This window comes from Gavia stellata, chromosome 14, assembly GCF_030936135.1.
Source record: "Gavia stellata isolate bGavSte3 chromosome 14, bGavSte3.hap2, whole genome shotgun sequence".
Lineage (NCBI taxonomy): Eukaryota > Metazoa > Chordata > Aves > Gaviiformes > Gaviidae > Gavia > Gavia stellata.
In genome coordinates this window covers 21546299-21690477 of record NC_082607.1, presented here as the reverse complement: position 1 = coordinate 21690477, position 144179 = coordinate 21546299, and the positions used below count along the sequence as shown (strand labels likewise).

The 144179-nt window shown below is 43.0% G+C and overlaps 1 protein-coding gene across 1 annotated transcript; it reads right to left on the bottom strand.

Moving 5' to 3' along the window:
• Positions 1-93417: 93417 nt before the first annotated feature.
• On the bottom strand, positions 93418-134861 carry ABCB7 (ATP binding cassette subfamily B member 7). Its single transcript, XM_059824333.1, has 16 exons — positions 134697-134861; positions 126396-126473; positions 124680-124766; positions 117968-118087; positions 109986-110118; positions 109276-109544; positions 108133-108221; positions 107962-108049; positions 106793-106967; positions 105162-105319; positions 104453-104616; positions 104151-104280; positions 103488-103659; positions 99036-99139; positions 97254-97361; positions 93418-94487 (listed from the first exon to the last, which is right to left on the bottom strand). Exons 1-16 carry the CDS (start codon positions 134859-134861, stop codon positions 94269-94271), a joined length of 2259 nt encoding a protein of 752 aa, XP_059680316.1. The 3' UTR covers positions 93418-94268.
• Positions 134862-144179: the final 9318 nt, after the last annotated feature.

The window sequence follows — 144179 nt, the reverse complement described above, 5'->3', positions numbered from 1 at the left end:
ACAGAAGATAAGATGCAGAAGCACCTTCAAATTCTTCAAGGTGGTTTTTTAGGGGCCAGCGATGACTTAAGGAAGACTCCGGGCCAGCGGGAACCAGCCAGCCGCAGCCAGGAGCGGTGTAGGGTCACGCCATCTCGGCTGTTTCCACTAGCGCAAAAAGCGCACCCAGTCCAAGCCTAAGTCTACACACATGCAATCCAAGCATCACTTCCCAGAGCTGCATCTGAACACCTGATGCTGTGCCCTCCTAGAAAAAATGTGCTGCTGGAGGAGGAAAACCATCCAGCTTCTGTCCTCACCTCCAAAAACTAATACATTTGTATGCACCCAAGCACTGGGGTCCTTCCAGCTAACCAAAAGATGCTGCAGCAATATTTTAGTTTTTCTTTTTTTCCGCAACAACAACAAGAAAAGAATGTACAGTTTCTTATTTGTACATCAGTATTTGTACCTGTCACTTAAAATGAAGACTTCCTGAGACACACCAAACAAAAAAAGAGACAGAATTGAAAGGGAGGGGCCTTGACCAGGGTTAGTAAGACCATACGAGGTCGGTTTTTTAACCAGCTTTGCCATCTCTGACAACGGCGTAGCCAAGTCCAGAAGTGATCTGAATTGCACGACAGCTATTTAGCAGTCAATGATACGCTACTGGAGGTCTCAACCCACTTCTCAGTGAACAAATGGTTGTATAAAAATAGCCATTACCTAAGACGACCATTTTCATTCCAGGACAAAAGAACATCAGGCTGGAAATTGCAGAATTAATCCCTTGAGATTGCAACCCACCACAACGTCTTACGTTTAATTTGCAGTGGGGTGGGAAGAAAAAAAAATTAAAAAAAAAAAAAAAAATCACACAGTGGCAATGAAGGACACATAATAAGAATTAATTTCAATGTAAGTACCACCAAAACACAGGGCAAACTGCACCCTCTATTAAGAGTTACACCAATGGCTACTGGGCATCACTTGAAAATAGAGGTGCTCGCTCCATTGCTGCTTGAGTTGTTATAACCTGGCTTCTTTGCTATCAGACTCAGCCTGGGATCAAAGGGGGAACAGGCACCAGGGTGCAACAGGGGAAACTGCTCTGGTTGTGTTTTGCCTTCTTTACAAGTGATCTGCAGAACTGCGAGCGTTCCTCCAGCACCAGAGTCTTCTGCTATGGCAATCGGTATGCTGAGTTTGTCACCATATAACCCAACCGGTAAAAAAAAAAAAAGTAGTTAAAAATAGAAACAACAACAACATATCCACAAACAAAGCAAAATAAAGGCTTTTTTTCTTTGACTCCAAATGTCTCTGATACTTGGAGATACTTTTCCCTTTTTTTAAAAAAACGTATGTCTACCATCACCTAATGAAAAGGCACACTAGTTGGAAACAGTGGGCCACCTAAAAAAAGAGCCCATGTGTTCCCTTCCACCTCGTCTGCTGCATCTCCTTCTTCTTCACACTAAAACCTGCCAAATTTATGACAACAAAAACCTGTCCTTTCGAATCCCGGGGTGGGGCTGCGCCGGGACGGGAACGAGAGGCTACAAATCAATCTTCAAAAAAGCATAGCAGGATGGAAGGACCATTTATACAAGTGGAGCATTTACTTGTTGCGACCCTAATATCATTAAAAGAAGTACTGGATTAGCACCGGGTTAGCACCAAATGCAACAGCTCGTTTATAGTGACTAACCAGGGCAAACAGGGACAACTCTTTTAATGAAGCAAGGAAGTCTGCAGCTCCAGCTGAATTCTCAAAAAAGATACCCAACAGAGCGAAGGTGTAGAAGGAAGAGGAAACGATGATCATCATGACAGAGCCAGCTGCTTTCCCACGGCTGCTGTGCTGAACCTCATGAAAGATGCTCCCGAGCGAGGCTGGCATCAAGGCATCGGCCCCCCACGGCCAGCTCCACTGCAGCTCCTGGCAGCTCCCGCGCCAGCCACGTCCACCCTCCTTTCTTGCCCACCTTCCCTTCCTCTGGTGCCACCAAACCCCAAAATCAAGCTATTGCAGATGAAGGATTAGGAGAAAAAAAAAATTAAAATAATACTAATAATCAGTGAACCCATTTTTCAGGGTTCACCGAGAACCTTTTAGGCACGGCCCAAATGTCAGGGTCCCCCGGCAAACGCCGGTCTGCAGGTGGCAGCTGCATTCTGCTGTCGTCGGATTGTATTAAAAACATCTGAGCGCTCTCCTGTGCTCCCTATATATTACTGAGTATTTAGGGAAGCGCTGGCAAAGGTTACCCTCGAAGTTTACCTCTGAATGAATACTGATAGGAACGAAAAGCAAGCAGATGTTGGATGACTAACTTGAATGCGCTTGAACAGGATTTTGGAGCAGTCAAAAAAGAAAATGTCCCTAGGGGATTTATCTAGATTTTATGTTCGGCATAATGCATATTCATTAAAAGCACAGTCACCGGTGTAGGTATGTGCTAACACAATATTGTTTTAACACACAGGGAGACCGGGACTGACGCGCATCTCTAAATGCCTCTCTCAGGTGCCCCACCACCGCCCGGCGTAACGACACCGCCCTGGCTGGGGAGAACTGCCCTCGGAGAAGCTTTTAGGAAGTCTTCAAGACAGCATGTTATTGCAAACATTTTTAAACATGTTTCACTGCTTCTACTCTGTTTTCATAAATACATGCCTGATGTTTCTCTTAAGGAGGTCTCTCAGCTACAAGAGGAAGCAGCGATTCATTTGGTTCTCATTGTCCAACTGGAAAGAGTATCTTGGAATGGAGAACACTTGCAGTTTTCAACGCCTAAAGAGCGACTGCTAAAAGAAATGAGGAAGCGGAAACAAAAAAGAGTGACTGATATGCATTTTGTCGCAAAAGTACTAGTAAGTCTTGTGTTTAGCCAAGTTGCAGTGGAAGTGCCTGCTGCAGCAAGGCGGCAGTCTGAAGCCCTGCAGGCAGAGCCCGTGGTGCCGGGGAGCCCCTGGGGAGAAATGCAGCTGGAGGAGAGCGGATGCCATCGCAGACAGCACGTCACAGCCACGCCAGGTCACACCGCAGGGCAACAACCGGTGTCAGATCCAGACCACGCACACATCTACAGCCAGCCGGTCCACTGGGCTTCTCCTGCCGCAGACACTCACGCAAGCCACCCGAACCGACCAGGCTGCGCGTCATCGCGTGTCCCACCACGAGATCGCGGCTGTGTGTCAGAAATAGCATAGGTCTGGACCTGCAGTACAGCTGTAAAATATCTCAAGAAGCCCGTATTGAACCCAAAGGCCTCTGACTTGAGGACTTGCTGGTCCTGGTTTCAGGCAGAAGAGTGGTCATCTGGCCAGGAGGTTCAGCAAGGTCACTGGTATCATCCATCCTGGATTGCCCATGGTCTTCATCATACCGCTTTACCCCCACAGATGATCAATACCACTTTAGCCCCGTTCCTGGGTACATGCTTTCCTTCTGCACTGCCGATGCTTCCTGACCCCTCAGGAACTACAGCCGAGAAGCCGAACGCCGCCAGCCCCACCGTGGAGCCTCGCAAAAGAGCACATTTAATCGGCTCAGGCTTGATTTATATGTCTGCCTCTTACAAAGCCCAATTTCTGACGCTGGAATTCTGATTCGCTATCACAACCTTTAGACCTACAGCCAAAGAATGTCATTTTTAATGCTGGTCATTTGGCAAGCCACAAAGAAAGCTCACAAATCCAATAAAAGAGGTTTTTAAAAAAAATTTTAAGAATTCCACACAAGAGCTCTGGCCTGCTGCATAGCAATGGGGAAAAGCACATAGTAAATCACCCATTTGACCGCTGGGCAAGGGCCAGCATTCACCGAGAACCTGGCTGGCGACAGCACTTTCTCAGGTTCCCCACAATGGGCTGCTTGAATTTGCTTTTTAACTACCCAGAGGTCTGACATCAGCCTTTGCTGGCAAAATAGTCTCAAAAAACCCCAAATAATACCCAAGTACCTGGTGTGCTGCAGCTGCGTATCTACACAGAAAGGTTCAAATTCAGCAGAGCCTCAGGGATCCTGGTTTTTGATAGGGGACGCCACTACAAATGAGTTATCAAGTAAAAAAAGACCCAGATCTATTCAGAACTGAGAAAGTAAGACTAAAGCAGTAAATCCTTTAATAAGATATGCAACACCCCACCTTTTTTCTGTCTTCCCATCCCATTTCTTTCCACCCATTTCATTCAGCAGTTGCTCCTTTGGAGTGGGGACTGTCAGTCCGTACATGTGCACCCACCATCCGCGTCCCGCGCACGGAAGGGATCTCCATCACTATGTCTTACATACCTACAGCTACTCTTGTAGGGAAACAGATGGCTCAGCACTCGTCTACAAGGCTTCAGGTATTGTGCTGGTACACCAAAAACAGAGCCTTGGGCAAAATTAGCTTGTAAATGTCCACAAAGAGCAAAAAGAGGATGGATAATAGCTAGAAAAGAGGCAGCCACACTGTTTATGCACTCAACATAAATCTGATCTCCACTTCATTGGTGTGTAAATCAATCTAACGGCAAAGGGGCAAGCAAGCCCGGTCTCCGCATGACTTTGTGTGTTTGCAGCACCTACGCATGATTTTCCAAACACTATCTGTAGAGAGTGCGCTCTGGAGAGAAACTGAGGCAGCAGGCTCAGCGATCGAGCTATTTCATTTCCATCTGTGTTTAGCCTGTTTCTCTGCTCCTCTCTGACTCACCAGAAGATAGAAGAAGAGGAAACCGCTCACAGATTAAGCTGAAAAGCAAACACAGAGAACAAAGGGATGACTTCATGCTACGGAGTCCGGGCAGCCTCGTAATGCTGCACACCAGTTGCTCCTAAAATTTACCCTGGTAGCATTTCTTATCCATCTTCAATGAGAAAAAGCGCAGGACACACGGTGGGTTGCATGCTGTGGTTAGAGAGAGGACTGTTAAGGCAATCCCAGTGTTCTATATGGAGCCTGCAAGCACAAAATGTCCTTAGGAGAAGTGGTCTCATAATTGGTTAAAAAAGGCAGAGAGGGTCAGTCTCTGAAACATTAGGCTCGCAGCCACCTATGTACTCAATTTCAGCACTAATTCTCTCCCCTCCACGGCCAAATCCTGCTGTTTACTCCTACCTACATAACAACAGGCAGATGGGAAACACTCAGCGTAATTCTTCTCTCTTATCCCTCCTCGTGTCCCTCCAAAACCTGATTTGATTTCCTGTGCATCAAGACAAAAAATCATATTAAACTGCAGGGGTGGGGTGGGGGGGACCAACCAGCTATGCTACACACAGGATTTGCATCTGATCCCAGATTTCCTTCACACCCAGTGCGTACGTTCTGCAGATTTCTACCGTAGCAGGACTTTCATCCCTCCCTCCGCACAGCCACTACTTGTCTTGCGGTGTGAGATTGAAGTAGACAAGTGTGAAAGAATCATATAGGGCTCAACATCATTAGGCTCATCCTGAAAGCACAAGAGTTGACAGGTCTGAGGAAGCAACTTCCGATTTTCCCCTGGGGCTCAGATTTGGGGGCTTGGAGGTTGGGGAGAGCAAGGAATATCTTTAGAAAATAAAGCCAGGGAGGCTGGGTGTTTATCTTTTTTCTTTGCGATCTTCGGGCAGTCATGAGGCTACCAGGGTGGTAAAAATTATGAAGAATTAAATAACTATGAAAGCCTCAAGTTAAACGTAAACCCAAACTGCGAAAACACAATGAAAGTTCAGCCTGTTAGAAATAATGTGCTGGGCAAAACATTAACACATTTACACTTGAAAGTTGTGAAAGAGTCAGAATCATCCTGCTTAAAATGTATCAGTCAGACGAGATCTGATTTCAGGGCAGAGCATCCTGCAGATACATAAAAGAAAGTACTTGAATAGGCGTCGTAACACAAACATCCATTTATTTTCTGCCAAATAAGATCAATGTCCTCTCTCCACAAAATAACGCTCCCTGCAAAGTGCTCAAGTTCAACTTGCTCACAGAGAAAGAGGTCACAAAATCAAATACCCCAAAATGTTTCACTTATTAAACAGGCTCAGTTGCACACTTCAGGGCATTCCTCCTTAATTCAGATTGCTGTATTTGTGCAAAATAAAAAATAAAATACTCTCACCTTAAAGGCTAGCAGATCAACTTTGTCTGAAAGGTCAACCAGACTTTTCCCAACTGAATCAACTGCAAAGTCCAGACTTCGCCCACTGCAAAAGCCCAGTGGTTTAAAGCTTGTGGCTATTACGTATGCAACGATTACCTTGCAATCATTACAGCTAAATCCTGTCTTCCTCAGTGGCTTGTGGAAGGATAACTGGCATCTCTGAAATGAGAGCAGCAGCTTAAAGTAATAATCATGGGGGTTTAGTTTGGGGTTTTTGGTTGGTTTTTGGTTGGGGTTTTTTTTTTTTATTATTTGTATGTGGAAGTAAGCGCGACCCGCTGAAGTCAAGTCAAACGCATTCCCTGCAGCTATGGCCATCAAACAGGCAGGCAGCTACGTTTCGTACCAGCTGTAACTTCTCACCCGCCTTTTAGCTTAGCCTTGTTCAGAAAACTCTGCAATAACTCAATCTGGACAGCACAGAGGCTTGGATCAGAGAGGAAAGGTCACTGATATATAACCAAATTAAGGTGGTGCATAGACATGCCAACATCCCAGACATGCGATCGATCTATCAGCCTGGGAACCCCAAAGCACCACTCTCCAAACGTGGATTTTTCAGTTCAGAAGATGGGCAGTCTCCTCCGCGGTACATTTGGTTGCTGGCTAGGAAAAGCTTCTGCATTCTCAGATGCAACCATCATTTGAAATTGCCACGTTAAAAAAAATAACTGAAATTCAGTAATACTCTGCTTCCCAATGCCTCCTCTTCCCACCAGCACTGTAGACGTGGTGCGTTTAGCGGCGGATTTGGTAGTGTTAGGTTTACGCTTGGACTTGATCTTAAGGGTCTTTTCCAACGTAAACGATTCTATGATTCTATGCCATCCGACCCGACAGCCCTCAGACTGTCCTGGGAGGCCTTGAAGTCATCTCAGCTTGAGTTTCAGAATCCTCAGGACAGAAAAAGTCCTGTAAATATAAGATCACCTGCATGTTTCTGTAGGGCTGCGTTTTCACAGTGGAACCAAGGCAGAACGCTGCAAAAGTACTGACAATGGCTAAATTCTTATTCAGTTTAGCAGCAATGGTAGCTCCTGTGAATTTTACCGTGAGTTTTGTAGTATTCATCTTAACGCTGCTGTTCATAAATTCCTTGGGCTGTATTAAAAAATACCTTTTTTTTTTTCCTCCTCTAAGCTAGATTTCCAACTGTTGCAGCCGCAAATAAAAGATTGGAAAAGCAACCAATGTGCATGCCAACGGCTCAGAAACTAGGTGAGAAATGAAATGCAAACTCAATTAATTGTGTAAAAAGTATCACCTGATTTTGGGGAGGCTACTTCATTATTTTTTAAATAAATACACCTGGCATACTGGTTACAAAGGGAATATATACTCACTAATTTCCAGCCCAGTGTCAGCTTTCTAGATCATCCCAAAACAATGACTGTAACAGAATACAAACGTTCCCAATCGTCCTTAATGCCTGGGGTATTAAACAGCACTGCTGAATAAAAGGCGGGATGAATATTTCAAGGGGTTGCAGGCAGCAAGAGTAATAGATGGGGATGAGAACTGAGCAACTCCTGACCCGAGCGGTTCCAAGGCACAAAGCGCGCTGGCTTTCAAAAGCCACGACCAGCCAAAATTTCCAAGAGTGAGCCACGATTTGTGGCATTCCCATTTACGACTCCCCCGGGTGAGATACTTCAGCTGCTTGGTTTCCGGAGGATGAGCATTCAGCGCTTCTGAAATCATTCCTCCCCATCACACGTGGGTGCCCAAACACTGATGCTCCTAAAAATTTGTTTTTATCTTTCTGTGTCTCAGTTCCTCAATTGCAACACGGGGAAGTTTCTTCAACTACGATTTTGTAGCTCCCAAGGTTGCTGGGAGGGGCTGATTAATCAGCATTCACAATGTTCCTAGAAAAGAAAACATGTGATGCATATGAAGTCTCCTCTTTGCCATTCACTGATCTCTGATGCACCCCAAAACTGATTTAACAAGTCCTGCTTGTTAAAGTGAAAACCAGACAGGAAGAAACTCTTCTTGCTATTAAGGTGCTTGCCAGAAAACTCAGCTGCTAATATCTCTGTGCAGCACAGAAAGCCTCTCCCGAAACCTTTCATGTGTCTCTCTACACGTCAAGATCCCTTTCTTCTTCCTTTTATCTTCATATTTAGATAATTCTCACTAAAAGCAAGGTGGTCGTTCTTGCAAAATTACCATAACGTCTCTTGATGGACTTTTAAGATCTCTCCTGCTTGTTACACGGTACTTCGGATATGTTTTGCCAAGAGCGAGACATTGTTTATTCTTGTATTAGGAAGACAAAGTGTTTCCCACTTAAGGGCTTCATCTCTCTTAAAACGCACGGTGTAGCAGAAAGCGAGTGGCATAACTGAAGGGAAGAGACTCCTAACGGCAATTGAATTTCAATTTCATTGATTAGCAGTATCGCCAGCGTAAGGAGATTTAATGCCAAGCCCAGTATAAATTGGATTCCAATTGCTGTCCCTGGGTAAAAGGGGGTCTCACATAAAGGATTAAACGCAGGCCAAGGTTGCACAATGAACCCACTGGCTCATTCACAATCAGCTTTGTGTACTCATTAGAAAAGGGAGCTAATCACCCCAGTTTGTGCTGGTTTCAGAGCTGCCAGCACAAAAGGCTGTGACCTCCCACTGAGAGTCAAAGACAAAATATCCCGCTTTCTCCCATGTACGAAAAACTCTCATTTTGTGCCTCCAAAATTCACCCTTCTGATGGACCCACAATAAAAATCAGCTATGGTCAGCAAGATTCAGCTACCCCTAAAATCACAATGATGTTGCTTATCATAGAGGGTGAATTAGGAAAATTAAACATCTGTCCAGTAAGGAGTCTACCAGTGACCTAGTTTTGTCCCAGTGTGTGGCTTGCTTGTAAATGTATTAGGAGCATGTGCAATACAACAAAGCACAGAAATTTCCTAAGCAATCTCACAGGTAATCAAAAAGATCATCTGCATTTTAAGCAGCACGTAGAAAGGTATTCCTGCACTTGTTGGTACAGGACAGAAAACCAGAGGCGTTAAACCAAAAGGCACATGTAGCAGAAAGATAGGAAACTTTGCTGGAGAGTGAAGCTTTTGAAGCAGACAATAAAGCGCGGGCCGGGAGGCGGGTGGCCACATGGTATGTTCCCCCCCCACCCCTTTGGTCCTGCAAACAGCTGCCGGAAAAGACAGACTACTCGGAGGCTGGACCCCAGCCTGCACGCTCAGCCCTGGCACGCCACGGGCCTCCATTTCGAATTTAGAGGCTCGCGGCAGATGCCTGCCAAGGAGTTCACGGCATCCCACAGATGCGGGATGATGTGCGCCTCCGTGCACCGAGCGTCCTTGAACTTTCTTCACGTTTCCCCAGCGAAACGACATCTGCTCAGCCCCTCAAAACTGGGGTGACTACCGCTGCCGAAATCCCCCCCAGGCAGACAGGGCTGTCTTCCCAGGGGTGACGGAGCCCCAGCACGCTGCCTGGTGAGGCCTCACGGTGCAGATGCTCACCATCTCCCACTGGACCCTCGGCACACTTTTGGGCACCGTATTTCTCCAGGCAGATCTGTACTGCTACCCCTCCCATTCATCATCTTGAAATAGCTCAGTGCCACTGCCGTGAAACGCAGCATCAGCAATGTGGCTGCGTATTTTTAGCACAACAAACATTTTGTCCTTTTTGAGAGGAGTTAATCGCCCCGTTTCCTTTTCCTCCTCCGTTCCTCCCCATCTCCCGGCTGTTTCGCCAGGTCGTCCCGCTCCCCGCACAGCCGAGCACGAATCCGCAAAAAGCGGCGAGGGTCTCACCAATCAGCTCATGAAAAATGCCACGGACACTTCTGGGGCCCAAAGCATCTCCCCGGCCAGGAGAGGAGCAGGTCCAGCAGCCCACGCATCCCCTTTCACCGCACACTTGTACGGTGCCTAGTGCTCCACAGCACGACTGCGCTGCAGATATTAATAAAGAACAGCAGAGAGACATCGCTGACTGCTTTCAATGCTGGAGTAAAGCGAGAAGCATTACTCCGACACAGACACCCCCCAGAACTAGCCCTGAGTTCTGCACAGAGAGGTGTCACAAAGACCAGACCCCCATAAGCAATAAACTCCATCCACTTCATGGGGATTTCAGGGAAAAGTAAAACATAAGAACAGTTTGGATCAGGAAAAGTTTAAATCTTTTACATGGTCAGACCTTGCATTACGTTAAATTATCCTTTGGCTAGAATGTAACCCTTGGTTTCCAAGTTCTCTTTTACTACAGAAAGCTCCAGGCCAAAGGACAACCTCCAGCATCTATCCATTTTCATATTAGGAAAACAAAGTTTGAAATCCCAAGCAATCTGAGAAGATGGGAGCGATGAACGCAACATGCTTTTATTGATCGTAACTGCCTTTGCAAAGAACGAAGGAGAAGCAATCCCTTGCTCTCTTGCAAAGGAAACGAACCCGATGCAGATGCGCCGGACAGCGATACCCACAGCACTGCTGCAAGGAACGACCAGTCTCAGGGCACATAACAGATCTGGCACAAAAGCATGATACAGAAAAATGAATGGTTAATCCACTTATCCCTTTTTATACCCCTCCCCAAGCAAGCGTGTAACCACGAGCAGGCACAACCCAGAACGCCCTCGTGTCTGCCCTCCCAACTCCCTTCCCAGCCCCGGGCAGTGGGACACATCACTGGTGTCCCAGGGAGAGGAAAGCAGGTCAAGGCGACTGCAGAAACGCGGAGGAAAAGGTCAGGATGGTAATTTTTATATTAGATATAACTTTTTTTTTTCTTAGGGGATGTTTAATGGGTTGGAGGACATCAGTGGACCTTCAAGAAGGAAGAATTCCAAAGGAGGACAGCCCAAAAATGCGCTGCAGGACCACTCTTGACAATGGGGAAAAATTTCTCTGTCCACAGAGGCCTTTGTCAGGCAAATAAAATCTTCTGTCAGCAGCTGCACAGAAAAACTCCGTTGCTGGAGGATAAAATCTGATTGTGCGTACAACTGAGATGATGTTATCTATTCACTACCTATTGGCGCATAATGCGGTTGGTAAAAACAGTTTAACCTAAAATCTCATTCTCTGTTCTCTTTAAAAAAAGAAAGAAAAGAAAAGATGTAGGCCTGTGGCACCAACTATAGGTCAGATTTCTCTCTCTGCCAATTTGTATATAAATAGTGTTTTATTAAATGATAACCCGTTGGCAATAAGAAGGCAGAGTACCCCAGATGCTTTTCAGTGAGACCAATTTTAAACTTTTATTTTTTTAGGATATATGAGAAAAAGCCAAGTCTGAATGACAGACAGAAGTCACAGAGCATTAAAATTGCCTCCTGAGATTTTAGACTAAATGATCCCCCAACACTTAGTGAAAAAAACTATTTTTTTTTGTTGGAGTTGCAACATACGGAACAGTTTCAAGTCACTGTGTCATTTAATAATACTCACTGATCTATTGTCACGGGAAGTCACTGCTCAGTAGCTTGATATTTCATTAACGTGATGTCCTTATGGCATACTGAAGCACTTCTTAAAAAATTTCACCTAGCATTTATGCACCTCGACCAGCACCCTGCAACAAGCACATGAATCTCTTTGCTTCTCTGTCAATATATTCACAAGATTCTCCCACCAAGATGATAATACTCAATCTGCACTTATTTTCCAGATCATCAACTGGACTTCTGCACGCCTTACAACCTGGTCTTTGGCATTCTCAGCAAGAGCAGCATTAGGTCCAATGATCGTTATCTCCATGACTTCAATTTTCCTCTCAGCCTCTTGCAATCTTAAACCAATGCTTTCCAACTTCTTATCCACTGCAGCATGAATAGCATCTCGCTTTTCTATAATGTCTGCCAACCACTTAGCAAGCCCAGCACCGCTTGATAAGCCAAATCCATGCCTCCCGACGGTACGAAGCTGAAAGCAGTCAAGCCTGACCCACCCAGCTAGAAGGAAGTTTGAAAGTGAAATATCAGGTCCTCAGCGTGTCCAGTCTGACTCATTTTTCCCCCGCAGTTACTATGACCGAAAGCAAACAGTAACTAACATCCCATTCCCAGGATCATACCCACCAGCTCCTAGAAGTTGCCCACCTTTGCAATACATCAACCAACCTTAAAGGTCCACACAGGTTTATTGCAGCTGAGCCAGATAAATAAGTTTTTCACTTCTAAATATTGGATTGCACACCCGAGGTATTATATCCCAATTCCAGAGGTAATACAGCAAGGCAAACCGAGGGAGGCAACTGTATAATTTGCCATTCAGAGCTACGAGAGGTGAGAGAAGCACCTGATGCTGGATTACCCTCGCTCCCAACGACAAGGCTGATCTCTTCTTACTGATTTAAGCCTACCCTGTTTTTTGTCAGGGATCTACGAGGAATCAGTTGTGGGCTAAGGAAAGAAATTCTGTAAAATAAAGGTGCTTTTGTTGGGAGGGGAGGAGGGGGCAGAAGAAGGAGGGAGACTAGAGAAGACATTCTCTCTCTTAAAAACTCAAAATTCAATGGACTAAAAATCTATTTCTTCCATCACCTGAACAATACCAGCAGCACCAAACCGCACACGCTCTAGAAAACTAATACCTGAAAGACTCAGAGTATTTGATGCATCATCCCCTAGTCAGCTCTGAACTGCAGCCTCTTTCACTAGGAAACAAAACAGGGTTGGGTGGGAAATGAAGGGGTGGTGGAGGACTAGGGAAGGTTAGGAAGACAGCTACCTGTAATCTTTCCTTCTTGCTTCCCCGCTCAGCCACCAGCACCTCCTAACACGCTCTTGTTCTCCACGTGCCTTGTACATGCAGAGGCTTGTGTTCCGATTTAGAAGTGAGAACTCAGAGAGCTGGGGAGAAAGGAACAGGGGAGGATGGTGGTGCTCCTCGAGAGCCACTTCTGGAGACGGGAACAAAGCCTCTGCAATGAGTGGAGGACATGAGGATGAAGCAACTTCAGACTGCTTCACACAGCACGCACCCCCAGCGGGCAAGTCCCTGTCACAAGAAAGCAGAATCCAACAGCTTGATTTTTTTTTTCTTTCTTTAAGAGCTACATAATTGTTCTGACTAATAATAATGGACCTGTTACTGCTCCCACTATCCTCAAAGGGAGCAAAATCAGCTTTGGCATTTGTAATTATGAATGCTGAAAGAGAAGTTATCAAGTGTCATGTTAAGAGAATCGAGGGCATGATCCTGGGCAGTGCCGAGCGTGCTGAGCCTCCCTCAGCGTAACGGCAAAGCATCTATTAATTTTTTTTTAATATACCTAAATTCATTCTGCCCGTGTCTAAAGGATGCACTCAAGTCACATGGCTGGACCACAGCAGAGAAGAGGGGTCCGCTGGGGGCAAGGAGAAAGTCTTCCCCCACGCAGAGCTCATCTCAAACTGGCTGAGAACATCAGGCAAGGGGGGGGCTTCGCCGGCCACCACTGGAGGCAGCAGATGACCCGTCATCGGTCTCACCCCGTGCCCTCCTCGGCATTTGCTCCACGTTCAGGTGGGCATGTGACAGAGAAGGAAATCAGGGTCAGACAGAACCGATTAGGCTCCGAGAGTCCAATCCTGAATTGTACCCTTAAGGGCTCCAAAGCATTTGTTGCTAGAGCTAGTGGATGTCTCATCCTATTTACATAATATACGACCTAATTTTGTGTTCACTGAGTATTTAATTACAGCTGATTGAATACAAAAATTACTCAAAATACTCTCAGCACTAATAATTAATGTTTTAATTGTGTTTTTTGATGGCGTTGTTTTTTTTTCCCACATGCAATGTTTAAATATTTTCAGCACATACCAAAAAAAAAAAAAAAAAAGAAAAAAACAAAAATGCATCGCTCCTTCTGGAGCCAGCTCTGAAGGGACAAGTGCTTGCTCAACACAGTGGCCTCCTCTTTCTCCACGGACACAAGAATTCTGTATTTCACACTCCCGCTACCAGAATTAATAATTCCAGCCCATTTTGTGAACTAGAACCTCTGTCAGTTCACTCGCCCACCTCCATCCCTCTGGGACAGGGCCCTGTCAAGCCGTGGAGCATCATCCGCTTGCCTCGGGCAGAGCTGAGACACAACTGTGTTGAAAGGAATTCGAGCACAGCTGCTCGAGGATTGCTCTCCCAGCACAAGACAAAGCGTCTCTGTGAGTAGCATCGAACTATTCATCAGTATTTGTAAGATACTTAACGGGAACCTCCTTAATAAGTGTGTATTTCCATCCCACACGGGGCTACATCGCCAAACTGTTCATGGGTGATCCAATCCTGACTATTTCTTACGGCAGAGTGCGAATAGCTTTGTAATATTGTATTTCAGCTAATCAAAAGACTTGGTAAAGGAAAGACCATTTAATCAAGCCAGTTCAAAATGTTTCCAAAACTGGTTCACACTTCAGAGATAGTGACAGATTAAAAAAAAAAAAAGAATAAAAAATTAGCAAAAGGACTAATAACCGTAGGTTTGTTCACATACTTTAAATCAAAAGGGCTTACGTGTTCCTAACATACCAGGAACAAACCCTTCAAGGTATCACTACCATAGTGCAACAGAAAAGTATCAGTCCTCCTGCAGCATATCTACAAGAAGTACTCTCCGTATTTTCTTCCTTAGGAGTGACTCAGATAACGATAGCAAGTGGCAAATTAAATCATACCAGTGCTATCTGAAAGCTGCAATCTTTTATAATTAGGGGGGTTTGTTTGTTTAGGAAAAAAAAAAATCCCATTTATAAAGAGCTTATCTCAGGGACAAGGGCTATTGTTTTGAGACTGTTTTTTTAATAATGTCAGCTTTAAAAAAAAAAAAAAAACAAACACACAAACTCTAAAAGGTCTTCTAAGCAGAGATTTATCATAAATAAATCAAAGCATTAGCCTGTAAACCACTGTTCCTGCAGAGCCAAAACATATGCGATGTGTTAATCCCACCCAAAGCTATCCACCATTTGTTTTCACCTTAAACCAAACAACTGGAAGAAATTAACTATTATTTCAGGAATTACGGTTTTACTAAAATGATAATCTCCTCCTCCCAATTCTTCTGCTGAAAAGATAATTGCACTATTATATGGACATAAATGAGTAATCAGACACCAAAAAAGCAGGAAGTTGTAGAAAGATCTTTTAGCTTTTGAGATCAATAAAAATTATTATGCTCAGCATTTCTCTCTCAAGATATTTATACCATGCTCATCACCTTGGTATCCAAGTTCAGTACAAGAAAAGCAAAAACTTGTTCACACACAGCATATTTAATCTTCAAATGCTTGACAAGCATCAGCCAATATTCAGAACTCCCTTGTGACTTCTCCGAAGGAGCAACTTAAGCGCCGAGGTGAAGAGGCTGCACCGAGCGGGACTTAGCGCCTAGAACGGGGCTTGGGCAGACCTTAGGCAGAGAGTCAAGAAACCCAATCCAAGCAGCCCCCTAAATCTGCAGGTGCCTAAGCTCATGGCCACTTTCCCTATGCTGCTGAGCCCGAAGCTTCCCTCCGCATCTCTTCAACCCTGTTGCTCACCCCTCTGGATAAAACCAAAAATTGTCCCCGCGGTCCCCTCCGGCCTGGGCATGTTCTCCAGCTCTGGCAGGTGCTCCAGGCTCAGGCTCACAGTCCCAAGCGGTCAGAGACCAACAGGATTTCTTTTTTTAATTATTATTATTATTTTTTATTATTTTAAAAATAATCACCTTGTCCAATGTTAAGCTCTTCCATGCTTTCTGTATTTAACTCCGATTTTGGGGCTCCATTCAGGAATCCAAGCACTTAGAAATGTGATGCTGCAGCAGCCAAGTATTTTATTAAATTTAATCCCCAGTGACCTCTGACATCAGAGCCACGGTGACTAATCAAGGAATTATCAGTGAACATCTCTGGGCAACACTCAGTACAATCATGGGAAAAAAAGATCGGAAACAATCTCAGGATTTCGGTTTTGTGGAAACCTGGCCCAGTGCGCGTTACCCTTGGGAGGGATGGCAGAGTGCTGACTATGTAATCACTTAGTGCCTTTTGTTCGAATACAGGAAAACCAGTGGTTAGAGAAGGCTACGTCAAAAGTAAGGTTGTCATGGACAGAGAGTCCATGTCAGCAATGACATACGGATCTGCTTCTGCCATCATTTGACGAGGTCCTCCTGACCTGGAGGCCTCGGAGACTTCAATGCAGAAGAAAGATCAACACTGCCTATAAATACCCTTTAATGCATTGTTCTTATTGCTCCTAATGCCTCAGATTAGATTTGGTTTCATTTTTAAATGGAAATTAGATCTTCATCAACCTTGAATGCTCATTCTCCGTCTACCAGTTATACATATTATCTATTCATTCTTGCTGGGCTTTAGCGAGGATTGCTTGAATACCTCTTGGAAATGAACAGCACTTTGTAATTACTAGTCTTGATTAATAAACACAGCCTCAACCAATATTAAATTTGACTTCTAACTATAGAGACCCTAACATTTTGTAAAAGTCCAGAACACGGGGCAGGGGGGAAATCTGGAAAAATTACTCTAGGAACTTGCTTTTTTTTTTTATTTACTATCTAGTATCATTCAGTTTCTTAATCAGCCATTTTCTGTGAGGGTTTTATTAATTTTAATAGCAAATACACAACGCAACTCCATATATTCATGTGTCTTAGCCACTAATTAACTACTATTGAACATATAACTTCTGACTGGAGCCTGAACCCATTTTTTTCCTCAATAGAACAGCTATGAAGCATCTTGCATTTACAAGGTTCACAAACATTTCCAGGAAAGGAATACATGCAATATTACCTGAATCATCATACCCACAAGTTAATCTATGAAGGACGATTCAGAAGAGAGTGGTTAGTAAGTAAGGAGGACTTTCTAACCTCCAACAGTGGTTTGACGGCTGCGCAACCCCCTGCTTCCTTCTGTCCAGACCAGGGTTCTCCATGTAGGAGGATAAAGAGAAGGGGAGGGGGAGGGCAGAGAAGAAAAAATAAAGCTTCCTTTGTCTTCAACCAATTTTGTAGTTTCTGTTTAGTATTTTAATGAAATATTTACTGTTCTTGTATTTCATGCTTTAATTATTCATTACTGAAATCAGTTTAAAGAGCTGCTATACTCTGAAATGCGGTTCTAAAAACGATACTTTGGAGCTCCCCATTTATTGTAGTTCAGTGATTTTCATCTCAAGCCTGCTCTGCTTGCAAGTCAGGAAGCCCCCTTCCTCTTTACGAGGACTTGACAAACTCAGCCTAGACACCAACGTGCAAGACGAGCTTTTCATTGTCCTGATGCCAACTTCCACCAAGGCAGTGCTAAGGACTGCGTAAAAATTGCATGCTGAAGCAGCAGCAGATGCAGAAGTTGGCTCATTCTGCCCCAGCATGATGGGGAAAGGCCATCGCTATGGCTGACCGCACGGATAGAGCCCGCCTAGGTAGTACGGAAGGGCTTTGGTGTCAGCTAGGGTCCACCGCACAAGCAAAAGACAAGATGAACATCCAAAAAAACCTTAAAAGGCAAAAGATAGAAAAAAGGGGACAAAGAAAACCAAGCTGGATTTGTGGCCGTTGGCGACAGAGCTAGGAGCAGGACCGGTGGACAGGCTCCTCTGCCTACAGCCAACCTTCTCCTTCAGGGTTACCCTCTCCATGCAGTCGCTGTATGTAAGGTCTGCAGCGTGTGAAGTACCCGAGACGGGGCTGCTGGGTGTTTTGCGGATAATTCCCTTCCACACGCAGAAAAGAACAGCAAAATACAGCTACAGTAAACGGAAATTTAAAGTTCATCTTGCGTGTTTTCACAGCAAGGAGTGGCCGTGGACAACACAAAAACCTGCTGCACCGGCAGGGCCTGACAACAAAATTCTTGCCTAAAACATCTCAGTTTGTCTTTGCAAGGAAAACTAGGGCTCTCATCACCCCACCTTTTCTAACACAGGGCAGCTTTCAAAAGCAAAGTCCCAATGAAGGTTGCAGTTTTTGACAAATTACTGGGGTCAGACAAGCCTGAGGGTCCCTAGCACCTGCCAACACATCTGAAAACACGCTCCTCGGTCTTCCCTAGAAGGGCAGCTCGTGGCGGTGATGACCGCGAGTCCTGGCTACTGGTGCCGGGCAGGCGCAGAACAGGGAGATGATTTCAAACAGCTCGCAGTCCAACTCTGCTTCGCTGCTAAAGACAGAGGGAAACAGAAACAAGCAGACTACACTGGTCAATGTGACAGTCATTTGTCACCAGCTTAACTGTTGTCAGGTTTGAGGCATTTCATTTTTTTTCGCCTCTTCAGCATCACTGCGAAGGAGATGATCAAGAAAGATACTGCAGTATCTGCACAGATATGTAGAGAAGTCTCCCCAGGAGAGAAAGCAAGACGGTTATTTGAGTATTTAGCAGAGGAGCAATGGAAGTTGACAGCACAAGCTCAAGGAGGGCTCTTGTTAGAAGGATGACTGGCAAAATAAGAATTGGCCACAAAAGCGGAGGCGAGCGAGTCGTGCCTCACGTAAGGGAAGAGAGGGGCCAAGACGGTTGGTTGGCGCTGTATGTTCACGCGCTGCACATCAGCCAGGCCAAGTAAGGAGTGCGGTTGTGTCCTCCTGGAGATGTCCACCTGAGGGCTCCCTGGAGATGTCCACCTGAGGGCTCCCTGCAGCGTGCAAACTCTGACCTAGGAGGGGATGGAGCAACCTCTCCAGCAACCTGGCTCCTTTTGTTCTGCTTTGTTAAGTAAACTAGGATTCATTAGCAGTTGGAAAGAGGGGAAGTGGAGCGGATGGAGGCCAAACCCAGCATCCCCTGATAAGGAGATAAAAGCAATAAAAGGCTCTGAAAGGTTACTTATGCAGAGCATTGAGGAGGACTCCAACCGGGATTCCATACAAAGCCCATGTATTTGTTTCTGTGAACTCCTGCCTCCTAGAAGAAAAGGAGGAATGAGACAGTGGGAGAGGAGGGTGTGGTTACAAAAGAAAGAGCAAAAGGTAGGAGGGGAAAAAAAAAAAAAGAATTCCTAGCTAGTCCCCTCAGAGGGCATTGTTTAGCTTAACTAGTATTTTCTCCTGCTGTACATGTATCTATCTAAATACCTGAATAAGCATTTGCTGAAAAATATGCTATTATTTCTTGAACATTAGATACAATGTAAAATTGGACCCTGAGAGTAATTACGAGGTTCAGGATAATGCTACTATTATTTCTGGTGCTCAGTTTCTGTAAATATTATGTAATGCATCTCAGAAGCTCACTATTAATCACAAAAAAAATAATGTCTCTCTACCTAATTCATAAACTGTGAATACTAAATACTTTCAGACTGGTTTTTTTTGGTTGGGTTTTGTTTGTTTGGTTTTTAATAACTCAAATTTTCCAAAACATCTAGAGGGCTCCTAAGAAATAGCATAAAACAAATACTTTGCATTTTCAAAATTAAAATTCTGGAAGAGGCTCTAAACCTAACACCAAACACTTATGCAACTTGAATTTTAACCATCTTAACATCCTTAATCTTCATGATGTTTAGTACATTACATTTCTTTGACAACTAATCAATCGAAGGCATCATACCTTCTGTAAAGCTGCCAATTTAGTGTCATTTTGCCCTCTCTCAAGAATTATTTATTTTCTACAGAAACTTCCTTGTTTATTTTATATATGTATGTTTTTTAATATCTAAAAATATAGCGGAACAGATCAGGAAATAAGAAAAGCAAAGCAGCCAACACAATACTGCATTACTCAGGATTGTCAAGAAGAAATCCATGGCTTCCATGCGTCCACAGCCTCTAGTCAACAAATCATCAAGGACATCCCAACGACTCAGCGTCCAGCAAGGGAAAGCAAAGAATTGGCTCTAAAAGGGCTAAGAAGCTCTGGAAAGAGGCCATCAAAGACCCAACAGCAGTAATAAGCTCTTCTGAATGAACAGAGAGGAGCAGTTAACCGTTCTGGCAGAGGAAAAGCAGGAGACAAATTTGAAATACAGTCTGCTAGTTATGCTCAGTGAGGACAGCACTACCAAAAATAAAACCGTGGAGTACATAACTATTTGTCCATGACCTGACATAAATGTCATAAAAGATAAAGGAAGAGTAGAAAGAGATCAACATTAAAAACTAGCAAAAGCAACAGCATAAAACTACTCAGGGAAATGCCAGTTCCAAAATCACAGCAAATCTCCCCCAAACCGGAAAGTGAACATCAAGGGATGCCCACCAAGAGCAGATGTCTCCAGGGGAATTCTGCCTCCCAGAAAGGTAGATCCTTCTGTCAAGTTCTGCTCTTCTCAAAAGCACAGGGGTTTTCAAAACAAGATTGATTTCCTTAATGGGAACAACAGCACAGACTAATTCCATTATTTTCAATGGAGCTGAATTTGAAAGGTCTATTCACGTGTAATGGTACCTTCTGGGGAAAAGGCAGCGAGGAATCAATTTTACAAACCACGGTGATTGAGGCCATTTAAAAAACAACAAAAACAATCAAACCTTTCACAACAATTCAAAGAACTCTCGTCTAAAGCATCTGATAGCCCCAAGAGCAGACTGTCCTTGCTGCAGCACATCTGGCACCCATCCCTGTATGCCCGCAGATACTCAGAATCATACGGAATCACACCCCTGTATGCCCGCAGATACTCGGAATCATACTCGGAATCACACCCCTGTATGCCCGCAGATACTCGGAATCATACTCGGAATCACACCCCTGTATGCCCGCAGATACTCCGAATCATACTCGGAATCAACAGCTCCTGCCTACAAGGTTGCACGTTACTCCTGGAAGCACGTTTTTCTCCAGACAACTTCAGGGCAAGGAATGCAGTCCCAGGACCCACTCTGGCTAAGTGGCCTGAGTTAATGGTGCTGGGCCACTGTCCCTACAGCCCTTGGGAAGGGGCTGGGAGGGGGGAAGAAAAGGCTGAAATAGGGCCTGGAAGCAAGTTATGCCAACACTGACTGGTAGCTGATGTAAAGATGTATCCGGCCTACAAGCTTCCTGCTCAGCGAAAAAGCAAAACCACCCCACGCCATGGCAGTATTGCTCTCCACGATCTTTAAGAAGAATCAGGTATTTCTAATCTGAGGCTCTGAATGACTTACTAAGAGAGGAGGGGAGGGTGTAGGGAAGGAAAGCTTCCACCTGCAGGTAAAGCTTACAGCTGCTCTTAAAACTCATTAGCAGAAATCTGCACTGAAAAATAATAAAACTCTAAATTCAAATGCATGGTTAGGGAGGGCATCTAGGCACACAGCAACCTCTCAGCTCTTAGAATTTTTTTTTTTTTTTTGAAAGGCTATTCATACATTTTACCAAAACTTTCAGGTTACCTTGGCAGTATCCCCACCAAGCTGTTAAGCAGTGCAGTCAGATTTGGGTGGGTTAGAAAGTGACCTTTTCACTCCACATTAGTGGCCATAATTTGCTGAACTAACATTTCCTGCTGCTGCTTTTGAATATATCAAATGTCTTTTGAGCTACAGCTCAAGTCTTAACAGCTTGTTACAATCCACCCTAGAGTCGGCTTCAACTTAGTATGCTGGGCACAGAAATCCTACAACGCCCTGTGAGCCTTCGAGATAAAAAGTTCTGCCTAAGTTTTACATTTTACCGCACTAGCACCAAGAAAATTAAATTAAGTGATCCAAGGTCCTAGTGGGTCCTAAAAAGACTACAGGTACCTCCCATCTCATTTCTAGAAGTTACACCACATACCTCTTCTTCAGATACTCTTGTAGCTCTATTTCATCTCTCTATGAGACTTCAGTAAAACAATTACACTCTTGCACCGCACAATTTGAGACACAAAACTTTCCATGAAAGTTATAAAGTACGTACTTTCTCTGCAATAAAATGTATCAGAGTCCAGGTTTAAATACTTTCCTCGGTTCCAATCACATTTCAGGGGTTCTTGCAAACATCACAAAGAACCAGCAATTCCCTCACCCCGAAAGTCACCCCAACAAGATACTGTGGCTGGGCAGCTGTGCCTTGCCCTGCCTGTCCAGCATCCAGAAGGTGAGTCAAGCCTAGAAGGAATTGTCATTAGCCGTCTGTGCAAGGATCAACGAGTAACATCCTAGAGCTGGACATCAACGAGGGGAAGGAGAACAAAAGAGAATCTATCAGATATTAATCTTCTAATAAAGAAATACATAAATATCTATAAACTCCTACTTACCCCCCGCACACAATCTCTATTTTACATAGCTCAAGAAGCACTTTACAGAAGCAGATTCGTCACCCATTAAAAGGCATAAGACAACGCCGCTCCGACTTCTGAGGTCCTGGACCACTGCTCTGGCAGGTGACATGGCCCCGCAGTTATTCCTCCCTCCTCTTATTCTAATGAATCTTGTTTACTCCGGTCCTGTGCACCTCCAGACAAAAATGGCCCTTCAGCTACTGCACATCTTATTTGTCCTTGCTTCTGCAATAAGCACTCACATCAATGAGTGTTTAAAACAGTGCAAAATTCAAAAGAAACTCCCCTAGGTGGTCTATGCATACAAATAAGTATATATTTTGCTTTTTTCATAAAAAGACACCCTGCAGGTTTCAAGCTTCTCTCACTGCAAGAGATATTCTCAGGCAACAATGCTGATTTGGTGTAAGCTGATCTGTATCGCTGGATCCTGCCTTTGTTTTTGGCAGACCCTTTCAAGGTGACTAAATTAAAGTGAAAGTACAGTTCCAGGCAGCCCAACAAGGGGGCAAGGCTGTTTTGCAAAATCTAAAAGGCTAAATAAGATGAAGCAGACCTTCAAGCTCAAGAATTAGCTCATTAAAAAAAAAAAACCAAACCACAAACCAACATCAACATCCATGCTGCTCTGAGAACATCCCTTGTAATATCGGAGCTGGGAAGATTACAGCAGCCAGGAGAAACCAACACCAAACCTCCTGAATCAGGTTCATTCAAAACACCTCACATTTAATGGTCAAGGGTATGGGCAGAGTTTAAGAAGCTGCTTCCCAGACTCCGTGACTGTAAGGAAAGCACCTCAGTGAACCTGATTTATACGAACACAACTGGTTCAGATCATGTCAAGCAAAACAACAGGTCAGCCCAAAACACACGGCTTGCCACTGACCCCAGCACTTCCAAAAACAGTATGCACAGCGCATATAAACAGGCAAATGAAAAACATCTCTACATTCATTTTAAGTGTATGAGCCTGAAATTGCTAAGAAAAAATATTTGCTGTCTGCACCTGTGTGAAATTGAGATTGCGGCAGTAAGTGCTCTCAACAGTGTACATGCTATGGCACCAATATATTAATCACTGAAGGATGTTCAACAGTTCTGTTAAAATGCAACAGTAAAGAGCAAATTCCTTTATCTAACACGACTCCAAAGATTATCTGATGCATCCTTCCTTCGCAGCAAAACAAGGGCTCGTCAATATGGGGACCTACGTACACCCTAAGCTAAGATTTCAGTAAATTAGCCCACTCCCCGTGTGAACACTGGCTGCACGTAATATGTGGATGCACGCTATTCTAGAGGCGCTACAGCATATTTTCATTTTTTTCATATGGTAAATCACCTCAGATAGAGGCGTTCGTCACATACATCAAGACTGTCTTTGACACTCTAGCTCACCACACATGAGCCTTTCAGTTTGTCTAAAAACTGCATCCTTAAAATGGCACAGCAAGTGAAAGACTCAAGGTAGCCTTGGCAAGTCATTGCTAGATCTTCACATCACTCTCATCCCAGCAGGAGATCTGGAAAGCAATATCTCCAGGTATGGTATCTCCACCTGCCAAAGCAGACTCCTCGTGTTGGAGATGCCTCAGCAGCTTCTGGCTCGATCCCCTCTTCAGCCCAGCCTTCACACACGCCGGGTGTCCTCCCCAGCCTCAAGATCTCTTCCAGCCTTGAAGAAGCTGGAAGAGTAAAACCACGTGCATGACCGCATCCACAGCCCAGAACGCAGGTAAATCAGGCCATGCGACCAGAACATCAGTTGGAGAGCTGAGCACCGACAAAGGCAGAGGAGGAACTATCTGGGTCACGGTACGCTAACAAAGCATGGCAAAGCTTCAGAGCCAGCGGCAGGACCACAGGGAGAGGCCCGCGGAGGTATGTTGCCTACTCGGCAACGAGTACGCCTTACAGACTGAAGGCCAGACTGCTGCAAACTAAAATAGCTGCTGCATAAAAGGCACAGCCAGCTCTGCATATTCAAGATCAGAGCGGAGATAAATGATGAGATTCTCTGTGCTATGCACAAAAGCCAAAAATCACCAGTGCATTTACAGTTCAATATTCTCCTAATCCCGTCTTTATTTCTAGTGCATAAATAAAGCTCATTACAAATGATTTTCTTCAGAAACCTACTAGCAACCCAAAATAATTCATGAATGTGCTGTTTGCATTTATACATCCTTGACACCCACAGTAAACATCAAAACAAGGAATTCAGTCAGTCACATTGGTTGTAATACATAATTTCTCTTTTCCCTGTGGATTCTGTCACAGCTACACCCAAACTCCTTCAGCAGCATCTTTTATGTTATTAGGTATACGTATATACAGGCACACACGTGCACTTTATGGGGACTCTTCTCTGTCCACCTTGCTTTCCCACATGAGCAAAGGCATTTTGTGACAACACACATACACATATCGAATAATTTATTTGTACCAAAAAAAAAAAATAGAGCAAATGTTTTCTTTCTTAGTCTTGACCAAACACAAAGCTACCTGCTTTCTTTGTTCCAGTGTCGTACGGTGCCTCCTCTCCTCACTCACAGCACACTACACCATTTGCCCACCAGCTGCAGTCAATTGTGCAGCTCTGACGTGCGTGCACGCGCTGGGGATGGCGGCGGCGGAGTCAAACGGCATCGCAGCCTCTCCCACACGGCGAGACCTGGAGCGTCTGCCAGCCCAAGCAGGGCTGGTACAGGATGCTACCGTCCCATCCACCTGCTGAGCAACTCCCTCCCTGCACCCAGGGGGCAAAGTTGATATCACACAACTTCCTTTGCTTTCAGCATTTCCTTCCTTGAGCGCTTAAACTGGATAGAAACTTCAACAAACAAATTTAGAGACAGAATTCCCCCTTTTTTTAAATTATCATTATTATTAGAAAACCACGTGCACGCACACACCACCACAGCACAGAACGAGAAGCATAGCCAGACGCGCGCAGCGGCTGCACACCTTGCACAGAAATACGACTGAAACGTAGCCAGCTGCGGTCTCTGCTTGGTGCACGGGCCGTTGCGGGGAAGTACGTTAACCAGCCTCGGCATCTCTACTACCGTCTGATGACAACTAGGCATAGCAAATGTGTATAATCTCCGAAGCACTTTTAGTCACAGTATATCTTTAGCACAGAACACAATGCAAGTATTAAGCAGCAACGCCGTGGCAGATGACAGCTGATCAGACACGGGAGATGCTGGGGAGGAGGAAAGGATGCGCAGCAGCACCGGAGAAGCCCTGTGCACCTCCCTCCCCTTGGGGCTGCACCCAAGGAGAGACTGTGGTCGTGTCTACCCACAGCGGGGCCGATGGGGCACTGCTTCCAGCGCTACTGTGTTTGGCCCCTTCATGAAGATTACCAGCGTAACAGCAAAAAAGACCCACGCAGCTGCCAACAGCTCTCACAGGCGCCCAAATATGTAGAAACGAGATCTCCTGCTTTCCCGACATCCAACAATATCCAAGTTAGCTGCGCTGCAGGATCTGATCTGGCCACCTTAGAGAAAGCAACCATCGCAGCCTGAGCCGCACCAGAATTCCCTTTCTGAGGGCTTTGTGTATTGCCAAGAATCAGACACAAAGAGGAACTCTTACTACCTGCTCTGCGCTGAATTAGACGTACACACTCCCCATGATTGCCCACACAAGGTGAAATTAAGCACCATAAATTTCCTTCAAAAGAAAATGTGCGTGTCAGCCTTACTCCATCAACCAGTATGACTTTCCTGCTTAGTTCTTGAATGCCGCTTATTTCATGCAAAATTCAATGTTTAGGCCGAGTAGTATGGCAATTCATGGGAGGGGGGAAAAAAAAAAAAAAGAGAGAGAATATTACATTTAACACATTTGGAAATACAATTAGTCAAATACAACTTCACAAATAAGCAGTCCCTGTGCCCCCAAAATAAAAAAAGCAAAACTAGAGTGCAAATTTAGGAAACCAAGAATGAAGCTTGGAAATCTGCCACTAATGGAAAAGAACGGATACGGCTTATGAAATAACCCCACCGTTTCTGTGTATAATCATTATTTCCAGTTTGGCCTCCCTAAATTAAATCGGTTTTAATCTTCCCTGCTAAACTGGCACAAATGTTGACTTCAGCTTTTTGGTGTCCATTTGTTCTACCACATGACATCACGAGATGCCTGCCAATAACAGAGAGATGCCTAAAAGCCTTGAAATTCTTGGCTTTGGGACTCCAGGTTTTCTGAGAACTGTTAATTTACTTTGGCTTAAATCCTAGATTTTGGCTCCACTTGAGAAAAGTATTTCTCACACAGTAATTAAACTTGTAGTGGACAACACCGAAGCAATAGGAGACCAGCTCTAAAAAGAGTATGTTGTCTAGTCACGTCCTTCTGAGGTTTCTCTTCTTGCAGCCACACGAAGAAAGCAGTGAAAGACCCGTGCACCAGTAGTGCAGTTTAAGTTCTAATTAGACAATTAAGGAAGAAGAAATGGCATTTGTTAGACAAAACTTTATATATTATTACAAAATTGGAGAAAGCCTAGCTGTCAATTAAAAAACAATTTAAACTCAGTCCACGTAAAACTCAGAACAAGCCATTGAACTTCACAGCAGCAGAGAAATTACCTTTCCCAAAGCAACGCTTCACGGGTCTTAGCAGCATCCTTTTGGTGGTGCAAAGCAGGAGAAGCCTCACCTCTCCCACCCGCGCAGGGACTCTCCTTCAAAATATGATCAAACCAGGGGATAGTGTCTTGACCCTCAACACCATCGGGGATACAGGCCCTTGGCCTGCTCCTTCCCCAGAGCTTAACGGGAATTTGGCAGTATTCCCCTGCACTGCTCGGGGAGCAGGAGAACAGAAATGGCACAAGACCGCAAGTTCAAATACATTACAAAATAGTCTGCAAAAATAGCTGGGCCTTGTAAGAAATATACTTCTCCATGGAAACCACCAGACGCTCTGAATTCTGGCAGACTAGAGAAAACGGGTTTGTATTATTAAAGGAAGTGTCTATGTATTTGGGCTTTTATAATTCTAACCTTCAGAAAGAGAGTAGCAATTGCTGGTCTCCAGAACAGGTCAGCTGAATTTCCTACATCCTCCCCTCTTCTGCCTCTCCTCATCCAGCGACACCGCGACTCCCAGGGGACAGAAGGATGGGCGGGGGGGTGTACTTTGTAGGTCTCTGCAATGCTTTTAATTACAGACACAGAATGGAAAGAAGCAAGAAAAAAAAAGACACCCTGGGGTTTTAAAACACCTGTCCATACAAATAAGACACCTCCACATATTTAGATGTGGAATGAGGCAAAGCAACGCTCCTGTAATACACTAACGAACGTGACGTATGTATTTCAACATCTGTGTATTCCAAACCTCTCACACTCAAGCAAGTGCAAGATAAGCCATTACTATTCTCCTCCTCACCCAAAACAGTTTCCACTTTGGATGCCAGGTGGGGAACTAAAGATTAATTAACTCCCAACTGGCACTGATGGGATAATTATACTCGCCTGTCTCTGGATTTCACTGTTTCCAGCTGAACTGCCACACCAGAAAGCAAATCCTAACCATGAACCTCCACTTCTCCGCTGTATCCCAACAAGGCGCTGACCTCTCACCTGCGGAGGCTGGGATACACAATTCAGAAGTTGTTAATAGAATATTTTTAAAGGAATAAAAGTGCTGCGGCCTCAAAACATGAAAAGGATGGGCTACAAAGGAGCACTCATATAGAGAGCAATTATATTTTTGATATCTAATGGTTCTGCCTCAGGAAGCAAGAGCTGGCTAGCATCAAACTGTATAAAAGAAAGGATTACGGGCTCACGAAAAAAGAATGCCATTTTGATTTAAAACCCAGCAAAGCATAGTGCAGATTTGTTATTTTAACTCACAGCGCTTAATTCCTATAACGAGCCGGAATGCCATTAAGGACAAAAAAATACATGAAATACTTATGGTAGAAGAAATTAAAAGTAACCTCACTTTTCATCAATGGCTGTTCGCTGAATAGGCCATTCTTTCCTGCTCAAAACCGTCTTGCGCTTGCACAATACATCTCTGCCACACGAGATTTCAGCAGGAAAAAACAAAAAAAAGTTTAAACTCATTTCTGAGAACCTGCTACTCCACAGCATTTCCCAGGGCCAGTTTACGATACGTGCCAGCCAAAGGAGTCCAAACCCTCCTCGGGACTTCCCAACCAGCATCAAAAGCAGCTCCCGCCTGCGCTTCTGTGATTTCATACGGTGCCGTGTACGCTGGTGCCACAGGTATCGTAGTCAAGTTTTTAAAATAAATTCTCAGCATTTAATCCCCAGTCCAAGCAATCATCATCATGGGTGAATTACAGAGTTTGTACAAAAAGAAAAAAGATTTAGTTCTTCCTCAAGTCAAGAAACTAAAGGATAATCCCCAATTATTCAGAATACTTTTGTAGTCTAGTATCTCAATTTGCCATTTTACTTTTATAGTAGGGTTTTGGTGGGTTTGTTGTGGGTTGGTTTTTGGTTTTTTTTGAAGTGACTTGTATCCAAGAGGATTTAGAAATTATGCAAAACTGACCGCTGCTCCCTGTTTTAAAGGAGGGGTATGTTCTGCATGCCTAGTTCAAAAGAAGCAACATGCAATATGATCAGCTAAAAATATATAAATACGTTCCTTCTGCATTAGTCCATTAAAAAGTTAAAAAAACCCCAAAACAGCCATGGAAGTGCTCTCCGCACCTGCGCCACCCTCACAGCAACACGTGACATCGGTCAAAAGAAACACGGAAAACAGGACGTCACAATCACTTTTGGGGGTTTTTTTTCCCCCCTCCTTCCTCACGGTCACAGGTGAATGTCCTCCAGGAACAGAAGGAAAAACTGGCGCTGGGAACGCGGCAGCGTGGAGACATTCACCTCCTTAAGAGACTGTAGCAGTTAAGGGTTGCAGTGGTTAAAAATAATATTATATTTTTTTAATTGGTGGCGGTTTTTATTTTTAATCTAAATGAGTCACTGTCTACATGATTCCCTAAGGCCCCCAATCCCTGATAATATTCCTGTGAGGTGAAAGAGGTTTTGATGTCTGAGTGGGTTTATGCTTGTTTAGATAAGCTAAGTCTAAAGGATAACACAGCTTCCTTCCCCTGTCCTCGCCTCCCGGTCACATAAATGCTTTTTTCTTCTTTCTCAGCTGCAGTTCCTGAGCCACAAGACATAGATTGCGATGCGTGCCCTCCCACTCAGAGACAGGCCAAAGATTGGCCTTTTCAAGTTTTTTAACACAAACAATTCCAACTTCAAATCATCAGACTTCAGGTACTTGTACTTGGCCAAAGTTACCAAAGCGGAGACTTTCTCCAAGACATCTCTTCAACCACCTCACGCGACCGCAAACCAGCGTGGGGTTTGACTCCCAGAGACGACCACCCCAGCTCCTCCGCTGCCGGGCGGAGAGCACTCTGCCTCTTCCCAAGAGCAAAGGCCTGATCAGGTGTACGTTTTGGAGGGACTATTTAGCATACTTGAAGTCATTCGCAGTCAACGGAGACCTGAGCAGACACACAAAGCCTGCTCGCAAAGGGTATGCTTGTCCTGTACAACAGCAAGGCCATGGAAGGATACTTGCCTCGGGTTCAAGGCTAAACAGGGATGGTTGGATAGCCAACCCAGCTTGGCCATCTCCATCCTGGGCTGCACATACCACAGATATAATAAATGGAGTCCACGAAGACCTGAGCAGAACTGGCACCCCAGCCACCACCCAGTTGGAGGCTCAATTTAAGCAGCTTTGGTTATTTAAACACTGGCTAGCGGTAAAACCCAGCAGACCAGCCATGCCCGCTCACGTCTGCAGTCCAGGGACCAAGGAAAGGGCATGAGCTGCAAACAAAGCTCCAGGCCAGCAAAGCCCACCATGGCCCCAGGTGGCACCCATGAGCTTGGCTGTTGTTAGCAGGCCCTTAAACACATGGCTGAAAGTAAGGTGGCCTCTGAGCTTAACAAAATTGATGATCCCTGCCTTGCAGCACACAGGCACGAGGGAGCGTGATAAATGCCAACGGCCAAAGACTTAGCCATTCAACAAGTCGGTGACATTATCTCGATGCGTTGTCCCACTTCTTCACCTAAAGGAGCAAGCTCCACACTGCAAAATTTTGCTCAGCTTTTCAACACCAGACCAGGAAAAAAAAAAAAAAACAAACCAAAACACAAAAGCAATATGTTTCTTCCTATGCAGAAGGACCTCTTGACTCGGCCGTAGCGGTGCAAGCAGAAGCGGTGCAGCTCATGGGCTCTCCTCCAGCAGGACCCCCAGCACGAGCTGACGCCCTCGCGGTCAGCACCCCCCGGTCCTATGGCACCGATCCAGCCTGGGATCCCTGCATTACAGACAGATCTACAGAGATTGCACAAGGATGCTAATTTCTGCTGGTTTATTATAATAGTGTGTATGATAAGCAGAGCTTACCGCACATCGTAAAACTAATGCTTCTTCTACTTTACGGAAGAATGGTGTGCTAGAGCTGACTTGCAAATGGGGCTAAGATGAAACACAGGAACATCATTTTTTTCTTGCTCAAACTATCACTCGCAATTGTGTTTGAAACCTCACATTTTTGTTAGGTAAGCTCTAGATAAATAGACTGGTAGATAAATAAATACACTGGTAATGGTTAACAAGCCACCTTTCGACAAGATTGATAATCCATTTATATAAGTTCCTCTGTGTGTCAAAAAACCCAATCCCATAACGTGCACATGTTATTCTTCAGGACAAAGAAAGATCACCTCCTGTCACACCCCATCTATCCCAACCCACTCCATTCCCCCCAAAATGCCATCTTCATCTGTCCACTCACAGGCTTTCCACAAAAATCCCATCTCCTCCACGCTTAATAAAAGTGATATAGAAAAACCTCATGAAAAAGATTTCTGTGAAAAACTCAGGAATGGTGTCAATGACAGAAAAAAAAAAACATTCTGGCGAGAGATGCAATACAAAACGCTGCTTACTTTCTGTTATGAAATGATAGCTATATTTCCGTAGGTGACATCTCTTTCTGACAATCTCTGTGGCCATCACTTTCTCTCTTTCTTATAAACCCTCCTGAAAACCCAATCTCTGAAGCATTACATTAAATTATCCAAAGGGATGAAGCAAGGGAACGTCAAATTATTATGCTAAAAAAAAAAAAAAAATTTAACCTAGCTGAAAACCAAGTCATCCAACAGCCATTCAAATAACTCCACTCCCTTTTTCCTTCTTCTCTCCCTCTCCTTATCCCATGTCTCAGCTCCCGAGCCCAGAGCCCGCTGGAGCAGGAACCTGCCCACGGCATGACGACACTGCCGGGTCCCGAGGTGCTTCTGGGCACCATCACGGCTCACGCAACGCACCACCACAGATTTTGATACCTTCCTGTATTTTGGGGGTGCAGGCCACACTGTTTTGACTAATTCAGGCCAGATCGACAGAACAGAGCGAGCATCTCAGTAAGATTTGGGTGTCTCAATCTGGCTCCTTTAAGAATGCTCCTATAAAAACAAAACCCAAAACTACCTCCCAAGATTACCTTTTAAGTAAAAATCCTGTTTTCATTTTTCCTGAATCCATTAAAAAATTGTATAAGGGTTTTTATGACTCAATTTTTATAAGAGCCCTTCAGAAGGAAAAAACCTACTTCCCAGAGGGAAGAAACTTCACCGCAGTTAACACGGAGTGAAACTCCAGCATAGCAAGCAGCTTCTCCATTGACTTGTGTTTTACCAACATAAAGCTCAGGTTTTTCTTGTTTGTGTTTCTAAAAGGTTCCAGGAGGGCAGAAGATGATAACTGAAACACAGCCTACCACATGGCTCACCCAGGCATTGGACCAGCCAAATTAAGATTTTTAGCATGTGAACACTTCACACAAACTTACACCACCCTTTCAAGAACCTCTGCAGTTTCAAACAGCGGAATAACAGCGAGGAAGTACAAAGTTCCACACAGAGACGTGTGCCACAGGCAGCAGGCACCTCTGCCCGCTGGGGTTAGCCTGCCCGTGCTCCGGGACGGCCCCAACCTGGCTCAGCCACGTGCCCTCCGAGCAGACGCTCGGCCAGGATGAGCTCCGCGAAAGCTTGTCCAGGACCCCTTCCCCTCCCGCAGGAGATGCACTTAAGCTGGGACGACACACGCTCGATGGACTCATCTGCAGACAAGCCACATTTTCGGCTTTTACACCTTAGGAAGCTTTACAACTCATTTAAAGGCAACATCTTGGATTTTTTTATACTGTTTAAAGCTCTGGTTTTATAGGCTCACAGCATACCCAGTATCACATACAGTATCAGCATACGAAAGGCTTGTCAGAGTAGGTACACCGCTTCATCACCTGCCCATCCACACAAAACAAACACCAACCAGGTTGCTTCACGCTGAGGGGAAGAGGGGAAACTCTTCAGAAAACACCTTTCAGTAGTCACCATTATTCAGTCACATGAGGATTTAGCCATACAGGCAACAACTAGCCTTTCACTGACCTGTATTTGCAAACCTGCGCCGGAAACACTTTTTTCCTCATTTTAATTTAATTTAATTGAGAAGCAGGTGCCTGCTGCCATCCCGCAGGGCACATTTAGATACTCATGCTGACGTTACAGAGGTTCCCTACCATTACTGCTGCACGAGCCAAATCCAGCAGGGCCGGAGCGGGGCAGGGCTTGCCAGCCATGCAGGGGCAGCCACCATCTCGCCCCAGCCTCTGCGGCAGAGCAAAAAATGGGTGCAGCCTCATGTCCTGCTGAAGGACCCAAAGCTGAGCACCTGGGTCCCACCCCACCGGAGGGACGGACGGACGGACAGGTGGCAGCTCCCAGCAGAGAAGGCTTCCCCAGGGTAATTCAGGCTGCTGCGGCTGCCCGGAGCAGGGCTGTGCTGCAGGGTGGTGGCCGCGGGCTGCTGGGGTTCGGTTCAGCTGCAGTAACTGGTTGTCTTCACTACCGGTCCCCTTGCAGGAATAATTCAAAGCATTAGCTGATCATACATGATTTGCATATTTGCAATGTACGGAATTAAAACCACAGTGGCCAAAATAAAACCTCACTGGGGATGACACACAATTCATACCAAGGGGAACAAAAGAGGGCAGGGAGGAGCAGGGTGAGAAAGGACCAGAAACGGAAAGCTGGAGCGGCTCAGTTACCTGGGAGATACACCCCTCTCCGGGCGATACGATCTACTATTTTCTCAGGCTAAAATGATGTCAAATCCCAAAAGCATGTGAAGGTTGCTCAGTTAAAGGGTCTGCTTCCAGAGATCAAGAGATCTCAGCATCTACTGAACTCGGCATGAGCCATATTCACATGCACAGTTCATTGATAAAAATAATGCCCGGCCTCTCAGCCGGTGCTTTTCATCTGTCGGTCCGGACGCACGGCGGCACGGGGGAGGATGGCATCATTAGCTCCATTTTACAAACTGCAAAGCTAAGACAGTGAGTGAACATGACTCGTCCAAAATTCATCCTTGCAGCGGCAAGGAGAGACAACCCAACAGGCCAGAGCTCTCTTTCACCATTTTATGCTCTGGGCTACACCCCTCGATGCCCAGAACAAGGCACAGTTCACTAAATGGACACACTGCCAGGAGCTCAGACCATTTTGTAGCCAATTTTTAATGGATTTAAAACCCTCTGAAGTCAAAGCAAGTATTTCCCTGAAACCACAGAACTGCATGCTTTTTTCTTGTCTTTTTTTTTTTTTAAAGTATTAAAGTCAAGAATATTCATCATCATTCTGTCCACTCCTTGGGAGGGTGGGTAGGTGTTCGGCACCAAAGGTATAATCAAGCGCTCAGATAGGCTTAGGAGTTTTAAAGCGAGACATCTGTAATAAAAGCAATCACAGTCAGCAAACTACTAAGAAGAGCAGTAATGGGATTATCTGTCAACACAAACAAAAGGATAAATACAAGCAAAACCATCAGTCCCTGAAAACTAATTCTTATTTATTTAATCTGAGACTATGGCAGGGAGATTAAAGAACCTGAGGATCAAATAAAAAGTTATTGATTGTAAAAGTCTTGCTTTAAACAAAGTATTTGTTTATGGTTTAAGCTAACCAGTGTACAAAGTGTATGGCAGCAGCTAATTTAACCACAGACGCCAAAGAAACGGCACCATCCCCATTGAGCAGCCGACCAGAGGGACACGAGTCAGGCGCTAGCCCAGAAGCTCCTGTTTGCCCTCGCCCTCTTCCAGAGGGAAACTTCTCTCCTTTTGCCACCTTCAAGCAGCAAGAAAAAAACCCAACCCACCACTAAATCACCACGTAGCTGAAGCCAAACACACAGTTGTATTCAAATCCCCCTTTCATTTCGCCAGCTTTACTTGTGTGAACAAGGCCAAAGCTGAAACACTCTCCTTTAGAGCCTCAGGACTAGGAAGCCAGCAGAGCCCTGAAACCGCGACCTGCAACAACCTCCGTTGCATTAGAGGAGCGCTAAAGCAAAGAGCGACTGATCCTTGAACCATCTCTTCTGTCTGACACTCTCCTGAAGCCTGCATTTTAAAGCACGGCATCACTCGGCTTCGCCTCTTAAACATGGTAACCGCTGGAGGTGGTGTTTGGCAGAAAAAGCCCCCCTGGGCGTTCGCACGTGCTGGCAGGTGAGCAGAGACAGGCGCACACGCGTGCACACACACCACCCTCGCAGGCGGCCGCAGAGCACGGGGAGGGAAGGCAGGCATGGTTTTATTCCTCCCACTCTTTCACACCAAACCTTGCCAGCTGCCCTCTTACCTTTCATATGTTCAGCACAGCTGCCAAGGCTCAATCCAGATGAAAGGTTTGAAGCATGACACAGTAGCATCTACCTCGCTTCCCTTTCAATCTAATTACCGGATTCACCTGAGCGCACGTAGGAGGGAAGAGAGGGGGCCCGGGAGCGTGAAGAGGCTCTGGCAGCTCCCAGTTAATTTGATGGGACCCAACTTCTGATCCAATTAAAACCCAGCATTCGGGGACCGGCAGAGCCATTTTCCCCGCTGCCGACCCTACCTACGCAGATGACTGATCCCGAGAGCTGGCAGCACTGTGCTCATTTCTTAGGGCCGGTGCCCTCGTATGCTGCAATCAATGAAGAGATCCTCATTTACTTAATAGGGTGGGATCAGGCCCCCGTTGCACAAAAAGCCTCAGCGATGCCTACAAAACCGGCAGCACAGCCACTAGGAAGGCTGCCTCAGATAGGGATACCTGTCTGTATCTCGTATGATCCCTACCCCTGCTCTGCCCCAGAGTAACAGACATCCCAACGCTATGTCCCCAAGCCAGCATTTTGGATCCCTCCCATCTTTTTAGGACACTGTTCCCTCCCTCCTTTTTACACAAATGCCTGAAGTCCACTCTAATCTTGCCCCGTGCGACACACGCAGCTACAAGCTCCCAAAGAAAAGTATGTAATAGACCGAAGGCTCCATATTAATTTTTCATCCTGTTACGCAACCGTGCCCCTCCGCACATGACCGAGGAGATTTTCTGCAAACAGTTCGGCTATCCACCTAATGCTTACTTAATGGAAGTGTTTTCAGAAAAACACTACAAGAATTTCCAAATAGAAACAATTAGCATTCACAGTAATTTGCATCTACTTTTCCCCATTTCTAAAGCAGCATGCTCTGCTTTAATATTAACCCCTGCTTGTTCATCAAAGCCCAGTGCAGGGGAGATAGCCACACAACTCCCATTAGAGACCACAGGAGCAATTAAATTCAACGGTGAAAAGATTACATGGTGATGCTTGAAACTTGGGGGGACTACCCTTTGTTTTTAAGCATCCTGCACGTCAGCAAAATGAGCGGCTTCCATCATGCTGCAGCTATTTTCACCGGTGCTCTTTCATTTCCTAATCCGTTCTCCTGTACGTCCACAAACCTCGGCAAGGGACTAGCGATGGGATTTACAAGTGCAGTATTCACTGAATCGCTCCCCCCTCATCTAAGGTGCCCTGAATGCACGACGGGCTGAGAGCAGAACAGCCAAGCTCCTCCAGAGGCTGGAAGGAGCCCGGTCCCTGGGGTGGGGAGGGGGAGGGAATGGTTTCATTAGCCTGAAATTTTGGTGCAGGCTCATTTTGAAAGCCAGGTATCTCATGAACATTTACATCTCAGAAATCACGGTAAACACCTTTACGCTGGGAAGCCTGGGCTTTCCAAAACATGAAACAGCACATCCTACCTTTGAGATTTTGCAAAATAACAGAACATGAATATCTCGCTTGCTATATGGATCATATCTCTGAAGACACATCATGCCTTGTACTCACAAGGCAGTTTGTGGCCCAAGTGGGTCGGCCCCTGGGGCAGGCACCATTTCTCATGCCTATATCCTGTAGAAGGTGGTGAGCAGATGGGGACGAGAGGAAGCATAGAGTAATTCCCGCGAAACAAGACTGTATTTGCAAAGGTGCCCAAGAGAGTTAACGGCTCAATCAACACAAGATGAGCACACTCTATGAGGCAAAGAAGAAAGGGAGCAGCTTCTTATTAAAACACAGCATCTTTTTTGCTGTCTAGCACAGAGCTCCACAAGATAGTGGGAGGTTTTTTTCCCCCCTTTTCTAAAACCCTGAAGAATTCCATGAAAAAAAGTCCAAGTTTAAAGACTCCACATCTGACAGCATCTAAGCAGAGACCACTTGTGCAATGCAGTGCTGTCCCCTGTGTACACGCGCTGCTATTCAGTCTTTAAGAGATCACATACTTCTTTTCCTGCAGGACCCCTGCCTCCTTCAGCTCGCTGGTTTGATGGGAAGCAGCAAGTGATGCAAGGCAAACGGGAGAAGTCTTGTCAATCTCTGCCTGATTCGGTACCGCGTTCTGTCGGCAGTGTCGGCGGGGCAGATTTGGATTTATACTCATGTTACTGAAATACCTGAGTTTTGTAAACAAGATGGCTGGCGTGCAGTGAGTAGACAGAAATACAAGGAGGATCTGGATTGTTCAGGTGATGGTCTGGATTATTTGTGATGAGCTCAGTTAGGTATAAATACCTAACCACTTACTGAATGCTACCTAAAAAAAAAGACACACATAATCAACAGAATACTGGGTTGTTTAAACTATTACAATATAAACTGTACAACCGAAGGATTTCTGTGAGATTCTCTTTGCAAAATGTATTATTTTAATGTAGGTGTTGAAGGGCTTTTTGGGTAAGAAGGCTTTTGCTTGTTTTTTAAGGATAAAGAAGTCCAGATAGCATTATATTACTAAATTACTGAAATGTGTCTGACATCAGTAAGATGCTTAACAGACTGAACAACAAAGGTCCCATGTCAACATCTCCTGAACAAGGTAAATAAATGAATTCCAGGGCAAGGGCTGTTGACAGCACACCGAAAGACCTCCCTTGCCTTCTGCTCCCTAAGATCATTTCAAAGCCTGCAGGCAAGTAGTAACTCCAGCAATCTCAAATGATGCAACTGTGCATAAGGGAAAGGATATATTTTATCATCATCCAAGCAGCTAACCACAGGAACTTAGTAACATATCCATATACGCGCTCCTGCTGCAGAGGAGCCTGCAGAGCACGAACACTTCTTGCATATTTTGACTTGACTGTTCCCTCCACACAAAAACAAATACAGTTAAAGATAAACCTCAGGAAGAGGTAAAACTAAATATCACACCTGGCTTTGCAAACACCTTTCTTTGCCTACTGCTTGGTATAAGTCGTATCCTGTACAGTCACTACAACACCAGAAAGACAAGGGTGCTAGCTGTGTTTCTATTTTCCACAGACACAAAGCTCAGAATGAAGTTACCTCCTGAAAGCAGTACCATGCTCTCCTTTTCTTCCTGTGAGCTCAATTAAAGATCTGCTCAACGTGCCTACATACAAAATTCACCAGCCTGTAGGACTTTGAAATGCCTTATAACCTGGTGCGGAACAGCCACTGAATCATTAATACTCTACTTCAATGTAAATGTTTAAAAACTATGCAAGAATTGAAAACTAGATCCGCCTCCGCCAGTTTGGTTTGTACACTGTACAAAGTTGCATCTTAAATGCTTCAAACTGCCACTGGCAACTACATACAGCGCGGTGCAGTGCCACCTTGCTAAGAGCATCGGGGAGGTGGGTGCACCAGCAATGAAACAGCAGAAAGCCTTTGCTGAACCCAAAAGACTGCCAGGCCCAGGGCGGGCTCTAGAATGAAATTCAGAGGGGAAGGATTTTTGTAAGAACAGAAAATTATTACTTCCCACAAAAGCTTCCTTTGGAAACTAGCTGCCACCCTTTAAATTCAGCTGCTTCTACTCGCTTTTTTCTGCCCGGCGCGACGCTGATGGCACCTCTCACACTAAGAGCTGACACATTCTCAACCGCAGAAAACACAAAGGAAGCAGAGATCTTGTCCATCACCTGGAGATAAAACATAAGTCACCCCGAGCTTGCCTCCTTAGACTCTGGCTCACTGCAGCATGTAAGCACATGCTTAAAGCGCTTGCTAAATAAATCACAAAATATATACATCCAGACTGATTTTCCTGACTCCAGGGTTTTGGGAACAGGAAGATCCCATGCAGCTAAAGCTCTTCCAAGAACATCTTTCAAATAACAATTTATCATCATGATTCTCCTCTAACTTATGCCTGAATTATTTACCTCTTTTTTGCAGATGCGAAGCTATGAGGAAAGGCTAAGGAATACTTTTCCGGGAACCCAATCACCTGCAGCAAGGTGTTGAGACTGTTCAAGCACCTCCAAAACTCTAGGGTGGAAAAGAAAAGAGAGAATCAGAGCTGGATTAAATTTCAGGAGTTCCTATACACATATCTGTGGGAGTGCCTAAAGACCAAACAGTAGCAGGACCCCACAGTGCAAAGTTAGAGGCAAAGAGTAGTTTGCAGTCCTTGTCAAAATAGCTTGGAGTCTAAACAGACATTAGGAGAGAAAAAGGTGTTTGGCAGACCGAAACAGCACCTCCAGTGAGCTGGCCAGAAACGACTGTCTATTCGTATGATTTTATTGATGGGCATAGCTGGGAAGGTAAAGAATTAGGAAAGAAAAATGAAGAACATGAGGTACAAGGCAGAGGAAAAGAAGAAAAGATCTGCAGTGAGGATGAGAAGAGCAAGAGGGATAGCCGGTGATCCCAGCTTCCTGCTCCCCATCACCGCTCCTGCCTGCCCCAGAACAAAGCAACACCCACTTTTTGCCTGCGTCCGAGAACATCCCTTTTTTTCCTTCTAAATCCACGTGGCCCGTGAATTCCCAAAGCACCCAGAGTGCCCTCCGTACTTCACTAACAGTTGAGGCAAGGACGCTGTCAGAGCCCGCATGTCCGTGGCTCCCGGTCTCCCGTTTGGGAAGCTGTCCGCCCCCGGAGCAACAGTCTTCCACGGATCCGTGGGCTGGATGCTTGTGATGGATTAACTGTGTAAATGATGAATTCAAAACTAATTTCTTTCTTCCTCTCTTTCTACAAGAGGTCTCAGCAAGGTAACTGCAGGCCTAAGAATATCTGGGGTTTATTTGGGACATCCCTATTTATTTCTGGAGGCGGGGAGACGGTGGGTTTACCCTCCTGCCTCAGCCTTGGTTTTAAGATCTGAACTAGGGGAGCCAAGGCGGATAATATCTGTGCTAATGTCGTAAAGGACTGATTGGAAGGAAACAACTGTGCATTTTTTTAAAGGTCAAAGCCTGTGCAGTCATACATTTTGCATGGGTGAAAGTCACTTCTGTGACAGAGTGAACAAAAGAGTGACAAGAAGGTAGAACAGCGGTGGCAAAATTTCAGTATCCCAGGTAAAAAGGAAAACCGCTACTGTCTGATTTGCATGTTTTTGGGAAGGTGGTTTCAAAAGCAGCTTTTATGTTTTCACAGATTAATACCTAATTTTCTTTTTTAATACACTTTGTTTAGAAAAATCTCCTGAAAGCATGTTCTAGATGTCAAATATTGTATCAGCAACAATGGAAAATAAAGGCTTAGGCAAAAAAATATACTGAAAACATCACCTTTTTCGATTGGTTGAAGTCATTTACTCTAGTAACACTGTCATGCTGAGCAAATGATCTTTTGTCTATAACTGCTACATAGCTATTAAGCATTTTAGCATGTAAGTATGATATTTTTCTTCTTTAGTGTGTAGCTTTGCTTAGGCAGAAATAACATGTGGGAGAAAAAATAAAATCAGCATTTAAGCTTGGCTAGGAAGTTCAAAAAACAAACATACAGTCAACAGTGAGACGGTGTTTACACGGCAGAGAGAGAGAGAGAGAGAGAATTAAAAAAGCATTTAAGTAGAAGCAGAAATGGCTGCCCCATTACAAAATCAATGATAATGCCACATTTACGGCACGTACCTCGGGTCACTCACGAAAAAAAAAGTGCTACTTAGTAAACACAAAACAAGAATTTGCCCCAGCAATCCCATACCTGGGGATGCTGATGAAGTAAAAGGTATCAACGCATGGATTTCTTAATTTGCAAATTGTCATTATCAAGCAGAACAACTCTGTGCTTGTTTTTTCTTTAAAAAATGGTTTTTAAAAAACCTTGAAGAATCTGCACAAAAAGAAAGTTCAAGTGGACACCCACAGCCATGCTCAGCAGCCAGGGCAGGGGAGGGAGAAGGGAAGGGAGGAGGAGCAAGAGAGACATCCTTCCTTTACTATTCTAAGGTGTAAAGACTTCTCCATCATGACAGATTTTTTTAAGAAGCTATCACACATTCATAACACTAATTGATTTTCATAGAGAAGAGAGCAGATGAGGTCTCTTTGGGAACTGCCTGCTACATTTCTGCTTGAAAGGAGATCATTGCTGGTGTGCCTCAGCTCCTTCATAAAAAATTTAATTAACAATATCTCCAAGAACGAACCCACAGTTAGGTCTCCAGCTATCATGTGACTACCAGCACTCTGATGCACCACGGCAAATTAAACCTAAGCAAACGATACCTGTCGCACATCGAGCAGCCGGCACGTTATCGTCTGGGCAGATTCTCGAGGAGGAGCAGGGATGTGATGGGAAGCAGGAGAGCACACAAAGGGACTGCAAGATGCCGGCATCCAGCCTGGCAGTGACAACTTGTTTTCCTAGCTGCCACTTTTGATGGCTACGCATTTCTATCTGTGACCCGGTGGCGATGCCAGAACGCAAAATGCTTAACAAACCACGATTCCAGCTGATGATCTTCACAAAGCTACATTTCAGGAACAGCGGAAACTGCGCCCATTAGCCCTTTGCTCTCGGATACAGAGGGACGACCATGTAAACGGAGGCTCGTGTGTCCCGCGGGAGAGGTGCTGCACCGTCATCCCTGAACGGCGCCAGGAATAGAAAGCCACCATGTGCCGGTCTGGAAGTCCCATCTGGCACAGCAATGAAGGAGAGGAGACAAGACTGGATTTCTCTTCTCTTCATCACCACTGCCACCCTCGCTGCCTTACCCTGTAGGAGCTCTCATCCTCGGAGGATTTGTTCCCTCGACAAACTGAAAGCAGGGGGGAAGAGATCTGAAAATAGCAAGAGGTCCGATGCTATAAACAGATTACCGAAGTCACTTCTTGTTTCTGCATATGGACTCCAGGCTTGCACGCAGTGAAAGGAAGCGCACATTCTAAAATTTTCCCAACTGCACAGTAATTAGCGCTGATTTACAAGACGACGGGCAGCGGATACTGCCCATGCTGTATTTTTAGCCCTTGTTTTGTTATCCTTTAAAGACTTTTACCATTGCAGACGCGATACCAATACGCTTGATTTATTATCTATAATGTCAAGATTGAAAAGGTTAATCACCATTATTAGTCAGTGAAAATGAGGCAAGATTATCACTTGAATGCCAACCCTGGGAGCAGCGTAGGGGAGGAAGGGCAGGCACGCTCGGGCACCGTCGGCATTCGACCTGCCTGAACCGCGGGCGCTCCGGCCACAGCGCAGTCTGCAGCGCAGCCATCACCTGCAGGAAGGTTAGAGAGTGCCAAGTGCCTCCACCGAACGAAGATTGTACCAAAAACACAAAACAGGCTTTTTAAAAGTACTACTTCATGCAGCCCCAGAAGTACTAGCAAGGTGCTCTGGAGTTATTTGTTATGGCAGTTTTTAGTATTTAGTTATCTTTAGTTTCGCACGCCTGACAAAATTCAGTTGGTGATGCTGTGCCAAGGGCCACAAACCTGGCAGAGGTGGGTCTGCCAAGGGGAGGCTTTTGGAAGCGGAGTTACACAAGGATGGCAGAGCAGACGCCCCTGACACACGCTGCCACACTTGCGTGACCTGGCCAAGGGCCGTCCCACACATGCATCGCCCCATCCACGTCTGCAGCACTACCCATAATTTCAACCGGAGGTTACGCTCTTCAGCCTCGGTACTGAACTGAGCTGTAACAACCGCTTTGATTCACCTCAGAGGGAACTGCATTTCAGTCTCGGGTAAATTTATCCTTAAGAATGAGCTGCAGACTCCAGCGCCGCTAAAGCTCTTTTGAAAGGAAGGCCGGGGGAGGGAAAAGAACATTACAAATATACTAACTATCTACCTAGCTCGTCTCCACGACAGTTGGCAGCATTATCTTTTTCTTCAGTAGTTCAAAAAAAAACAACCACCAAACCACCACCACTAATGGGATGCAAGAAGAACTATTTTTATATATGTTGCATTAACATCAACACCATGGCTTTATTCAAAAAGCCCTGTCAAACCAGCAATCTGGAAAAGAAGAGCCCCTGAGCACCCTGCTGCACTACTGCCTGTTCTGTAACCAGCAGAAAAGGGGCAAACACCACCATGGGCGAAGGCCGGCACCGTCCCGTTTCCAGCGAAAAGGAGCGGACCTATGCGTACCAGCAGTATGTTCAGCTTGATGCACCTGCCACAGGTGTAGATGTGGTTCCCACAGTTCTGCAATATGAAAATATTGTCTTGGAATAATAAACACATTTGTAGAAATAAACAAAACTGAGAAAACACGACAAGAAGTTATCGAACATTTGTAAGTTAGACCAAGACGGTTTTGGCAGGAAGGTTCAAAAATAAAAATAAACCATAGCATTTAATTGCTGTGCTAGATGTACCATCAACAAGGTACGCAACAACACTCATTGCTGTATTTCCATAGGATTACAAACTTGCTTATCTTTCTTTTGGAGGCCTGTTCTAAACTGAAACACGGCACTGAAAAACCAAAGCCCTGGATCTACTTTGGGATCTACTTTATGCTACTTTCCAAAACAAAGAAAAGTGTTAATAATACACGGGTTTTAATGCTTGTCTAAAAACAAAAATGAGATTATGCCTTGCAGTTGTCGATCACTGATCCCATACGTGTTCGTAGGGTGGGAGACACTTTAAGAAGGGACTTAAAAAAAACCAAAAAACAAGTATTCATAAACATGTCTATTGACTATTTTCAAGGTACAGGAACATTTCAAAAAACCTGTTTATTGTGTAGATTATATGCCATTTTATGCTCTTAAGAACAGGCTTTAATTTCACCATTTTTATGTAATCAACACTGTCTTGGTGATTTTTTTTTAAACAGATTTAAACTTGAAAAGACCTATATTTACATTAGTCATTAAAATTTGAATTCTGTGTAACAAGCAACTGTAGCAAGTATTCTTCTGTCTTTTTATTTATTAAGTATAGCAGTCCAGTGGTAAGGAAGACATGCAAATATAACATGAAATATTTATGCTCAGTGCAATATCTCCAAGAATAAAAAAACAGAAATGTAACTTTGTTTTGAGAGGTACAGGGAAGGTAGAGGTGAGCAAGTAAAATACTGCTCAAAATCAGACAGGTAGCACTAGTGATGGGGTAAGAAAATCCTCCAACGCATGCAGAAAGGTCAGAGTCTGGCCTGCACTTCATTCACCATTTGAGAGGCTTGTCATTCAAAATGTGGGCAAAAGCTTAGCAAAGATAAAATAATGTCATTCCCAAAAGGCCACACGACCAATAATTAGAGGTGGTATCAAGTATTTTCCTTCTGTCTTGCTGGGGGCGGGGAACAAACCACAACAAAAAATCCAAACAAAAACCCAACCACACACACAAAACAAAACAGAAAAAAACCTGCAACATAAAAAACCAACCACAACACCGGGTGGGGGGTGAGCCATATGTTTTCACGCAATGCTCCAGGATGGAAATCCAGCGATTAAAGAGTTAAGAGACGCTCTAAAAGTATCTCACCCTGATATGCTGAGAATTTGCTGGGATCTCACGGAGAAATGGGTGATTCTTACATACCATATGTTCTGCAAACGCTTGCAACAACACAGAGGGGAGCCGGGGATGGAAATCCACCTTGGCTGCCGAATTTCCCCGCCTCCTCTACAGCAATGGAGTCCAACGGACAAAACTGGTGGAAATCCAGCAAACACCACCCCATCGCCGCGGCCTCAGGGCACCCGCCCCAGCTTTCCCCGAGCCCCCTCAGGAGCGAAGGCGGGGAGGAGAGCTGGGACGGGTGGGGAGACCAAGGGTTCTTCTCCAGGCTCTGCCACCCACCCCAGCACCCCGCTGCCAGAGCTGCATCGCCCTTGGTGTCTCCTCCCCTGGTCTCGGTTTCTCCATCTCACAGTGGGGCAGGGCAATGGAGCTGTATGAACTTTGGGGAACGACTGGAATTGAGCAGTCACAACACTTCAGTCCGTGTGAAAGACTGCATCACTCTCAGAGGATGCAAGACTGGACCTAAAGATAGCACTGGAGATGGTCTGTTCTGGTTTGTTCCCCCCTCCTCAAGTGGTACCCAGTATGTTGTAACCAAGCCCAGATTAGATGCCAACGAAGGCAAGGCAGACGCACTTTTATTACATTTGTAAGTCAAGGTAAATCTCAAAATCTCTGTTGTTGCAAACCTCCACTTGCTACAGATACAATGCCTGGCCATCCCTTGGATTTCCTAATTAGCTAACCCTGGCAAGCACGTAACTCTACCCAGGCGTTACTACAGCATGGAGAAGGGACACAGTCCCCGCACCGCTCCATGGAACATGACTGTCACCATACAGCTATTTATTTTACATCTACAAAGTAAGTTTCTAGGTAAGCGGTAGGCTTAACATGACTTCTTGTCCACTCTATTTTTCTGCAAGGGAAAACTCTCTATTGTACTGATTTCACTATTGTACTAATAAATGCAGACAAAAATATCCTGGAGCAAAAAGAGAGAAGAAAAGCACAAACTAGAATTAGTAAATAACACACCATGGCATCGCAGTGTGCATCTAAGCTATTGTGAAGTTATCTCTTCAAGAGTTTCCACATCAAGAATTCATTATCGATGAAAAACACATAGAGAATATAATAATTTCATTTTAGCGTTTATATTGCATGATAGTATCTGGACAAGATTATAAAATAAAAGGCCAATCACCATTTTAAATCTATTACGATTTACAGGACTTAGAAGTTAATTTACATACCTTGTCTGTCCCAGTTTCCCCCTAAGAATTTACAAATAATACTTTTTTCCAATATGAAACCTTTGTTCTCTACTGCAGCTATGTGAAAAATCTATACAAAATAAGAAAAACTCTTTGAATGTACTTGTACCGGTATCTTCACAAAAATAGCCTGGAAAAATACAAGAACTCTGATGATCTTTTCTCAGTATTGCTTATTTTAAATGCTACTCGCAACACTGGGAGGTAAAAAAGCGTTCTTACGAACAACAAATTTTGAAGGTGATGACATCCCTTTGCAAACAGTAGCTGCTGCCAGCAACTAGCCACACATTTTTTTCTTCCTCTTTACCATACCTACATTTTTAAGGAATGCTCCTTTTAATTAGAGCAAGAACACATGAAATGGGAGGCCACAGGACTGCATCCTAAAAGCCACAAGCACAGTAGATAAATGGTGCATTTTTGCTGATCAGAAAGCTGACTCTTTCATTGTCCAAAAAAACCAACAACCCCACCCCAAAAAAACCCCAAAACCAACCAAACAAAACCACCCCCAAATCCTCCTACCAGTTCTGCCCCAACATTCAGAAAGTAACGGAGAGGGGGAGAGGGAAGGAGGAAAGGAACAGAATAAACTCCAGCTCCAAATTCAACTTCTACCTGCACTTCTCAGCCAGAGTAACCCATGCTGAAATCATTAGCTGAGAATTAATTACCAGCATTTAAAACATTTTTTGATAACTTCAGATACAAAAATTCAGTAATGCATTTCTCACCGAAGTATACAGAAATATGGAAAATGTGAAAGCAAACATCCACTTGAATGTCAAAACGTTCATTCCAGGGTGCTCAAAGTGCTTTTCATGCTAAATTATCACATCCAAATATCGGCAATATGACATTCTTTGAGGTGAAAGAACTGGGGGGGCGGGGTGGAAGAGGTTGGTTACTTACAATTGGGCTTTTCTTCGCAAATTCGATGCATTTGATTTTTAGAGTTAACATATCCTCTGAGATGAGTCTCTAAAGCTAACGTCTCAATATGCTGCATATTCAGTACAAAATGACTTAAGAGATTACATGTTGAAGGTCATATAAATATCTACAAGGACAGGAAACATTTTTATAGTGGGAAAGAAAAAGCTTAAAACTAAAAGAAAATAAAATGTGCCACTGGAATATTGCTGCTGAAGACAATCAATGCCCTACAAGAGCCACGTTAATTTTAGATACCGTGCCCAGCCAGATACCCATCGCAGCCTAAACATCATCATCCCCAGCTGCAAATCGATGCGACAAAAGGGTTCCTTTGAACTATTACCTATGAACTACTCATGTGTGCTCACACACATGGCAACATAAAGTGCAAAACACGGAAAGTTTGGAAGTTAGAGCGTTCCTGAGCAAACCAGCTGGTTTTGGCTACCGTTTGGAAAATTGCCCTCGGAGAGGAAGGAAAGCAGCCTGAGAATATCCCCCCCGCACCGAACCGCAGTCCTGAGCGGCTGCAGCGTTTCGTGGAGACAAAGATAGTGGACGCTAAATGCCAGAACGCAGAACGTAACAGAGGGATAATACATGCACACAGCATGCACTCCACACTCGAACTGTTTATCAGATTGTAACAGCACTGCGGCATCCAGGAGCGTGGATGTGCTGTTTTGTTCACATTTTAATGTGCCATCTTGCAGTAGATGCTTGCACAGCGGAGTAAATACAATCTCTATATATACCCTGCGTGGGCGTCAGGGGTTATTTCTGACTGTCTTCATTACACTTCATTGCCAATTTAAATGTAAAAAAACAAAACCCTCAACAATTCTCAAAGTGATTTCAGTCTGATTTTTATAATTATTTCCAGAACCTTTTCATTAAGCAATTTCAAATACTTATTGAAAGCTCTCTCTCTTACGAAGTTAGCCTTGATGTAAGTCAAGCAGACCAGACGAGCTAAACCTTCTCCCTCTTCCTTCTTTATTAATAAATACAGACATGAATAACATTCACAATGTTTAGCCCCGAGAACAGTTTAATAATAATGCTGCATCTTGCTTTATAGGGAAGGAGCTAAAAAAGAAACTCAAAGGCTAATAGGTACAAATATTGTGCTTCAACTGCAATAAATAAATAGTGCTGAACTGTGGAAAAGTAACTGATAGCAGCAATCTGAAAGATGTGGGTTCTGGTAACCCTCAAGCTAAAGCCGATTAGGTTTTGTTACATAGGTCCTTTGTGTATTTTTGTGCTGCTGTACCAGTTAAATTGACCTCTACAGGCATGTGCGTTGCTTTTATCGTTTAATGGCTTCACATTTTAAACCTAACTTAGGCTAGCAAAAACAAATAAATAAAAAATTCCCCCTCCATCCTGGCGTATGTGTTAAACCCACCTGTGAAAAAGGAGATCTCTGCACGTGAATACCATGCACTAAAACCCAGGGAATGCCAAGCAATTAGCACGATGGCAGGAGGACGCGCGAGCTGTCAGGCGGGATGCTGGGGCTCAAAAATGGAATTAATAGTTCCACACGCCGGGCAGAAACGCCAGGCCATGGGCAGTTCAGCCGCCCCGCCGAACCACGCTGGATAAGCCAGGCAAGGGCTTTTTGCCTTCCCCACCCTGCAGTGGTCAGTAATGAATGTTTCGGAGGGGACACAGAACTTGCAAAACACAACAATGCCACCACACAAAGCTCAACACAAGGAAAAATGTCTTCCCAGAATTTCCTTATTTTTGACAATTGCCTGCCTGTAATCAGCTCTACTACAAATAAAAGCCAACAACCATAAATGAAGTCCTGTATAAATCCAGCCACTTAATTTTGATTCACCCATTCCAGCACAGCGACCGAGCCCAGAGTTGGTCCATATTTCCTCTCTGCAGTGGTGCTGCAACCAGCCAGCCTACTCTTTTGCTCTGTGTGATGATTTAAAAAAAAAAAAAAAAAAAGCAGAGACCTGTGCAGTTTATTTATGACAGGTCTTTTGCATTCGAGGATGCAAAGGAGCCCAACCGGCATGGCCATACAAAACAAGTGCCCGCGGCTGGAACAGGGTGCAGCTGCCACCAAAGACAGGCCTAAAAAAAGGTGAGAGACAGATGGGAAAACTTGGTTCAAAATTTTCTTATGTTGGAACACCTTTATTTGCCCACTTAGAACAGCCAGACCTTAGGGAAACGTCATTCAGTAGCTAAAGGGAAGTTTTAGCCAAGTTCTAAATATGTATATTTTTCTGGAGCTTCGAGGAAGCAGAATTAGTCAATTTGGCTACAGGCCATAAAACATACTTACTTATGTGAAGTATGTTTAAATATGTAACTACAGTTGCTAATAGGAGTGCCCTGCCCCATAAATATGCAGCGATTCAATGGGCTAGCAGCTTGGGCACAGGCAAAACGCCGGCAATGATTCCCAAAGGAATAAACACCTCTTCAGAAAGAGAATTCAGAGATTTAAATCTAATTAATAGGTATACAACGCTGAAACGCAATTGGGCACCAATAGGAAGGAGGGCAAACCGCTGCATTTTTAGAACATGTGGCACATCAAAAAAAGGTCGTTTGGGTACTGTGAGAAGAAAAGCAGGAGGAATCTGTTCACAGAATAACAGCCCATCATATCCTGCCTTCAGGAGATTCAGGGGTCAGTGGAAAACAAACTTCCACTGCAGAAAGCCACTAGCCGAAACCACTGGAAAACTTCACAGACGCTGCTGAGCAGTAAAAACCTTCAAGATACTAAAATAAAAGAATGGTGTATTAAGCGATGTGGTAAATGCAATTTGTCATTTAGCACTGTGAATCTATGGATTTTAATGACAGGGTCTCATTTACATTTAACAATCAGTGTACTAGAACATTTCTTGGAAACTGGGGATATTTTCTTGTCTCAGTAGGAATATAGAGAAATTTCTTCTTGATTAACAACGGAGTAAAGGAGTTCTGCCCTGAAATCTCAGTCCCTTGGTTTCTCTCTAGAGCTGGATGATTATCAACATACCAAACTGCAATCCTGACAAGAAAGCTCTCCAAAATTCAGCTGTTTGTAATAATTATGTATTTAACAATTCTTCCACAAGAATAACATTATAAAGCACCTTACATTTTATTGTTCGTTTATACCACACATCTGCTTTAAAAAACATTAGCAGCATATCTTGTTCTTAATGATACATTTTGGATTTGACTTTCAAAAGCACTTACAGCAACTTAGGAGCATAAATCCCACTGATACTCAATGGTATTTGTGCCCTTAATGCCTGTAGCCATTACTGAAAATCTCATTCTTTTCCAGAGCTTTGGAGTTATTCCAGAGGTCGTACACGTAGAAAGAAATGGCAAGTGTCACAAGGTATTTTATATTTTACAGAAATGCTATGTAGCTTTAGGACAGACATCAAGAATACTGAATACATGTATTTAAAACCATAATGGGGAGTTTAGGAAGAAGGGAAGGGCTTGAGTCAAATTTAGCCAGTAAATTTGGGGATAAGGTCGATCTCCGTTACATCCAAGCTGGCAAAAGTGGGATTCTCATTCTTTTTCATTCCACTGGCGAGCTGCAATGTAACTACGCATTTCCCAAAAATACCAGTGACCACTACATACCAGAAATGTCTTCTCCCACTTTGACAAGAATAATCAAAACTTTAGGCCTTAGTTACAGCTAAATTAAACTGTTAAACGGTTTTAACTAGGCCATTTAAAACGCGTATTTTTTGGCAAGTCCTAATTAGCTTTCATCAAGTATAGGAAACCCCAACCTTGATTAGCGACCACCTCATTTACCCTCCCGCAATCCTCAGCTCAAGCACCAGCCGAGCTTCCTTGATGCCTTCCATGGACACAGCAGCATACAGCAGGTTGGCCATTTCATCTACTCCCATCGAGCGCAATCGCAGATGGGAGAGCTGCAGAGCTGCCGGGAGCCCCCGGTGAACATTAGTTGCTCAGAAGTTGGCATGCAACTGCAGAAAATTTTAAGGAAGTTGCAAGTGTACATGCAATTTTAAATGGACCAGACAAACCAGTTTGCAGCAGCTCTTGTAGCTGCCACTCTTTCAGGTTTTCCCAGATAGTGGAAAGTACAATAAACAAAATCACTTCAACAGTAATTCACGGATGAATGTCCACCAGGTCCTATTCCAAGGAACAGGTTAATCTCCGAGCAGCTGTATAGGGAACCTGGTTGAATTGCATGATTCGATATGAGCACACGAGCTTTTTTTGCTAGATTAACTAACCTCTGCAGCCTGATTCTCATCACTCTCACTGACGTCCTTGGGAGCTGAGCGCCTACAGCACCTTTACACAACTGGGCCATTAACTTCCTTCTCTCAGTTTTACCTTCTGTGGAAAAAGGATTAAAAGATTTGTTAAAGAACATCACTAGTACGTAACAGGGCCACAGCCGTTGCTTTTGCAGAGAAACTGGCTAAAACTGACGGATACCAAGGGTGTTTAGCACTTGTACACAATTACACAGACGTGATGTTTCTGTGTTAAATTTCTATATATTGCAAAAAGAATTTTTATGAAGCAAAGTGCACGGGAGTTTGTTCATAACAGACTTGGAAGTTGCATTGTTATTTTGTCATTTAACTGAGAAGCAAGAGTAAACCAGAAACTTTCCAGAGAACACAAAGAAAAACTTATGCTCCAAACATCTGCTTATAAATTGCTTACAATCAAGCTTTTTACAAAGCCTTATCTTTTTATTCCCTCCTTCCCCCTTCCGTATCATCCCTTTTGGCTTGCTAATTTAGTTTCTTGAACATTTGTGTGCATTTACTGGTTTGACTGTGTTATTTGCTTAACCAACGACAAACTCCCGGTAGCTGTATAACGAAAGAGCCAGATCATAATGAATTTTATGGTATGCCAACATTACTGTATTCTGTAAAAGGCTATTGCAAGCAGTAAAACAGTCCTGCAAGAGCTCTGTGTGAACGACTTCGCTCTGCTCCTCAGCCCCAGTGGCTGCCGGCGCGTGGTCACTTCCAGCACCTCGCCAGCTCGTGCATCCCTGCTCCCTATTACCATCTGCAGCTTGAGACACAGCCTCCGTGCCAGAAACGTGAAGGATACAAGGCAGGGGAAGCCAGGGAGACAAATCAAACAGACAGGCAGTGCCCAAGCTTCCCTGCCAGGACCATTACCGGCCAGCGTGATCATCCAAGCCCGAACAGATACCCACACTCCTCTGGTAATGGGACAAACGTTTGAGCTGGACCTGTGTTTACCAAGCTGTGCAACCAGCCTTTGATAATCACAACCACTAGCTTCGCTTCTCCTTCAAAGTAGCACTGCTGCCTGTGCAACACTTAACTCGCCAGATGCCTAAACCTAGACCGTGATACTCGAGAGACGTCATTTCCAAAGAGCATCCTGGACTAGAGCTGTATTTCCGGGAGATGGCAGTGTGATGTTCCCTGCATCTCCAGCTTTTCCTTCAGGCACAGCATATCAACCAAAATTTGTTGCTGGACTGCCTTTCTGCCCAGGAGGGATGGAAAGAAGAACGGAATAGCAGTACAGCTGCAGAAGATGAGCAGTCATTCCTCCTGCCCCGACACAAACGCTAGCTGTAACCTCACGGCAGGCCCTCGAGTCCGAGGGCTGCACTCTCACCCAGAAACCCCGCACGGGCTCCCAAACCCCGACCGGCTGGGTCAAACGCATACATCTGGCAAGCAGCTTCTAACTCTTGATTAGAATTGCTGATCCGGTATTAAATGAGCTGTGTATCATTTCCATATGCCCTTGATTCCTTTTCTTACGGTCATGTTCCTGGACATACTTCAGATACGTTTCGAAACTCTTGAGAGAGAGTGCATCTGAGTTGTCGAATCAAGACCTTGAATAGACTGGCTGCAAATACACTGTTCGACCCCCTTAATCCTTCATTAGGGTTTCGGTTTTTAATGTAAGGCTTCAATCATCAGCTCGGGAGAAACTGTAAAAGCAGATGCCAGGCCACCAAAGACTTCTTCCACACGCATCTCTACTGGTGTGGCTACATCATCACTACACTGCTTTTGCAGTCGCATTGCCCTACCTACCACTCGGCGCGGATGCGGTTGCACCAGTTTGACAGCAGTTATACAAATACAGCCTATTCTTGTGTGACAGATAACAGTGTACCCCTCTAACTGAATTGCACTGTTCACTGCAAGTGGGATAGAGTGGAGGAGGAGCCACCCTCCATCAAAATACTTAACTACCATGAAACTTGTATACAAAGCCAACCACAGAAAAGATAACTGACATCTGCTTTGAGCTAGAAAAAGAATCACAATGACTCCTTAATAACTCATATTGTTGCCCTGCAAATGTGGTATTTTTACACAGAAGAGACCGAAGAGCAACCTACTTGGAGCACTGTTGGAGATAAGAGGGGACTGCAGAAGGGAAGTGGCTCAAGCAGGGCTCTCCCAGCTTTGCAGTCACACCTACAAATGAGGTCTTTGTAGTTTTCGTAATATATACTGTTTACACACACAGTTTCAGAAGACTCACCAGTAAGAGCTCATGTCCATAATTATTAATTGAGGTAGGTGGAAACCAGAGTAAGGATTAGAGACAGGTTTCATCAGCCTAACTCATTCAGTCAAAGGTGCCCTCAGTAAGCCATTACACCTTCCACGTGCCGCTGCTGTCCTTGTCCGCAAAGCTGTTGCCATGGGGAAGAGAAAGCACTTTGCCTTTTGGCACTTCCAGTTCATTCTCTGTCTGCACATGGACAAAACATCCACTTGTGGGAGTTACCAAAGGTTTGAGTTTTAACTCAAAATCTGAGCTTTAAATAGTAATTCTAAAAACTCTCCCACAACATTTTGACTTAGTAAAAGCCAAACGTAAAACTTCTTAGATAAGAAACATGTACAACCACTAGGAACAACAGCTTAAATTAAAAAAAATAAATCATGATTTAGGATTAATCCTCTAGATGAACTAATTAGACTATTTAATACCTTGCACGTGCATTCCCTACTCCGACGGGAGCCTGCCAGCAGTCCAAAAGCAACTTCAACCAAAGCCGGTCAGTGAATTGCTGACCTCTTCCCCCGCCTTCAGCCACCAGCACGCAGGGCGAGCCTGCCCACGGGGCGTCCTGCCACCGACTGCCCAGCTAAGGAGGCTGGGTGATTTCAAAGGAGCCGAGCTATGGATTTTGTGAAATAACAGAAGTCATGAGAGAAGAGATCTTTTCGAAGAAAGGTTTTAGTGTGCAGTGAAGCTTTCCCTGCCAACTGCTGAAGTCATCCCTGTAAGTGTACACTAATCACACAAATAATGTGTGTTTCCAAGGTGCACTCATCCTCAATTTCTGCATTTCCTTTAACACTGTACCTTTGCTTTGTATTTATAAAGCAGGTTTGAAATGGAAAGAAAAATCAAAATATTACATTATAAAGCACTAACTTTACTAATTTACAATGGACTAACAATGAAGATGTAAACATTCATTTTTATTCCTTTCAAATTACAGAGCATAAGTGAGTTCAACTTAATATTAAATGATGGAATTGGCTTGTCCTCTGCCTGCCTTTTTTCCCCCAGAACTACACGATGTTCAACCACGTACTACGTGGAAGCAATCCATGCAGCTTTAAAAACAATAAAGATCACTTCCAAATGTGCTGTTCTGGTTTCATCACGCTCGTACTTCACCAGCAGTCACTTCTCCAACAGCTCCAGACCTGCTGAGACCTTCCATTAAATTCTGTAGGAACCAGACTCATGAAGATGGGCAGACGCTCATATTCACTGTTCCTGAAGCATCTGTCTGAAAAGTGCCGATTTTAATGGTATTATTTACTACTAACAATGCTATAATCCGTAAAAGCATGAGTTTATGGGTTTCTTTTCCGCAGTAAAGTTTATCTGACAATAATTTTGTGGGCCACAGGTTTACAGAGCAGGGAAACGTAGTCACCAGTTTATACTGACCTCCCATCAAGTGGCAGGCAGTGGTACCACTGCTGACCCATCCTCACTCCCTCAACTCATCCACTTGAAAATTCCAAGTCTCCTCCCCTTCATCTACCTTTATGTCTTATTTTATTTATGTTACTTAAACTATGCTCATCTTATATGTATTTATCTGAAATCCCTTTCCATTGAGCGTCCACAAAATTGTCTCTATAACCCTACTGTTGTCTTAATTATGACTTGTTTCAGCTTATACCAGTTACTCTCAGCCTGCGAAGGAAAATTGTAAAACTTAAACTGAACAACCTCAGTTTCCGTTCAATTCCAATAGGAAGCCTGTTTTCTGTTCTTGCAAAACACAAACTAATATTGGATATCTAAGGCCACCATGTTCTCTAGGTAAATTAAAAAATAATTAAATCTGGATTTTTGAAAGGATAGCAAGAACTGCATAGGAGATTTTGTTAACCTTGAATGAAAAATTGGAAACACACACAAATAGTGAAATAACAAGAAATCGTAAGAAATCATGCACCTAGCAAACTTCAAATAGTTTCTCTTTCCTGCACACATTTCAGGAAAAACAAAGTTACCTTTGTTAAGATGAACCTATCGCATCGCTGTTGCACCCAGCCGTAGCAGGACATACAAACACGAGGATAGCTTGAGCTTTTTTATTCTTCATAACTAAAGCCCTGTCCAGAAACAACCAGCTCGGAAGGAATCTGCACAAACTACCAAAACCAAAATCTTTTTGTTCCACACAACTTATCCTGGGCTCAGCAAATAAAAATTTATACAAAAAAAATATTTACCAATATAGAAAATAATCTTTTTTTCCCCCCTAATGAGTGTAAATTCAAGACCGCCTGTTAAACAGCATTACCCAAGCCAGTCGAATGCTTTCCTTGGACCATGAATAAGACAAAGTCTTGCTCCTGTTGCTTCACCAAAATGCATTGTTCAGTGCACCTAAAGATTAAATGAAGGCTGCTCTCACATAATCAAAGCTGATGGACATTTTTGTATTCACTCACAGATTACAGTTGCCTCTCACGCTATTACTTTAGTACCTACTATAGTGTGTTTAAATGATATATAGGTCCACAGGCATCTGGATTTGCTTTTTGATATATTTATTAGTATGTTGGCAGTTTTGATGCATGCTTTCCAGAGGCATGTTTTTAAAAATACAGGAATTTCACCTTGCTCTCCCTTAAAAGTTTCTAAAATACTTGGCTAGGCAAATATCCAATTCCAGACTTTAAACTGCCTGATAAACCTTGACAACAGGGTTGCCTTTTATGCATCACCTTGTAATGCAATAAATTTCGTTTGAAACATCTTCACCTGTGCACCAAGATGTGTATGTTGTGATACAGAAAATCTGGCATGAAAATAAAAAATAAATTTTAAAAAAAGTAAATTTAATTAGTTGCTCAGAGAACAACTATCTTATGACCTGGAAAATGCACTTCCTATGAGAGACTCAAGGAGATAATCTTATTTTAGTTTATTGAAAGGTAGTTTAAGTGAGGAATAATTACAAAGTACAACTATACAGGCAGCACGTAGATTTAAGACCAGAGACAAAGGTATGAGAGCTGATAGCCATAGTCCTCCAATTTCAAACTGGAAATGCAGTTAATAAAAAGCTGAGATTCTAACCTGAAGTTAATATTCTACCTCGAACGATGGCACAGGAGGTTTTGAAGGTGTAACCTGAGCACTCAATAATCAGAAAACAAACAGAAGAACCTAACATTTCTTACTAAAAAATGCAACATGGTTTTTAATGCCTGTGTTTCTGCAGGCTTGCTTTTTTGAATTCACATGGAGATTTGCTCCTTATAGAAAACTCCCCCTTCCTTTTTTAAGCTAATGTTATTTGTCAACCTTCCTTTTCATTGTTTAGCATCATAATTCCCCCCCTTTCATTTACATGCTCTCTGCCGATGGTATTTATGAAAATCCTCTGAATTCTTATCCTTCTCCCTTTCCACCCCTCCCCACACAGACTTTTTTTCTTAACATACGAACCAACCCAATGATTTGGCCACTTCCCATCAGGGAACACCACCAGCATCCAGAATAGATTTAAGAATACATTTTTAATTCGAAACTACCCCTCCGTCGGCAGTGCTTTCCTCGCTCGGTCTCCTTGGCAGATGGACAGGTGCCCACACCTAGGAGCACGATCTGACATACATAAAGCTGCCAATATCAATTCTGCATACTGTCCGCAGATGCTTACAGCCTACGAGCACATGCTCTATTCTTGGGAAAGAAAACCAATGTTTTGAATAAAACACAGTCTCTCCTCCGCAGGATACAGCTCTCTGCATATATCTGCTAACAACATCTCAGTATTTCTCCACCCCCTCCCCATGTCTCTCCTTTTTGTCAAGCTCTCTAGCATTTGTTCTGGGATCTAATTAAGGTCCCTTATCACCATGGCAAGAGGGAGGCAAGGTCTAACAAAACAGCATTAATGAACTGATTGTTTTCATTGGGCACATACAGAGTTATAATCCCCAAGACTGGTACATATCTACACTTGGAAAAAAAAAAAAATCTAAAGAAGTCCGCATTGTTTACATTTTTACAAGAGTTTAACTAGAAGCTCATGTAAACCTGGCATAATCCAAGCACCCTAGAATTTATTTTTAATGGGAGATGTATTCCGATTAGGACAGGCAGCTTCATTTTGTTTTCTCTTCTGAGCATATGCAGAAGTCTTGCACCTACCACCTGACTCTTCTTCAAAGATACGAGCTTCCCGTAAACTTCATTAGTTAGATGCCATTTTATAGGTAATTCAGAACCTCTTCCCACCTTTCTGGGTTATTAAATCTATTAACATCCCAGGATATTGTTATGTAAGTACTGCTCATCTCCATTATGCAGCAGAATTAGAAGAAAGCTATTAGAACCAAGTTTGCCTTGTTTCATCTCATTCTCTGTGTGAACTCAGGTACCAGAAGCAAGATATCCTTCAGGGGATGCAGCTTTTGATACTGAAGAGAAAGACAAGAAGTAAAGGAGAACGGAAGAAGTCCACGAGGGGAAAATAACACGGGCATTTTAGGTGAGTGTTGTAAGGGAGAAGGTATGGTGTTTTCTTGCCCTGCAAGAGTAAATTCTTCACTCCCCTCAATGTTCATCTCCTTGTTTTCTCCCTTCACCTTCAGTCCAACTTCCAGTCACATCTGAGGATTTCAATACCACCTACAGTCAACATAGATCAACACTCGGAAGGATCACCTCCAAGAAATGTCTAGTTTAAACGCTACAGAAAGTGTTCTTAACTCTACCCCTCTTGGTTTGGGTTCAACTGGCTCCCCAGATGCTTTTTTAGAAACTGCTAAAAGAGGTCATTTTTTGACAAGAAATCAGTCCTGGCCAACAGTAATCTGCAGAAAGATCTCTCCACCTTTTACTGGAATGGCAATCTTCAAAAAAATATCATGAGCCTTTTAACTAAACATGATAGCTCCTCTATGTCATATAAAAGGGAAGAAAGTTTTACAGGCCAAACTTTGAAAGGTTACCTTATTTTTTCAGCACTTAAGAGCATGCAATTTAAAATGTGCGGGATCTGTTTCACTCGAGAGAGTCTAACAGTTGGCTGGTCCAAAAGGCTTCGGCTACAGTTGCATTTGGGCTATTTGTCCTTAAAGAACACGCCTGCGGTCACCATCTTGTCTCAGTACTGGAGATAAGGGCACTATTTCTCTCTCAAGATCTCATCTCCAGGTCCATCTCCCTATACTCCTGTTAGCCTGTCTGCTTCTCAGCTTTCTCCAAAGACGCAGCTAACATTGTAAGAGCTATAAGGATCCCTCCCGGTCTAAACGCCTTCTTTAAATAGATGCGATGGAGTATCATTGCAAGTATATGTCAATGCATACATGACCCACAGACATTGCTCAGCCGGGAAAGCAGCAACCATGAAGTTTCACCAGCATAAGGCTTTTTGCCTCCTATTCACATTTTGTGTAATAACGTACATGCTGAAAATAGGAATCTCAAATACAGGATAAAATATAATGTTTTACAGAGAAGTATGTGTCCTGAAAGAACCTAGGGATACCACACACAAGCGACACAAAAAAATGTGAGGAGTAAATTCCAGGAGAAGAGGAAATATTGCTAAAAAAAATAGAAAAGTGTTTTTAAAGCAGTAGTTGTAATAACGATCAGCACTGAGAGACTTCTTCAACACACTTTTCAAACCTTAACTAATTTTCACAACACTCCTGGGAAGCAAACACATCCATATTAATAATCCCATTAAACAAGTGGGGCGAGCAGGACAGAAAAATGATGGCACTGTCGTACGGCCAAGAGGGAAGTCAACACTGGTGCTAGGGCTCTGGACTCAGTTTGTTGGCTCGTGAGCTCAGACCACTAAGTGATACCTGCTTTGCATTTTAAAGATAAACCTACCTCCCTTGTCAACTGTTCTACTGTCATAACGCATTTTGGAAAATAAAATCTAATGCCAGAGAGGGAGACAGTAACTTAAGCCCACTGCTTCAGAGCATAGGTTCAGATCCCATCTACTTGTTAAATACTTGCCTGCCCAGCTCAGCCTGCTTGGTCATCTTCCCTTCTAGACAATAGCGTATCTTCTACTGTAAATGAGTCCTTCTGCTCAGAAGAGCATTAAACAATGCAAATAGCGCTCATCATATGTTGTTTGTTCTCTCATCCTCTCTGCAGGAGAGAAGCATGTGAAATGGTTGTGATGTTTTTTAATAAATATGTGTTTGCAGTCAGTGTGGCACAACAAGACTGTAACGTATGACTGGTAAGAATACAAACACTAGCATACATGTTGCTACATGTTTATGCTAGACGGCAAAGGCAAAGAAACATCCCGCACATCCAAACCAGCATTTGTTTTGTAGCTGTCCCTTGTTCCGGTGTTCATGTCCTGAGGAAGCACTTGTTCCAAGACACAGTTTTTTCAACAAAGTGGATTAAGACTAGAAAGTTTCGCTGTGCCAGGGAAGCAATGCTGCCAGCTACAGTCTTGACCTTGAAGTCTTGTTAGACCTTTTAGCTATCATATGCACAAGGCACTCACTTTCCTGAAGATAAAGGCATTGAACTCCATTCAAAATTAGGCAAGAGAGTGACGAAAAAAAGAAAAACTTGGCCGGGTTGCAGCGGGCTACAGCGCAGCGGGGTGCACCCCATCCTTCTCGCCCCAGTCCTGCTTAAACGCTGAAGACTTTGTGAGCCGGTGTACCGCACTGCTGTTACACGGCCAAGGGGAACTGCAAAACTCAGATGAGGTCATCGTTCACCATCATGAGATGGACTCCTAACCTCCCAGCGATAGCAGAAAGCATCACTCAGATGTACCGCTACGCTGGAGCTCAGCATCACCGCCTGAACCAGGAGTGCTCCTCAGCTACAGACCAAATGGCCCAGAAGGGTGCAGGCCTTCCGCCAGAGACCTCTCCACCGCTGAAACGCCTTCAACGTTTTCCTTACCCCACCCACAAAGCCTACATGCAACTTGGTTTGGGTTTAAATTTTGGAGGCTGACTCTAATAATGTTTCTTGTACGAGAGTGCTCAACCGAGTTTTTTTTCAGGCACAACTGTAATACAACTACTACTTATTACAACAGATAATTAGAAGCTAACTTTCCAAAACAAAAATGGCTGCAAAATTCAGAATAAGGCTATTCACCTGCAAATCAGTGATTTTTTTGGGTCAAGCTCTCCCCGAATGTAAAACCACTTACATTGACAAGTGCCACACAATTACAACTCTGGCCTCTTGGCTTTATTTAGCTGATGCGATTCAAACTCCAGAAGTCCAATGCTTACAGAGACACTCTACTCTGCACATACACTCAGAAAATAAATATATAGATGTAGTAAACAGATTTGTAATGAGTGTCGTTTGTCCCTGTCAACTGTGCTGATGAATAACGCTGTTAAAATGGATCAGATCGCCCACCAACTATGATCACAGTCTTCCCATGTCCAAAAGCCACGTGCTTCTGCAATTAGTTGCTCAAAACTAATTGCCAGACGCAATTTTCAGTCAGCAGTTTCTTCTTCCTTCCTCCTCCTTAATATATTCCTTTTGCACACATTCCCCACAGCACCTGACTTGCTCAGCAATCTTTCCTCCCTTCCTTACACACTCATGCATTATGTCTTAGACCTAATCTCTCCTTACAGCTTTTGAGCAGAGCTCTTCCAGGCAGCTGACATTTAAATAAGCTCTGTATTGACTTTCCTCTGCCGTATCTAAAGTCCTCCTTGTTTTCCTTATGTTCATATTCCGATTCAGCTTCTGTGCAGCTCCTTCCGAGGGTAACGGAAGCAGAGCTCGACTGATAATCAATAAATACCTTTACCCTGCAATCTCTCAGATGTAAAGCCCAGAAGGAGATTTCCCCCCTCTTTGCACGCATAGTCACTATTTTGGATAAACTTAAAAAGGCAGGAAAAGGTTTTTCCCAAATCTGCGGCATGTTTCAGACAACACTAAGCCTGTGAACTTTCCTTTAACTCGCATTAAACCGATACAACTTTTAATTAAAAAAGTAATTTTGAAAAATTGCTTGTGCGGTGCGTAAGGTGATGTTCAGACAGCATCACTGATCCCTGGAGTTCTGCAGCCTTGAGTTTAATAAACTGAATTTTCAAAAGTAAACACAGCTTGCATCAGCACGAACCTTCTATTTTAGACTAATATTTTCCATCCATTTCTTTTTTATCCAGAAAAGGAGGTTTTCAGAGCGCCACACACTAAACACCTCATGGGTGTCACTGGACACTGGAAAGGGAGAATATTTCCAGACCCTGGAGGTGCTTTGTCCACCTGCCAGCCAAGGAAGCCTTGCCTCTGACAGAGCGAGGCAGGCAGGCGAGAAGCCCTCTCCCATCCAGGAGATGATGGTAACCGACACCCAGCGCCGACGCGGCTGGAAGGACAAAAGGCCTCAAAAGCCCGGCTGCGGAAGCCAAGGAACGAAGTCACAGCCCCCCTGCTTCTGGCTGAAGAAAATGCCATGCTCAAGGGCTGCCATAAAATTTACGCCTGAGCGTAATCCTACCCTCACACAGCAACTCCAGCATCTACAACTACAATTTAGGGTTTATTTTGCCTAATTCATTATTCCCTGTAGTAGGGAATCCAGCAGGGGGGAAGGGCAAAGGGGAGAACAAAAGCAAATTAAAAATCAAACCAAAATATTTTGCCCTAGGCAGAAACAAGTAAAAAACACTCTCAGGTTTCCTTCTGTTTGATTTTATAAATGGTCACCTGTTCTTTTTGCAACTTCTTTTAAAGGAATCATTTGAATTATCTGTAATCCAAGAGTTCAAAAAGATGCCTAATGACAGTGGGTGTCATTTCCCCCTTTTCCCTCCTCTGTCCCGCTTATCAATTTATCACAAACAATTATTCTATTACCCCGCACACACGTACAAACGAGGGCTGGGAAGTCAAGATTCTTGGGTTCGTTTCACGACTGCATTTCTAGCAGGTCATTAATTTCTCCGTGAGCTGGTTAGCTCCTCTATACAGCAGGGAGAGGTGGGCTGTGCAGCTTTATCCAGTGTTCATAAAACAAATACTTTGCGAACCAAGGCACCCTGTGCTGATCTGAAACACCAAGCATTTTGCTATTATACATAAATAAATATAGCATTTTATATTATATTACAGAATAGTCTAGTCTAGTCTACAAGGATAGCATTTACCATTTTCATCTCCACTTATTTGCATTTCCAGTATTTTAAAACTTCTAATGTTGTTAGAAATGCCAAAAGCGGATGACTTTATGTCCTCATGCCTATTCCGCCAGGAAACAGCAGGCCTACATGTCATTTTTCCCTTCTGCTGAAACCCAGTCTATTTCTAACTGTATTCCCTCAGTCAAACCTTCATAAGAAAGCAACTTTAAAGGGTTTGTTTTCAGCTGCAGTAATATAAACACATAAACATTCAGTACTACCCATGCTGAGTGATGCATTTCATCTTCATGTCCCTTAACTCTAAGCACCATTGCTGATTATCCTGCGAAACTCAACTTTGGACAACACCTTATTTTATTAAATATATGTTCAGATTTGGTCTCAGTTCCACAAAAATATTTAAGCATGTGCCTAAACATTAAGCGTGCAAGTACTCCACTGAGTTCTGATTTTAGGGTATCTGGTAACACATACAACAAACTCCAGAAGATACAACAGTCATTCTTTATCTGAAGAGCTCCACTCCACAGATCAGCCTTTCAGAGATGTGCCAGCTTCAGCTCTAACAAGCTCTTCACACTTTTTTAAGACTAATAGGCTCCACATATTCATCTCCAACGAACATAAATTCCCTTCCTCCCTTTCCCTTTTAAACATGTCAGGCAACATTACAAAAAATAACATCTGTGCCACAGTTATGCAATAAGCAGCGTGATAACCATTAAACTGCACTTTTTATAAAGAGCGGGCTGAATTTAAAAAAAAAAGGGCAGGAAAAAAGTTCACCTTTAAACCTTGAGATCAGTGAGGTTTTCAGTACTACCTCTCTTCCTTGCTTATTCTAAACTCCCTGTTCTGCTGCCCCTCTTCGTTGATATTTCATGGCTATTAATGGGAAGTCTGAATATACATGCTATGAACAGCACACACGGATAGAATCTGGCTGGAAAGGGCTTAAACATTCAGTAAGAAGACGAAGAATCCCAAAAGTGGTTTTAGTACATGTATACATTTCATCAGAGTATACAAACAGCGTTATATATTTTCTCGCAACAGTTAGCAAGCCTTCTCTTTTCATAAATATAGGTCAACAGAGCTAAACTCTGTTTTTGCCTCAACTCCCACTTTAAATGCATAAAGAATTAGATTTTTAGGGAGCAGAATGAAAGAAATGGTTTATTTCATGCTATTATACACCCAGCCAAGGATCCCAACGGGTTTGTTTGGGCTTTAAAAACAAAACAAAAACCCTTGGCATTTGTCAGACTAAAACCATTTTTCTTTGGTCTTTGCACAACCATCCTTTCCAGATTTGAATAAATAACATCAAACAAGTTCTTTTGACTTCCATTACCATGCAATGCACAGAAGTTGTTCAAGGAGAGACAGAGCACTGTGTGAAAGCATTTGATAGCAAAGGACTACAAGGAGCACCCTGCATAACCACCATCAGATCTGGAAACACTCATTCCAACTGCTCTGCTACCCTTTTCTTATTTAAGCAGCCTACAAGGCCCAAGAAAGAGATCAAGTTTGGGAGCTACCACCCCGGGGTATTGCTTTACTCACAAACACATGAGGGGCTACCGAAAGTATTAACAAAATTACAAAAATACTGACCAAACAGTGAGCTACACACCAAGTTTTCACCCTGACTCTTCATTTACTGACACTTGCAAATTTAGGTGTGATTTAACACAGCCCCTTCAGCAAATGCCCAGGCCTAACCGAATAGCAGAATATAATGCTGTGTATCCTTAAACGCCTTTTTGTTTCAACGTCAGCCCACAGAACGCAGGGCAAGAACTCATAGATTGTATTGTCAGCTGCAGACTTCACATATTTTATGTTTATTACAGGTTGTAATGGGGAAAAAACAACCCCTAGGCTTTCACATGAAGTTTAAGGCACCACACAATCATTAAGCATTTCTGATACCACGTTTGGACTCCACCGTGCACAAACTTATTGACTGCAATACAGATGAAGACTTTTCCATACCATGGCGGGCAAACGGCTTCAAAGCACAGTTTAAGCAGCATTTTCTTCTTCTCCCCATCACTGACACGGAAATGTCACACTTACTATGTCACTCCAGCATCACCACCTATCCCTTCCCAGGGGCCATCTTCCTCCATTCCTACTCTTGGCTCTTCTGTTGGCATTGGAGAGGGTCGGGGTTGAACGCCCCAAGGCGAAGCCTGCACGTGGGTTTCTGCTCACAGCCTCAAGCCGCTCGTGTTGCAGAACTTCCCCTCCAGACCACTGACCGACTACCTGCAGTAGTCGAAAAGTTAATCCAAGATGCTTCTGAATTCATCCTGAACTAACCTTTAGGAAGTCTTAAACACGTCCTAGTATTTACAGTGAGGGAATCCAGCACACGTGCTGGCAGATTGTGCATATAGAGGTAAATGTCATAAACAAGGGAGGAAAGGAAGATGTAGTTAACAGGAAAAAAAAATGAGAGCGACTGGGATACCAGGGTTTGCTTAACACACGAATCAGAATCACTAATTCCATACACTATGTAACAGCCAATGCATCAGTCACAAACTAAGTCTACGTTCAGCTCTGCATCACGACCAACGCCCATCTTCCCTCCAAAACCAGAAATGCTTCAGAAGGGTAAGATCAGCACTATACCCTTTTGATCATTAAGCACCAGTTCTTAAACGACCCTCTACAGGAGAAGGGGGAACTCTAAGTAGCACATGGCTCTTAGCTTGACACTGTATACGGACATAAACCATAACCTGAAGGTAAACCCCGAAACATAACTTTGCCTTGCCTAATACAGCAGTAAATTCTGAGATGGAGCGATCAAGCCAATCAGAAAACTCAACCTGTCAAACCAGAGACCTCTTGGACACGCAGTGGATTGCTTAGCCTTCCATTCATGTTCAGAAAGGCTGGCATTTGCCACAGCTGAGACGAGGACAGGCCCGGTTCAAACCCAAAAAGAAGCAGGCAAGGAATTAGCGCAAATTAAAGAAAGAAACAGGCACAATAAACAAAACTGTTTCTACTGCAGTACAAACTCTCCATCAAATGATAAGCTAACCAGACAATTAAGTAAGCGAAGGTTACTGGGTTAGGACAAATTATTTTTTCTGCAGGAGGTTTCAGCTGACGGGTTTCTCTGCATTTGCCATGCCTGGCTGAGTTAATACCAACCACGTGGCTCCTCTGCTTCAGATAAACTCGTAGGCACCGTGGGCTAGTAATGGTCCTAAATTCCAGTATTATACATTAGCCATGCTGCTTGTATCATAATCTGCTGTATTTCTGCACAAGTTGGCAACGTCTGCTCGATGTACTTCAAAATTAATATATCACACACACAAATAATCTAAGACAAGCCACTACATGGACAGGTGATTTTGATATAGTGGATTTCCTTAGATACAGACATAAACAAACCATGGGAAATTATTGCGTGTTGCTCCCTACAGAGCCAGCGGTGTCAAGAAGATAGGGGTTTGCTTGTTTGCTTTAATATGAGCTGAAAAATTGTGGTCAGCAGCAGACTTCTTCTGATATTCCTGAAAATTCTACCCATCCTTCCACATTAAAGGCACAGCTATCGATCAGGTAAATCTGTTCATGTAATGTAAGCAAAACATTTACAAAAAAACCCACATCACAACTTTTTGTAGCTAAAATAACCCCACTCCCCAAAAGTTTTCTTCACGCAAATGAGAACAGCAACCACCCTGAAAAAAGGCAATTTTCATTTTTACCCTCGAGGTTCAGAGAGGGCCAAGAGTACTAATTGCTCCATTCCCTGAAGCAATATGAAATAAGACCAAGCATCCATCCGTATTGCCACCGAAATACCGGCATAAACCTTAAATTCACATTCAGAGTATTAAAACATGACCTCGCAGGGAAAAAGTGCTGCTAGCTGGCCAAGCAGACACCAGATTCACTTTGTACTTGTTAAACTCCCACCCACAACCCTTGTTTCCGTGAAGCAGTTAAGTATTTCTCTGAAGTTATTCAACAACTGTGAAGGTCAAGCATTGTCCTAACTGGCCGGTTGCAAACAAACGCACCTTTCATGTCGGCATGTGCTTCAGCCTGCTACCAGCCACAGAGTAAAACCCTAATCAGAGGAGAAAAATGACAGTAAATTGGTAGCAAAGGGTGCACACCTGGTCTATAGAGTACAGTCGATGCTTGCAGAAGATATAGCTGACCCAGCTAGAGACCTGAAAATTGGGGCCAACGCAATGGATGGGAAAGAACTATTTTTTTTTTGATGTATAAAACTTATAGTTTCATCTAAAATACTAAAAATTAAAAAAGAGCTTCAGTGGCACTTCTGAAGAATAAAAAAAAGGCTTTGGAAGCTTTAGATTTGAAGCTTCACAAGCTTCTTATGAAAAATGCAAGCTTTGAAAAACTTCTGAAGATTTAATATTCTTACTTTGGGCTCTTCTGCCAACGGACTACGGATGCTGTAACTAATAAAAAATAATTAATGCCAACAAACAGGCCCTTCATGAGGCTTCAGCTTGTCTTCTCCATCAAAGACTCAAGTCATTCATTGGGACATTGTACAGGAAACAAAATCCATCCACAGACCCTGTCTTTTCTACGTTTGGTTCTTCTGCACCATAACTCACAATCGAAAACCTTCCAAGTGTGAGGAAAGGAATTTGACTTTTTCTAAGTACGCAACCCCAAAGGCAACTCCCAGGCATGGCAGAGACCTTAGCTAGAACAGGGCTGAGAAAGAGCTGGGAGTTTATGCGCTAGCCCTCCAAAGAGCCCAGGTCCCACACAGGCAGTGAAACTACCAGGCGGTTTCTCAGGAGTGCTCCGTGCCGAGCAGTACCCTACCGTCCGCCACGCCACATCCCGGCACTCCTGAAAGTCTAGCCACGTCCTGCAAGATTCACAAGGGCTGATCTTTCCAATAACCTCCATCTGGAAGTTTGAAACGCCCTCAAAAATGCAACAGTCTCATAGCATCAGCCACCTTCTCACCAGTTTTGGCACGCCAGGAAAAGCACTGTGACAACGCTTGAGTTTTAGTACTTGAGAAGCTCCTTACCTGGGGGGAGAGGGGAAGTAGAAATTGCCTTAACTATTTTGTTATATTTTAGAAATCCTAACACTCCTCTCTCAAACTGACTCAGTGGAGAAGTGGGTAACAGCTTCAGGCAATGGCAGTGAACACCACAAAGCAGTAAGGATGACCTTCACAACATGAACCAGCAACCCGTGCATGAGGAGCCATTCTGCATAACAGAGGCTCTACGTAAGCAAGGTGAGAAAGCTGAGAGATTGGCAAAAAACCTAACCGGTGTCTAGGCCAAGCGTACAACCTCTGCCGTTCCTGCCAGTTTCAACGATACACTGAAGACTGGCACTGCAATGCCGTGCAAGGTGACATCCAGAAGTCTGACCTCGAGCTCTCCCGGACTCTTAGGACAGAGATGCTCTTGGTCTCATGCCTAGGGCTAACAACAGCTATTTGCAGAGACAAGGATCACAGTAATGATAATGACAATTCAAAAAGGTGTTAAAACTGATTTGGTAAATGAATCAACCGGGCTCCAAGCAGAAGCAATGCCAGCCCTTTTGGTCCAACACACTACGGTCCGACCCTCCCAAGGGGCAACGGCAGGAAATCTGGACAAGAAGATCGATCAGAAACTTCTAGTGACACATCCACCCATATTCTGAAGATACAGCACAAACAAAACAAAACAAAAAGAAATACAGGATCAGTGAAAGGAAACAATCAGCCAACAGAATTTTCTATTATGGGAGACTATTGAGACAAGAGCTTGGATAAATTAAGCAAATCAGGCATCTTACAGTAAAAAGCGTTTCCAGAGCTTTGTTAAAAGCAAACAAGACTGCAAATACAAGCTCAGATCGCTGGGCATAAATCACCTTCTGAATACTTAAGGGTCAGCAGAAAACTTTGCCCAGGGACAACACCCCCCATTGCTGCCCGCTCCCAGATCCCCCTGCGGTGTCCTCCGAGGCAGCCAGCACGGACCTCTCCTGCGACCGGAGGGCACTGGGTTACACCCCTGTGTTATTCGCAGACCTGACGTAGCAATGCAGACGCAGATCCAGCTCGTACGTATCGCTGTTTGGAGACTGCATCATCATCCGGCTGAGCCCAAGCGAAAGCAATATGAGAACACCTTCTGTACACAAGAAATTCTCGAGATTTAAAGTTTTAACACAAGCTAACAAACGCCAGAGATGAAAGAAATCCTGGGATGAAAGATCTCCATGACACCTGCTTTGAATAAAAAGACATTGCTACAAAAATATCAGAGACCTGCTGGTCTAGAGCCTTTGCTACATGTCATTCCCCAGACATCAATTTGCAATAGAGGCACACAAAAGCAGTATTACACAGATTACACGCTACTCCCCTGAACTGCAAACAAAATCTACCCAGCACCACCACCTCGCCGTCCAAAGCACTGCTGAACTAAAGCTACCTTCTCTTGCTGTTCATAAGACAACTTTGCTAAGGATAAGGCATGCAGCCGGGTTCAACACTGATTTGCAGAACTGACAGCTCCTCCCGCAAACTTCGCTCTGGCTCAGCTTTACCAAATACTCCCAATTTTTCCCCGCATCCACAGGCAGGCAACCGATGGTACCAACACTTGACAGCGGGACGGCTTATCCTCAATTCGTGCACCCTTCAGGCAAAACCCACAGCCAATGCCTGGATGCTTCAAGCAGTTAATCATCTCCAGCTTTTGTAACTTCACCACTTTCTACACAACAACGTAACAGACAGTAATTATTTAACGTTTCATTGTAACGACACCCAGGAGCCCTAAAATCAAAGGGCTGAGATCCCACCAAGCTTCTTGCACCACATAGAGGTAACAAATCAGGCAGGTCCCTACGCTAGAACAGCCCGGACCCCTGCAGAGGTGACGCCACGGGTGCGTATGACCAACTGGAAGGAAGGAGGGAAGAGCAAGGTACCAACAAAACAAGGTTCGCTCAGTTTTATGCCACATGGCTCATTTACTCACTGCTGGCAGCTTCCACAAAATCAGGCTCGTCAAGCACCTGACCGTATACATAGGTAATGATTATAAAGCCAACTCATGCGAGGCTAAAAGTACACAAAGATCTAGCATAAAAATAAAAAAGTGCAGTCCTCTCCCAGGTGAAAATACAGGACTTTGAACATTACAGGTGGATTACATAAAAATTATTTTGCTCCCAATTCTCAAAATATATATTTTTTAAATTCTCTCACAGCCCAAAAACTGTCATTACTAAGAAGCAATAGCAATTTTACTGCCTTTAACATTCAGACTACCCACCTCTCTCAGGGCCAAACACAAACCCAACTACGGCAGCATCTGCACAGCCCCCACGCAAGGACTAGGGCAAGGTCTGGAGTATCCACGGCTCGCCTCCCTGGATTCTGCCCAAGGAAAAGGTTATTTCCTAATGTTGCTTTTTGTTTGCGACAGGGCATAAACTTTAAGGGGACGGTTCGCTGTTGTGCTTGGGGAAATCAGCACGGTTGGTTTGTTATTACTCCGTCTACAATGGAAAAGCCTTATTATCTGAGAAGCGCTGCTGCAGCTTGTATCGGTGGTTGCGGCCTACACCCAGGATGCCAACCTCAGTTGGACCCCTTTGTTTGGGAACACTTTCTCCCCAAGCCTCACCTGTATCCCTCTTGGTCCTGCAAGCACGTTTAAGTCTTTTCATAAGTTTCTTACCAAAGACGGGAAAAAGATACGCATGTGATCGATCACAAAAACATCCATGAGGCATCACCATCTCAAAAGAGGAGGGACACCATCAAAGCACTGCCCCACGCAGACCTACTCCCTGTCCCTGTACCAGCCATGGAAGTTAAAACCCACTAGCCACAATCTTTTCCTTTCTTTTTTTTAATCTGAAAGAGACCCCTCATCATTCAGAACTCAACGTTTCAGTGGGCTGCTGGAGCCTCGCCTCCAAAAGGCGACAGCAAACACAAAAAAAGAAAAAAAAACACAAAAATCCCCCCCTTCCCGCCCCCCCAGAGCAAAGCTCCGGGTGAGGTGCAGAGAAGGAAAGGGGGACGAGGCACACGGGGAAGCCGGCCGGTTGCTCCCCTTTTCTGCCTCCCTTTTATTTCTGCTGAGTGTAGTAACACTTGAACTGGCTCTCTTTATTTGCAGCCGGATACGCGCTTTCAAAGATACTGTACTACTGTGTAGGCCAAGCAGGGACTCTCTTTCTTCCCTTAGTTAGGGCTTTTGGGAAAATAATTATTCACCAGAACTGCCATCGTGAACAGAGAAAGCTAAATCAATGTAGCTTTGTATGGGCCATTGCCACTGCAAAGCAAATACTCCATCAAGACATGGATCAGTGAGAATTTTATCCCTAGGAATCCTTATGCACATCTTTGTGTATTTTTAATATCCATCTTATTACTTGGCGTGCCCCCTCCCTCCCCATGCTCCTGCACCTCACCCTCCCCGCGGATTTGTCTTGTGTCACTGGCAGCTACAGGGCTTGGCCATAAGATTCACGTGCTCAGTAGAAAAAAAATCTTAAATACACAGCCAGGTTTATTCCCTCAAAAAAAAAATAATAATAAAGCATTGGTGCATAGCAGATTTATTCACTGAACAGGCTGATTTATTTAACAGACTTGACATACATCAAAACCTACTATAGGCTTACATAATTGTTATCCATTTAGCAGGTCTGGTTCTTTTGTCAAGTATTTGTTTTTAAAAAGTGATTCACTAAAGCGATTCCCTGCGCTGCCTTATGCACAGTTCACACACCTTAACAAATGTAGTCTTGCACGGGGTATTAGCTGAAGTGACTTTAAATTGCATCCTACCTGCTTGAGCACTGCCGTTATTTTTTTAGTTTCCGTATTTCTTCCCTTAACCTAAACTGAAAAAAAACCCAAAACCACAAAACCAACAAGCTGGAGCGTGTGTGCAGGCGCGCGCACACACACGATTCACTTTCCAGCAGACTCTTTGCTGTGGGCACAGCGGTTACCGCATTACCACGCTGCTCCAGCGCTAACAGCAGGTACCTCCAAGACCGAGAAGGCACATCTGAATACCAGGATGTTGATGGTTGCACAGAGGTTTCGGGCGAAGCCGGCCGGAGGGGCTGGTGTGGGGCAGAAGGCACGAGCAAACCGCCGAGCGGAAGCAGTGGGAAAACCTCAGGGAAGATTTAAGAACCACAGAGCCGTTTTGTTTTCAGGCAAGAGGCTCATTCAGGCCCTGGCTCGCACAGGCGCACCGCTCCCCTCCAGCCGCATGCATCCACCCACGACACCCATCCACCAGTTCCCCAAATACGCACCCATCCTGCGCCTGTTCCGAGCGGGAGGCGAAACGCCGGATAGCATCACCGGGAGAAAACGTGTAACCTTCGCTTTCACCGCCGGTCCCATTACCGCTTGTTTGGGTTAATACATCATAAACCGTATCGCTCACGAGCGGCACGGTTCATTTCGGAGACGAGGATTTCATTATTTCCCCCCCACCCCGTTTCAGCATCATCCCCGCACACACACAGGTCACATCTTACACTTAGTAAGCAAAACACATTACCGCTGCCACCGCCGCACGGACGCGCAAGCGGTTCAGAAATTAAAGAGACCGGAATAAAAACCGCACGAACCCAATTCTCCACCGCTCGCTAGACAGATGGTTAATTATATTCACAGCCGCATTTTTCGCTGGGATAGAGTTTCAGACAATGAGCCAGTTTTATTTGATTAGCCAGTTTTCTAGTTTAATACGCGGAATGACAGTTACTTCCAGGGTCGGGGCTTATTTGGTTTTTTTATGAATAAAAAAAAATCCCATCCCCCCCCTTTATTATTTTTTTTGTTCCGGCCGAGGCTGAAGTAAGTGCAGCCCCCCCCCCCCCCCCGGCCGCCGCCGCTGTAAATAAACCCCGCCGGGGCGGGAGGGGAGGCGGAGGAAGCACCGACGGGCGGCAGCGGTACCGGCCCGGGGGGACACGCTCCCCCCGGGGCTCTGTGGGGCGGCGCCCCCGCCCAGCGCGGCACCTGCCCGGGGGACGCGGCGCCAACTTGCCCGGCGCAGGCCGCCCCCCTCACACCACACCCCCCCACACACACACCGGCCGCCCCGCTGCTTCCGCCGCCGCCGCGCAACTTCCCCGCAGGCCTCCGCGCTCCGCACCGCCGCGCAGGCCGTTGCCATCAGCATCCCCCCCCCGCCCCGGCCTCCTCCTCCTCCTCCTCCTCCTCCTCCTCCCCCGCTCGCCTCACGCCGCCTCCCCTGCGGCTCCCGCGGTGTGTGTGGAGGCGGGGGGGGGGGGGGGGGGGAAGCGCCGCCGCGGCGGGACTCACCTCAGCGCCGGGCCCGCGAGGGAGGCGGCCGCGCGGGGCCGGCGGGTCCCCCCGCCCGCCAGGCGGTGTCGGCGGCGGCGGCGGCTGCGGCGCTCAGCGCTGCTCCATGCGCCCGGGGCCCCGGCGCGCGCAGGTGGACGCGCCCGCCCCCCCCGCCCGCCCCGCGCGCGCCGGCCCCCGCCCCTCCCCCCGCGCGCCGGCCCCCGCCCCTCCCCCGCCGCCGCCGCCGCCGCCGCCGCCGCCGCCGCAGGGCCCTCGGCGGAGCCAGCGCTCCCGGCCCTCAGCGCCCCGCCGCCCGGCGGCTCACGGCCGGGCCCCCCGCGGCGCGCAGCCAGCCCGCGCTCCCCGCTGAGGGAGGGGGGGGCGGCTCCCGCCTCGCCCCTCCGCCGCCGCCTCCTCCTCCTCCGCCGCGGCCGCTCCCTCCTCGCCGCCGCCGCCGCCCCCACCCCGGCCGGCTGTGCCCATTCAGGAGGTGCCGGGGAGCGCCGCCGCCGCCGCTGCCATTGTTCCCTCAGCCGCGGGACCGGCGCCCGTTCCCCCCCCCCCCCGCCGCCGCCCCGCCGCTCGGCGGGAGCGCGCGCCGCGCCGCCACCGGGCATAAAGGGCGCGTCGCCGCGGCCCCGCACACGCGGGCCCGGACCCCGGCGGGGCGGAGCGGGGCGGGGCGGCCTCACCTGCCGCCTGGGCCCGGGGGCAGGTGCCGGCGCGGTGCGCGGCTGGGCGCCGCCCGCCCGCGGGGTGGTAGCGCGGCCGGGGGACGCGGGCCGCCGCCGGGGCAGCGAGCCCGCCCCGGCCCAGAGGGGCCGCATCCCCCGGGGCGCGGGGGGTGGGCGGCAGCGCACGGGCGGTGCGGTTATCACGGCGCTTCTGGGCAGGGAAGATGGGCGCCGGGAGGAAGGGAAGGCGGGCGGGGTACGGTCGGAGCTTCGCCCGCACCCCGCGCGGCCGCCGGGAAGGGAAGGCCAGGCCAGGCCGTGCCGGCTGGGAGGAGGCGGCGAAGCGGGGCCGGGGCCGGGCTGGTGCGGTGCCAACACCCCCGCCTGCCTGCGCCCCCGGGCACGGCTCCCCCCGAGCACCGAAGTGAAACTCGCTCCCGAGTGAAGTCTGTCAGTCCCCTTTCATTCTCCCAAAGCGCAATAGATGCCAGAAGCGCGTAGGGGAGCGGGGTGGGAAATGGGGTCAGGGGCTGCAACAGCTCTTCTGATTTATTTTCGTTACCACGTTATTAACACGTAACAGCTTCCAAAACGATGCTCTACCTTCAGGTGTTCATTAAAAGGAAGAGCTGCCTCATCTGAAGATTGCTTAGGACGTGCTGACGTCCAGGCACCTGAAGGGGAAGGCCAGGACTCACCAGACACCGCCGTTTGCGGAACAGGAGGGTGAGAGAAACTGAGGCAAGGCAGAAGCCTCCATCTATAGAGCCTGCGAGCTCATAAAACACATCCACTCTCCCAGGACCGCCACAATAGCTTTTAGTATTGCAGCCCTATTTCTCCGTGACATCTGCAGCGCTGCTAGCCTCGCACGTGCACCATGGCCAGAGTTATTGCGCTGGGGACTGGAGGAAAGTTTTGTTATTAGATCTTCTGAAGCAACAGAATTGTTTAGCAAATGGAAAGCAAACCAGACACAAGTATTTTAACTGCAATTGAAGAAAAGCAAGATGAATATTAGCCTTTTGGTTTAATTAAATTCACTGTGATATTTAACAGAGGTTCCTATTCTTAAGTTACCGCTTGAGCTTACACGAAATTCTGCTGCCTTTTCATCCTAGACAACACAGCGCATACAGTTTAGAAAGTTGATGAGGTAATACTGTGACTAAAATTTTAAAATATCGAGCACTTTAGTCCTTGTTCTCGCAGCATCGGGGAGCCCTGTGTGTATATGCCGTAATGAAACAGGAACAGCGTACAGCAACATACGTAATGCTCTCTGAATTCAGAACGCTTTACACATTGACTTTCAGTACTACAAAATAAGCAACCAGTCATCTCATTTGTTCTTCATTAACAGTGGTACCCGGGATACGCTATACATCCCATGCAAATAAACAATTCATTCCCACTGCAGCAGGGCACATCCTTGAAGCGTTACACCCTGCTGTAGAAACAGAAGCGAGCAGTAAGTGATGTGACTAAGGCCACAGAGCGAGTCCTTGGCGTAGCGGCAGCGCCTCCCAGTCCTGTCCTCAGTTACGGTTTTCTTCTCCAGCATCACCGCGTTGCTGTGGAAATCGCACAGTTCCATCCCTATAGCTTTGCACACTTCTATTCTCTAATTCACACACACCCTCTCCATTATTTTTGTGACAGAAAGAGTCAAGGTATATAAATGAGTAATTAGTCAGGGTCAGGTGAGGTGGCAACAGTGCACCGGCAGTGCTCGGTAAAATAAACACATTTGGATGGTGTTCACTAACTGCTTTCAAAACTTGATGAACTTGGAGGAGGTTTTGCCCTCAGTCACTCTGCCACCAGCATGCTCACGTTCAGGCTGCGACCTTCAAAAGTGCCCACAAGCAAATCTGGCAGCTCCTCTGCTAAGGCACCCCGCAGCGAGCGGGAAGCGGGTGACTAGAAGCACCAGGGCACCCCCCCAAGTTTGTCGGACCTACCCAACTCCTCCTGGTGTCTTTGGGAAGGAGACAGCAGCGGTGCTGTGTGCAGGGAGGCTGGCAACTACAGCAATTGGCGGAATGTAATCACATAGATAAGATTAGACGTAAGCGTGGAGGGAGCCGTCCTGGAGATGAAAAGATGCATTGAATTAAATAAGCGTTGCACCTGGATCCAGTTTAGAAGACGACAACCCAAGTATTTATTTAAATGCTGTCTTTTAGAGAACACAAACACAAGGCTCAAAGATTATCCTTGTAGCTGCGATACAATATAATGCCTTTACTTTCACTTATCCACACGCTACTCATTTAAGGTTCTTCAGCTACAGAACTACCACAATACTAATCGATCAGCAGCATAAAATTCTGCACAGCATCTTGGGCAATCTTAAAAATTAACAGTCTGTGCACTGTCATCTTTTTATGTACTGCCACAAACAGATGTAAAAAGTGCACCGACATGATGGAAGTGCACTACCCACCTTGGCCGGGTATTAATTTTTTCAGACCGACAAATCAAGAGACTCGCAGGTGTGAGAACAAGGTGCTAAGAAAACTCCTTTTGGCAGGAAGAGATCAATAAAACCCCGGGCGAGGAGCGATTGCAATGCCAGCCAGCGCCTGGCTCTGCCCTGCCGCACAGCCTCGCTGCTCTCCTGACCTCCCCAATACAGCGCAGCTGCGACGTGCATCATAATCATTCACTACAACCTGTAAGATGGAGCAGATCAGACATTTACATCTGTCCCATCCTCCCAGCTGTCTTCACAGAAAATCCGTGTGCCCGGACACATATATACGTGCCGGGAGCCTACGCTTGCTTGTCTGTCTAGGAAGCAGGAGTCAGAGCCTAAACCAGCAGAACCTGGATTATGGCAATAGGCCAATGCCATGGTGGTTTCCCGTTCTCCAAGCGCCTATTTCCTGATCAGCCCTTTTTTTCCTGATGCCTACTTCTCCTGACTCATGGGAGCCTCGCTGAGGCATACCCGATACGGGTTAAATCCTTCATTTGGCATGGCCCGATTCACTTCTGCCATGCGTAGCCCCTCTGCTAAACGGTACCAGAGAGAAAGGCGGAGGTTCACAGGAGGATTCTGGTTTGCCTGTAGCACAAGTACAACAGGAATGTGGTTTCCAAAGATCTCAAATCCTACGTTCTCGGGTAAGCCTGGAAAACCATGATTCAAGCAGAAAGCTGCCCAGATGTTATGAACCTTAAAAAACCAGAGCAAAAGGCAGCAGGGTAACAGGAGACATCACCCTCCTACCTCACCCTACCACAAAGAGCTGGAGAGGATTTCTTCCCCCACTCTGTCAGATTTTCAGAACGAACTTCTGAACAAGAAGGGTGTAAGGTAGACCACTGGCAGAACAGGAGGCACTCCATGCAGGGGAGGCTTTGATTCAGGTGGGTGAGGGACTCACCCTATCTCCTCCTTCCTTCCTTCCTAGGTCCTGATGTACGATTCAAAACTGACTGTATGCTGTGGGAAGTAATGCCGAGCCTGCAAACAGTGATTCATTCTTACTGAGGCTGAAGCAATTCCTGAAGAAAAAACGAAGCTGGAATCATGAACTGCTGCATACTGAATTTCTCCTTTCCTGCCTGTCACACCTGGCAAGCCTTAGAGCTTTGTCAAAAAACCATCGAAACCCTACCCAAAACAGTTGTTCATTATGACCCCCACCAGTTGCAGAAAGACTCCCTCAACACTCCTGACTTTCTGCATCCCACTCCCAGTGCTCTAAGAGGAGCTGGAGGAACAGCGCTGCTGTTCAGCCCACACCTTCTCTCTGCCCTGATGGGTGGTCTTTCAGAAACACTCAGTAGAAACTCAAGACTGTTGGTGACCTCCCTGGGAAAGACAAATTTCCAACGTTCCTGACAGAGCTGTAGAAGGGAGGAAGGTGAGGAGGGTCCCAGATTAGTGTTCCGGGCTTTGCCATTCCTTGATATGCTCCTCGCTCCACCGGTCAACCCCCTACACCCAAAAAACCCCAATGCTCCTTTGCAACTCCTTCACAAGGCTAAAAAACTTCCTTATTCAAGTCAGAAAGTTCCAGTATGTCAATAGCCTCTGAGGCTCCCATGGCCCAATACAACATGAAAATTGTGCTGCTAATAGGCTCTGATCCCCCAAATTAGTCCAGATCTATTTCTCTGTGTCCCCCCACCTTCCTCCCAACATTTCAACTTCAAAGTGTAAATCATCGTTTAAATTGTGCAGTCGTCTTACCATGTTTCCACGGCCAAACACCTCATCATTGGTGGCTTCTGAACAGGAGGAAAGAAAAGCTTACATTTGTGCCTTGGCCAAGACAAATGCTCTGCGGACAGAAGGCTCTGTGTTTCTCTCATTTCCTTGGCAGGACTAACAACCTTGGCCACTTTAGGGGAGGCTACTGTATTAGCAGGGGGGGAAAAAAAAAAGAAAAAAAGAAAACAAGAAAACCGGCCAGCAACAACAAAAAGGGCTCAAGACTGGTCCGGTGTATTTGCAGAGAGCCAGAGCACAGGCAGGACAGAACCAGGACAAGGCAAAAGGATCGGCTGTGTCAAAGTAGAAAGCTGAGACGAAGGAAAGCGGGACTGACACGCTGAACGACAGCTTCTGAGACAGCACGACCAACAGCAGCGGCAGAAGACCTGTTGAGCCGTTTGGCTCCTGACAGCCCCCAAGGTGAAACTCCCAATGCCACGTCACTGCCAGGGTCCCAGAGCCTCTTCTGCACTCCCACCTCCTTTAGCCCCTCGAGGGGACGCAGTCAGAGGGGTGAACGTGAAATACAACGGACGGACGGTGTTGACTCCCTTGCTTGAAGGCTCCTGCATTTCTGCCCGGAATTGCAGCATGTGCGCAGCGAGCCCCACGCAGCCTGCGCGCACCTGATTCACTGCTCAGGCACTGCCCCTTGGTCCTGCGCATGCCTGGAAAAAAGCAGACCTGCTGTGGGTTCCTTGTAGATCAGATCTGCTCAGGGGCGGTAAATCTAGGGACCCAGATGAGGCTGGACACCTCTGCTCTGTGCGCCAGACTGACAAACTGCAGAGAAGCAATAGAGGTTTCTGGATATGCCCTAGTCCAAACCTAGCTGCTGCTTTGGCCAAGCTGGCTGGCACCTAAAACCCCTGGATGAAGGCGGCAGAGTCAGAAGAGCTGGCGAGGACTCTCTGTTAACGGGGAAACTCAAATTGCGTTTAGCATTGCCATCTTTCACGTTATGCTGTTGTCGCTGTTTGGGGCGGGCTGCAGGAAAAACAGAAGGAAGTTAAGTCCTGTTTATTGCTGATGGAGTTGTTACTTGTAGCGTTCTAATAAATTATCTCCTTTCTTTAGGAAACATTAAGCTCCTTGTGCCTGGAGGCACCTTATGCTTTACGCCCTTGCTTCGGGTGTAGAGGATGCTCCAGGAGCGAACAGAGGTTACAGAGAGCAGAGCTGACGCAAGGGTTGTTTTAATGCAGCCGTGTAAGATGGCCACAGCACTCGTGCCGTCCTAATTGCTTCTTGGCCAATCTTCAGAAATAAATCCCACCTTAGAGAGACACGTGAAGGTGAATTCATCTTCCCAGCAAAAGCGGTCTCTAAAATGACTGTTCATGCAAGGGCTCGCTTCCCGTGAACCTAAACATCCTTGAACTCTTCTGCTGAAGCACTGAAAGCTTGGGAAGTTCTGTGAGTTAGCTTGCAATTCACCCCTGCGTCAGCCTACGGAATCACTGAAGTTTAGCTCTCACCTCTTTTAAGCCCCGTCTAATTACGCGACTTAACTACAGCGAGAACACCAGTGTTGCTGAATATGCACCAGCCTCGTCATCGTATTTTGATGTGGGGAGACAGAAGGAAAAGGTTGTTTTGCTTAAAGTTCAAGCATTTCTACGGGGCTTGACTGATGTGGGAAAGCCAGAGCCCTCTCCGGTGCAGCTGACGTCCAGGACCTTTTTCTCACGTGTCTTGGATGCGCCCACATCCACCTGAACAGAAAGGTATAAATCTTGGAGGTTTTCCTCCCCATTTTTCTTCAGGACTGTAGTTCATTAACTACAAGAAAGGCAGTTTCATTAATGTGCATTAACCAATGACTTTCCCGTTACCACTGCTGTCTCCAATCAAAGAATCATTTATGGAAAACAAGGGCAGAGGGAACAACATGCTTTGGCAGCTTTAAGATTATACGCCCAAAGCTTTATACCCTCTGTCTTACATTTTTACGTTAAAGTATCATGAGATATTACCATATTTTTCATTATTATTTGTGGCACTAAATACTGCAGCACGCAGTGCCAGATGGCTAATATTCAGAATAAAAATAATGCAAGGCCAATCTTAGAAAGACTCAATGAGAATGTAACAGCATGTATTCATCCTACTTTCCTAATGCACATAGTTAAAATATTAGCAGACTTAAAATCTGGTTTTCCAATTTAGAAGAATAGCATATTATAGCATTATCTGCATGCATATATACATATATTTAAATATGTATCTATAAAAAAATTTAAATTCTTTCTATTTTATTTGAATGTTTCAAGGGTCTTAACATAATACCTGGACACGTCTTCTTTCACTCTTTAGAATGTTATTTTGACCAGTAAAGAAACCCAAATAGTTTCAAAATGCATTAGGAACATAAGCAAAAACCTTTTTCCAGAAACTGTTATTGGTACAAAATACTTTTTTTTTTTTTTTTTTAAATATATAAACAGCTTGAGTCCTAAACTTAACCAGATGGAAACGTGCCTACAAAGAGTTGGATCTAATTCAGAAGAGACTGACAGCCAACAGATGAGCCAATTTAGACCATCCTATGCCAAAAATGGTCAATCATGTTATCTTATGTGTGACTCTACTCTGGCAGATGCCAACTCTATCCAAACAACTTCAGGCATCTTTTTGGGAGACAGGATTATTTTACACACACTTTCAAAAAATCATAATAACGCTTGATTTTTCTGGAAACATTCCACTTAGTTTCAGCATTTTCACAAGAGATTTTTATTAATTTATTTTAAGGATAAATTTTTTTTTTTTCCCCCAGCCTTCCAACAGAATAAATGCTTTCCAATCCAACAAAGACTGATTAAAAAAATACTAAATTGCAGTTCAGTGACAGTCCCCCATTTACTGAAATATTAATAAAAGGAAAGCTTTACACCTGTACAAACCACTTTAGTTTCTTTCTTAAGGCAAAATGTTTACTTTCAAAACCACAAAGAAACACGACTGTAAGGCCAGATTAAATGTATTTCTTGCATCCCTCATCATCTTCGTCAAGATTAAAGGACATTTTTATGGTGAGGGATTACAACCAAGGCGCTTTTTTGAATTTGTAATTCATAATAGCTTAGTGAATTTCATTTATTTTATCTTCCAGAAGACATATTGACAGATACGCTGTTAATTTGCCCAAGACTGCAACAGGAAAGGACATCCTCCTCTGTCTCCGCTGGTATGCTTACTTTTTTCCTTCTTGCCCCTAATTTGAATAAGAATAGTCAAAAAGGGGAAAAACACTTATTCAGTTATTCGTCCATCCTAACAGCATAGGACCGTTCAATTCATTCTCCAGTGCATCACATCATAACCTGTATTTAAGCCCTGTATCTGCTGTCAGCTGGGTCTCTGTTTAAACTCAGTCTGATTTTTAGCTTCATGCTAAAGCCCTAGGAGGTCTCAGGTGATGAGATTTTTCTATGTTAGACTGAAAGCTGCAGAAACCAGTGTAAACACTTAGTAGATCATCATCTTTCAACAGGACACCTTGAAAGGCCACATTTAAAAAGATTAATGTTTTCAAATCTGTTGTTTCCGGAGAGAATAATGCAAGCTTTTCTTCCGAAGAAGAGGGCAGCGGTTCTTCTAGATAGCCTGTAGTTTGGGTGTCTTCTTGACAATCGCACACAAAGTTGCAATTTCATTTTCCATTTTATAGTCGGTAATTGCGCTGCCGGTGTGAAGTAACCTTACCTCATACAGCATAAGAGAGCCAGGCAATTATCTATAGGACTTATGGCAAGGTCTCAATTTCCAACCTTTTTATAGTGTCTTTTGTGATGACAGTCCCAAGATTTTGAGATCCACAGACATTAATCTAGACTGAAGTCTAGACGTTTGGAAGGTTTTAGAGATCTTCTTGATAGGACAAATCTATATTGTCAGTTGTGGGATCATTTTCTTAACCTGTTCCCGCTTCCCTTGAAAAAGACGGTGTCAAGATGTATATGCCCAGAGAGCCTGACTGCAGGTGTTGACTTTGCACTTGAGGCAACTCTCACAGAAAGGTTCAGTCACATTGAAAAGATTCACATACACACTTCCCGGTCATACAACACGCGGTTTTTGGCTGATGAAAACACCAGGCTTTAGGTAACCACACCCCACTAACATCAAACTTTTCCCTAGCTAGTCCTAACTAGTTTATAGATTATATTGTTCTTGTACCTTGGCAGCACGTTGGGGTCTGCTCTAGAACCATTCTAAGATGTTTCAGCTAATCCTCACAGAGACGTAGTATTTTTGACACTTTCAGAAACAGACCACCACATCAAACGGTGCAATACGCTACAGACCGATCCCCAAAGATCTCTTTCCAGTCTGTGCTGGGGAGCAGCTTCAAGATGACTCTTCGGTAGGATCAGAGATGCTCTGTCCCACCCTGACCCAAGGCTGGTGAGAAGGTATGGAACCCCTGGGAAGAACCACAAACTGCTGGAGATACTCTTGGAAAGAATGGAAAGTTAAAATTTATCATCTAGGTGGGGTTGGGGTTTTTAAATAGTTAGTTCATTTTCTCTGTTTATGGATAGCTAGTCAATGGGTAAAGAAACCTATTAGTCAGCCACAACCAGGCCGAGCACAGCTTTTCTTCAGTTCTGGATAAACATCTGGCTGAATAGCGAGAGGTGGCTTAGACAGTGCCAAGGGCTTCCCTTCGCATATTTGTTACCATACTCATAGCCGGCACCCACCTCTGTTGTGCGATCTGTGATTCAAAAACTGTGCTGGCAACAGTTGGGTGATTCGGCAAGTTTGTTTTTTTTCTATGGCCATGCCGTTTTTTTGCACCTATTTTAAAGAGCAGCACTGGCTGAATTTAGTTGGCAACGTTGCTACTACCTGGTAAACCGATGTTTTCTTCAGCTTCTGTGCAGCCATTCTAACAGGTCTGAAAGCGGGTTCAGTCATGAGGACTTTAGGACCAGCGTGTATTAAAACATGTAGGTGTTGCCTACACAATACATCATAGAGGAAACTTTGTTCCACTGTGAGGAACCATATACTTCAGTCACAGGGCACGGCAAACTAATCCAGCAAGGAACCTTTTCTTGTAGAAAGATGCAGCTCTTCTACTTGATGGGTCACACTTGCACATCTTGCACGTTCAAGGCCGCCTAGACTTCAATGACATACACTTGTGAGTTTACATCTCTTCTAACACTGCCCATTTAATTTTATTTTAAATTTTAAATTAAGTTGCTTTGAACCATAAAGCCATTAAGCTGTGTTCACTTCCCACGTAGGCAGCACTGGTCGTGTCAAAGCACTCAACAGCAAGGACTTCATGAGGTTCCTCTCATCTACTCTTCTGTTCCCTGCAAAGTTCATAGGCTAACTATTTTCACTTCATTATCTCCTGCAGTCAGAGAGAAATAATCTGTTGAGTAACTTCTTTTTAATCTGGCTCAAGCGTTAAGAATGTGTCATGGTCGTTCACGCAGAAATTCACCTGAATGACAACGTGGGTCCTTGAGGAAGACTTTTGGCTCCCACTTTGGAACACAACCGCTCCAATTCCGTGAAATACCGCTCGCATCTCACTACAGTCACTAGGAATAAAACCAAGTGTGTTTAACAGATGTCACAAACAGTTTCCAGATTGTCACAGCTTTCCAACATTTTCTAGCTGATTGTTATCACAAGATTCCTGTAAGTCACCAGCAAGCAACGCAGCCCCTTACTCTGCTCCTCGTGTTCCGACTGATGACGTGAGCTGTCAGACTGTAAACTCAAAGTTGTCAAATAGCTGTAATTTGCAGATTTAGTAAGAGGGCTTAACATTCTTTTGAGCAAAGTACTTAAGAGATGTATTCAATAGCATTTAAGGTCTGTGAAAGCCTGTACAGTTTTCTGTTAGAACAGGATCTCCATAGGACAGCTCAGATGTCAGTAAAGCAGCTTTGGTCTAAATGAGAGACTGACGTTAGACACAAGCTTATATTCCCACTGAATGAGTTTCCACAGACACTTTAACATCCAAGTCCAAAAACATAGCCATTTGTAGGATTTGCTTTTCTAGACACCAAGTAGAATCACTTGCACATTTTTTTGCTAGAACTTGACTACTTTCTAGTAGACTAAATAGCAGCTAGAAAGTTTTGGGCCTTAAATTAGAACAAAACCCACAAAATAATCAACAGAAAACACTTTTTGTCAGCTTCTGGAAATGAGCATACATTGAAAAGTAGTTTTCTGTATTTCCCTTTTGTTTTCACAAGTGTTATTTGCATTTGAGTTGCTGTCAATTACTCCTATGCTATTTATATTAGGTAATCTTCTCAATATTGCAGTCCACCTTCCATTGTTTCCTCCTCCTCCTCCTATTAACTGTGGTCGGTGTTTCTATTTAGTACATATATATGCACTCAGAGCACAATGGCTTTATCTGCATGAATTAGGAGTTGAGAGCGTTACTCACTTATGAATTACGTCTGCATCTCTTACGAGAAGATATAAGGCGTTTTAAACACACGACGCTGGTGCATATTGTACACAAGGCATGCATTACAGCTCTTGTGCGGATAAATGCTTCCCAGATTGTTGCATCATGGAAGTATCCAGCTAAGTCTGACAGAATTACGGTAGCTAATGTACAAACCTCGGACATAAAATGCACAAAGGAAGTCTTAGAAATCTTTAAGCAACTTACAGCCGCTTTTTGGTACGAAATATTTTATCACTTGAGAACGTAATACCCGATGGAAGTTCCAACGACCAATTTTGCTGGGAGCATAGCTCAGGCAACAGCAACCACTTTTAAAAAAACCCCCATCCTAATGTTCTGCCTGCTGCTGGCACATACAGGAAACCTCTTGTTTAGTGGCAGCTAAAGCTTGTCCACGCTGAGATCCAGGAGGTAAAATTTTAGCCGTGGTGCTCCGCGTTTGCTGAAGGAGAGCTCCGCGTTTGGTGAAGGAAGGTTTCGGAGGTCAGCTGGAGATTTCTAACACCAAAAATTCCAGGACACTGATAAGAAAGCAGAAGGCTAATGGGGACAGAATTCAATTGCCTCCATGTATTACAGCGATACAGCACCCAAACACACATTTCAACAGAGAGGTATGCTCTTTGCAGCAGCACTAAGCAGAAATACAGGGTTCTGGCAAACACTGATTTTCAGTGGACACGACATTCAAAAACATTCTTTCCATGCTGTGAGAATTGTGTGCATGTACCACTCTCTGCAAAACTCTCTCTGGCCATTTTGCAAGCGCTGCTACGTAACGTGATCACGCACAGAGATGCTACTGAAAATTAGATGCCTGTAGAACTTGAATAATACATAAGCCACGGTGGACAAAAGGCAGCACGGAGCAGGCTGTTGTTATCGGCTTCCTCAGATTTCAGGCTACCTGCCTGCCCAAACTGGAAGCAGCAGATGCTGTGGCAGAGTTCCCCAGGCAGCATTTCATAAAGCAAAGCTCTCCCCGCACACAGCCGCTATGCGAGAGGTCCAAAGGTAGCACGAGGGCCTTCCTTGTGCAGCGTCCCGTCCCACTGAGGTGACCTGATAAGGTCCTTTGAGAAGCAGCGCTCCTCCATAGCAGGCGAGGGAAAAAAGCCCAGCCCTAAGGCAGAAGCTGCTAATGTTTCCTCGAGTTTATAGACAGGAAATATTGCAGGGGGAATTACAGGAGCATTACAGCCCAGATATGGGGAGAGGGGAGGAAGAAGAGGCAACAGAGCAAAGTAAGGTAATGCTCAAGGAGAAGCGAGCAGCTCGCATGCAAAGCTGCGAGGAAAACTCCTGCAAGCAGCCGCTGTTATGCAAGGCCAAGATTAGCATTCAAAGGTTGCAGTTAAGCGATTGAATTTAGAAAATCCTCCTTCCCCCACTAACCCACGTTCACCTCTCTGAATTTCTCTTCCTCTGACATTTATATTTAAATACTGTAAAATATTGTAAAAAAAAAAGTCACTGCATTGTTCAACTTAAGGTCGCTAATTTATTTTTACCCTAGAAACTTTGGAAATGCTGTCTGCTCAGGCAAATGACATTTTCAGTAACATCCATTATAGTCACTCTATGGTCTACAGACATCGCATACTACTAAACATTAATTGATTCCCTCCACACCTTCAAAGATAAACTTCAGGTGTTCCATGATACAATTTTTCAGGTTACTAATATTTTCAAATTCCTCCCAGTCTTCACTTTAAACACCTCTCAGGTACACACATGCACTTTATACACGCACAGAAGTCTGGATTCAACCATTGAAAAGTCTAAAGTCTGCCAAAAATCTTTCTCTTGTTAATGCTATAGATATCTGTGATGCCTACCACGCAACCTGGGGGAGAGCTGGCCAAAGACACCAGACATTCATCTACTTCATACGTTGGCTTCCCTGTGTTAGTGGTGGTATAGTGCTCCTTAGCATTCCAGTCGTCTTGCTTAACGTGCTGATGTTTAATAAGCTCTTCCTTAGAGCTTCCTTCCAGCAGAGGCTACAGGACCATCATAAGGCCTGACCCGGGGCGTGTTTTTTTGGTGAGGTCTTACAATCCCAGGTCCGAACGCGCAAAACCCATTCCCGACAAAATCGTTACACAGGCTTTGATATAAACCAACGTGAAGTTTGCGCAAGGCAGAAGTAACAACTCCAGCCTGAAATACTTCCGCCTTGTGCTCTTCCCCCTGCCTTGTACCCTGCCAAATACCCTAGGTTGCTTGAATCACCTAACAAGTAACAGCATCAACAAGCGATGTCACTCGTTACCTTTTACAAATTCTGCAAACACCGTTTTTCCCCAGAAAACAGTCCCTGGATTTAACTGTAAATAAGCTCAATCTTTTATCTGTGTTCTTCAAAAGCCAGGAAGTTTTTCAAAGCACTGAAGAAATAAAGATTTGTACAGCCCTGTGTGATAACACACCAACATGTAGTTCCATTTTTTAAAAGCTGCATAGCCCATTGCATAATTCATGCATCAACTGTACTTGAAATGTTCATTCCAAATTACAGACCAACCTTCACATTCCATTTCCTCTAACTAGCGTAAAATGGAAACTTTTCATCTTTGCAACCTCCGCTTTTCTAAATCTTTGCTGGTGTACACACAAGGCCAGCAAAATCTTCAGATGACACTTGCAGAGCACTTTACGGCGCATTCAAAGGACACAACACAAGCTGATACAGCGTGTTTCAGCCTGTTTCTTCCTCTCCGGAATGGAGGGGAAAAACTCCTTTTCCCTCTCCAGGTTGATAGCTTTACAAGACACATTTGAAGTTGGTGTGACATAAATGCTTTACTTGACAATTTTATAAAAGGGCTACAAAAGCATTGAAAACTGGGAATGAAATGTGGGGGAGCCGAGATGTCAACATTAATCTTTCAGCTTTGGAGATGCTCTTTTAAATTTTGCCCTAAGACACGAGTAAAAATGCATTTTTCCTTTTTTTTTCAAATTAATAATTCCACTGTACAACTTCGTACAATTGACACCTCTCCTCTGAGAGAGATCCTGCACTGAGACGCTAAGGTGACTATGGTCACGACTACGTCGCAGCTGTAGGAAACGAGCACAGCAGCTCTGTGAATTCGCACATTTAATTATGCACACAAACCGTATTCCATCAGCCCTACTTTCACAAGGGCCCAGTCACTCCAAAGAAAGTTAATCATAATTTACTCTCCCGGGACGTGCCTTAAAGTCTATTTAGGAAGCTACCTTTAGCCTAGCACGCGGCTTGCCAGCCTAACCAGCAATACTTCACGACAAGACGATCACAACGGGGCTGACCCAACGTCCATCTAGACGAGCCCTTTGCACTGGATACTGCACCCGGGTGTTTTAGGCTCTTTTCTTCAGCATCCACAGGTCAATACACAGCAATACTTCCCCACATGTATATAGCAACATACAGCAAGGCTTCTGGGCATTTGGCCAGTGCTTTATGGGGCCAGCCGAGGTCTGGCTTGCTATAGAAGAGTGCTTCTTACTTTAGGTGCCACTGGCGGGCTCTGGCAGCGTCCTGGTGATAGACAGATAGATAGAACAAGAGGAAATGCCCTCAAGTTGCACCAGGGGAGGTTCAGGCTGGATATCAGGAAAAATTTCTTTCCTGAGAGAGTGGTGAAGCACTGGCAGAGGCTGCCCAGGGAGGTGGTGGAGTCACCATCCCTGGAGGTGTTCAAGGAACGTGTGGACGTGGCACTGCAGGACATGGTTTAGTGGGCATGGTGGGGTTGGGGTGATGGTTGGACTTGACGATCTTACAGGTCTTTTCCAACCTTAATGATTCTGTGATTCTGGTGGGAGACCAGAGGGAGGTGGGCACTGGAGCAACCTCCGCCTGCAGGTCTTCCTCTGCAGGATTGTCTCGCAAGGTTTCTGTTGGTTTTCCAGGCTGTGTAAAGCTCCTGTCTTTTCCCCGAGTTTAGTCACAACATCTGCAGAACGCAATTGAAAGTCACATAACAGGAATTTAAAAGAGATTTTTCAGGGACTAACCATTTAAGGATTTTCTTAAATCAGATTTATACACTGAAGTTGAGAAGTCCCTGAATTCTAGAATATCCGTTCTACAGGATGCTCAGGTATCTGCAGCTTACCCCCCTCACCATTTCATCAATGACATCACCATTTCATTAATAAGATGATGATACCTCACAGTACTGCCACATCACAACTCTTTTTAAAAAATAAAATTATTATTTTAGAAAAATGCCCTGGCTCCTTCCAAGAAACGTGACAAACTCTTCCACGTGCAGTTAAAAAAGGATCCAGTCGCCATCCAACCTCCCATTCCGCACACAGGCCGAAACTACAGATTTCCAGCAGACATCAGGACTAAAGGCAGGGGAGACTGTTTAGATGCTCAGCTAACCAAAATAAACGTAATTGGAAATCTGGGAAGCAGCAGATAATCGATAGAATACTAAATTGTTACTTCTGCAACCATTGTTTGAACACAGATGGGATGTTAAATGAGCATGGTAACCTCAAAATCATTCCTAATTTATGTGATGATTAGAAAATGCTGGATTTGTAATTACTATTTTCCTTGATGCGCACACACAACTCAAACTAGCACCAATAGAAGTTATATGTTTACATGGAGAAAAAACCCCATACTCCCATTATCGCTCTTTCCCCTCAAAAACATTTATGGAGAACTCTGGCACAGTATCATTAAAAGATTTAAAGCCATAGCAAATGAACCTTTAGAAACGACAGTGGGCAGTTCATCCAGTCATGCTTGAAAACAAGCCAGCCTGCTCCAGGACCTCCCACTCCTTCATTCCGGACGTCCAGTGCACTTTGCAAGACCACGCATTGCTCAGTGACAATTGCCTTAAGAGCGAGTGACAGCAGGACGAGTGGCTATTGTAGCTCAGATCAATATGATGCAAGTGCATGAGAAAAACTATCAAAATTATGTGGAAATCGTTAAAAAAAAATTTCCTGCTTTCTCATTTGATAATAAAAAACTGGAGTTACAAAAAAGAAATCCCGTCAGTAATGACACACAATGTCACGTCAAGGATTCAAGCAAATTCTTAGAACAGATATAATTGTCTTGTTCACAAGAGCTTACATTTATACAACCACAGTATTTTAGAGTAAGAAACAGACAAGCTTTTAAAAGAATTTTCATTCTCATCAGCATGATGCACCTAACATGAATGCTCTACACGTGGTTTTGCAGCTCCACACACTGAAAATTAAGGGGACATAAAAGCTGAGTGGGAACAGAATTCCGGTGCACTGTAGGAACTTACCTTTCTCATCCGTCACCTGGAATTTGGTCGCCTTACGCTAACCCCCACCCCCCAGTTTGTTAGCACCTTCACCGTCATTACCAAGCGCTGCCAACAATTGCTTTTACGAAAAATGCCAATTCAAAGCTCCCTCTCTGAGCGGAAGAGCCGTACTCCCAGAGCACCATTAAAATCACGGCTATCCGCGTCCCATGCCAGGGACCAACTGTTTCCTCTGGAAATCGCTGCACAGCTGGAAAAGCCACTTTGACGGGACACCCATTTCTATTCACAAAGATAAAGCCTTTATTTAGTAATAATTATCTATACACAGATGAACAACAGGAGTCAGGGTAAAAAGTCTTCCAGCAGAACGTTTACACAACATGAACTTAGGCTAACTTTTCTTCTCAAAAGAATCTATCATCTTACTGTACAACGCGTATTTTACATTTCCATTCTGAAAAGAAACCTGAACGTAATTTACAATCTCAGTGTCAAGAGATGTAGGTAACTACCAACCCACATAACAGAACTGCTGAGGGTAAACTGAGGGATCATCTGCAAGTAGCAAATTACGAATTTCCATTGGTAAAAAGCAAAACAACCTCCCCACCAACCACTAGTTACGTTTTCACTGATTAAGTTTCCTATCTTGGAGGTTAGAACAGCCAAAATTTTGTGTGTTGTGTCTTCATATCCTGTGCCTGATGAGTTTTTAAAAATGGGAATTAAAACTAAATTCTGTAAGTTCATAGTTAACAGACATTGCAAGCAGCAACCCCTTTTTAATGTCCATTTTTCACAAACACACTTCCTTTATAAACAGAGAATGAAAGGGGAACAAAAAATTAAATGGCAGATTAAAAAGAATTTAATTGCAAACATTTTGCAATGGTAGTAGATGACTTGACTTCTGAGAAACAACCAGCTAAAAGTCCAGAATATGAAAAGCTGCTGTTTAGAAATGTGATGCTCCCCATTACCGACAAGCAGAATTACCAAGATCCACAGAGGCTGTGAAAGAGCTCCAAAATAAATCTGTTTTCTGGAGGAAACTGTGAGGCTTTTTAAAGAGATGCCATCGATCCCGTCTTATGAGTCAGTGCACCACAGTGAGTGGCTCTCCAAAGCCGCGACTCTCCCATTTGCCATTTTAAATGTCTGCTTCAAACGGTGACACTTTGGAGTCATAGTATACGACTACAAATTAAAAATGAAATTAAAAAAAGAAGAAAGAGCACAAGTTTTACTTTCTAGCAGACGAGAGAATCGCCAAGTGTTGCTGCCGCTTCCCTGAGATGCCCGCTCACAAGCAAAACGTAACACTCAGCCTTTTGTTCCTGCATCTGTGACAGACTTGTGCGAGGCGGTGGCAGCAGAGGATCCTGCTCATTTACAACTCTTCGGCTACACAGCGACTTTTTCTGCTATTATAGGAAGTTTTTCCCATTTAACTTGGGAAAGTAACGGGGGGAGAAAAACCTTTTTGCTCTCATTAGTACAGATGCTTTTTTTTTTTTTCTTCTTTTCTCCATTCCTTATGCATAGCTGCTAAACTGATAATGGTACAGACTATTTTTGTAACCTGCGCCTAAGCAGCAGAGAGACAAGCACAGAGAGCATTCATTCAAATAAAGCCACAAACAGGTCAGGAATGTTTATCTAGCAGCTGCATGACACCGGAGGTTTTCAGTCACCCCCAGAAACTCACTGCAATTCTTTAAAGCAAATATTCAACTGTGCGACCGGCCTCCTTTCTTAGGAAACGCCTTTGAGAGTTACCACCCGTCATTCAGTTTGCTTAAAGTTGGACAGAGCTGCAGCACGTTGACTGGCGTCAGAAATGATGGCAGAGATAGGTAACGGCCTCCCAGCTGTATCAAACCCTTTGCCGATTTAAACAAGCATTGATCATTTCTGGCGTTTGCCACCTGAAAACGGTCCTCACTCCAAACCTGTCATGCCCAGGACTCTTAGAGTGCTTGCAAAGTCCATCCCCAGGGATGAAACGCATCGGCTTTGTATAATCGCTCGTTCGCCTGAAAACACCCCTTCACACACAGAGTCAAATTTGGCATTAAAATGGCTTTTGGTTTCAGACATTTAAAAGAACGCTGGCTTCTGTGCTCTCTGTCGACAGTCACTAGGATGTCTAAGCCCTGCAATACAGAAAACTGTTCACGGAGAAAAAAACTCTTTTCCTCCACCTTTCAGACCAGTGACATTTCCAATACTTGCGCCAAAGGAAAAAAAAAATCTGCAGGATTTAAATATTACTACTTACAGCCTTTGCACATTATCTGCTGCATGCAATAGTAGACAAATTATTGAATTCTAAAAACTAGCTCTTGTGGGGTGGGACGACACATTGTTTGGGTTTTTTATTAGCCACCATACAGGAAAGGGAGGTGCCGCATAAAAAGACTTAATAAACCTTTGCTAACTGTTTCTGGCGGTTCAGAGATAACTGCACCTTTATAGTCAACCTCGCTGCTGTCAGCAACTAAAAAAGGGGACAATTAGTGAAAATAAAAGGAAGATTGTAAGTGAGAAGAATTCTGAACTGCCACTACATTAACAAGGCTTCGCTTTGCTTTTGCACTCCAAGGACAAAAATAAAAGTCCTTGCATACTTTTAGAATAATTTTCAACTGGAGATTGATGCCAGGTTTTTTTTCACCCATCATTAAGAAAGAAAATGAGCGACTAGCACAAAAGACAGCAAAGGTTTCACTCCCTTTAAGTTACTGTTCCTATATTTAGTTTCAGGGGAGGGTGTAACACAAAAAAATAAACACTATTTGCGACTAAATTTCCAGAAGCACCAAATTCAGTGCTTCGCTAGTGTCCACACTGAGAAATCTTGCATCTGATTTACAAACGTAATTATATCAGTGTAATTATACTGGTATAATTCCCCCGAAAAAAAGGTGTTATTTTTCAACATCCAAGAGGAAGATTTTTACTTTTAAATTCAACATGAAGAATTATACCAGAATAATTAGCGATAAATAGATACGGTAAATCTCCCTGAAGAAATAAGGCCTAAAAATACAATCCCGTTGGGGTGGGTTGACCCTGGCTGGACACCAGGTGCCCACCCAGCCGCTCCATCACTCCCCTCCTCAGCTGGGCAGGGGAGAGAAAATACAATGACAGGCTCGTGGGTCGAGATAAGGACAGGGAGATCACTCAGCAGTTACTGTCACGGGCAAAACAGATTCAACTTGGGGAAATTAATTTATTACCAATTAGAAGTCAGAGTAGGGTAATGAGAAAATAAACCCAGATCTTAAAGCACCTTCCCCCCACCCCTCCCTTCTTCCCGGGCTCAAGTTCACTCCCAAACTCTCTGCCTCCTCCCCCCGAGTGGCACAGGGGGACAGGGAATGGGGGTTGTGGTCAGTTCATCACATGTTGTCTCTGCTGCTCCTTCCCGGAGGACTCCTCACACTCTGCCCCTGCTCCAGTGTGTGCTTCCCACGGGGTCACAGCCTCCTTCGGGCATCCCCCTGCTCCGGCGTGGGGTCCTCCCCGGGCTGCAGGTGGATATCTGTTCCACCGTGGACCCCCATGGCTGCAGGGCACAGCCTGCCTCACCATGGTCTTCATCAGGGGCTGCAGGGGAATCTCTGCTCCGGCGCCTGGAGCACCTCCTCCCCTCCTTCTTCACTGACCTTGGCGTCCGCAGAGTTGTTCCTCTCACATATTCTCACTCCTCTCTCTGGCTGCTGTTCTGCCTCTGCTTTTTCTCCCCTTCTTGACTATGTTACCCCAGAGGGGCTACCGCCGTCGCTGATGGGCTCGGCCTTGGCCAGCAGTGGGTCCACCTTGGAGCCGGCTGGCATTGGCTCTGTTGGACTTGGGGGAAGCTTCTGGCAGCTTCTCACAGAAGCCACCCCTGTAGCCCCCCCACTACCAAAACCTTGCCACGCAAACCCAATACACCTGCAGTGTCCTGCAAATCGCAAAGACTGAGGTTTCTTGACACTGAAGAAGCTTTGACTATTGAAACGAGAAGATTATTACAGCAACGCTTTCAGCATTATCCAGGTCATTTTCTCATACATTAATGACATAATAGAAATTTATGGAAGTCTTTATTGAATCTTAATTGCTCCCTAAGACCACGACTGAACTAGAAGTGACTGCATTCTGCTTTGACTACTACAGCAGATGTTGAGGATACAGAATCCTGAACTCTGATTTCTTCACTTAAGGGAAACTTCCAATTCTTTATAGTTACATACAACACTTTGTATGTTTCCTGTAAGGTCACACAATATTTTGTCAATTCCAGACTTTTGCCAGCTCTTAAAAATACTGTTAGTTTTCTTTTAGACTAATACCAATACATATCCTGATAGTCCAGCATGAAAGGTGTTTTTGAAGGGCGAGATGGATAATTCCGATATTTAGTTTGCTACTAGAAGCCTCTACTAGTTTGTTGAGGCTTTTCTTATTCTTTACAAGGAGGAACATTTTAAACCAGAACACCACTGAACAATTTAAATTGCATCTTCCTCACTAGCAAATGAGTTCAAATTAGCCCAATTACAATTAAAACATGACCATTAATGATGAGAAATCATGTAAATCAAGGACAACTCTGTTTACGATTTGATAATCCACCTCAAGCGACTACCAGGAGAATTTACCAATGCCTAAAAATTGCCGTAAGTTACACTCTTAGTTGAGAAGTTTAAAGTTTTTGAAAAAGCTCAGCTCTTGCAGATGCCATTGAATATTAGCGATTTCTCAAGATGTAAAAATAGAGCTCCTTTGGTTGAAATGATGTCCCTCTGAGAAACTGTAAAACCCAAAAACTGAAAAACCCAAGAAGTCTTCGAATGCTGACTTAGAAACAAGAGCTGCACTTCGTTGTAATCTTGTGCATTTTTAACCTGTTACAGAAGATTCATCCAGGATCATACTCAGCATGAACAGTTTCCACATCCTTTCACGCTATTGAGAATTTCTTCTTCTAATTTCTTCCTTTCCTCCTCTTTGGACATCTGATTATTTCTCTCTTCCCAGTTTGGATTGTTATGACTATTTAGTACTTTGCTGCTCTGTGTATGCCACATTTCATAATAGAGATTGTTCGGACTTGCCAGGAGGTCCACGTGTCTACCACGTTCCACAACTTTACCCTGTAAAAGAAGGGGAGGAAGTCAGCAATCAATATGACCAGATCTTTAGGAATATAAATGCTGCCAACATATGGGCCACAGTTTTACAGTATAGATTACAGCAACCGTTAATGAGGAAGAGCTTGGGACAGCAATGAAGGACTGAATATGTGGTTGCACTGAACTGCGTGTTACACTGCAAGCTGAAAACAAGGAGCTGTGTCCTCAGTCTTACATAAATGGGAACATAGATGCCTTTTGCCCATCTGGACAAAATATAAAGCCCACCAACATGGAAAGTTTTACTATCTATACTGGACGAGCTACTTAAAGTAAATGTAGACCCTTATATGAGGCGCAAGGTATTAAACTACTAGTGCAAAAGTCACGTGAATGTACCAAACAAACACGTATTTGTCTTTGTTTGGCAATAAACGCTTACACTAAGAAGCTAAAAGAAAAGAGCATACAGAGAGGGATTTGTACTAGATAAGCAAAACACATTTAAAAATCAAATCCTAAAAACAATTAGTGTAAATTGTGCTTTTAGATGGCTGCTCAGTAACTTGTGTCATTGCAATTGCCGTCATGAAAATCGAGTGCGCAGTTCAGTTCAGCTGTGCTGTTCTCAAGAGCAAAGATGATTTATTGACTACCATTGTGGAAATGGGAAGGAAGAGTTGGAGAGGAGAACTCAAATCCTACAGACAGTGAAACAACACTACTCTTCAAAAAAAACCAGACTCCTCTTTTTACTTTGAGATACACATTTACATTCACTGACTTCAAATTAAAATAATGTATTCATTCTCCAGTTATTCCTTCTTTTGGGAAAAGACAGCATTATACAGACAACAACATGGATTTTATATTAGTTCTAAATTCTGATCTACAATTAAATCTACCTCCTTGTGACAACTGCTGATGAACACGCTGGGGAAAAAATTGGGTCTTTTGTCACTTCTGTTACTAGTCGTGCTGGTGGAATCTGAACAAATATACACTTGACCAACGTAACTGCAGAATTTATTTAAAAACTAAGTGGTTAATTTAGAGAGTTCATTGTAGTAGAGACTAGGCTTTTGAATTATGGCCTTTTTTTTAATAACTCTTGAACAATCATCAAAAATGTTACTCCTTTGTTCAGCTTCACAGCATTAAGCTCAATATCAGTAATACAATGTTTCTTTACTCAACTCAAGCATTATTCTGATTTTACCTAGGCAAAGGTACTGAAATTGTGATGCTGTATTTGCATTGCTAAGCAAAAAGAGTCACAATCATCTTGTCTCATCTCCACTGCTGAGCCTTATTTATCTGGTTGCTAACACAGCGCTCATCAATCAAGCTGGGACGACAAGAGGCAACTTTCTGCTGAGCAAACGCCAATGACACCTCATGAAGCAGTCGGGCACTAGAAGCGATGCACCACGCTGCCTTACTCATTCACAATCTTTATTACACTAACATCATTCATGAAAAGTGAGCACCCTAGCTGTTTTACAGTTTTAGGTTGTGCTTTTATTTTTAATTTAACAGTTACACTATAACACAAAACACACTCTTAGTAAGCTGTGAAAACTTGCATCGAAAACAAAAAGTCGCAGATTGCCTTGTAACATGTTAAAAAACATGTGCAAGATGTTTTAACATGCAGTTACATAAAGGATACACCTTAGGAAATGATTTTCCAGCAAAAGCGAAAAAAACAAGCAGATCAAAAACAAAGAAAAACTCCACAGAGCAGTATGAGTGATTTATTCCACTACTTCATTTTGAGATTCATATGAAGCTGAGATTTGTATAGCAAAGATAGTCACGAATGTCACCATTTCATAAGATTTTGTTCTAATTCCCCAGGAAATCATTTAACATACTGTAGGAATAATTTATTTTCTTTTAGATATGCATGTTGTAGTCACTAAATACACCTATTATCACACGCATATAAATAGCGACTGAAAAAAAAAGAATGCAGAGATGAATTTAACATCTATTATCAGCAGATTAGAGCACTGTATTTTCAACATTATCAGTTAAAAGAGTAACTATGAAGTTATAATAAGGACATTTGTTTGTCTTAAGTCTCTAGCCGGATATGGGTAATAGAGAAAATGGACTTAGGACAGACTGACTATGAGGTAACAGCTGAATAGTGATGTTAGTAAATCAAATGTTGAAACTTTTTTTTTCTTGTAAAAGAAGCATATAGAAAGGGAATAATCACACTTTTCTACAGGTACAATAGAGAACGGTGTTCAGATTTATAACATAATTAGATTGAACAATCCTACAACAGTTTTATCTGCATGGAAACAGAACATGCTGTCCTCTCGCTTTCCACTGAAGGAAAAAAACAATGGATGTATGTGAAAAATAGACACTCACTGAGTAATGAGAATGAAGCATAAATTGTGGGAACACATTAGGAAACCTAATCTGTCAGAAGCATGTAATAAATCAGATTAAAAACATGCAGCCAAAACATTAAGCCAGTCCCAGAGCATCAGGTGAAATTTGTCATAATCCATATAAAGAACATGTAATTAAATGAACTATGCAAATAAAGTAAAAATACAACATACAAGAGAGTCACACGTGCCAATGTCTGCAACTAACAGTTCATCAGTTGCAAAGAAGAGAAATACATAAAAAGCAAAGCTTGGGCTAGAATTTTCTAACAGGGTTCATTTCCAAATAAAGAACTTTCAGTAGCTTAGTGGGAGTAAAATATTTCAAAACAGACACAAAGACTCTCCAAAACACATCACAGGGTGATCACCTCACCTGATCCAGCACAATGATTTCATCCGCATCAACTACGGTTGACAACCTGTGAGCAATGAAAACCGATGTTCGGTGTTTCACTATGTCCCTCATAGCATTGAGAATATTCTGCAAGATTAAAACAGAGACAAACTCTTACACACTCCTTGGTGGTATGAAGAGAAATAAAATGCTGTCTGGAAATACGCAAATTACTGTAAATAAGTTTTGAGAAACATCTCCAGAACTGCTATAGTTTCACAATAAGAAACAGCTACAAGTATCTAGAGAAGCAGAAGAATGCCAAGCATGAAATGTCTGTGGCTCCGATAAAGTCCTCGAATCGCAAAAAACCCCTTTATTCATAGAGTAATGCAGATATCCCAAGGAAGAGGAAAGAATATCCAAAAGATATGCAAAGGAAGAGAAGTGTTACTTGATTTCAGGAAAAACTTCCCCGTGCAGCCATGCTACAAAAGCAACATAAACAGCAGTAAAGGCACATGAAAAGAAATAACGATAAATAACAAATAATTCTAATTCTTTCCAATCAATGAAAGTTCAAGAAAAAAAACCTCTCTCAGTCTCATGCTGATGTGGAACATGAAGTTAAAACAATCCTGGGCATTACCTATCTATCCACTGCTTCCTTCGTGAGCAGCCTTCCACCTTCCCAAACTGCACTCAGATGCAGGCAGCACTGATTGGGAATTTGTGCCCTCACTACAGTAGGTGAAGCGTCCACTTTATTTTCCTGAAAAACGCTTGCCTTTGTCAGAAAACATCTGGATTACCAGACATACTCTTGTGGAAAGGACACATTTTCGTTTACTGTCTTTAAAGTGCAGTTCTGCTGTGAAACTTTCAGCTTTGCTTATGATTCTTGCAATAAATACAACAAAACAAAAGAGAGAAAGAATCCAAGTAGCGTTCTGCAGAATTGTGTGTGTTATGAACATTTCTGGTCCAATGAGGAAGCTGTACTATATTCGAATGCTGTACTATATAGATGTACAGTTTGTACTCTGATTTCTTTGTATCTGGAAAATGAAAGTAATTTAGTGATTACAGGTCAATAAATTCCATCAATAATCTGCGTAAGTGAACACAAACATAGCTCTAGTTTTTGATGACATTAGTTTGTGAAATTACTGCTGAGAGTTTTGCCTTTAAGCAGAGGTGTAGTTATGAAGCCTGATGCAGTTACTGTGGTAGTGTCATGACATCTATGTCACAACGCTCTGATGTTTCACAGCCCTCCCTGTGAAATGAATACAAATTACTACCAGCACTGCAGGTTACACCTACCTGATTTGCATCTCAGAAAGATGCTGCACAACAAACAAGAGGTTTTCTGTTCTGCATTACGTCACAGTTATTTATAAGACATTTTAAATGAATGCTAGGTGTCATCTAAACACCTTTTAAAGTGGATTGGAAAGCTTCACACCTCACGGCCACACGAGGTATTTGCAACAGCCTCAAGAGATGAACATTTAATGGTGAACGGGACCTCAAGAATGTAAAACAGAAAATATACCCAGAGACAGAGTTGATATTCTTCACTCTGTCTCAAGGTATACAGAGGCTCAGTATCTCTGCTCTGGCCTTTAGGAAAAGGGCTTAGCTATAGGATCTCTTAATAATAATAATTATTATTATTATTATCATTCCAGGAAAACACATGATAGTAATCTGTCAAAAAGCACAGAATTCTTTCTGAAAGGAAAAGAACAAGGAAAAAGCATCAGAATCAGACATCATTACACCACTTAAGTGTTGTATTTTTTTATCCCAATTTACCTCTTCTGTAATTGAATCTAAAGATGATGTGGCTTCATCATAGAGAAAAATAAGTGGCTCCTTTAACATTGCTCTAGCAATTGCAACTCTCTGCTTTTCTCCTCCTGAATGGGGGGAAGAGGAAAAAAAAAAGATGACATTACAATTGTGATATTCTAAATTCAACATCAGACATGACTGTTCTGGGGGTTGGTTCTTTTTTTTTCCCCTTTTTAATATACATCATAGTTGCTATTGATAAAGCTCTGTACATGTTACATAAGATATCACACTAGCTCCTGCTCCTTGGTAAATCCAAAGTGAGTCAAGATTGCTTATCCTTTTAGAAAAGGATGGAGAACTGTTTTGCGTATGCTACAAGGCAAGAGCAGGTAACTAACGATGATGTGCAGTAACTCACTCTACACACCAGGGAGTATGAGCTCATTTACCTGGTCTAAGCCATGCCCCGTACAGTAACTTTGCAATCATACATCTTGTTTTCTCTCACAAATAAATAACGCTCTGTCCACGCCTGCTGTATTTGATTTCATGTGTCTTGCAAACACATTTTTTCTTTCAGGTCTCTCCTTGAAATTCCTCTAACTTTCCACTCCATAATGGCCCAGGTTTAAAGCGTCCATACCTAACAGCTTTAACCAGCAAATTTCATTACAGAACACAATTAATACGGTACGGAAAACCACCTTCATTATGCAATCTACTGCCTGTCGGTTTCTGATGTAACCAAGTTTCAGACTAGTTTCCTTCCTTCACAATTCTTACAGCCAACATCTACCCAAGAATAACTTAGGACAACCTTTACAGACAGGAATACAGGTGCATTTGAGAACTTAAAATCTGCTAAACATTTGGTAGACAATGCAAACATTTCACATTTGTGCACTTGTCCTCCTTTGTTTTATTCAAGACTTCAAAACATTCCATTTAATACCATTATATTCTTGTTAATGTTCCATTCCTATCAGGAGAGAACATGCTTTAATAAACCATTTAAAAGGCTGATAATAATGCTGCAGTTCAAATTTTAAACTGTCTTTGGCAGAACTCAGTAGCAATTAGAATTGTACAATTTACTCCGTCTATTTTAATATACTCTCTCTCCCTCCCCCCCTTTAAATCATGTTCAAAACTCACAGCTTGACAGTATCTGTGTTTGAAAGACATACTACAATAACAAAATCCAAGGTCTTGCCTTACATTTGCAGCATATTGACTTGTTTCATGTTCTTCCCCATTCATATTCAGGACAGCAGCATGTTAACCGTTTTGTTCACAAAGTCAGGGGTTTGGGCTGTTATAGCTCCTTCTATTACACATTGATTAGAAAACACTGAAATGGATTCTACTTGAAAAAAACAAAACAGCTTGTTTTTCATTATTTACTCTTGATGAATCAATCACTGAGACCAGCAAGAACTGCACTAAATGCTTACTTCACCATTTAAATGGTAAAGTTCTCATTGCAATCCTTATGCCTGTTTTTGTACCACACAAGCAAGGAAAACCACACTATGGGAGAGAAATGCAGATACTGAGGCTTGTTATCCATGCTACTGTACTGCCATTAGGGAGTTCTGTTTCTATTAAGGTTCTTGCCAATTATAAAAAAAAAAATCCACCAGTTTAAAGGATTAAAGGCATAACCCATTTTCAGAAAGGTCAGAAGGAAACTCCAACACGCCTGCACACACTTCTCCAGATTTAGAACGGGACACAGAATCATTTAGGTTGGAAAAGACCTTTAAGATCATCAAGTCCAACCGTTAACCTAGCACTGCCAAGCCCACGGCTAAGTGGTGTGCCAAGTGTGCCAAGTGCCACATCTACATGTCTTTTAAATACCTCCAGGGATGGTGACTCAATCACTTCCCTGGGCAGCCTGTTCCCATGCTTGACAACCCTTCCAGTGAAGAAATTCTTCCTAATATCCAATCTAAACCTCAACACAAGGCTAAGGCTTTGAGCAACCTGATCTAGTGAAAGATGCCCCTGCTCATGGTGGGGGAGTTGGTCTAGATAATCTTTAGAAGGTCCCTTTCAACCCAAACCATTCTATGCTTCTATAAACACCAAGACATTTCAAACCTTTTGTTAGTCAAACCCTCTTTCTAGAAATTACTAGCTGGGGAGACAGGCAGCACAAAAGAAATCTTCCATCATTATCACGGTTCTCCACAGTTCTGCCAGTACCTATTTTATATCTTCTACTCACTCACCCATGTATATTTTATATCTTCTACTCACTCACCCAAATATTTTATTTCCCTTCAAACCTTCTCTGTATTCCCCTTTTGCAAATGTGCATGCTTTCTCCTGCACATACGGTCTGGATACAGAATGTAACCTCTGATCCTCTGTTTCAAGAGACCAGGACTCCCGACTTGAGCAGCTGCACGGTAAGAAATACCGCACGCAGCTTGCTGTCTTTGCAACAGGCAGCACCTCTGCCCGAACACGCTGCATTCCTGCGCTCCTGCCTCTGGACCCCCACCAGCCCCACATCCCCCAAGATCCATACATCTCGGTACCGTTCTCAAGCAACCTCAGTACCCTGAAGCTTCTGACCTCATTAATTTCCTCTCTTCTGTAGGGCCAAACCTCATTCCCAACGGAGTAGAGCCGTCTGCCCTCTACCACTCCATGCTACATGCAAATGAAAGCAGCTGACCTGTTCTTTGGTCTACCAATAAACGGTGTCTTGTAGACGGAGTGGGAGCGGAAGAAAATTAAGCTCTGCCATGTGTGTTTAGAGTTTGCTCAACAGGCCTTGTATTCAGGAGAAGTTATTTAGAAAGATGCATCCTACATGTTACCACAGTGATACGGCCTCTCCTCAGGCAGAGCAGTAGTTAAGTTGTGGATGTACTGCAGTTTCCCCACTACTACTCTCCGCACGCAATTCAGCATTATGCTACCTACCTTGCCAAAATCCTCCAAATATTTTCAGTTACCTCACCCTTATTTAAACACCTTTAAGATTTTACTAGAAAAAGATACCAAACCAACATGAAAAACCGTGCCTCACCGCTGCTCGTATTGGCTAGCAATTTTAAGCAAAACTATAGTGTGTTTTGTTTTTTCAAAACAAGACAACAGGAGATAGTTTTAATGAACTTTGCATATGCACCTTCTACTTCTTGTAATATCCACCAAGGAGGGGAACGAAACCCATCAGTGAATTAAATGGGGAAGCCTCATGAAATGAGCATCCCATTTTATCTTGCATCAAATATCTATTAAAAAAACTGTAAGAGCTTTAAGATAAAGACTTCTTTAAAATATAATGAAATAACCTAATAATAATGTATCCTTCAACCAAAACGTAATTTCATTTTTTTGTTTTATTCAATGCACATTTATTAAGCGTTACATTGATGTGATGGACATCATTATTAGCGTTGTCTCAATGCAACTTCAACCTAAGAGATTTGAGATTGAAAGCATTCTAGTGCAATCTAGCTACTACCTAAAAAGTTATACTTAAACTCCATATTTTTAAAGTCCTATGTCACCCAATAAAAAAAAGAAAAAGGACATGGGAAATGAGTTAGACATTTCCCAGTTTCCATGCGATCCCTCGTCGTACACTGTAACTCTGCCACAGGAAGAATGTTTGCTTTCGAGCATCATCTTCCCTACAAACTAGCGTATGTAATTTTAGTATTACAGACAGCTGTAGAGAAGGAGGAGTAAAGTGAATTTTTAGTAAGAGTGGCCCCAAAAGGCCAGCATGCCTAGCAAAGCCTGGCTAATGCCATGATACGATCTTTCTAGTCTAGAACAGTTATGCTGTTTTATAGAGTGCATACCCAAATACGGAGGGACTTTGAGAACCTAAACTCTAGTTTTTTTGGTTCAGTACCAAGGTTGTGCAATATAAATCCATAGCTTGCAGGTACGAAGACACCATTTTCTTGTTTTTTCTTACACAATTGATGGGTAAGAAACATGTAAGACATGAAGGCCCTTTCATTATGAACAGGGTCCAAAATGACCTCGCTGAAACAACATATCCCATTGCCTTACTTCCTATCAACAGCAAAAACAAAACACCACCTAACTTCCAGCTGTTAACAAGTTTAGATTTAAGAACTCCAATTTGGAAGGTCTATGCATATATATTTCAGCCTATCACACCCTACATGCAAAGCACACATAAAGTTCCCAGTTCTATTCACACGCATTCCACCACCCAAATAGGTTACGAGAAAGATCACTTTTACTTAGATGCATCTACATGCTTACGTATCAACTCATTCAATACTATCCCCTGAAAATACACTCCTTTAAATAACTTGAAGACTACAATTGCCTTAAGCTACAGATCTTCATATTAATATTTAGCCTTACAATTATGTTATGATGTAAATAAGCTAAAAGTCTGACTGAGGAATAAACTATACATTGAACTTTGAGGTAGTGCTTGAACTCAGGCGCTTAAGAACCTACCTGACAGCTTGAGTCCTCGTTCACCAACCTGAGTGTTGTAACCATTTGGCATTCGAAGAATAGCGTCATGGATTCCTGCCAACTTTGCTACTGCATACACCTCTTCTGGTGTTGCACCAATATTGCCGTAGAGCAGATTGTAATAGATAGTATTATGGAAGAGAACAGCATCCTATATTTATGGAAAGAATATTTTAAACAAGAAACCATGAACAATAGTTTAAAAACTGTCCCCAATCCATGAAAGAAATCAATACAGAATAGCTTATATTTTTCTACGAAGCCTGAAGGCAAAAGTATGTGGGGAAATTTCTTTTCCCCAAAATGGGACTAATATATATTTAGGACACAAAATGTATGTCATGCATACTTTTATCACTTTGCTAACTCATTATGGATGGTAATCAACTATAAAGCTAAATCATTTAAAGCTGCAGGCAGTTTCTCGTCAAGAGGCTTAAACACATTTCAGAAATTGGATCTATGTGATGATGCACATAAAAACATAGTATTTCCTGGGAAAAAGAAAAAAGCAGCATGGTGACTTTCAAAGGAACTAGACAGTAACACTGCATTAGGATCGGCCTTCATCGAACCACAGTGTCAGAATACTGAGAATTACTATTACGATGGACTATCTGGGGAGAACGAAACATGATATACCTGAGGTACAACTCCTATTGCCTTTCTCAGACTTTCCAAACTGACATCTTGTATGTTCTGTCCAGCAACATAAATATTTCCTTTCTGAGGTTCATAGAAACGAAATAATAATCTCACAATTGTGCTTTTCCTGAAATTGAAAAGAATTGAAGCTAATGTTACATTCCTGGTTTGCCATTTATAGTCTCCAAACAGAATTGATGTCACAAACAAAAATAATAAAAAGCAAAAACACAAGAACCAACACATTTAAGAAACAAAATTCTGCCTCATTGATTGGCGTATTTAGTCCATTTACCCACCCTGACCCACTACCTCCTACAATGGCCACTTTCTTTCCTGCAGGGACTTCAAAAGACACTCCAGCAAGGACTTTCTGCCCCTCAAGGTATTCAAAATGCACATTATCAAAGACGATGGCAGCAGTCTGTGGTGTGATCTGCAGGGGTGGAGCCAGCTCTTTGTCCTATTAAAAGAAGAGTGCCACTTTATATGCTGCCCGGAAAGTATCTCAAGCAGTTCAACAAGCTGAATAGTCCATTTCCTAGCTCAGAAAAAGGCAAATAGACACTCCAGCTTGGATATGTTAAAAATAATTATAATCCGCCACACAAGCGAAATTGGTTTGTTCCTCCTTTTTCCCAAAGAAGGAAAAATTTTCTGCTGTAAACACTCTGCTTCACAAGTCCTTTTGCGGTAATAAATTCTGCATCATTAATTACAAATAAAAATTCAAGCACAAGGCATGAATACTTAAATAAAAAAAATCTCAATACAAACACAACTTCCGTGAAGCAACTTTTGCTGTCACCAAAAGGTTCTGCAAGAAAAAAGCAGCTGCTATTGCACTAACTGCACTTGAAGAGGAGGCAGAACAGCATCCTCACACAACATCTCTTTCTTGAATAGAAATTAAACCTGGAAGGTAACAAACAGGGTGAAATGATGGCATTGCCAGAAAACAGCCCTATTAAATACCCAGATACTTTAGGAAAATAAGCTACTACTTACTTTAATTTTGGTATCTACACTGAGAAGTGTAAACAAGGTATTCATATCTATAAGTGCTTGTCTTGTCTCTCTGTATACTGTTCCCAGGAAGTTTAGGGGAAGAGAAAGCTGGAACAGCAATCCATTCACCATTACTAGATCTCCAACAGAAAGGCTGCCTTAAGACAAAATGGATGTGAGAGAATAAGGAGACTTGAAGGGTTGTCTTGTTAGGAAGCACCAAAAGATTTTAAAAAAATTAATCAAGTCAATCAAGTCTAGTTTCCTTTATCCCATTTCTAAAACCAGATGTTTAAATACTAAACAAAACACATTCCCAGAAGATCAGATTTTACATAGGAAGGTGCCTGAAACAAAGGGCAATGTTTGTGTGGATTTCACCAAAAAGGAAAAAAAAAGCAGGATATAATAGCACCTGGAAAATAAGACAAGCAGCATATCAGGGAATTCATGGAAAACCTCAGATTGTAAAGTTGTAAATTCCACAGAGAGAAACATAAAGGGGCCTAAACAAGTTAGAAGGGGAGGAACTAACACATGAAAGCAAGAATCAGGAATGACAATCTTAAGTACAATTACAGACAAATCCAAATGATAGCATTTGTCATGATCAAGAGAGAGGACTTTCATACTGTATACAACACAGATGCTAAAACATATAGTGAGAACCTCTGGGCAGCTTAATTCAAATATGCTGTTCAAGGAAAAGCTCAGGATGACACATTAGTTAAAAGTAAGTGCTGGGTCAGTTCAGCTGAAACAGGTCCAGAAGGATGATTTAAAGCCATATTTCTACCATCCTGCCTAAAGGCTCTTCTAAATTTTCTTAAGGATAGCCATAAACTTCACCTATTGATTTATCCATTCACACTGTAACTCTTCCCTGTCCTGGCATCTCTTAAAAAGAGCAAAAGCAGATGCAAGAAAGACACCACGATATAAAGGTCTACCCTTCAAACACACCTGGACACTAACAGTGTTTAAAGCATCATTGTTTTTACTCTAAAACCACCTCACTTTAGCTGAGCTCCCTCCCGATACTGCATTCATCTACTGTATTTGAAGCTTATACTGTGTCTTCCTAAACAAGCAGGCTTTACTTTATGTAGTAAATTAGACAAATATAGATAAAAAACATATGGAAACAATTCTTTTAATAATGTGCCCTTATTAAGCTAAGGAAAGTGAAGGACACCGGTAATAAAACTACTGGAGACAGAGCACATGGTTATATACACATTGGCGAAAAGTTCTGAATCTTGCCAACATGGGAAAGGAGAAGGGTAAGAAGAAAGGACCTTTGTAGAAGGTCCACAAAAGTATTTGTAGTTATATAAGTGTCTTTCACAATCCTTCAACAGAAACGTCCCAAAGTTACATTTTCTTAGGATCTGTCTCTAACTGCTAAACTTTTAAAATGTTTCTAATAAAATCATACCAGTTATTGATATATATATACACACACAATGGAATCTGTAATACTCCAAGAAGCAGAAATACCCAAAACTCTCAAGCAAGAACTCTGAAAATGAGCTATCACATCAACCATAAGTTAATTAAAATTAACACCTCTATTGTGGATGAATTAAAGTAAAGGAGAGTCATTTTTAGCTTATAGACGGATGAGTTACCTGCAACAATGCCCTGGCTAGCAAGCACCATGATGGCCGTTAAGCCAATGCTAAAAATAGCACTCTGTCCAAAGTTCAGGAGAGCTAGAGTAGAGGTAGTCTTCAAGGAGGCATTTTCATATGTCTTCAAGAATTCATCATACCGTTGGGCTTCGTATTTTTCATTATTGAAATACTATGAGACACAAAAAAATAATAAATGTCACATTCTCAACCATACTAGACTGTATATTTAACTAGCTAGAAAGTTCAGTGAGAACATACTACATGCACAGACACGCACACAACCCCTCTTCAACAACTAAAGAGAAAAGAAGATAAAAAATTAGTGTGTGAAGACAAAAACCATGAACAAACCCCAGCACGTTCTGCACTGGGAAAGGAGACATTATGGAGACCCCTACCATACTCATACCCTAGTAACACTGGGTGCCTGTCTTGCAGAACTTGTACCCGACTAATGTCAAAACCAAACACCAGCCACCACTAAATACTAAAAAGAAGAAAAAGTTATGTCCTCTATGTACTAGAACATCCTTGTCACTGATGACAGCAAATTCTCTAGAACAGTACTTCTCACACAACTTCTACTTCTGGGTCCTTCTTCACAGATAACTCCGCTGCTTATCTTTCCAGTTCTAGCTCTCCAGTTAAAAGAAGCATAAAATAAGCATGAGCCTGGACAATTTCAAAGCTGTCCACAGGATTTTTTTTTTTAATAGTAGCAGTAGAAGAACCAATAGAGACCTGTTCTTTCATGTGACCATTGCAATGGAATGCTACAAACCGCAATAGGTAACGAAAACAGAACACATGGTCATTTGAGAAGACAATACGTTGCAGGCTGACATTCAGAAGACCATTTTGCAAACAAGTGAAGAGAAGCTTCTTCAAGACTCTAAGTTTACATTTTAGAGAAACTGATGGTCAAAGCGATTCAGTCATGAAAGAAACTTCTCTCTCTATTAGCAAATAGATTTTTTTCAAGCCCCACTAACAACTTTTCATGCTACTCTGTCAATATCAGGTAGTACTCTTCAAATGAATAATGTTTTAAAAATACGCTATTGCTCCAGATATGTAGCCCTATAAAAGATGAATCTTATGACTCACTTCCCTTAGGCTGACAGAAGTAAGAAAAAGAGCCTGGTAGTAAAGATTGGTCTTACCTTCACAGTCTCATAATTTAGTAGCGAGTCAATTGCAGCATTACCCGCATCATTATCTGCTTTGTTCATTTCTATTCGAAACTTAGTCCTGTAAAATGAAGGCTTAATACAGTCAAGAGTTCAGGCTGAGGCAACACTAAGTACCCTGATGAATCTGAGGGCATGCCTTACCTCCACTGTGTAATTCCTATCGTGAACGCTGCGTAGGCTCCTAGTGTCCCCAGAGTTACTAAAGCAAACTCTGCACCGCATTTGTAATACTAGAACATTTAAAATAAAATAAAAAAAAAGTCAGAACAATTTTCAAAACTTCACTGTTGTCTCAAAATTGTCATAGCTTCGCTCGAGACAAGAACTCTGAAGGTCCCGCCCAACACACTCCTTGCTCTGAACAGCTTAAGACTAAATACAGACGCTTTTTGGGTGGATTTTGGAAGAAAGCTGAAGACTGCAGAAGAAGAAATAAATGGCCTTGCAAAACAATTTATGACACATTTTCTCTACTTCAGGGTACATCAGGAAAGAAAAGCCGTAAGAAATAAAAATTAAGGCATCATGGCAGATTGGCTCACAGCCAGCTTGATTTGCAACTTCCAATGGTTATAAAATTTAACCCAATATCAACAGGGGTTTTAATTCATATTGTTACATTCAGATTTGATTAAGTCCTTCTAAAAAGAAGGGGAATAAACAAAACAAGATTCTTGTTTTTAATTTAGTCTAAGCTACATAATCGAGATTTAGATTTTAGCATATAAATATCCAAAGATCCTGATTTCAAAGACAGTAAGTATGATTTATAAACAAAAAGTTTTAAAATGAGCTTATTAGGCTTAACCTGCAAGAAGGAGAAACCTATTTTCCAAAAGATAATTTTCACTTCTGGATAAGAAAAGACCTGTATTCAGAAGAGAGCCAATAATCACTCCCTCCTCTATCTTCAACACACTAAGACACAACATTCCTGGACATCTGTGTTGCTGCTTCCTCAGTATTTACCCAGATATATTTGACACTTGTGTGTACAGTTCACTTTTCTGATTTCATTTTTTCAACAATTTTGAAGAAAAACATTAAAAACTAGCCATATAAATATCATTGGCTGAAGACAGGTGTTGAATGTGAAAATTTCAAATAAGCCAGTTTAAAGTAACTAATATTTGAAAATTAGGGATTGCTCTCCTTCATAATAGTCACTTTCACAACCACCTTGTAAATTCAACTATTATTAATACTCAGTAGAATTTGGTAAAAGAAAATCAATGTATTATTCCTAAATGAGACAATTCCAACTCATGAATAAACAACACTTACCAGAATTCCACTGACTAGTGCCACTTCAAACATGGTAGGTCCCAGATTAAATACTAAAGCGCTAAGAACAAAACTGATGCCTCTTGTTCCTCTATCGATGGTTTTTGACAGAGCTCCGGTTTGCCTACTTAGATGGAACGCCAAATCCAGGTTATGAAGATGCAGGAAAACATTCTTCGCTATCCTTCTGATTGAATTTTGAGCTACTTTCCCAAATACTGCATTTCTAGCTTCATTAAATAACGCTGCCCCAGCTCTTGAGATACCATCTAGAAAAAGATGAAAAAGTTTACAAAATGAAAATAATTATATTTCCAACTTCCCTTCATGCATGAAATTACATTAGACTCATTCTTTATAGATTTTCAACATTTTTAGTTCAAAGGTAATTTATACTTAATGGGTCCAAAACTTTTTGCTATTTTTCATTTATAAACCATTGCGCACACATTTTACATCAGCTTCTTTTGCAGCTGGTTATAAGAAAGGGTAGGATTTCAATCAAGAATCGTTTCTGTAAGCATTATTTCTTTTTTTTAATTGGAATACCAGAAGCAAGGTCACAGAACATTGGGAACGGACATCAGCACAGAAGTAACTGTGAAATGACCATCCTAGGTGTTTAGCAGTGCGAAGCTCAGGAGCGCTGCTGTCCCACTCCCTTACTGCGGAACGTTAACACTTGCTAACAAATTTGGAATACCACTTACAGCCAACGAGAACAGCAGTTGCCACAGTTGCCACTGTATTTGGTGCATCGCTGAGGTTGAGTATGTTTCCAGATACCTGGTTGAGGTTGTCTACTGCATATTTAAACATGAAGGGAACCAATATATTCATGGCCTAAAAGCATAAGAACACCAATTAGTCCATATGCATTAAAATATATATCTACGTAGCATGACTATTTTTTCTGAAATTGATGTAGTGTTATATTTAATTCTTAACCACTTAGTGCGGGTGAGGTGGCTCTCTTGATTTCAAGCACAATATTCTCCATACTATTACGTCTTTAATCCTGGGACTGCAGGGTTGGTTTGTCTCTCTCACTGGCTCCTTTTAAACATCAATTTCTATCCTAAACAAACTGTACACTGCAAAGGCACTTAAACTGAGGCTGAGCAGTAGTACAGCAATGGCAAGACTAGGAAATGAATCAAGGAGCAGACACTGCATGACGCATACTCACAACGCTACTAAATTATGTCGTCATTACAGGTCGTTTGCTCTTTGTGATACTGGCAATATGCAGTATGAAGAACTACTACTACAGAAGAAACAACTCACCCACTTATTGCTAACACCAGGTCAATCGAGGTGTATTAAACCAAAGCTCTAGTGAAGTCAAAGAAAAGAAGTTAACTTATCCTTTGTCTCTTCTGTTAATACTGCCTTAATATTTAAATAACACTCTCCATTTGCAACATCACTATAAACATTAACTTAATACCCACATTAACCCTAGCGTTTGGCACAGCAGCACAAAAGCCTTTCCATACAGTCTACAAGACACTACAAATTACTTTAACAATCTGCGCTTTCAAACAAAATACCAAAGTCCTATCCACAACCTAACATATAGCACGTCACTGGATATTTTTGTAACAGCACCACAACCCAAATGCATCTCCTCTAACAGTGGTGTCTCCTCTACATGTGAAAAGCAAGACAGCTAGATATGTAAATAGACCAACTTTAGGGGTTTTTATTTGCACAACTGTAGCATGAGAAAATACTGAAACTCTTCAAGAAAACAGAAAATTCTGAAGCCTTGTTAATGTTCTGTTGTTACATCACTCATTTGTACCAACAAGAAAAAAATTTACTGTCAAACTTCATATAATTAATAGAATTCATTAATTCAAACTGCTTCTAGCTGTGAAGATTTGAAAATAAGGTATACAAGTTTTTTAGCAATTGAACAAGTATGTTAAGACCTACAGTCTTATAATCATGGCAGATGCTAAAATGCTTTACAGTAAGCTGACTTTGCTAAAAGTTGGGGGTGGGTTGGGGTGGTTTTTTTTTTCCAATACTTGAAAAAAAATTGTGTGTAGATGACAAACTATTTCACATGAGAAGAAACAAAAAACCAAAACAAATTGACAAAGATATTTCAGCTCTCTCCACCAAATGTTTCGTATACCCACTCAGATCTCTATTGTATTTAGGGATGTCTGTCAGAGCAGAAAGCCCAGCGAAAAAAACTGTAAAATAACTGGATAAAACTAGGTTTCAAGCGAAAAGAGTGGTGAAGACTTTCACAACTTCAGTCCAAATTCAAGCTGGAAGACAGGCTTTTAGTAATTATAACAACTACCCCAGTATCAAATATTCCCAGTGATACAAATTACTGTAAATAGTGGAAGACAGATATTCACCAAGAGGGGAAACTGGAGTTTTGAAAATACTTCTTTTAACTACAGAATTAAAGAAAAAATTTTAAGTTATTTTTTTGAATCTGTTCTGTTTGGGTTTTTTTAAACACTGTTTTAGGCAAAAGTTTTAAATGCAAATGAGGAAGGAATCCATTTTCTCCTCTCCCTTGTGAAATACACTATGCAAGACAAAAAAGAAAAAAGAAAAAGAGACTACCGAATTCTTAACACAGCATAATCTAGACAACTCCTGAGAGGAGACAGATGAGATCTGAGAGCATCTAGGTGAGATTATTACTGGTTAGTTTGTGACTGAAAAGAGCAAAAGGCTGAAAGATCAGGTCCTACTTCAAATACATTCTTCTAAAATTTATCCAGTGCAAGCCTGACAGTCATTCAGCAACAGCTCCACTTTTAATAGATCGGAATTGTGGAAAGCTCCATTAAAAAAAAAAAAAGACCGGAGGTTAGCATTATCTGCAGAAAGCCAACAAATACCATCAAAGCAGCAGTATACAATAATGGCTGATAACTTCAATTATACACAGCAGACGAACAGGTTACTGCCATTACATGCTTAAACCTTAAGCATAAAGCCCCACAAAAGAACTGAGGATGCATTAACAGAGATTTTGAATCTTTACGATACCGAAATTCAAATCCCCCCTCCCCTCCCCAGTATGATAACAAAACCCTACTTTCCCTTCAGAGTTATTGAAACTCAATTTTGGGGTGGCATTTTGTTCTTAATAAAGACAAATATAGTACCATGTGCGTTACAGTGATGACCAACATGACAAAGTGCAGGTTTTCCTGGGAGAGACTACTCAGTAGAAAATAGGAGTAATGTAATGCAGATTGTCTTGATTTGCTGCAGATTCTCACAAATCCCTCTGCAGGGATTTTACTCTTCAGTAGACTATGCTGCTCTACAGGTAGTTTAGAAATAGAACTACAGATATATTTTAATGTCCATTTAAAGAAGAGAGATGTATTCTTTAAACTGCGGTTCTCCACTTGCAATTAATTTAGCCAGCAACAGCCTACAATTTTGCAGAAATGTCTTCTTTTATATCAATATAATTCTACCCAATAGAGTTTTAAATGAAATGCAAAGCCTGGTCTCAGGTTATAGTTGTTCTGACTCCTGGAGGGTAAAGCTTGAATAAGAACAAGGCAGCATGGTATTGCATTTCATTAGCAATCAAGACAGTCTGCTTTCCAGTAATTTTAAAAAAAAGTTAATCTTACAAAGTTTATAGCAAGAGAGATGAGAGGCCATTATCAGAAATGGGCCTTTCCTACTCAATTTGTTAAATCAATGAAATCATGTTCACATTAATGGAAACAAAATTTCAGCCTTCTACATAAACTCACAGCTATCTCTTTAGTAGCCTAGATTTGCTAGCACAGAACAAAAAGCTTTAAGCAGACCTAGGTACACTAGGAAAAGCTACCATGCAAAACAATTGTCTTACGCAATATATCTGTATAGGTTTCCCTCCTCCTCCTAATGCCTGAAAGCTTGATCACAACTCCCATTAAAAAGACCCTTTTAAAATAAATTTGTACATTTTCTATTTATAATTTTGAATTAATAGCTTATCCCTGCCTGAATGTATTGGAAAGCAAATACAGCACCCATGAAGTCATCCCAACTCAATCACCCACATTTAACAGCACATTATACTGTAATGCATCATGCTTAAATGAGTTTAAGGTTTTTTTTTTTTCCAAATGACAACACTGTTTTAAGCTGACACTGCATCATCATCATCTCTATTCCCTTGTGGGACTACAATACTTTTAAGACAAACAGTCTTATCTTTCATTTTCCTCTTCCCAGTATTTTTTGTTTAATAAAGATGATGAATTAGTGACAGGCTGAGCCCCAAAACGATAAAACTGGTCTACAGTGAACTCTTCTTTTGCCAATAATTCAATGAGAAACATTGACATGAAGATGACTGAATTTATCTCGGGATCAATATAAATGTACTCATCCAACAACTCCTTTTATGGAAATATAACCAGAAAACTCCATCCCTTACGGAGGTAAGACTGCTGAAGAAGCTACAAAATGTGGTCCAAAAGAGGGAAGCAGCATCTGGTTTCGTGCCTTCTTCCAATTTAATGATGACCTGAAATGTACTTTTTCCAGTAAGAGAAAAAAAAAAAATTGGAAAAAACTTTTTACCTGAAACTTCTCAAAAAGCTAATAGTTTCTAAAAGTTTATTGTAATTCTCTAATTCCACCTGAGCCCACAAAAAGGGCTCAAACACCAAGATCATACGTACATACTGAACTGATCAGACAGGTATCACCTTTGCACACAGACAAAATGTACAACACAACACTTGTCTCTTGCTTCCTTAGCCAAACAATTTCTTCTCCTGAAACATAGAGAATTAGCAGTCAGTAGAAATGCAGATAGTCTGAAAGATTTCTCTGGCTCATGAATAACACATGCTTGGTCTGTGACCAAGAGGCCAAAACCCATTACAGGCTGACAGAGGTGACAAGCGATTTTGTCATATTCATGTGTTTAATCCACCTTCTCAGAAGCCCAAGCACCGTTTCTTCTTGTGCCACAGAAGAAAAAGGGAAGAAACAGAAGAGGAGAGAAGCATTTACTATACATACCCCAGTAGAGATGACAAAAAATGGGAGAGGGAGGGAATGTGGAAAAAGAAAAATGAGATTGTAGAACCTGAGTAGGCTAATCTATGTGTCTGAAAACATAGATAATGCCTTGTGTACTCCTCTCACCTATCTTCCTGTTGCATCTTTCAGATCACACATGTCTAGATAGGCTATAAATATTTAAGATAAAAATTTAAAGCATGTCATAATACAACAAATCTTCCAAGGAAAAAAAGACCTTACTAGCCCTAGAGCAGACTCCATCCTGTCAGCTCCCAGTCATAAAAAGCCATACAAACAGCTCACTTTGAAGGCTAACAATACTACTAGCAGTTATGTGTAGACAAAAAGGAACCAAAAATCACAATAATTTGTTCAATGACAGGCAACTGGGCCCCACAAAAGGAGTCAAGACAGACGGTAGCCGCAGGCTCTTCAGTAGCTGCAGACAGAACTGGCTTTTGTTTTGAAATTGAATTTTACTGAACCGGAAGATTCAAAGAGACAAATTATTTCTCAAGCAGCAGGACAAGGAGGTATGATCTCCAGCTTTTTTGTGTTTTGTGGGTAAGTAAGCCAAACCAAACTGGGTGTGAACTCCTGATTTTTTACCTGTGGCTGAGGACTTCATAACCTACCACTCCTCTGTGATTCCTCTGGAGTTTTCTTAGAATAAAACTGAGCCACCATTTGGATCTTTTCTTCTAACTGGAAACCTAACTTTATAAATACAGAGGTATAAAACCTCACCAAACTCTTTGTCAAACTCAGAAGAAATTGGCCAAAAGGCTTACAAAAGTATTTCTTATTGGGGAAGGTGACTAGTAGCAGGCATCATCATCATACAGTTCTCTATGCAAAACCCCTAAGAACGAGCAGCCTTTCAGACAAAATCCATAATAAGGATGTAAATCCTTCAGATGCAGACAAGTTCACAGAGAACAAAGAAATCGGGCCAGGACTGCAGTGAGGAGAAAGATACGCTGGTGTTCTTGTGCTGACACAACTAGATAGCAGAGAAACTTTAACGAACTGCTTGTGTGGTCTATCAAGTACCTTGTAATTAACCTCACAAGCAATCAGAACAAAGGGGTCCCAAATGGGCTAATGAGGAAACTGCACAGGATTATACATGGTCCAGGCAAGCTACAGGTAAACTGATTTGTGTTTAATTTTCTCTAGGACAAAGTGACCTTTAGTTTGCTCTGGAAGAAAAGCAGATGTTCAGGGCTTAAAGCTATGACAGACTTACTGTAGCTCTGTAACAAACTCTTGCATGTCAGTTATGCCACAATAACTACATGCATACTTACCACATGTAAAGTATGAAGCAACTTAAGAAAATTTACCCCACAAAGGAAGAGAGGACACAGCTCAGGTGATGAGAGGTAACTTGTTAAATTGCAGTTACTCGAAAATGTTTGAGTTCTAACACAGCTTTGTTATGACAGAAACAGAACAAAACAAAGAACATTAGCAAAGGATAGCTAGAAGACATCGGTGAAATTCTTCACCCCAGCCCGCTACAACATGTATTCTGTAGCAAGCTCGCTGTGTGTTTTCCCAATGACGTCCTTATTTGCCAAAACAAACATTCTCACAAAACACTTCTGCTTTAACAGGCATCTCCTAAAACCTGGGCAAAGCTCAACATGTTTTCTGCTCTGCTTCTGGGAATCTGCTCTGGACATCAGGGCTTCCAGGCTGTCTGGTACAGAATCTGAAGTAGGAAATTTAAAAGACCACTTAAGAGAGATCAAAACATCCAGTTACTTCCCCAAAGAGCAATTAAGTGTCTGATCTTCTGACGGGGGGAAACATCTCTCTCTCCCAGTAGAAATATAATATTTTTGCAAGAGTCAGGCATCCTGGCCATCAATTTTGTTTACATGACACCCCAGAAAGCTGCTTGAAACATTAATAGATTTCCTAAAAGCAAGGTACAATGCTGCCACATGCAGGATTAGATTCTGGATTCACATTCTCCATCATATTCATATAACCCTACAAATTAGGAAGTGGGGGGAAGAGCAGAAGAGAAAAAGAACAAAATATTTCAAACTTATTTCAAAATCGCCTTCAGATTATTATTATTACTGATAAGGGGCTTTAAAAAGAAAGTGAGTTAGAAGAATTTTCGTATCCATCTGGTAAATGGGATGTTCTTAAATATACATCACAAAACCTCAACAAACCAAGCATATAATCAGTTAAATAATATTGTGAGGGCAACTGCACAGTATACAAGGCAAAATGCTCCTAGCATCTGCATTTTGAGCAGACAGCTTCCCAGATAGTTTTTGAGTGTAATCGAAAGCATTGCTGTATATTTTGCACAGGCAAACACAAAAAGGGTGGAAGTTTACTTGTACAGACATGCCATATTCTGCATATCATCACCTGCATTATCAGCAACGTCCTCAACAGCAGCACAAACCAAAATATCTACTGTAGACAGTACCAGCTAGCACCTGATAGATTGCTCATGAGAAAGAGCTGTAGACCAAAAGATTGGCCTTTCCTCTTCAGCTCAAATAAATGAGCACACTTCTCTTCCAAGTACTCTTCTTTTAACACCTACATAGCTGAAACTTGTTTCTTCTCTCTTTTCATAACACGGCAATGTTGCTGAATGCCACTAAGTTGCTAGTGCAACTAGCTTAAGTGCTAAAACTCATTGCTAAGCAGTGCCTACTTTAGCTTATCCCAGTAACATACTAATATTAGCTTTATGCTTGGTAAAAATTGCCATACTTAGGAGCAACCCAGCTGAGCCATATGTCTCAATGAAATTTACAAAAATTAGTCCCAATATTTTGCTTTTTCTTCAAAAGCAAAATATTTTTCTGCACAAAGTTAACATTTGCTCTTCTGAACTATTTCTACAAGGTTTGCACAAAATTTGAATTATATCCTCCATTAATCTGCGGAAAGCTTTTGCATGCCTATTTCTTTCTAAGAACGAATAAACACTAATTTTGTTGCAGGCAAGACTATTAAGAGATCCTTTCACACAATGAAGGAAAGGTAAGAGCAACCCTCCATTTCCTAATCAAAAGACTACAAGAAAAGTCATTTGAATGAAAGCATGGTTCAATACAAAAAATAAGCTATACAGCTCCTTTCACATTAGGACACCAGAGGAGTCCCTGAAACAATAGAAATTCCCCTGCCATCTCACAGAGAAATATCAAGAAAAGACTGGAGCTCAAATCCCCTTTTCCATAGCACAGCAAGAGTTGTGAGTAGATACCACCATGCTGCTCAAGTTCGGAGTTGAGAATGGGCACAGAGCCTTGAAGAAATCCTGTCTGACAGATACAGCACCACACAAGAAGAGAAGATCTGTAAGCAACCTTCAACTCGCATTTCCCATAACTTATGATGTAAATGATTAATTGGCAATGGAAAATCCTGGACTAAAGTAATGTGAGCAATGGAAATAAAAATTCTGGTCATCACCATCGTCTCCCCAGCCGCACACATGCATATCACATGCACACACACCCTGTTAAAAAATCCAAGCTATTCTTTCTAACACTATATGCTCTTCATACAGGAAACAGACATCTTAAGATTGTAAAAGCCCCTAAATAATAAAGAAAATGATTCCTTGTATGAACTCCAGATGAATAGTAACTACCACAGTACAATGAAGTATCGTTCTTACCTTTGCACTTGCTAAAAACCCCAGAGATATGGCTACTCTGGCTCGCAGGTCTGGTCTGTCTTTGGGCCACACGTAAGACAACATTGCTCTGACAATCTTTTTGGCATCTATCTCTTTCAGCTATTGGAAAGAACAAACAAAGGCATCGCATTGTAAAGAGATCCCAGGAAGCAAAATAACAGTATAAATAGGAATTAATTTTATACATTTGGATCACTTCTGTATTTTATTTGATAGGCAACAGACACTTCACAATGTTTGAGACTAGGACTGCCTATTAAAATTTCACGTTTTAAGTTTTTAGGTTTATATCCATGACACACTGTTAAAACAGATGAATTGTTCTTATTTCACATGTTCTCAAGAGTGCAAGTATAGCTAGCTGTAAATGGAATTCAGAGAAAGCCACAATTCACCGTAGTTGAAATGCTTCGCAGAACAAATAAACTGACTCTTCTTTTTTACCTTCTCAAGATTTCTGTACAAAACATGAAGGCTTGGTATTTCTTTTTTGGAAGCTGTTTTAACATAACATAGAAACAACGGGCAGGGAAATGCAAAAAATAAAAAAAATAAAACAATTTAATGAAGTAATGAAAAACTAAGGCAAGAAGGAAGTCTGAAAGGTCTACAATAAACATAAGTAGTTTGGAGAACATTCAGTGAGTCACAATAGAACATAGTATTTAAAAAAATCACTAGCATTATAACAACTCAAAGGAATCTCTGAAACCGAGCACTTATGCTGATATATAAATTGAACTGAATATAAATTTCAGCTCACATGATTTGGTAGCATTACTACAAATTTAAGCATTTCCAACAATCACTTTCACAGCTTTTTGGTCGTCTCATCACCTCTGCAGAGAAGTGAGAAATACTCTTATTTTGCCCATGTTTTTTAGGGTATGTTTTCAGGAAGCCAAAGGGTAGTCCTTCAGTGGGTGCCCAATGAAGTTACGACTACCAGCAAGAAAACTATTCTAGTTGCCTTAACTCAGCTTCCAATGTCACCACGTCATTTAACAGTGAAGTTGGGCAATCAGGCTTCACAAGGCAGAAGATGTACACAGCCACACATTAGCTTAACTGATTACATCAGTTTTTAGTGAATGCTTCAAACACGTTCACCTTCTCCAAACCTCAAATTTTGTTCTAAACAAGACCACAATTCAGTTAACAAGTCTTCTTGAGAAGACTTCTTTTTGGGGGGGTTCTTGACAAGGCTTCTTTTTTTGGGGGGTTGGTTTTAGATTTTCTTTTTTGTTTTATTTTGGTTCTTTGGGGCTGGTTTTTTTCCCTCAGAAATATAGGCTATTTTACAGATGGATAGATGTCTGTATCACTTACACTTAAGATATATTTAGCTTGGGAGTTTAGTGGAATGTATTATCTGAAGTCTAAAACCTGCTACTCAATCGAGAATAACAGCACATGCAGTAACATACAGCACAAGTGTCAACAACTCATTTTTCTGTGTTGGATACCCTGGGGTTAACTTGAAAGACATGAAGGTTATCTAAAGCTGAAGGGAGGGCAGCAAGTAGCAGCTAATCTCTCCATTTCAGGCAATATTTTGTAGTCAGGGGAGGAGAGGGGAAAACAAAAAGTTAGTCCACACCTTTTAAAGATGACTTTTCATTACAGGAGTCAGTAGAAAGGGGGAGTTTTACAATACATTTTAATGCTTCCCTCGCTAGATTGTGCACTTTAAATGCTCCCTCCTCGACTTTGAGGATAAAACAAATTAGAATAGAAATTCTCTGTTGAGGTCCAGTGTGAATGAACAAGAAAGGAGAGTTCTGTTAAAAGGTAAGATTGCTGAGACAACCAGGGAAGCCAATCCTAAAAATGTAAGCTTTCAAAAGTCCCAGCAAATTCATCTCAGTGTTTCTAGTCGTAGCTTCAAAGAAAACCAAAGGGTAAGAGATACCGCATTTTGTCAATAACTGCAAATGTATTGGAGCATTACACGGTACAAGCACATTTCAAACGACTCTTAAAAATGGATATATGGAAGATTTGTAAGTGAAGAGAGGACGCAAATCTGTTTCTGTTGTGTCCTACCCATTCAGGAGATGGAGGTATCTGCTGCAGCATATACACGAATCTTTCCATTTGAGCCAAGGATATGCATAAATAGCAGTTCAAACATTTGGAAAATACCTTTGATCACCACTTACAGGTTAAAAGGAAGTTAAAAAAATGGTATCACATTAACACAAAAGCTACTAGCGCAACCAGAGCAGTTCTAATTATATGTTGCTATTGGCTAGCCAGACTTCGCACAGAAAAGCTATTAAAAAGAACGAAACACATTGGCCGCAAACAAGGAATCTATTTCCGTTTCTTCATGGCTCTGAACGGTGTCAGAAGTAAATCCATTCAGGAAAGAAGTCAGAAGGCAGCTAGTCATTTGCCAAAGGCCTTGCAAAGGAACAAGGAGAAATATCAAAGGAGATGCAAAATGCACACATATTACATCAAAGTTTACCATGAAATAAATGTTACTGTTGTACAGAAACACGAGTTGAAAATGGTTTAAATATGCAAGTGGCAACATTAAGAATTAAAATGAGCAATCTGTTTAATGGACTCAGGCCCTTTTTTGATTCTCTGTCATATATAAAAAGGTTAAGAGATGTATTTATTTTACCTTCTTTTAAGGCAGTAATGTTTTATATTTTCTTCCAAGGCCTATTTCTGCAGAAATGCAAGGAATGGAAGGAAAAATATTATAAATCTAATAGAGAAGGGAGAAAAAAAGGGAAGCCTTTTCTTCTTTTTGAATGCAGCATGTTTTTAAAACACACTACCAAATACTGAAGACTATTTGCAAAGGAACAAGCATTGTACATCTTCCTGTCCTGCCCGCCCTCCCCCCCATCCCATCCAGGTTCTGGACCTTTTAAAATACCTAAAGAGGGGAAAAAAAGAGAGTCATCATTCTTCTTCACAATCTCCAAGATTATTGAGTGTTGCAAAGCATTCACTGGGCTGACTCTGTGACTTTTTGGATAAAGCCCATGCCAGGATGATGAGCTATCAGCAGCATGATGGAAGAAAATGGTAGTTTGACTTGTATTTAAGCTGTCATTGCTGATGAAGAAAAAAAGACTGTTTCGGCTCCTTGCGTACTCACTCACGAAGCTGTATCACCCTCTGTATTGTACTAGCACAAGCTGTCTTACATCTGCACGAGGTTTTTCTGCGAACCACTAACAGCTTGCTTCCTCCCCTGCTTTCTCCTCTCTCTGCAGCACTCAGTTGTGCAGTCCCAGCCCCTTTCTCGCACCACCTCCGAAGCTCATGAAACACCGTGATGAACTGATTCAGATTATAGACCTGGCAGAACACTCTTCAGCGTTTGTTGCAGGGTTTCGTCTCAGTGAAGAGAGTCAGATAAACCTACAAATTCTGTAGCATGAGAAAAAACATGGCTGAGAACAGGACTTTTTTTTTTTTTTAATAGCAGGAGGCATTTAGATTGTTTCAGTCCATGATATGCAGCTTGCTGTGAGCGAAGCAGCAGTAGCTGTTTGGGAAGGGAGGGGGTGTTCCCACCACTTGGACACATTATTTTTCAGCTAGATCACTTCAGACTAGCTCACTATCTGACCATACAGTGACTTATGTAGCAAAACACCAAGGTGAGGAAGGAGGTAACGTTCTTTTTTTCAGTTGCCTTATCAACTTAAATAAATGTCAACCTAGGGCCTCAATTTTCCTTCCAAACTTTGGGGGAAAAGTACTTAGTCTTCTGTCTTCGTACCATCCATCCCTCCACAGAAGGCAAGCAATGACTAGCAAACTAAACAGCAACTGAGTGAAATGGTGGTAGGGGAAGGCTAATTAGCAGGGCTCCATCGTGACTATCAGTCTTTCCATAAGAAAGTAATACGTGTCTGCTTAGCAACAAGTCAGGCACCACAGTTCTTATTCTTGTCTATTCCATGTACAAAAGACTAACACATAAAAAAAAAATCAAAGGCGGTAAAGAACAATACTGTTTTCAGTTTCAGTACTCAGCACATCAGCGACTGCTGCAAGTAAAAATTATCTTGTAACAAAACAGATGTGTAAGCTTCTCTCCCCCTTACTTGTGAGATGAAGGTAACGTGCCCTTCATACTCTGTGTTTATTCTTAGTATTCAGTTCTGTATCCCCTGAAGCTGTTATAAAAGGGGCAGTTTAAAACACCAGTCTCAAAGCCAGTTTCCAGAATGAACAGGCTGGTTTGTCAAAAAAATTTTGGAAGAGAGAAAGGTGTAATATAGCTGACATGTATATCACCTGCAGTTTTCCTAAAAACATAATCCTAGGGGGAAAAAAATTCTCGTGGTAAATTGGATGCCAGTACTTTTACGCACTGAATAAAAGTGCGTGGATACACAAGTGCAAGAATTGCACTTGTAACATCAGATTTCCTTCCCTTCAATTTTGCTGAGATCCCTCTTGGCTTTTGCACCCCATGTTACTCTCTGTTTTTCCCTCCCTTCACACATTTCACCTCATCTAGAGCTAGTTCTGGCTGCTTTCTCCTGGACAATCCTTAGCAGCTGATACTTGTTTAGTTAGACAACAGCCTTAACTGACAGTGTGCTATATTAACTACATTATTCCTCCATTTATTGGAATAAAAGTCAGGGGATTGGCTTATACAGGAATAGCTGCAAGTAATGGGTGAATGGAGAATGCCACGGGAATATTTACACTGCCCAGCAGACTAAAAAAAAAAAAAATCAGCTGGCATCAAAATTTCTGGCTAACATATTCCTAGTGAGTTTTAATGTTAAGGACCATCCACCGTTCCTTAACCTCACTAGTGTTTTGGTAAACAGAACCTTCAATTTCCTTTCTGACCAGAGAAAACCCTGAAATTTATATTTTTGAATGATAACAAACTGTAGACCTTTGAAAAATAGTAACTCCAAAGAAAATACATGATGATTAAACATGTAATATCTACAATGATTAAATAGATTTGTCCTGGAAGTTGTCCATCACATGCAAAGGGGTTCAGTTGAAGAATGTCTGCATTTCAGGAAATAGCTTTTTAAGGAAAGAATAAACAGCCCCTTGTGGTATTTTTTGAAGATAGGTCAGTTGTGAAGCTGAGTCTGTGAAATGGATTTGTAACCAAATCATCCGAGGGTGACTTTGTTCTATGTATATACAAAAAAAATCTTTTCCATGGAGTTGTGAAAAATGAAGTCATACCAGCAAACAGGAAACATTCCCAGGCAAACAGAAATTCTAGTAGGAAAAAAACCCCCAAGAACAAATAATTAAGCCCAACAGATGCGTGACCACCACAGCGACAACCCAGAGGATAATATTCTCCTCCCATTTACAGGAGAATTACAATCCATAATAATTATATTCCATAACATATATAATCAGCGTAAACACAGAGGAAGATAGTCTGCTAGCTTTGAAGTCTGTTTTGCCTAGGAAATATTTGAAAGAGCCTACATCTGTTGCAAGGAGGGTCTTAAAATTAGTCTAAAGTTAATGCTACACGCAGAGCCAGTAGTACTACTGACTGAAGAGGTCCGATTATTCCGTTTCCCCCCGTGCCTTACGCAGAAAAGATCACAGATGTTTGCTAAAACAAGCTGGCTATGCTTTAGGTTATGAAATTCCCCCTCACTACCAAAGCTTAAATTATGGTAGCATCTCTTCTGACTTCTGCCTGTAGCACAAACAGGTTTGGATTCAATGAAGGGGTAACTCTCAGATCAAAATTTAAGAGGAAATACTAGGTATAACTCTTCAGTTTCTTTACAAATGAGGCTGTAGGAAATACATCGTCAGAACAGTTAAGCATGAGCAAAACAGCCCTGACAGACCTGGATTCTGCAGTGAAATTTCAGTTTGTCATCAATATGGTATTCACTAGTTTTAGGAAGATCCCACCCAAGTTTGAGCAAGTTATAATCATCACACAGAATCGTTCTGCAAATACACAAAGCATCAGAAATAAGTTTGCACAGGAATTGAGCAAATGAAAGTTACATAAATACACGAGCTTTGATTTTGCTATTTTAATCATGCAAAGTTTATATTCTGTTGTTTTAACCAAAAGCTTGCCTCATTTTCTAACTGTAATCATTTGGTCTAATAAAAGATACTGCTTCTCCTTACATACCTATCATAATTATTTTAACACGTGCTTCCTGGATATAAATACAGTCAAAATATATCAGATGCATTAACATTAAATTCAAGTAAAAATACATGCAGTTTAATTACTTCTCTCCCCCTGCCTTCAAGTGCAATTTTACCAACCGATGCACTAACTTGTATCCACAAGCTGATTTCTACTATCCTGAATGTCAAGACACAGGGAAGTATCAGTCACAAACAAGAATAACAAACCACAGTGAATTACAACAGAACATACTTTCTGTGAAAAAAATCTAACATAACCCAGGCCAATTTCAAATGGGTGTGTGACACTAAGATTGTATTTTTCATAAAACAATTGAAGCATTTCAACACAGTTATTACAAACATTTGGTGATTTAGGAGCTAGTAAGCCTACATTGACAATTAACCAGTATCTACTCCACTACAGTAGTCACATAGCTACCAATGCAGTTTTTCACAAATTGTTGCTTGGGGTTTTCAGGTTTGGGTTTTTTTTTTGGGGGGGGAAGCTGATCACATTTTTTATTTAAAAAGCAATACTAATTAAGCAATTTTTTACCCCTTCCTTTGGATCTGTGTGAAGCCCTCCACCTGCATGACCATGCCAACACATTCTCTTTTCTATCAGTCGCCACCTTGGGAGGATCTGTGTGAAAATGAAAAGTCAATTTGCAAGAACCTCAGGAAACATGCATGTAAAAGCCAACAGAAAGAAGAACTACTTTTTCCCTCCCTTATCCTCCAACTATATCAGCTTGCTTTAATAAAAGATATTACCTCTAAAAACCTGGCCTTGCTTAAGGAAACAATAGTAAGAAAGGGACTATAAATCTAGCAGTATAGTAAAGAGCATGTTCCAAGCAGCCAGGAGGTAAAGATAACAGAGCCTTAAATATTTCAGTTAAAAGGACACCTAAAAAGTGTACTTAAGAACATAGAAAAGAAATTAAAGTTTTGGAGGATAACCGTACTCAGGCACATTAATAAAGTGGAACACATTTAGACAATAATACTCTTTCCATGTACATAAACAGTAACTTCACTTGGGGGCAAAATAAACAGATAAATCCGCTTCACACTTCTCTTTCCTATCAGGATGAGAATGGCCTACTGGTGCCATATGACAGGCACAAGTTAACCTGGTCCAGAGTCCCTGCTGCAACCCATGTACAGCAGGTTCAGGTGCAGTTAGGAAAGGAACCTGCTTTTTAAAAACAAATGTTCACTTCTCTTAGCATGTGGCCAAGATTCCCTGCTAAATAAATAAGGAGAAAAATTCTGAATTTATTAATGCACGTAGATGTACTAAAAAATAGTAACTCAGTACCATTAGGCATTTCTCCAAGTTCAATTTCAAAGCGCCTGCCACAAACAATGGATGTGTTCAAGCTTTTCAAAAAGAGTCTGCATTTTCTTTAAAAAATTTGCTACATGTTGACAATTTCTGGGTTCAAATTACGTAAAAGCTCTTTAGGAGTCTCTTTTTATGCATACAGTTTGATAGCAGACCTCAGGGTTTCCCCAAAACAAAATTCCACTTTTCATATTTTAAAGAAAAACATTATAAAACCCAATCTAAGCAGATTTCATGCTTTGAAGTCCCAATGACCCTCAAAAGATTTTAGCTGCTAAGTCAGTTCTATGAGCAGTTATTTTTTTTATAATAAAAAACAAAAAACAAGACAAATACATTTCCTAGCTTCATTCAAGCAAAGTGTGTTACTTAGAAATGTGTCATAATTATTCCGTAAACAGTAAAAATTGCACCTTCCTTATGTTTACATTAGTGTTAAGGCAAGCAGACCTCATAAGGAATGAGTGCCTGATGTCCTGGCACTCAGAATGAAGAGAATAAATTTCCATGGTTTCTTGATATTCCACAACCTAAGCAGAATTTTGAAGTAATAAAGCCCTACATACTCAAGGAAAACTCATAGCTTTCTATGCATTGCTATTGTCTATGCCTGACAACATGAATCTAAGTATCAACACACAAAACCTACATTTATAAGAACTCTTTTTGTAAGTTACTGTATTTTCATTAGTTTCTAGAGATTCAGAAAGACTTCTTGAGGAGAATGCAACAGTCTGAAGCTTCTAAGCAAAGTTATCTCCTTTTCTAGAGGCAGAAACATAACTTGCCATTTAACTTGCTGCACTTCAAAACTGTAAATAAAGAAATTAAAAAAATACCCAGCAGACTAAACTGAAAGGTGCTCCAAGGGCTTGAGTATTCTCTGACCTGCAAGTAGGAAGAGAAACAATTTATACCTACCTCCGAAGCCTCTAATAACGGCCTTGAATAATCTCCCCCCAGACCGTGCCATGCTCTTTGCTTGCAGATTGGTGGAATCTACAGAATAAAAAGGGAACAAAAAAAAGTGAAAATGGAGTCATGCAGAACATGCACTTCACATTCAGAAAATATTCATCTAGATTACGTAAACAACCATAACACGAAAACAAGGCAGATGGCTTTGTTTTTTAACAACTGGCCACAGAAGAAGAAAACTGGTGGGGAGCAGCTGTAAAATAGATTACATTCAACCATCAAAAACGCTAAGTGACAATGAACCTTTCCCTTCCCTGAATCCCCACTCCCATCAGACTTTGTTTCTTTTGTACCATGAAAGCTCAAAGTTTTCCCTTTCCTCTCATTTTCATTTTCTCCCAGGTTGTCTTCCGACTTCTTTAAAATACTCTTTTGTTCTGTTTTTCATTATGATCTGTTTTTCATTATGAATTGTTATTCTTATGCTTATAGGTTCTGCCATTTTCAATTCCTCTTAGCTCAGGTCATACCATGCTTGTCTCCTAGACCACAAAGCTACAGCTCTTGACTGGGAAGCACTGGGACTATTGGAAATTAGAGCACGGGGGACTACAAGTTTTAGGCAGGCAGGACACAAGATACCCAATATTCGCATATCTGTCAACGCATCTTCAATAGATATACTGCTAGGTACCAACCGGAGCATGCTTTACATGTTACATTGAAAGCAATTCATTTTCTCTAAGAGTTTCAAAGGACCATTTATTTTCCTTAGATGGACTAGCTGGCAGTGCTTCCCCAGTGGCACCACAGGGACCTCTCTGTTGGTTAGCAATGATGGTGCCACATCATCTTTGACACATTCAATATTAGATCTTTTACCACTCTGTTGCAATATTAACCATACACCTCACACCATATAAAAATCACTACCACAGAGCAAAATAGCGGAAGAACTGCTCATCAGCCCAAGGCAAAGGACAAATGTCAAAAAGGGAAAAAAACCCAAAAACTTGATCACAAAAAAGGGTATTTTTAACCTTGATAAACAGCAGCACCGTCATATATTTTATACCTTGCCTTAAACACTCCTTTGCTCTTGTCCTAAGACACCATAAGTTATAACTTAGTCAGTCATTCTTAAGAAAATGAAGATCATTCCCCCACAAGTCACCGCATGGGACCTGCTTATTTCAAACATTTCCATTATACGACATTACAGACAGAGAAAGAGTAAACATTAGAATTATACATTTTGCACTTAGTAGAGCTAACTGGCGTGGGTGAACTGCCCTGATGCTTCCAAGGCCGGGGTTAAATGAAGGAGCTGCATTTATAAGACACTTCATTGTAGATAGACTCATAACTTCAGTTTCATGTCAGCACAGAGGATTCCATCTAAACTAATATGCTCTCCATACGAACAGTAACCGTTTCATAAACAGAAAATATAATGGAGAAAGAGAAGGACTTCAAGATGCCTCAGCACATCCCAACTTACTGCAAATTAATGTAATCATTACAAAGGCATGGCTATTTTGGATAAAAGTCCCCACCAACATGCAAGAGGAGGAGTAAGCGCCCCTCGCGCTGACCACTATCGTGGCATCTGGGTAGTACCTAGAATCCAACACCAAATGAAGTTGTACAACCAAAAGGCAGCAGCGGTCTCTAATCCAGCAAAGGCAGTTAGTCAATACAACCCCACCTGCTTCACCAGTCAGAGGCCATTCAGAAGTATGGATTAAACTGCGACAATTTAGGATTTATAGTGGAGACAGGATCCAGGGTGAGAGGCTTAATACCAGCAAGTCCTACATTCACGCCAATGAGACCGAGTTCCTGTCTCCTACAGCCTAGAGCGCAGTCAGCATACTGAAACCTTCAGCGTCTTTACGCCAGCATTTATACTTCTTTAAACATGTGACGCTGATGAAAGGCTGTTAAGACACCATGCCAAAGAGAAGTTTAGGGGCTGATGAACCACTGCTCACAACTATGCTTTGGCTTCTCTTGAGACAACATGGCTGGAATCGCTCCTGAGCAGTACCATGCTCTCCTGCTTGGCCTTGCAAGAAAATCTTGAGTACTGTAAGAATTGAAATTCAGGTGTTTAAGTGTGAATGTTGTATATTCCTAGCACATGGGAGTAGGCAACCGATGCTCCAACAGCTATTGGAAAGAAGTTAATTACTGCTCTTCTGGAGCATACTCATAGGACATCATAAAAATATTTTACTAATAATTCATATCCTTTGACCCCAAAGTTAGCAAAGTTCTCTTCGAACTGATGTACGAGACAAACACCACCACAGAAACAACTTCTATGAAACACCGGCAGATCTGGTCTCAATCACTGCATTAGATAGCCTGCTTACTTGACTGAAGCTAGAAACTGCCATGGGGTTGAGAGATGAATACAGCAAAAAGACAAAAAGATTTGCACAAGGTACACAGGAAAACTTAAGTTCTTATTTTCAGTCCTGAACCTGGAAGACTGGAGGTTTCAACCCTCTCCCAAGCTCCTGCTAAAAACCAAGTCTCAGCAAAGAAATAACTAAACAAGGTGAACAATTTACCCCACTGATAAGTCCTCCGGCCATCACAGTATTATTAGCAAAGCTGCCCAAATGAGTGGGACTGAAGCTTACTTGGTAACTCTCCACACATCCTGCGGACAGACTTGGGACTCCACTTTCCCTCACTACTACTCTTCCCCAATAGATGTAGGACTACTGTGCCGGTTTTGGCTGGGATAGAGTTAATTTTCTTCATAGTAGCTAGTATGGGGCTATGTTTTGGATTTGTGCTGAAAACAGTGTTGATACACAGGGATGTTTTCCTTCCTGCTGAGCAGTGCTTACACAGCGCCAAGGCCTTTTCTGCTTCTCACCCCACCCCACCAGCGAGCAGGCCGGGGGTGCACAAGGTGTTGGGAGGGGACACAGCCGGGACAGCTGACCCCGACTGACCAAAGAGATATTCCATACCATACGACACCATGCTCAGTGTATAAACTAGGGGGAAAGCTGGCCGGGGGACCGCTGCTTGGGCTGGGCATCGGCTGGAGGGTGGTGAGCAATTGTTTTCATTTGCATCACTTGCCTTTCTTGTTTGTTGCTGTTGTAATTTTCCTTTTCATTACAATTTTTATTATTGTTATCATTATTATTATTTTATTTCATTTCATTTATTAAACTGTTCTTATCTCAACCCACGAGCCTTCTCACTTTTACTTTTCCAATTCTCTCCCCCATCCCGCTGGGGCAGGGGGGGAGTGAGCGAGCGGCTGGGTGGTGCTTAGTTGGCAGCTGGGCTTAAACCACGACAACTACAAAGGAGAGGCATACTTGAACCTTATTGCAACAGATCAAAGTAGCAGGTTATTGCTTTAAAGGAGCAGGAGCAAGTCCTACTTATTTCTGAATTTCAGAAATTATGCAAGGAACTTTAATTCTGGCATTTCCTACCTTTTGAATGCCTGACTCTGCACCATTATGTTCTTTTAATGTATTTTTTGATATAATTCTATATACTCTAAAGGATGAAACAGATGTCTGGTACTGATTGCACATAGAAGTCATATTGCAAAAGTGTCATGACCATTGGTAGTAGTTTAAATACTACAAATGTAAACAAACAACAGGGATTAAACACATTTGCTCAAGGTCAAATCCACACTTAGAAGCTTCTCTCTCGAGCATGTTACGTACTGTTCCAGACATACTGCACTAATCTAATGGGGATGGGTTTTTTAAATTAACTGTAACAGAAAAGATAACTGAAGGTAGGGTTCAAGTACCTGGGCAGTATTCAAGTCCTGCTGTTAATTTTGCTGAGTTTGCAAAGCAAAAAAAGAAAAGATGACTAGGAAAGAGCAGAGGAAGATGAGAGAAAAGGTGGAAATATTCTCGACTAAACTGTCACCAATAGGAACAATATAATCTTAACTGGAGTTATATTTAACAACGGCCACCGTGCAACTGCTCTGTACACATACCCGGAGCAAATGAAACCAAGAAGGTTAACAAAACAATACCTTAAGGAGCTTCCCCTGTAATGTCTTACTAATACACTCTCACATTTGGCTTGTTTTGGTAAAACAGGTCTCAATGGCAGAACGGAAAACCCACACAGCATCAACAGCAGGCACTCCAACGTACACCACAACACCCCAGACTACAGGGAACATTCCTTACCCTGCGCACCCCCGTATTCCCCGAATGACTTTCGGATCAAGTTCCTGTATTTCCATCTGTTCTACTTCATTATATACCCTTCCTTGCAACAATTTTCAGTATTATTAGAGGTCCATTTTTACAGACAGACATACGGGATTGCTGATCTGCTCAGCAGCAATACTTCTTCTATAAAGGGGTTTTGAAAATTCAAGGATTTCAAATTCCCCATTACAAAGCATCTATCTGTCAGTAAAGACTGTCAACTAATGGATTGATTGATTAATAGTTCCTGTGCATCAGGCTGTTCACCTACACCATCAAAGTCTAGAGAAGAGAATTTAGCAATGCATACGGACATGTGAAATGATGTCTGGACAATAATCAGCAGTATAAATTTACAGAATTGACCAGGCTTCAGGTGAAAAAAAAAAAGCAAAATATAAATAAATTTAACAAAAATACCTGAAACTTTTCTTACAACCACTTCTGGAGCAAGGGATATTATTAAGCCATGCAGAAGACGATGCTCTTTATCACACTTCATGTGGCAGCTGGAAGGGCAAGATAATGCAAGGAAAAAAAAAAAAGTCTCTTCTATTTTTTACCGTTACACTTACCATAATTGACAAAGGCCTGCTTTCTACAACTGCCAAAGTCCTCTCTGAAAGAAACCCCTCAGTGTATTTCTTGGCTTATACAGACTCCGAGTAAAATAATTATCTTTAACTAAAGGCTGTTGGGCCTTTTCAGTCAAATGCTGTTTTCCTTCCATTTAAGTTTTAGATGGAATAGAATTTGCTATTACTTTTATTTTGGATGCGGGTAAACTGTTCTACAAAAAACCCCTAAGCTTCCTGGAAAAAAAAATACAGTCTTTGTTTGGTTACTTCTCAAAGTTTACCAAGCAGCCCACATCCAACATTCCCATTCTCTCTATTACTACTCAGCAGAGAAGATCCTAAATTCAAAACAGGAGTTTTAACATGATGAACCCCTGCCTACTCCAACCGCAGGAGGGTGAACTGAAGGAGCTACATTTATGGAAATACAAACTGATCTCAATATCGAGAAATGGAACCTGATCACAGTTCCACAATATTTAGGAAACCTGTTTTTCCCATCCATAAATGTAGCTATTTTCCTCTCCAGGATACTAATGTTATATGTCTTATTACTCAGAAAAGCAAGACTCTAATCAAAACTACTGAAAAATTTAAGTGTGAGGGAAGAAAGACGCGGATCTGTAATGCAACAGCACTCAGACAACTCTACTGTATTTGAATCTCATTGTACTAAGTGCCATAGTAAACACATATATTGTATTATAATACAATTAAGCTTACAACTAATAGTAAGCTCAAAAAAAGCTTACAACCGACACGAAGCAACGAAGACGGGGGGATCAAGTACTGCACGGACGCAAAGTAGAGTAGAAGGATGCCGAGCAAGTGTTTGAAATCACCTTTTTCAAAAAGAATGGTTAGTGACTTTGCTTTTATGGTCCTATTTCACAGGAGCTTTTTCCTTCCTTTAATCCCATTTTTCCTCACGAGTTAAGCTATGGCTATACTGTTCACCAGTCTGGGCTGTAAAAGGCACAACTCCTGACTGACGCAGCTATGCTGTCACAAACCTCTACTATTCGTGTAGTTATATCAATAAAAAAAGCAGAACTGCGGTCATACAGTTGATTTTACTCACAAAAGTGATTCTACTCCAGCACCGTGTTGCTGCTATAACCACGTCACCTTAGGTGTACACCCTCCCGGGAAGGCCCCTACTATTTAGGAACACCCTGGGGAAGACACGCAGTTGAAGCCAACCATCTGGATTTCACCCATGGGTGGGTCCTGCCAGTCTCCCATCCCGTGTGAGACTAAGAGGCTGCATCACAGGCATTTATTTCACACTTAGCGCCCTTGGTTATATTCAACAAGCCAATGCAAAATCTAACCCATATTTGATACCTAGAAGATAGCAATAAAGGTAATATAAAAGCTTTCCCACTCACTAAAGTATGTATACTAAGATGTGTCATCACACAGTAGCCTAGAGGCTTTCACGAGAACACATGCTATAAAACACTACTTTCATTAAACCTTATTCCCAGACGACTGTGAAGCATGCAGCTTAGGAGCACGGCAAACAAGTTTAAGCTGTTTTAAATGCAAAACCAGGTGTGTTTCTTCAATTTTTTAATATCTAGAAAAGCTTTCAGAATAAGCCCATTAAAAATATTTACAGTCCTCATTACTGCATGAACACAGCAAAATAATTAAATAACTGAAACTAAAATAGGATGCACATACTTGCTCCCAGAAGATTATTTTTAAATGCTGAATTACCCGATTTATAAAAACCAATGGCTAATCACTCTGAAATACCACCTGCTGAAGTGCCTAGCCAACTTTTGACAGTCACTTCTGTTGGTGCAGGCACAGTATTTCTTGAACTAGCTGAAAAAGGAGAAGAAAAAAAAAAAGGAAACTGAAATCACAGGACAGTGCATTTTTCTCTGTCAGCAAATTTAATTGTTAAAAAAATCACATCAACTAGTCCCAAAATTTTGAAGGACATAATAACCAAAAACTCCAGAACACTAAGTTTGAGCCTCCTGCTAGACAAAAATCAAATAAATTTGCACAACACACTGACATAAAATATGTTGCCCATTTGTCATAATGTGGAATGAAGTATTTATTTAACAAAATGTAAGATCTTGCTGGCGCATTTAATGAATTCTAATTTTCATCCAAATAGAGCTTGATGCAGAAGTGAAGTAAAAATTAATCACCAGACGGTGAAAAAAGAAATGCCTAATTGACCGCCTTCTAACGGAGAAATGCCTAGAAACTAAAAGGCCAAAGAGATGAATACGTATACACTACAGACATAGCCTTAGCTTTCTAGTTCAGAAAATCTAGAGCGAATCAACATTTAGCAACATGTGGCAATTAAAACTTATCAGCAAGGATTGGCATTTCTCACATGAAAATAAAAACACTCAAAAAGAAAACAGGATTACTATTAATACTTCTATACATCCCCATGATAACACTGTTGTTTATTCACTAACACCTGAAATAAGTTTCCAGGAACACTGGACAATACCGAGTGCCCAGATATATTTTAATGTATCCAAATATATTTAGTCTGCATCACCTTCAACTCCCAGCTTCATGTCCTGCACAAGTTTCAAAACTAAAACCCCCCAAAACTCACTACCTCAGTCCTGCTTATTTCATCTACTGAGTTGTAAGAATCTGACTGCAGTCCATGACAGAATTCTGCCTGTCGGGGACAAATAATCAAGGCAGGTGACAACGAAAAGCTGGTCACAAACAGCGGCACTCTGCGGGGGGGGAAAAAGGTTATTATCAAACAGAAATAACAGCTACCTGGGAGTTTAGGGAAAGTTCAGCTCACTCAGTCTCCGAGATACGCTTCCTTCGCTCACTGGGAAAAACGTGTATGAATTATCGAAAGCTGAACTCATTCAATCCGAGATACGCACTCAATTCTTTACTCGTAACAAAAAAATCGTTCACTGGAGCATGTTACAGCCCTCCACTGCCGACAGAAAGAATGCCAATTCCAATTTCCTTTCCCGACATAACGGCAAAATGAGCTGCCAGCACAGGTTAGTCTCTATACGAATGTTTAGCGGCCGTTCAAAAGCACCGTTTTCTTAATGCTTGTCCTCAAAAAGGTGATCAAACGCTCGGAGGCACCGTAAGAGACAGAGCGGTCACCTACACACGACCACAACGGAGGGAGAGGTTCCGCCGACTTGTCTGGGCCCAAACTTGCCCGAGACTTCACCCGCCACGACCCACCCGCCCTCCGCGCACGCCGCAAAGGCAGCACCAGGCCGTGCCCCCCCGCCCCTCCGCAGGGGCTCCCCCGCCGGGGCGGCTTCCGGGAGCGAGGCGGCGGCCCCGGCCCCCCCCCCCCGCGGGCCCCTGCCGGGCGGCGAGCGCTGACAAGCGGGCAAGGCAAGGACGAAACCGGCCGGCCTCGCAGAGCTCGCGGGGGCAGCACCGCGGCGCCCGGCGCCCCTCAGCGCCCGCCCCCCGCGCCCTCCGCCGGCCGCCCTCGGCCGGGGCCGGCGCCCCCCACGTACCGGGCCGCTCCCCGGGGCCGCGCGGGCCCGCTGCCGCCCGCTCCCCGCAGGCCAGCCGTGCGCGCAGGCGGCGGCCGCCGGAGGCCGCAGCAGGGCGAGGGCGAGCAGCCGCCGCTTGCGGGAGGCGGCTGCCGCCAGGCTCCGCGGAGCCCCCAGCAGCGCCATCCTGCGAGGGCCGGAGCGGAGAGGATTGTGGGACGCCGGCGGACCCGCTGGGAGGAGCGGCGGGGCGGAGCCTCGCTGCCGGCCCGGCCGCCCTGAGGAGAAGGCGGGGCACGTCGCCATGGCAGCGCCCCGCAGCCCGCCCAGGCCGCGCTCCCGCCCCGCAGAGCCCTCGCCCTGCAGCCGCCTCCTGCGGCCGCGCGGCTTTCCCGCCCGCCCGCCCGCCCGCCGGGGCCGTTTGGTCTGGCCGGGGGGCAGCGGGGAGGCGGGAGCGCGCCGAGGCCGCCCTCAGCCCTGCCACGGCGGCCCGAGGGGGACGGGCGCGTCCCTGCCGAGCTGGGGGGCGGCCGAGCCCCTCCCGAGCCGTCGCCTCCTCCTCAGAGTCCTGTTCTGACTGTACAGATAAAGGCATCCTTGTCCGAAGGAATTGGACTGTTGAAATACGGGGGCCCTCAAGCCCAAACCACACAACCGCGAGCACCGCTCGTGTTGGTCAGCGGCTCCATTAATACGGCGGCACTTTATATAAAGTCTCTCTTGTTCGGTAAGGCGCTTCTTCCGAACTGCTGGTTCGCGCTCTCACGCTTCCTCGACGTGCAGCCGGACACCCACGTCGCTGTCGGACGAGAAGAGGGGCCCGAGCTGGCACACGTCCCTCGGCAGATTTTGGGGACCCCGCAGAGCAGCTGCCCCGGCGGTTTCCTCGGCTCGGGCGCAGACAGGCCTCGGCCCGCAGAGCCGTGAGGGGAGCGCGGCCGGAGGGGAAGGTGTGATCTAGACGGCACGTGGCACAGCACGTCTCCGCACGGACCTAGTTCTGTATTCCACACCTTTCCCGGGGTTAAGCTGTGAGCCACCTCGGGAGAACTCCTTCGGCTAACAGCTCACAGCCCAGCTGTAGTTCCTCTGAGAGCAGAATAACACAGCAATAGTATGACTCCTAATTAAACACCAATTTCGGAAGATAGAGATATGCCATGGATTACATTCACAATGGCCTGTATACTCTCAGCTGATTGGCATGCAGAGCCATGAGGAAGCTGTAACTGTAACTCTGTGTGACATTTTTAATCACATAAAGATTGCTTCAAAGCTACCAGAGCTTGACTACTGATGCGCTTGCCTTGAGGGAGAGTTGTAAGCTCGTTTGCAGGGGAGAAAGACAGACAGACAGACAGAAAGGAAGAGGACAATTGGCTTAAAGCTGATTTTTAATGAGGCAGGCTTTCTCTAGCCCGCGCTTTGACGCGCAACTTTGCTTCTGACCAGGATTCACTTTAAACGACAGAGGCGACATTTCTCCGTCGCTAATCTAACTCTTTGTCATAATTGCATTTGGCAGAGCTTGGTCTGGACAGTGCCGCCCAGTGGCATCATTCAGAGAGATAAACAGAAATTCTAGGCTTATGGCTTCCATACATCCGCTTCCCTCGGTATGCCCTTTTCAACATGGAAGTTTGAGCAGGCAAAATGTGGTAACTGTGACTCTTTGTCTGGGATTGCCCGGACAGACAGGCTGGCCAACACGGCAGCATCTTTCCAGTGATTTCAAATGCTTCTGCAATGTTTCCGCACGCATTGCTGAGATAGCCTTCATACATACAGTGTGTGTATGGAGATACAGTGCACCCTGGATCGATCCGACCTGCAGCACAGGCTCTCAGATGTATGATACGCACCCAGTATTTCCACCGTTTCAAGCTCTTTGGGCACACGCTACACAGAATACCCTGCGTGTGGATAAAAGAACCCTGAACGGTGGTATCACAGCATTTGACATGGCTCTAATGCCTCTCTAATGGAGATTTACAAAAACACTCGACAACCATGTATTGTTAAACCTCACAACACTGTTCTGAGGCAGCGGTATTATTACAGTCTTCTCGTCGTTAAATACAGAGGGAAGAGCAGGTTCCATATGCCTGTACGCTGCGTCAGTGATAGAACCTGTTACCTACTTCCAATAAGACCCTAAAATTGAAGATGGAAAACATGCATTTGATCATTCAGTTCATACTCTTTCTAGTACAGACTAGCACTATTTTTTTGCCCATTACAGTTTTAAAGTTCTGAAGCAAGCACAAATTGCATAAGAAGTAAATATATTCCTCATGCAAAATACGAAGAGGCATGTTTTAGTGTTCTGCTGGAGTATTGAAAATGACATTCTGTCATTCACCCAACACTGAAAAAACTATCAGCAGAGTGGTGGAGAGGAGATGATTAATTTTGAAAAAGGGATTAAAAATGCTAAATGCTAGCAGCTTGGTTTACAGGTAACAAAGGGGTGACTATACCCCATGCTGTAAACACTTAAGAAGGGTGAGAAATTATTAATGATGATAGAACGAAGGAGTGCTGGAAGTAATGGAATAAAATTAAATACAGGAAAGCTAAAGATAAATACCTGGCAAATAACTGTCATAATGGAAATGTGATAGGATAGTCAGTATCACCTCATTCAGGATATTTAGAATTAAAATGGCTAAGACATGAGAAATTTTTCTGCACTGAAAAATCTGGCATTACATATATATATATGTACAATATCAAATGACTATGTGGTATTTGATGGAAAATTTTCTAATTAATAATTTTAATATTCCATTATAATGAACTGAGAAAAAAATCAGCTTTAGAATTCCCATTTTCTGTGCTAATACACATAATTTTATTTTCTCTACACTTTCAAGGCAAAGAAGGTACTTAATATATCTGATATTAATATTTTCCCTGCAAATTTTGCCTTTACCTGCTGTTCCTTCTTTAACAACTCTCCAATGCTGCTGGTTTTATTTCCCCCTCCTACTATTTCAGTCTTTTTTCCAGCTCCAATCCTGTCTTTCTCCTTCTGATACCAATTTATTTACATGATACCAGTTTACTTACATGATACCAGATTATTGATACCTGTACAAGGCACTGCACAAACCCTGAGAAAGACACAAAGAAAAAGAGGCCATATACCTATAGGGGTGAGAAACAACCTCTTCTCTCAAAGTGACCTAACCAGGAAGAAAAAACATCATGCTATAGACATAGAAAGCTAACAGACGAGTTTTATAAACTCACCCTGTTTAAAGTAGCTTGCCACAAAAAAAAAAATCCGTTTTTCTGCCGATTTAGCGTAGAAGTGGAGCATCTGCTTGGATACGCCAGACAGAAATCAATGCATGCTCCAGAGTTGGCAGTGAGAAAAGTTTATAGAAGCAGCTTAGCAGAAGAAATATAAGCCCTGGCGCATGGAGGCGAAATAACACCTTAGTTAGAGTTTATTAAAGGTTTTAAGTTCTTTCTCATTCAAGGTGTTTAATACGATTATAACATTGTAATGAACTTCACTTATAGCGACAAGTACTTATTTCTTCCAGCTGTAAAAAGGCGGAGTACAATTTCATAAAGACTATTTATAGAACTAAGATTTGTAACTATTAAACATTCCTATGAAATGGAAAGAATCAACACTGAATGCCAGATAGTCAGTGCGCCGAGGGGAGACTCAAACCTGTATTTCGTACGGTAATGTTGACAATTCCAGTTATGGCAGGCACCAGACTAAATGGAAGTGCCCCCGGACCTGTGGAAATGAAAAATGTATTCAGGAGTCAGGCTAGAGGATAAAGAAATGTGATGATACTCAACCATAATTTAGAATCAACAGTATTGGAAGGGTATGAACACAAGGAGGGTAATGCTTCACCGAAGTATATGAAGAAAGAGGGAAATTAATGGGAAGAAATGAATGCAAAGAAATCAAAAATGGGAAAACAGGACAAGGCTGGGGGGGGGGGGGATAGAACCCCTCACTCAGAGATAGAAAATTAGTTTTGGCAAGTAAAATATGTGCCGAAAGGCACAGTACTGATTTGGAGATAGGGACTGTTGTACTTATTTCTAGAAAAATATGAACTATTAATCCTCAGACCTTACATTTAAGAACAGAGCAGCGACACATACATTTGAAGTGCAGTGTGAATTGTATTTCATAGTCAATTAAATAACTCGCACGAATGAGCTGTGTTTTAAAATGTTTGATTACGTTACAAAAATGGCAGTTTGAGTTTCTTCTTACAAAAATATGTTCTTGTCCACCTTAACACTAAGCAAAACTTGTCCAGTATTTTGTTACGGCAAACAAGTCACATGTTGTATGAACATACTATTAGCTGTTATACAAATTATTTAAAATTTATCACTACAGTTAGTCCCATTACAGATAATACAGGGCTACAAAACTACCTAAAATCCTAACTAAAATGCCTCTAAAATCCTAAGCAACTAAAATGCCTCTAAAATCCTAAGCAGAATGCCAGCCACTGGAAAAGGCTGTTTAACCTCTCACATTGTAGCCACAAGCCACCCTAACTACCAGTGACTAAGGTGTTGGAGTGTTTCCATTTTTATTGCTTCAAACACTTTACAAGAGCTGGATTTTAACATTATGTTAAGTATACATCTTTTGAAAAAAAATAGTAAGAGGGTATAAAGCTTTGGGCATATAATCTTAAAGCTGCCAAAGCATGTTGTTCCCTCTGCCCTTGTTTTCCATAAATGATTCTTTGATTGGAGACAGCAGTGGTAACGGGAAAGTCATTGGTTAATGCGCATTAATGAAACTGCCTTTCCTGTAGTTAATGAACTACAGTCCTGAAGAAAAATGGGGAGGAAAACCTCCAAGATTTATACCTTTCTGTTCAGGTGGATGTGGGCGCATCCAAGACACGTGAGAAAAAGGTCCTGGACGTCAGCTGCACCGGAGAGGGCTCTGGCTTTCCCACACCAGTCAAGCCCCGTAGAAATGCTTGAACTTTAAGCAAAACAACCTTTTCCTTCTGTCTCCCCACATCAAAATACGATGACGAGGCTGGTGCATATTCAGCAACACTGGTGTTCTCGCTGTAGTTAAGTCGCGTAATTAGACGGGGCTTAAAAGAGGTGAGAGCTAAACTTCAGTGATTCCGTAGGCTGACGCAGGGGTGAATTGCAAGCTAACTCACAGAACTTCCCAAGCTTTCAGTGCTTCAGCAGAAGAGTTCAAGGATGTTTAGGTTCATGGGAAGCGAGCGCTTGCATGAACAGTCATTTTAGAGACCGCTTTTGCTGGGAAGATGAATTCACCTTCACGTGTCTCTCTAAGGTGGGATTTATTTCTGAAGATTGGCCAAGCAGCAATTAGGACGGCACGAGCGCTGTGGCCATCTTACACGGCTGCATTAAAACAACCCTTGCGTCAGCTCTGCTCTCTGTAACCTCTGTTCGCTCCTGGAGCATCCTCTACACCCGAAGCAAGGGCGTAAAGCGTAAGGTGCCTCCAGGCACAAGGAGCTTAATGTTTCCTAAAGAAAGGAGATAATTTATTAGAACGCTACAAGTAACAACTCCATCAGCAACAAACAGGACTTAACTTCCTTCTGTTTTTCCTGCAGCCCGCCCCAAACAGCGACAACAGCATAACGTGAAAGATGGCAATGCTAAACGCAATTTGAGTTTCCCCGTTAACAGAGAGTCCTCGCCAGCTCTTCTGACTCTGCCGCCTTCATCCAGGGGTTTTAGGTGCCAGCCAGCTTGGCCAAAGCAGCAGCTAGGTTTGGACTAGGGCATATCCAGAAACATCTACTGCATCTCTGCAGTTTGTCAGTCTGGCGCACAGAGCAGAGGTGTCCAGCCTCATCTGGGTCCCTAGATTTACCGCCCCTGAGCAGATCCGATCTACAAGGAACCCACAGCAGGTCTGCTTTTTTCCAGGCATGCGCAGGACCAAGGGGCAGTGCCTGAGCAGTGAATCAGGTGCGCACATGCTGCAATTCCGGGCAGAAATGCAGGAGCCTTCAAGCAAGGGAGTCAACACCGTCCGTCCGTTGTATTTCACGTTCACCCCTCTGACTGCGTCCCCTCGAGGGGCTAAAGGAGGTGGGAGTGCAGAAGAGGCTCTGGGACCCTGGCAGTGACGTGGCATTGGGAGTTTCACCTTGGGGGCTGTCAGGAGCCAAACGGCTCAACAGGTCTTCTGCTGCTGCTGTTGGTCGTGCTGTCTCGGAAGCTGTCGTTCAGCGTGTCAGTCCCGCTTTCCTTCGTCTCAGCTTTCTACTTTGACACAGCCGATCCTTTTGCCTTCTCCTGGTTCTGTCCTGCCTGTGCTCTGGCTCTCTGCAAATACACCGGACCAGTCTTGAGCCCTTTTTGTTGTTGCTGGCCGGTTTTCTTGATTTCTTTTTTTCTTCCCCCCCCCCCCCCCCCGCTAATACAGTAGCCTCCCCTAAAGTGGCCAATGTTAATAATAAAATAATAAAACCTGATCGGTGTCACCATTGATCCGTGTGCTGTGTAAGTTACCAGATTGTTCTTCACTGCAGGGAGTAGAGTCACCACTCGGTTACATGAATGGGCTGGTCCTTCACGTGTCTTTTTACACAGACGGGTACCCCGGTACCTCTGTCCAGCTGCAGTCGACAGCGCGTGTTCGCGTGCGATAGCATTGGCACTCCATTTCTGCTTGTCGTGGCCCTGAAGTGTTTGCAGTCCCCACACCTACAAGTGTATCAACTTAAGTTGCTAGAAAGCATGCCATCTAGTGACAATTAACTGATCAACCTCGACAAGTGAAAATAAAGGATGGTTTGACTTTTATTTTCATTTTTTTTTAATATTCCAGGCCTTTGCCTGTGGTGTTTTGCAGACATTTTAATCCCTCTGGGGGTGGAATCATTTTAATTTCTTTGTATCTTGCAGAGTACCAAGGGCATTGGTTGATTTTCAAAAAGTAATAAATGTGCCATCATAAAAGGATCCCTACCTTAAAAAATTCAAAGAGACATTATCATCTTGAGTTTGTGTCATGTAGAAATCTCATTAAAAAAACAGAGGCTTTTGCTGTTGATCTGCAGTTGGTGATTAAGGACCAAATTAAAAAAAAAATAAAAATCTTCCATTTTTCTTTTTTGTCCTTTTGCAGCTGCGTGCTAAAAATGGATCATCACTGTCCATGGTATGTCCTAGATGCTGCGTTGTAGTTGTCTGAAAAGAGAGGCTGTTTAAATACATTTCTGCCACAGAATAGTGCCTGTATGCCTCTTTCGTTTTAGACCACGCATCTCTTTATGTAGGGAAATTGATAAAATAATGATGCTTTGAAATTGCCTGAAATGGTTGATATTTTGAAAGACGGATCATTCATGGTTGTTCCATAAACTACGTGTAAAAAAGCTGTGCTATCAATATAATTTAAAACCCAACTGCTAATTCGCTCCTTGGTTATTATTCAAATTTTAAAGGGCCTTCAACTTAGCCTTTAGTTGTGGGTACATAATCGCTTCAGCGGCAGTTTATTAGTTGCTTTCAGTAATAATATTTGCACGCCGATAGTTTCTGAAATGATGCCTGCTCCCGTGCATGGTCAGAGACAGTTTGTGCAGAACGGTGCATGGATGAATGAAGCTTTACGCTTTTTGAGAATTGCTGCCACTGCATTTCCTGAACTCCTCCTTTTTTTTTTAAAAAAAAAGGAAGATTTCAGAAATCAGAAGCAACACAAACACTTCCCCACCTGAACCTCCCTGGTAATCCTAAATGTAGAGGATTTTCCAGACCTGAGTTTTGAGACAAACGCTTTCTCTTTTCTCTGTGTTCCCTTGTTCCTTTTTAGAGTTGCCCTGGGCATGGAGAATTATAATCAGATTTGGGTTTATTTGTTTTGTCTGTAAACAAACAAGCAGTGGTGAAGCTGGCTCCTGGGTTTTGCAACTGAATAAAGAAACACAGAAATCCCAGATCTGATTACTTTTGCAGACAAGCAACAGACACGAGTAGTTAGAGCCGGCCTCTGCGACAAACTTACCCGTGGTACCCACTTTAAAACAGATCGCAGAAATACCAACTGTCCTTTCCCTTGGCATTGCGAGAAGGCTTCAAGTGCAAAGCAGAGACTTCAGTTATATTTCATTTTGGCCACTAAGGGGAGCTTTTTAGTGATGAAACCGTGTTGTATGATCAAGAGGCTTAATAACGCCCCCCCCCCCCCAAACTGTAGTACTTGTTGTGTTACAACCGTGTGCTGTACATATCCTGATTTTGACTTTGCTTTTGTTCTCTAGGGTGAATAACTGCATTGGATTTTCTAACTACAAATTCTTTCTACTCTTCTTAGCCTATTCTTTGGTGTATTGCTTGTACATTGCCGCAACAGTCTTCAAGTATTTCATTAAGTATTGGACAGTAAGTTCTGAAATCTGGTTACTCTTTCATACCCTGTGAGCCTGGTGGGGTTTAGTCGCTCTTGTTACTTTTCGGCTTTCGGTCAATGGAGGGTCTGCCTTTCTTGGGTAAGGTGTTTTCCTGTGCCCTTTTCTGAGTAGAAACATAGAATCATTTCGGTTGGGCAACTCCCGTTGGATGTCTGAAACGCACAAAGCGCAAAGCAAAGAGACTTCAGGAATTTCAAATTGTAGCGTTAGCTTCTGGCAAAGAAGTTGGCATGTCCGTATCTCGGAATCTTTGGAAACTTACCACAGGTTTCTTCGTTTGGAAAACTCGACTGTCATTCAAAAGGCAGCACACTTCACTGAAAGGGAGCCCAGGATTGCTGTCTACAAAAATGTTCTGGTGCTTTTTCAGTACGCATTAGGGTATATCGTGGCTCATACCGCTGAAATTAGAGGCATTACAGAGGGATAAACACCGCTTGAGTTCAGTAAGGCTCTGGGACATAAATGTGGTTAATCTTCCCAACGCCAACTAGAGCTGCTGTTGTCTGGCCATAGCTCCGTACCTCAAAAAGCCCCAAACTTCTAGCAGTCATGGACATAATTGTCTTCTAAGTAGAAATTCTGAGCTGTCAACTTCTGATGCTTTTAAAGTGGCTGCAGGAATACCTCCTACGTATCTCAGTCATATTACAGGAAACCATTAATTGTGGGTGGGTGGTTTTCTTTTCTGTTGCTTCCTGAACTGCCCATATGACTCCTTTCTCAATGGAAAAGTTGACCAAAATCAAGTATTATCATTCATACGCGAGCGATCCCAGCTGGCAGTTCCAGTAAGAGACTGGCCTTTCGTCTCTAACTTTTTACGTCCCCTCTGCTGCTAACTCTGTAGGACTGTGTTTAAGTAACTCAACTTTGCTGCGAACTAATGTGTTTAATTTCTATTGCTTTAATGGCCAATCACTTACCTAGAATGCCTCCCGAGGTGCCCTTGGGACACCAGCAGGAATTGTTTCTTAGGCTAAGAAAGGCACAGAGACTCGAGCTCTGTGGCTGCACATAGGGGATGTGCACAGGCTGAGAAGTCATTTTTGTACTTTGAGGTCCCCACAGCCTATCTGTA

What these genes read in the sequence shown, in the direction of transcription:
- ABCB7 (XM_059824333.1), bottom strand. Translation starts at nt 134,861, where the DNA reads ATGGCGCTGCTGGGGGCTCCGCGGAGCCTGGCGGCAGCCGCCTCCCGC. An exon ending in CGGCCCCGGGGAGCGGCCCG is followed by an intron (nt 126,474 to 134,696) that starts GTACGTGGGGGG and finishes TTTATTCTGTAG; the next exon opens with ATTCCACCAATCTGCAAGCA. An exon ending in ATAGGAATTACACAGTGGAG is followed by an intron (nt 108,050 to 108,132) that starts GTAAGGCATGCC and finishes TTCATTTTACAG; the next exon opens with GACTAAGTTTCGAATAGAAA.